Source organism: Hyla sarda, chromosome 1, assembly GCF_029499605.1.
Source record: "Hyla sarda isolate aHylSar1 chromosome 1, aHylSar1.hap1, whole genome shotgun sequence".
NCBI classification, from domain to species: Eukaryota; Metazoa; Chordata; class Amphibia; order Anura; family Hylidae; genus Hyla; species Hyla sarda.
The window spans coordinates 30,329,764-30,473,942 of NC_079189.1; the positions used below are offsets into that span (position 1 = coordinate 30,329,764).

General features: G+C 44.1%; 1 protein-coding gene across 2 annotated transcripts; it reads left to right on the forward strand.

The window, feature by feature from the left end:
• Positions 1 to 46,458: 46,458 nt before the first annotated feature.
• Positions 46,459 to 87,011, forward strand: SMOX (spermine oxidase). Of its 2 annotated transcripts, XM_056553684.1 has the most exons (8): positions 46,526 to 46,595; positions 57,068 to 57,111; positions 62,941 to 63,175; positions 64,770 to 64,996; positions 75,484 to 75,657; positions 77,185 to 77,878; positions 84,981 to 85,141; positions 86,476 to 87,011. In XM_056553684.1, the coding sequence occupies exons 3-8, from the start codon at positions 62,968 to 62,970 to the stop codon at positions 86,611 to 86,613; spliced, it is 1,602 nt and encodes a 533-aa protein (XP_056409659.1). In that variant the 5' UTR covers positions 46,526 to 46,595; positions 57,068 to 57,111; positions 62,941 to 62,967; the 3' UTR covers positions 86,614 to 87,011. The 2 variants fall into 2 exon arrangements, with proteins under 2 accessions (XP_056409658.1, XP_056409659.1); XM_056553683.1 differs by lacking the exon at positions 57,068 to 57,111 and having other exon boundaries at positions 46,459 to 46,595.
• The last annotated feature ends 57,168 nt before the right edge of the window (positions 87,012 to 144,179 follow it).

Sequence of the window (144,179 nt, forward strand, 5' to 3'; positions counted from 1 at the left end):
CACCTCCTGGTGATGTCTTCACACAAAGGATTACATAGTTTTACAATGCGGTCTTGAATGTTTATAGTCTTCACACCAAACTGAAGCCTCGCTACACCGGACTCCCGGGTGTCGTGGGGCAGCGCGCCTGCGCTCTGCTGTTACAGCAGAGTGCTCAACAATCCCCTCATCTCCCCATCCCCCATAATGCACTGGAGCGCATTATGAATACAACTATAACTACATGTAAATCTGCACAGAAGGCAGCGAAAACAGTATGTGACTCCTCATTTTATAGCTCTTTACTCGCACTATAACCCAGTCTACTGGGTTTAGTTTGGGTGAACCAGCTGACACATTATAGCTAGACAAATGCAATTAAATTAAACTTATAACACATATAACGCATCGTATCCTTTATTTCTTTTTTTGAGAGCATTAGGTAAACATCCACAGTGCAGAGAAATAAAGTAAGTGAACCTCTGTACTGATGACTTCTCCAAAAGCTAATGGCAAATGAGTTTTCAATTAAGAAGGAGAGATTGTCAGTGCAGGGCTCACAGGGGCTCTGCCCATAAAATTAAGGTGAACAAAGCCTGGTTACTTGTAATTCTGTTCTTTGGGTTAGTGTGAACCATATGCCTCAGTGTAAACAGCTTTCAAAAGAGCTGAGTTCAGATGGTGAGGAAGAACCCAAGTGTGGTGGCCCAGTACTGGAGATGTTGCCCCGTACCCTTGCTGTCCTGTCAGGCAGCCTCCTTCAGTGTCCCCGGGGCCCCTTGCACCTGTTTCCCCCCTGTACATATGTTCTGCAGTGTATTGTATTATAAAATGTCTTGTATCTTTAAGAGTTATGTCATGTGATTGTTACCCAGGAGGTACCAGTGACCAGGTGATCCCAAGAGTGACCTATGGGCTCCCTGCTAGTCTCCCCCATATAAGCCCTGGGTGGAGCTTGTCTCTCTTCCTGCTGAGGTCCAGTGCAGTCTTGTCTAGTGTGTGTGTCCAGAGTGTTGGCCTCAAAGTCCAGTCCTGCAGCCACCATCAAGTCAAGTAAGATAAAGTCACAGCTTTATAAGTCAAGTCAGTCCCTGTCATCTGTCAAGTCAGCGTGGTCTGTATTCAATTGTCCAGTCCTACTACAAGTCCCAGCAAGCCTTAAGGTCTCTGCGTCACTGGTCACCTCCTTGGGTCCTGGCTGAACTGTATAGACTTTACCTACTGTCTACCCTCAGTAAAGCTACCGTTGTCCGCAACTTGGTGTCAGAGTCTTTATTGCCTCCGTGCCTAGCCCAGGATCCATCGATATACCTTCGGGTGGTTTTAGGCTAAAACATGCCCTGGCATCATGAATACAAGGGGTTAATGCCATTTGCCCCTAGGGTAACAAGATCTGCCCTCATCACACAGCAAAAGACCTACAAACTCCAAAACCCTGTGTTCATGTGTCAACTGTTAGAAAAACACTGAACAAGTATGGTGCCCCTGCTGTCCTAAAAAACCTTACAGCTCATCCAATTTTGCCCGATACCACCTAGGTGATTGCTTCCTAAGGTGATAAACTGTTTGACGACTGACTCCGTATACTTACAGTGTTGCCGTCTGAGCTTTAGCAACCAATGCGCTGGTGCAGGAAGTCCATGAAGTGAGGCCAGGAGTTGTGCGCGCATCATAGACAGCAGGAACCAGCTGTTATCAGCAGCCAGGGCTCACCGCTATGGATAGACATTAAAGAGTACCTGTCACCAAATAAACTGTTCTAAACTAACTCAGGCTATGTCATGCTATCAGCTATCAGCGAAGCTCTCCTGCAGGTTTCAGTCTGTGTGGCTTTCTGTGAGAATCTGTGGAGCTTTCACTTTCTTTGTAGCTGTCAATCAAGCTCAGTGCAGAGAAACACTTCCTGAGTTTGGACTCCTACCAGGCCGGGAGGAGACCAAACTTACTGTATTAATTGTGGCAGGGAACAGAACAGAGCCCCCTAGTGGACGTTTTTTCTATTACATTTTAAACATATTTATGTTGATAATTTTAAAAACAAGTAAATGGGAAAGTGTCTGCTAATTACACAAGGAACACTATATTACAAGTTTTATTTGGTGACCGGTACTTTTTAATGCTAATCACAGAATAAAAAAGCTAGAATGACAGGTGCCAGTGGGTTCTGGGCTCTCATTAGCCCCCCACCCCCGCAGTGTTTTTGCAGAGGTCAGATGAGTTAAGAAGGTAAGTCTCCTACAGTATCTCACATTTTTTGTAAATATTTCATTCTATATTTTCATGTGACAACAATGAAAAAGTGACCCTCTGCCACAATGTAAAGTAGTGAGTGCATGGTCTGTAAAACAGTGTGCAATGCTGTGTCCCCTCAAAATAACTCAACACAGCCAACAGCCATTAATATCTAAGCAATGAGAAAATCCCCATAGCAAACCTTTCCTTGCCACAGGGACAGAGGTAGCAACAGACAGCACTGTGATCAGACTGGAAAGAAATACATAACTTCCTCTGCTGATAAGTACTGGAAGGCTGAAGATTTTTAAATAGACATCATTTGAATAATATTTGAATAACTTTATGTCAAAAGTTGAGCTAAATTCAAGGGTTTCTTTTTCTCCCTGCACTATAGATGTTTACTCAGTTTGCTCCCTCCCTGGTTGAACATGATGGACATTTGCCTTTTTTTCAACCATACTAACTAGGTACTGTAACTATGTGCAATAGATAACACATTGTTTATTTGTTAGGTATTCCTTAAGTTTATATTAATTTGTATATAATGATGACTTATATAATAAGGCCACAATTCATTAATATTAAAGCAGTATTCCAGGAAATCGGATTCCCTTACTTTGTTTCTTGAAGCTGTAAGAGCTTGGTGACCTTATCTTTTGGGCCAAATAAAAAGAATGTAATCACAATGGAAATGTGTGCACATTCCTCAGGGCAGGGCTGGAAAACATAAGCAAGTCCAACAAGTTTACTTATATGGCGGCATTTGTTACCTCATCTAACAACTCGCCAACAGGAACATTCATTTCCTTCAGCGCACATGAATTTCCTTAAGGGAATAGAAGTTACTTCCTCTCCTGCACCTCTTTATCTTCCCTTTTTACTGTATATGACTCAAGCACCTGCATTTTAAAGTGACTGTGCCAAAAATAAATATTAACCCCTTTCAAGACCAAAACTTTTAGATACCTATAAGTCCACAACATTTTTTTTTACATTTTTTAATTTCTTTTTTTTTATGCTTGAAACAATTTTTTATTTACATAATTACTTTAATTATATTTATGTCACAAAATTATTCCTGCACTTGCCCCTAAATGATACCAAAAAAGTGAACTATAATACTGTCTCCTATGTACAAGCATATAACTACTATAATACTGCTCCTATGTACAAGAATATAACTTCTATAATGCTGCTCCTATATACAAGAATATAACTACTATAATACTGCTCCTATGTACAAGAATATAACTTCTATAATACTGCTCCTATATACAAGAATATAACTACTATAATACTGCCTCCTATATACAAGAATATAACTACTATAATACTGCCTCCTATATACAAGAATATAACTACTATAATACTGCTCCTATATACAAGAATATAACTACTATAATACTGCTCCTATGTACAAGAATATAACTACTATAATACTGCTCCTATATACAAGAATATAACTACTATAATACTGCTCCTATGTACAAGAATATAACTTCTATAATACTGCTCCTATGTACAAGAATATAATTACTATAATACTGCTCCTATGTACAAGAATATAACTACTATAATACTGCTCCTATATACAAGAATATAACTACTATAATACTGCTCCTATGTACAAGAATATAACTACTATAATACTGTCTCCTATATACAAGAATATAACTACTATAATACTGCTCCTATATACAAGAATATAACTACTATAATACTGCTCCTATATACAAGAATATAACTACTATAATACTGTCTCCTATGTACAAGCATATAACTACTATAATACTGTCCCATATGTACAAGAATATAATTACTATAATACTGCTCCTATATACAAGAATATAACTACTATAACACTGCTCCTATGTACAAGAATATAACTACTATAATACTGCTCCTATATACAAGAATATAACTACTATAATACTACTCCTATGTACAAGAATATAACTACTATAATACTGCTCCTATGTACAAGAATATAACTATTATAATACTGCTCCTATATACAAGAATATAACTACTATAATACTGCTCCTATGTACAAGAATATAACTATTATAATACTGCCCCTATATACAAGAATATAACTACTATAATACTGCTCCTATATACAAGAATATAACTACTATAATACTGCCCCTATATACAAGAATATAACTACTATAATACTGCTGCTATATACAAGAATATAACTACTATAATACTGTCTCCTATATACAAGAATATAACTACTATAATACTGCCTCCTATATACAAGAATATAACTACTATAATACTGCTCCTATGTACAAGAATATAACTACTATAATACTGCTCCTATATACAAGAATATAACTACTATAATACTGCTCCTATATACAAGAATATAACTACTATAATACTGCCCCTATATACAAGAATATAACTACTATAATACTGCTCCTATGTACAAGAATATAACTACTATAAAAGTCCAAGGAAAAAAGGAAAAAGTGGCACCAAAGAGCAAATATCCCTGTTCAATAATGAAATCCTGAGGCAATACAATCAGGGCTATCCAGAAGATTTGAAGTACTGCCGTACCTGGGGGTGCAGGTACAATATCAGATAACATCAAACATCGAGGAGAAGAAGGTGAAAAGACCGCACTCACCCACTGTACTCGCTGGTGGATTGCAGATTTATTCAGAATGCAAAAAACAATTCCATATGGTGGAGGACGTGGAGGGGAAAAAAAGCCAAACGGACTAGTTTCGCGCCAGCCGGCGCTTTCTCTGACTGGGCTACCAAGTCAGAGAAAGCGCCGGCTGGCGCGAAACTAGTCCGTTTGGCTTTTTTTCCCCTCCACGTCCTCCACCATATGGAATTGTTTTTTGCATTCTGAATAAATCTGCAATCCACCAGCGAGTACAGTGGGTGAGTGCGGTCTTTTCACCTTCTTCTCCTCGATGTTTGATATAACTACTATAATACTGCTCCTATGTACAAGAATATAACTACTATAATACTGCCCCCTATATACAAGAATATAACTACTATAATACTGCTCCTATATACAAGAATATAACTACTATAATACTGCTCCTATATACAAGAATATAACTACTATAATACTGCTCCTGTACAAGGAACAGGTGTCAGAATTTTTAAGCGTTCCCTTACCCAAGCATTACCCAACAGACCTCAGAACAGATGTACTTGTATTTCATTACTCAATAAAAGAATACTCTTGGAATATGACACCTTGCACAGGACCGGCTGAGATATTATCAGTTTAATGTGCAGCCTTATAAAACCTAACAAAGGTTAATTGGCTGTGTGGCACAGTGCGCTACGTGGCACGTTACACCCAGTACATAATGTTCTGCTGTGCCCCAGTTCAATTGACCTTAAAAGACACCAGATGTGAATTCACGGAAATTATGCCCAATTGGTGCCAACCATTGGGACAGTATGGCTCAGTCCCATACCCTTGTCATATATCTATGAAGTCAAATGTGTTCTTTCGATGGTTACTACAAATTCTCTTTTAAAGGGGTTGTGCGCTGCCCTGCCTTTCGGAGCTCTGCACGCAGCGTCCGGATGTTCATTACTCCGAACGCTGTGTGCGGGCTTCCGTGTTCGCGGCCGTCGGGCGTGACGTCACGCCCGCCCCCTCAACGAAAGGGAAGCATTAATCCAACAGTTCCTATCACCCTATAAACACCTTTTCCATGGTAAAGCATGGTGGGCCAGCGTCATGATTAGAGGACAGGAACTGGAAAATTGGTCAAGACTTCTTAAGAAAAATCTGTTTCTGTCGGAAAAAGATCTGAGACTGGGACGATGGTTCACCTATCAGTAGGACAAGAACCCTAAACATATGGCTTAGGCTACGCTGGAATGGGAAGAGGGGAATCATGAGAATGTTTTGGAATGACCTCGTCACAGTCCAGACCTCAATCTACTAAAAAATCTGTGGCATGGCTTAACCCCTTCATGACCCAGCCCATTTTCAGGACCTGGGCCTGGGCATTTTTTGAAAATCTGACCACTGTCACTTTAAACATTAATAACTTTGGAATGCTTTTACTTATCATTCTGATTCCGAGATAGTTTTTTCGTGACATATTCTACTTTATGTTATTGGTAAAATTTCACTGATATTTGCATCCTTTCTTGGTAAAAAATCTAAACATTTCATGAAAATTTGGAAAATTTAGCATTTTTCTAACTTTGAAAGTCTCTGCTTGAAAGGAAAATGGATATTCCAAATAAATTACATATTGATTCACATATACAATATGTCTACTTTGTGTTTGCATAAAAAATTGACAAGTTTTTACTTTTGGAAGACACCAGAGGGCTTCAAAGTTCCGCAGCAATTTTCCAATTTTTCTCAAGATTTTCAAAATCGTAATTTTTCAGGGAACAGTTCAGTTTTGAAGTGGATTTGAAGGGTCTTCATATTAGAAATACCCCATAAATGACCCCATTATAAAAACTGCACCCCCCAAAGTATTCAAAATGACATTCAGTAAGTGTTTTAACCCTTTAGGTGTTTCACAGGAATAGCAGCAAAGTGAAGGAGAAAATTCTAAATCTTCATTTTTTACACTAGCATTTTCTTGTAGACCCAATTTTTGAATTTTTAAAAGGGGTAAAAGGAGAGAAATCACCCTAAAATTTGTAACCCAATTTCTCTCGAGTAAGGAAATACCTCATATGCGTATGTAAAGTGTTCGGCGGGCGCAGTAGAGGGCTCAGAAGGGAAGGAGCGACAATGGGATTTTGGAGAGTGAGTTTTTCTGAAAGGGTTTTTGGGGGGCATGTCCCATTTAGGAAGCCCCTATGGTGCCAGAACAGTGGACCCCCCCCACATGTGACCCCATTTTGGAAACTATACCCCTCATGGAATTTAATAAGGGGTGCAGTGAGCATTTACACCCCACTGGCGTTTGACAGATATTTGAAACAGTGTACTGTGCAAATCAAAAAATTTATTTTTCATTTTCACAGACCACTGTTCCAAAAATCTGTCATACACCAGTGGGGTGTAAATGCTCACTGCACCCCTTATTAAATTCCGTGAGGGGTGTAGTTTCCAAAATGGGGTCACATATGGATATTTATTGTTTTGCGTTTGTCAGAACTGCTGTAACAATCAGCCACCCCTGTGCAAATCGCCTCAAGTGTACATGGTGCACTCTCCCTTCTGGGCCTTGTTGTGCGCCCCCAGAGATCTTTGCGCCCACATATGGGGTATCTCCGTACTCGGGAGAAATTGCATTACAAATTTTTTCCCTTTTACCTCTTGTGAAAATGAAAAGTATAGGGCCACACCAGCATGTCAGTGTAAAAAATTTATTTTTTTACACTAACATGCTGGTGTAGACCCCAACTTCACCTTTTCATAAGGGGTTAAAGAAGAAAAAGCCCCCCAAAATTTGTAAGGCAATTTCTCCCGAGTACGGCGATACCCCATATGTGTCCCAAAACTGTTGCCCTGAAATACGACAGGGCTCCAAAGTGAGAGAGCGCCATGCGCATTTGAGGCCTGAATTAGGGATTTGTATAGGGGTGGACATAGGGGTATTCTACGCCAATGATTCCCAAACAGGGTGCCTCCAGCTGTTGCAAAACTCCCAGCATGCCTGGACAGTCAATGGCTGTCCGGCAATACTGGGAGTTATTATTTTGCAACAGCTGGAGGCTTCGTTTTGGAAACAGTAGCGTACCAGACGTTTTTCATTTTTTGGGGGAGGGGGGCTGTGTAGGGGTATGTGTATATGTAGTGTTTTTTACTTTTTATTTTAGGTTAGTGTTAGTGTAGTGTAGTGTTTTTAGGGTACAGTCACATGGGCAGAGGTTCACAGCAAGTTTGCCACTGGAAGTTTGAGCTGCAGCGCAAAATTTGCGCCATCTCAAACTTGCAGCACTCACTGTAAACCTCCGCCCATGTGAGTGTACCCTGTACATTCACATTGGGGGGAGGGGGCAAACATCCAGCTGTTGCAAACTCCGAGCATGCCCTTTGGCTGTCCGTGCATGCTGGGAGTTGTAGTTTTGCAACAGCTGGAGGAACACTGGTTTGGAAACACTAAGTTAAGTAATAAACTTTCAAGTGTTTTGCAACCAAACTTAGTGTTTCCAAACCAGTGTGCCTCCAGCTGTTGCAAAACTACAACTCCCAGCATGCATGGTCTGTCAGTGCATTCTGGGAGTTATAGTTTTGCAACAATTGCAACAGCTGGAGGCACTGAGGTAGGAAACGGACAATGTTTCCCAACTAGTGTGCCTCCAGTTGTTGCAAAACTACAACTCCCAGCATGCCCAGACTGCCCAGGCATGCTGGAAGTTGTAGTTCGGCAATATCTGAAGGATCAGATGTTGCCGAACTACAACTTCCAGCATGCTTGGGCAGTCTGGGCATGCTGGGAGTTGTAGTTTTGCAACATCTGGAGGTCCACAGTTTGGAGACCACTGTATAATGGTCTCCAATCTGTGCTCTTCCAGATGTTAGAGAACTACAACTCCCAGCATGCCTGGACAGACTGAGCATGCTGAGATTTGTAGTTTTGCAACATCTGGAAGAGCACAGATTGGAGACCATTATACAGTGGTCTCCAAACTGTGGTCCTCCAGATGTTGCAAAACTACAACTCCCAGCATGCCCAGAAAGCCAAAGGCTGTCTGGGCATGCTGGGAGTTGCAGTTTTGAAACTCCCAGAGGCAGCAGTGAGATCGCTTTACGGCGATCTCACTGCTGCCAATGAAGATGCCGCACTGCTGCCGGAAAGTCACCTCCGGGACGCAGCGCAGCCGGGACCGCATGAAGGACGCCGGGACCGCCGGGACCGCTCGGGACACCGCCCGGACGGGTAAGTGACGCCGGGGGATGGGTCAGGGACACTTAGCAGAGCGGTGTGTGTCCCGATCCCCGTGATCGGAACTCACACACGGTGCTGCTAAGTATTTTTATAGCGAAACGCTGCTATCAGCTAGTCAGATTTGACCAGCTGATAGCAGCGATCACTGGGGGGGGGTGGGGGATGAAACCCCCCGTGGTCGTATGGTAAGATGGCTGGCTATCAGTGATAGCCACCATCTTACCGGGCGCTGCGGGATGCCGCGAGTAGCGGCAGTAATGTTCATGACGTACCTGTATGTCATGGGTCGGGAACACCTTGCCACCCATGACGTACAGGTATGTCATGGGTCGGGAAGGGGTTAAAGGGGTACTCCCGTGGAAACCTTTTTTTTTTTTTTTTATCAACTTGTGCCAGAAAGATTTGTAAATCACTTCTATTAAAAAATCTTAATCCTTCCAGTACTTTTTAGGGGCTGTATACCAAAGAAAAATCCAAAAAAGAAATGCATTTCCTCTGATTTCATGACCACAGTGCTCTCTGCTGACCTCTGCTGGTCATTTTAGGAACTGTCCAGAGCAGTATATGTTTGCAATGGGGATTATGTCCTGATCTGCAGAGGTCAGCAGAGAGCACTGTGGTCATGACATCAGAGGAAATGCATTTCTTTTTTGGATTTCTCTTTGGTATACATCCCCTAAAAAGTACTGGAAGGATTAAGATGTTTTAATAGAAGTGATTTACAAATCTGTTTAACTTTCTGGCACTAGTGGATTTAACAAAAGAAAAAAAAAAAAAAAAAAGGTTTCCACGGGAGTACCCCTTTAACCCCTTAAGGACAATGGACGTACTCCTACCCCCCCCGTTTCCGAGTCCTTAAGGACCGAGGACGTAGGAGTACGTCCTGTCCATTCCCGGCCCCCTGCCGCTAGCCGGAGGGGAGCCGGTGCCCGATGCCTGCTGAACTCGTTCAGCAGGCATCGCGGCATATCGCCCAGGGGGGTCATTATGTCCCCCCATGTCGGCGATGGCCGCAGATCGCTGGACAATTCAGTCCAGCGATCTGCGGCGATTCCGGGTCAATCGGCCAACAAATCAAGGCGCCTGCTGCGGGTGTCACTCCCGCAACCCGCTCCACCCCTCTTCCCGAGGACGTGAGCGGGTGCTGGAAGAAGACCCCGGGTGCCGGGGACCCCGATCCCCGGCGTCAATGTTGGGATCGGGGCCCCAGGAGCAGCTGCGGCGGCGGAGACGACGAGGGACTGACCTGATGCGGCATGGAGCAGCAACAGGAGGTGAGTGACAGCCTCCTGCTGTTGCTTAGCAACAGCTCCCAGCATGCAAAAAGGGCACGCTGGGAGCTGTAGTTATACAACAGCAGGAGGCAGACCACCAAAACTCCCAGCATTCCCTTATGGGCATGCTGCGACTTATATACATTTTTTCTATGGAAAAGTGTACCTTCAGCTGTTGTGTAACTACATCTCCCAGCTTGCACAAACAGCTAAAGTGCATGCTGGGAGTTGTAGTGGTGCATCTGGTGGTTGCATAACTACAACTCCCAGCATGCCCGTTGGCTGTCGGTGACTGCTGAGAGTTGTAGTTTTGCAACAGCTGAAGGCACACTGAGTTAAGTAGCAAACCAGTGTGTCTCAAGCTGTTGCATAACTACAATCCCCAGCATCACCAGCCAAAGTAATATGCCTCCAGCTGTTGCATAACTACAAGACCCAGCATGCCCTTCCGCTGTCCGTACATGCTGGGGGTTGTAGCTTTTGCAACAGCTGAAGGCACACTGGTTGCAAAACATTGAGTTTGTTACCAAACTCGGTGTTTCACAACCAGTGTGCCTCCAGCTGTTGCAAAACTACAACTCCCAGCATGCACTGATAGATCGTACATGTTGGGAGTTGTAGTTTTGCAACAGCTGGATGTTTCTCCCCCCCCCCAATGTGAATGCACAGGGTACACTCACATGGGCGGAGGATTACAGTAAGTATCCGGCTGCAAGTTTGAGCTGCGGCAAATTTTCTGCCGCAGCTCAAACTGCCAGCGAGAAACTACTGTGAACCCCCGCCCGTGCGACTGTACCCTAAAAACACTACACTACACTAACAAAAAATAAAATAAAAAGTAAAAAACACTACATATACACATACCCCTACACAGCCCCCCCTCCCCTCCCCAATAAAAATGAAAAACGTCTGGTGCGCCACTGTTTCCAGAACGGAGCCTCCAGCTGTTGCAAAACAACTACTCCCAGTATTGCCAGATAGCCACTGACTGTCCAGGCATGCTGGGAGTTTTACAACAGCTGGAGGCACCCTGTTTGGAAATCACTGGCGTAGAATACCCCTATGTCCACCCCTATGCAAATCCTTAATTTAGGCCTCAAATGCGCATGGCGCTCTCACTTTGGAGCCCTTTCGTCTTTCAAGGCAACAGTTTAGGGTCACATATGGGGTATCGCCGTACTCGGGAGAAATTGTGTTACAAATTTTGGGGGGTATTTTCTGCTATTACCCTTTTTAAAAATTTTAAATTTTTGGGAAACCAAGCATTTTAGGTAAAAAATATATATATTTTTTTTACATATACAAAAGTCATGAAACACCTGTAGGGTATTAAGGTTCACATTACCCCTTGTTACGTTCCCCGAGGGGTCTAGTTTCCAAAATGGTATGCCATGTGTTTTTTTTTTTTGCTGTTCTGGCACCATAGGGGCTTCCTAAATGCGGCATGCCCCCAGAGCAAAATGTGACTCCTTCTCTTCTGAGACCTGTAGTGCACCAGCAGAGCAATTTTCACCCCCATATGGGGTGTTTTCTGAATCGGGAGAAATTGGGCTTCAAATTTTGGGAGGTATTTTCTGCTATTATCCTTTTTAAAAATGTAAAATTTACATGCCCCCCAAAAACCATTTGTCTCTCCTTCCCTTCTGAGCCCTCTACTGCGCCTGCCGAACACTTTACATAGACATATGAGGTATGTGCTTACTCGAGAGAAATTGGGTTTCAAATACAAGTAAAAATTTTCTCCTTTTTACCCCTTGCAAAAATTCAAAAATTAGGTCTACAAGAACATGCGAGTGTAAAAAATTAAGATTTTGAATTTTCTCCTTCACTTTGCTGCTATTCCTGTGAAACACCTAAAGGGTTAAAACGCTGACTTAATGTCATTTTGAATACTTTGGGGGGTGCAGTTTTTATAATGGGGTCATTTGTGGGGTATTTCTAATATGAAGACCCTTCAAATCCACTTCAAAACTGAACTGGTCCCTGAAAAATAGCGAGTTTGAAAATTTTGTGAAAAATTTCAAAATTGCTGCTGAACTTTGAAGCCCTCTGGTGTCTTCCAAAAGTAAAAACTCATAAATTTTATGATGCAAACATAAAGTAGACATATTGTATATGTGAACCAAATTTTTTTTTATTTTGATTATCCATTTTCCTTACAAGCAGAGAGCTTCAAAGTTAGAAAAATGCAAAAATTTCATTTTCATTTTTTCATCAAATTTGGGGATTTTTCACCAAGAAAGAATGCAAGTTACCATAAAATTTTACCTCTATGTTAAAGTAGAATATGTCACGAAAAAACAATCTCGGAATCAGAATGATAACTAAAAGCATTTCAGAGTTATTAATGTTTAAAGTGACAGTGGTCAGGTTTGCAAAAAACGCTCTGGTCCTTAAGGTGTAAAATGGCCTGGTCCTTAAGGGGTTAAAGACCTCTGTACCAACACAACCCATCTGGAAGGGTTGGAGCAGTTTTGGTGAAAGAATAAGCAAAACCACTGTGTCTAATGTGGGAGAATAGTTCTGTACAGCCAGGCAAATAATGGCAAACAACAGTCAGAGACAGGGACAAGGGAGTAATTTCTGTTTTTTTCTTTTTTGCATAGAATCAACCAATAAGATCATCACTCTCCATGATCACATTGCAGGGGACCAGTGAGCCCCCTGAGCTAACCAGCATCTGTCATTTTCCTTTAAACGTAGTGATTGGCATTGATCATGGTGTCTAAAGGGTTAATGATGGGCAGCACCGGCATCGCTCCTGCCCATCATTTGAGGTGAAGTTCCAACAGTCATCCCTCACTGCCTATGAGCAAGTGCAGCTCATGCTCTCGCTTCATAGACAATAAATGATCCAGGTCCTACTTGTATACTTTAGGCCATTAAGTCCCAGATGGCCATATTGTCAAGGGGTCAAATAGGGTTTCTCTTGTTTGTTTGTTTGTTTTTGCAGCAAAACTAAAATAAAGAATTTACATTCAGGCCCAAAATATACAGTAAATCCAGCTTGTCCAAGCATTAACTTTAGTTATCAACATAAGTCTTCCCTATCTATACAGGTGGCTTACTACCAGCCACCTAACAAAACAGTCATCAAATGGGTTGCTCGCTCAAGTCATATGTTCCCTTTAAAGGTTGCAAACCTCAGGACTCCCATCAGAGGTTCACGTTCCTCCTCAAAAATATACTTTGCCAAAATAACCCTAGCAGCTCTGTTGTGCTAAGGATTTCCCACCATCCTGGATTTCCCATATCTCTGAAGCTAGATAAGTATGACAGGTACCTTGGGAATTTATAGCTGTCAGGCCCAAGGCCTGGGTGGGAATTCTCTCATTATGTGTTTTATGTTTGCATGTGTCATTGTGTATTATACAGTTTTATTGGGGCCTGTATTGTAATCTGATGTGGACCCAGGACCCCACCTATAATAATCTCAGCTCATAAAAACTAAGGATGAGATCTGAAACCCAGACCTGGACCGATCATGGTTTGGAGACTTAGAGGTTAATCACCTAGGCCTAAACTCTGGAGAACGTATAATGGCCCATCCGTCTGATAGGAAAGCTTAGGCAGAACACTTTTACAAAAGAGTTAAAGGGGTATTCCAGTGAAAAAACTATTTTTTTCATATCAACTGGCTTCAGAAAATTAAACAGATGTGTAAACTTCTATTAAAAAATCTTAATCCTACCAGTACTCATCAGCTGCTGAAGTTGTTCTTTTCTGTATGACCACAGTGCTGTCTGCTGACACCTCTGTCCATGTCAGGAACTGTTCAGAGCAGGACAGGTTTGCTATGGGGACTTGCTCCTACTCTGGACAGTTCCTGACATGGACCGAGGTGTCAGCAGAGAGCACTGTGGTCAGACAGAAAAGAACAACTTCAGCAGCTGATGAGTACTGGTAGGATTTAGATTTTTTTAATAGAAGTTTACACATCTGTTCAACTTTCTGAAGCCAGTTGATATGAAAAAAAAAATAGTTTTTTCACTGGAATACCCCTTTAACAGACAGAAAAGAACACTCAACTTCAGTAGCTGATAAGTACTGGTAGGATTAAGATTTTTTAAAATAGAAATAGAAGACATTTACAAAACTGTTTAACTTTCTGGAGCCAGTTGATATGAAAAAAAAAAAATTGTTTTTCACTGGAGTACCCCTTTAATATAGTGACTTGCTGGAACTAGCAGCAGTTGCCCAGAGAATTGGTGGCATTAACCCTTGCACTATCACACTCTCAGCTGGACTGATAGGGTGTGATCATGACAATCGTAATCCCTGACTGACCACCATTCCTTTCACTGTCACACTAGATTGACTAAGATAATAGAGACTTACCCCAAGAGACTGGCATCTGTAAGTACAGCAACATTTGGTGTCATAAAGTATTGACTTCTAGAAGCTGTAAAATAAACTTTTCAGTTTTTTTTTTTTTTTTGTCTTAATTTTTGTCTGTGTTGCAGTAAAAAAAAAAAAAATTTGCTAAAACCCATTTTAATTCCAGGTTGAAACGAAATACAATAGGTATATTTTCACCTACAAGTTAGGATCACAGTCCTAGAGGTGCACCTAAATATTGTATAAACCTCTGAAAAAAGGTGCACACCACAAAGCAAAAATAGAAAACAATCTAAATCTTTATTGAAAATACAACGATAGACATAAAAACATGTATTAAAAGATAGAGAGGCACTAAGTACATGGACACATGCAATAGCAGTAAAGGGGTTATCCAGGAAAAAACTTTTTTTTATATATATCAACTGGCTCCAGAAAGTTAAGCAGAGTTGTAAATTACTTCTATTAAAAAAATCTTAATCCTTGCAGTACTTTTTAGCTGCTGAAGTTGAGTTGTTCTTTTCTGTCTAAGTGCTCTCTGATGACACCTGTCTCGGGAACTGTCCAGAGTAGAAGCAAATCCCCATAGAAAACCTCTTCTACTCTGTGCAGTTCCCGAGACAAGCAGAGATGTCAGCAGAGAGCACTGTTGCCAGACAGAAAAGAACAACTCAACTTCAGCAGCTGATAATCATTGAAAGGATTAAGATTTTTTAATAGAAGTAATTTACAAATCTCTTTAACAGTTGATATATATATATATATATATATATATATATATATATATATATAAAGTTTTTTCTTGGAATACCCCTTTGATATCCTGGATTCTTGCAGTGAGTAAAACAAGGTAACATACAAAAATAAGGGGTAATGCACAGTAAGGAAATATGTATAAATGACCTAAACCCCTGCACCACAAATAGAATGAGTAAGAAAAAATGCAGAGCCAATACCCGCATGCACTTACCCCAACGTACGTTTCGCTATGGCGCTTCATCAGGGGGCGTAGAGGAGAAACCATAGTTTTATTCTGAGCTTCTAACAAGGGGAGAAGACAGAAGGAAGGATGGAATACGTGACCAGTTGCACGTTGCGCTGTTTCAGGCTCCAGAGCATTGAAGAAAAAAGTTTTTCTTCTGCTTTTATATAGGTGCTGGCTGGACATAGGGGCAACAATATAATTGGGGGCACGGGTCTCTTATCTAAGTGACGGCACTGCACATGCCCAACAATAAGAAACTGCTGCTATTCAAGCCAGTGACCTGTTTTCGGTGTGACATAAGTGCCCACCAGGGTTATGGTTGAGCGGTACGCTCAACCATAACCCTGGTGGGCACTTATGTCACACCGAAAATAGGTCATGCCTTAGCAGGCACACATCACACCTTGAGAACACTGCACAAGATGACCCAATACAATACTAGCTGAAACGAGGTCAAGACTACTGTGCTAACTGAGTAGTTTCCTAGTATTTCATAAAAAGCACCATCAGAGTGAGCCAGGCCCGGTACCTGGCATAGCGGCTGTGGGTTTCTTTTGGGTGAGTTGGAGCTCTCTTGCCCAGTGGCCTGACATAACCTTTGTGCACTCAGACTTAGATAGGAATATTTACAGAGCGAGAAAGAATTTTCCAATTGAAAAGTCAAACAATTCTTTCCAAGCTGTGAAAGTCTGCAGTGCGGAAAAGCTTCTGCTTCGAAATGAAAAGAATGTGAAAAGACGGGAGGTCAAGTCGGGGTTCCTGAAGATGCAAAGCGAAGACATGTAATAGAGCAGAGGTTTTAAGGCAAAATCATTTCACCCAAATCCCTGTATAAACGTAGCATCAGATGAGTTAAAGGGGTACTCCTCTGGAAAACATTATTTTTTAAATTGTGATAGCCTGGGGGAGTAGGGTATATGGGGTGTAACTGTGCGGTGACTAAAGGGTGTCTGGTTAACCCTTTCTATTCGTGACGCCAGGGTGAGGGCTCCTCTGTAATGCTTGTCCTATCGCCACCCTTCCCAAGAGCGATAGGGAGGTATAGAATAATTGAATGTCCACAATGGGAGAGTGGACATTCAAAACAGAAGATTTTATGCAAGCTTCATAACCGGAACAGTCTCTATACATGCAAAGTGTCTTAGAGATTGACAAAGGTTGGGACCTTAAGCGATTTAGAATCCTTAGACTGATATGTGCTGTTCCACTGGATTTAGGGGATTTAGTTGCGGTCCAGTAGTCACGCTAGCTTTAGCGGGGATTAGTTTAGAACTCACAGTTTAGTTTAGTTTGAGGCCGGTAGGTTTTCTGGCCTAGCTTATCTTTGAAAGTTGCGCAGATCCGTCCTGCTAGTCCGGCATCCACGAGAGCAGCAACCCAAGAGAGCGATAATTGGCTACAGCTCCCTTATATGTGCAGGGGCTGGACTAGAGCTAATTGGTCCAATACTTCTGTCAATCACCTTCACATAGAATTATGGGTAGCATGTGACCCAAGGACCTCCAAAGGTCCTCCAACATACCATAGAGGAATCAACATAGTCCCATGACTGAAGGTCCTGCGACGCTAACAAGGTAAGCATACTATACATTATATTAAATATTCATTATTATTAAATATCTACATAGAAACATTATTGAATTAGAGTAGAAGAGAGGCGACTAGGGGCTGTCCTACCTGGGGGACCCTACCTGAACGTAGGAACTCTGACTTTGGGGACCACCATACAAGGTACGGTATGCAATTAGGTACCGGGACACCACAAAATCAACTGGTGCCAGAAAGTTAAACAGATTTGTAAATTATAGACCAGTAACAAAGAACGTGCATTGGAGCACTCACCTCAGACGCCAGGTATGTAGTGCAGAAAAAACGCCTTTATTTTCGTTTTCAAAGCTGCATACACTTGCAGGGAGGTGGAAAGATGGTACACAAGCGGGTGGACTGTTCCGGTGGGTGATGGTCCGTTACCACGCCTTAGCGCTTTGTCTATTAAAAAAGGAAAACTGTCAGCTGTCTCCCCCCGCACTATCCAGCGGTACTGGCTGTTAGTGCGGGGGACGCTGATCAGTTTGATCCTTACCGTGCCCGGATCCGCCGCGCCGTTCGGCCGTAATATTCTATTTTTGGTATATTCAAATGAGGTGCTAACTGTCACTCTGATGTTACTGCCGGGCCACAGCGCCGCCCAGCTCATCAATACTCCTCCCCTCCCTCCGCCTCTCCCTCTTCTCCCCGCTCTGTAATGAAGAGAAAGGGGAGGAATATTGATGAGCTGAGTGGCGCCACCACTGATGTCAGCGTGCCAGTTAGCCGGCCGGTGCCAGTTAGCACCTCATTTGCATATAGCGAAAATAGAAGATTAAGGCCGAAAGGCGCGGCGGATCCAGGCAAGGTAAGGATCAAACTGATCAGCGTCCCCCGCACTAACAGACAGTACCGCTGGTTAGTGTGGGGGAAGAAAGCTGACAGTTTTCCTTTCATCCTTTCAGTACTTATCAGCTGCTATATGTTGCACAGGAAGTTCTTTCCTTTTTGAATTTCTTTTCAGTCTGACCACAGTGCTCTCTGCTGGCACCTCCGTCCATTTTAGGAACTGTCCAGAGCAGGAGAGGTTTGTTATGGGGATTTGCTCCTACTCTGGACATTTCCTAAAATGGACAGAGGTGTCAGCAGAGAGCACTGTGGTCAGACAGAAAGGAAATTCAAAAAGAAAATAACTTCCTGTGCAACATACATAAGCTGATAAGTACCGGCAGGAATAAGATTTTTAAATAGGAATTTACAAACCTGCTTAACTTTCTGGCATAAATTGGTGTAAAAAATTATGTTTTCCAGAGGAGTGCCCTTTTAAAGGGGTACTCCGCCCCTAGACATCTTATTCCCTATCAAAAGTATAGGGGATAAGATGTCTGATCATGGGGGTCCAGCCCCTGGGGATCCCACGATCTCCCTGCTGCACCCGGTGTTCGTTTAGAGTGCCGGAGGCTCGCGATATCACGGCTGTGCCCCGCTTGTGACGTCACGGCCACGCCCCCTCAATTCAAGTCTACGGGAGGGGGCGTGACTTGACTTGACTGATCACAGACAATGCTGCAGGTTTAGTGTACTTGCACTTGACTGTGGCTTTAGGACTTGACTTGAGGCCTCCAATATTCTGGATACACACACTAGGCACGACTGACCTCAGCAAAGACTTTGTGCAAAAGAGAGCGAACTAGCTCCACCCAGGGCTTATATGGGAAAGACTAGTAGGGAGCCCATAGGTTACTCTTGGGTTCAGCTGGTCACTGGTACCTCCTGGGTAACAACCACATGGTATAACTTGTTAAAGGTACAATACACAGCATATTTACAATGGGGGAAACACTGCAGGGGGCTCTTGGGACACAGAGGGACACTGCCTGACAGGACAGGGAATGTACGGGGTAACACCATCCCGTACTGGGCCACCACACTGGTATTGGCTTACCCCTTCTCTCTCTATTCAAAACACCTGAAAGCTTAGCCGAATAGTCATGTGTATGGAGGGACTGGGAGAGATTGGCCAAAAGCTATTGCATATGTATGGCTACTTTAAAAAAGCTGGTCGTGGCTGTCTCTTTAATCCCTCACCCATTAGATGAAAGGACCACATACGCAGAGGTCAACATGGTCAGAATAAAAGGGGTACTCCGCCCCTAGACATCTTATCCCCTATCCAAAGGATAGGGGATAAGAAGTCTGATCGCGGGGGTCCCGCCGATGGGAACCCCTGAGATCTCTCCTGCAGCACCCCCGTCATCTGGTGCACGGAGCGAGCTTCACTCCATGCCTGATGACTGGCGATGCAAGGACCGGAGGATCGTGTTGTCACGGCTCCGCCCCCTTGTGACATCATGTGATGGCCATGACGCCACGAATGGGACACGGCCATGACATCACGATCCTCCAGCCCCTGCATCGCCAGTCATCAGACACAGAGCGAAGCTCGCTCCGTGCACCAGATGACGGGGGTGCTGCAGGAAAGATCTCAGGGGTTCCCATCGGCGGGACCCCCACGATCAAACATCTTATCCCCTATTCTTTGGCCAATCAGAAGAGACATGCTAGCCCCACGTTTATATATATATATATTATTAAATAGAAGTCATTTACAAATCTGTTTAACTTTCTGGCACCAGTTGTATATATATATATTTTTTAAACAATAGTTTTCCACCAGAGTACCCCTTTAAGTGCTGATGGCAGCCGTCAGATCACTTGTTGAATTATTTTCCACTTTATCTTTTTCGAAAGGTTCTTTTTTTTCTGCTGACAACCACGTCTGCTATTTTTATCTTGATGATACTTTACTTCTAATGTGGTTCACCCATATTACAACATCCTTGCGGTGACGATTTGTACCTTTTCAGCCAACTCTATGACTCACTCATGAGACACAGTAAGAGTGTACATTAATCCTTCCAGTACTTATCAGCTGCTGTATGCGCCACAGGAAGTTCTTTTCTTTTTTGAATTTCTTTTCTGTCTGACCACAGTGCTGTCTGTGTCAGGAACTGTCCAGAGTAGGTGCAAATCCCCATAGCAAACCTCTCCTGCTCTGGACAGTTCCTGACATGGACAGAGGTGTCAGCAGAGAGCACTGTGGTCAGACAGAAGAGAAATTCAAAAAGAAAAGAACTTCCTGTGGAGCATACAGCAGCTGATAAGTACTGGAAGGATTAAAATGATTAGATAGAAGAAATTAAAAAAATCTGTTTAATTTTCTGGCACCAGTTGATTTAAATTAAATAAATAAATAAATGTTTTCCACCAGAGTACCCCTTTAATACTGTGTCCATAGGGGTTGTCCACCCAGCTCCCCACAGACATTACATGATCCTATTACACCTATTACAATTACACCTATTACACCTCCCTTGCACACTGTACGGCCTGAACATCACACATTAAAAACCTTGTAAGTACAGCAGTACTAAAAGTGACATCACCGCCTACACCAGTGTTTTCCAACCAGTGTGCCTCCAGCTGTTGCAAAACTACAATTCCCAGGATGCCCGGACAGCCAAAGGCTGTCCGGGCATCCTGGGAGTTGTAGTTTTGCAACAGCTGGAGGCACACTGGTTGTGAAAAAAACTGTCCTACATGTTCATGTGCGGCCCCCATAGACATCTGAATGTACTGTAAAGGTCTGTGGGGTGACCTTAGACTTCCTGCACTTCTATAAACTTTGCTGCACTTATATAACCTCAGGCGGCTTATGCAATCCTGCAAAGAGGAATTAACAAGTATTACACAGTACAGTGTGCACAAAAATGCCGGCCAAGAAACGACTTCAGGGTGACTTCAAAAAGTTTTCAGACATATGTCCACCCTTTAAAATATAGCTTATGCCCCCCAAACACCTTAGACCTATAACCTCTGGGTCCTGTCTGGTGCACATAACTGATAATACACAGAAAATACATAACAATTGTAACCACAGTGGCCCTATAGAAGTGACAGCCACAGTGCCCCCATAACAGTTACAGCTGCAATGCCCCCATAACAGTGACAGCCGCAGTGTCCCCGTAACAGTGACAACTACAGTGCCCCCGTAACAGTGACAGCTGCAGTGCCCCCATTACAGTGACAACTGCAGTGCTCCCATAACAGTGACAGCCAGTGTCTCCATAACAGTGACAGCCACAGTGCTTCCATAACAGTGACAACTACAGTTCCCCCATAACAGTGACAATTACAGTGCCCCCATAACAGTGGCAACTACAGTACCCCATAACAGTGACAACTACAGTTCCCCCATAACAGTGACAACTATAGTGCTTCCATAACAGTGACAATTACAGTGCCCCCATAACAGTGGCAACTACAGTGCCCCCATAACAGTGACAACTACAGTGCTTCCATAACAGTGACAATTACAGTGCCCCCATAACAGTGACAACTACAGTGCCCCCATAACAGTGACAACTACAGTTCCCCCATAACAGTGGCAACTACAGTGCCCCCATAACAGTGACAATCACAGTGCCCCCATAACAGTGACAACTACAGTGCCCCCATAACAGTGACAACTACAGTGCCCCCATAACAGTGACAACTAGAGTGCCCTCATAACAGTGACAGCTACAGTGCTCCCATAACAGTGACAACTACAGTGCTCCCATAACAGTGACAACTACAGTGCCCCCATAACAGTGACAACTACAGTGCCCCCATAACAGTGACAACTAGAGTGCCCTCATAACAGTGACAGCTACAGTGCTCCCATAACAGTGACAACTACAGTGCTCCCATAACAGTGACAACTACAGTGCCCCCATAACAGTGACAACTACAGGGCCCCCATAACAGTGACAACTACAGTGCATATCCAAAGGACAGGGGATAAGATGTCTAGGGGTGGAGTACCCCTTTAAACTCTATGGTGGGTCCTGTAATAATACGACCCTGTCAGCCATAGGGTCCAATCAGATATTTTCCTCCTTTACATTGTACTGGATAAACAAAATGTGGACACTGGTCACTGGTTGGTTGCTATATGGGTAAGAAGGACACAGGACTGATACCGTAACATATTGCACCATTTCCTGGGTAAAGTTTGTTGTATCAGATTTTGGACCCCCTTCACACACTGCAATGGCCTAAAGTCACCTTTTACATATGGGTAATACAGAGAGACAGCCAGCTTTTCACTTATGCCAACAAAAGCTTCTCTGTTCCACGGAGCATGGTCTCTCCCTGACCTCTGAAGGTGTCCGGCAGTACGGTGTCCATATAAGAACATCATCAGGCGTCAGATAAACCCCTGTCTCACCTCAGACAATCCTCCCTCAGCTGCCAGCTCTGACAAACCTCCGTCATGCCTCAGACAAACCTCCGTCACGCCTCAGACAAACCTCCTTCAGCTCTCAGCCAAACCTCCGTCACACCTCAGACATCAGCCAAACAACAGTTTTCCTCGGTTCGTAGAAAATTGAGAGCGCATGCGCAGCACTCTGCTGACAGCTTAGGGCTAAAGTAGGCAGCGTTAGGAGCGTAGCGCTAGCATAGCCCTGCACATGTGCAGTTGTCTGTACCGCTCAGAGCGCATGCTCTGCTTTCCTCCGCAACGCAGTTAGCATATTGAGGCTGGAAAACTTTAACGGCTGTCTGGCTGACGTCTGAGGCATGACGGAGGTTTGGCTGAGAGCTGAGTGAGGTCTGTCTGAGGTGTGACCGAGGTTGTCTGAGGCATGATGGAGGTTTGGCTGAGAGCTGAGGGCTGAAGTAGGATTGTATGAGGTGTGACAGAGGTTTGGCTGAGAGCTAAGGGCTGAAGTAGGATTGTATGAGGTGTGACGGAGGTTTGTCTGAGGTGTGACGGAAGTTTGGCTGAGAGCTGAGGGAGGTTTGTCTGAGGTGTGACCGAGGTTTATCTGAGGCATGACGGAGGTTTGGCTGAGAGCTGAGGGCTGAAGTAGGATTGTATGAGGTGTGACGGAGGTTTGTCTGAGGTGTGATGGAAGTTTGGCTGAGAGCTGAGGGAGGTTTGTCTGAGGTGTGACCAAGGTTTGTCTGAGGCATGACGGAGGTTTGGCTGAGAACTGAGGGAGGTTTTATGAGGTGTGACGGAGGCTTGTCTGACGCCTGATGATGTCCTAATATGGACACCGTACGACAGGAACCTTTTCAGCATTTTGCTGTACAACAGCTTCTGTGAGATCAGATTGGTTATTCTTCATTCCTCATGGGCATCAATAAGCCTTGGACAATGACCCTGTTGCCGATTGGCCTACAAGATCTGTTGTTTTAGAAATGCTCTGACCCCATCATCTGGACATTACAATGTATTATATATGAGGAGAGGAAGGGGTACTGTGTATACAGGAGGATATATATGAATTATATATGAGGAGAGGAGGGGGTACTGTGTATACAGGAAGAGGATATATGTATTATATATGAGGAGAGGAGGGGATACTGTGTATACAGGAGGATATATGTATTATATAGAAGGAGAGGAGGGGGCACTGTGTATACAGGAGGATATATGTATTATACATGAGGAGAGGAGGGGATACTGTGTACAGTATATGAGGAGAGGAGTGGGTACTATGTATACAGGATAACCCATAGATAACTGTCAGGCATAGTATGAACCTGTCCGGTCCCTGCTGTTAGGTGGCAAAATGAACTGTTAGGAAGTGACACACAGCACCCTACCTGACAGACCTTGGTGACGATAACCTTGTGGCACCATGTCTTCTGTAAATCAAAACTACCCTCGAATAAGCAACTTGCCTGACTAACCATACCTTCAACTGACAAGCTGCCCACTCAAAGTGATCTTAGAAGTGATGTCCCGCTGCGATTTACCGATCCCTTCACCGCCATCATGTCTGTAGACCTGTCCGGTCTTTGTGTGACCAACATACCCATAGGCATGACAGTTCTGTACGTGAACCATCGTGCCTGTGGACTAAACAGATCTTGTGTACCATCATGCCCATGGATTTGTTGGTACGGACGTGTGCTTTTTTTTTTTTTTTACAACCACCTGTGTGTCATGAATACATTTCTGTGAAACGTGTCCGTGACAACAACTTCGTAGTGTATCCTCCTGCAGGTGTGGCAGGTATGCAGGTTGTACCACCAACTATGCATCGTGATGTTGTTGCTCTGAATACATGTCATTGACAACAACTGCGCAGCGTATCCCCCAGCAGCCGCGACTGGTAGAACAGTTATACAACCGCCTATGTGACGTGATGTTGTTGCTCTGAAGACGTGTCAGATAACTGTGCATTGCCACCCCCCCTGCAGACGTAGCAGATATGAAGGGTATACAACCACCTATGTGTCGTGATGTAGTTGCTCCGAATACGTGCCAGTAATCACAATTGCGCAGTGCCTCCCCCTGCAGACATGACAGGTAGAACGGGTATACAACGGCCTGTGAAGCGTGATGTTGTTAAAGACGTGTCAGTAACAAAAATTACTACTAACCTAATGTGGGGGAACTATACTGCACCTAATGTGGGGGAACTATACTGCCAACCTAATGTGGGGGAACTGTACTACTAACCTAATGTGGGGGAACTATACTGCACCTAATGTGGGGGGAACTATACTGCCAACCTAATGTGGGGGAACTGTACTACTAACCTAATGTGGGGGAACTATACTGCACCTAATGTGGGGGAACTATATTGCCAACCTAATGTGGGGGAACTGTACTACTAACCTAATGTGGGGGAACTATACTGCCAACCTAATGTTTGGGAACTATACTGCCAACCTAATGTGGGGGAACTGTACTACTAACCTAATGTGGGGGAACTATACTGCACCTAATGTGGGGGAACTATATTGCCAACCTAATGTGGGGGAACGGTACTACTAACCTAATGTGGGGGAACTATACTGCCAACCTAATGTGGGGGAACTATATTGCCAACCTAATGTGGGGGAACTGTACTACTAACCTAATGTGGGGGAACTATACTGCACCTAATGTGGGGGAACTATATTGCCAACCTAATGTGGGGGAACTGTACTACTAACCTAATGTGGGGGAACTATACTGCACCTAATGTGGGGGAACTATATTGCCAACCTAATGTGGGGGAAATATATTTCCATCCTAATGTGGGAGATTTATACTACCAACCTAATGTGGGGGAACTATACTGCCAACCTAATGTGGGGGAACTATACAAAAATATAAAATTGTACTATTTTGATCCCTATAGCACTTTTATTTTTCTGTATATGGGGATGTGAGGGTCATTTTTAGCGCTGTGATTTGTAGTTTTTTTCGGTACCATTTTTTTTTTTTTTGCTTTTTAGATTTTTTTTATGGTATTTGAAGTGACTAATAGTGCTAATCTGATTAGTGCACTATTACAACTTTTGGGACCCCACTTCTGATTTTGCCCAGGGCCATGTTAAGCCTAAAACCAGCCCTGGATACAATCCTCCCACACTATGCAAGCAAGAGTGTGTGTGTATATGTATGTGTGTGTGTATATATATATATATATATATATATACATACATAAACACACACACACACGCATGCGCGGAGTGAGTTTGTGCTTTAGGGTGCACACCCTAATGCAATAGGCTGCGCACGCCTATGATAGTATGGATGTCGTGCACGTGCAAATAGTAGAAATGCCCTGAGTGTATGATTGTATGGATGTCGTGAGCGTATATATTGTACAGATGCTATGAGCACAAGAACGGAATAATGCCATAAATACTATGACCGTATGTACTGCATATACAGATTGAACTATGACCATATGCATGATAGGTGACCCTATAAACATACGCCCTGCAAGTAATCCTATGCCCGTACTGCATGTTACTATGAACGTGCACTGCATATAACTATTATAGGGTATACCCCGTATCTGACACTACGAACACTATCAGAGGTCCTGTATAAGTACTATGACCAAATGTACCGCATACCAACCCCATGACCGTAAATACTAAGAATACTGCGACCATGTACCCTGAAGATGCTATGCCCGCCGTGAGCAATGTAAACAGTACACATATATACAAAGTCATACTCACTGTGTTCACGTCCAGAGCAGGGGACAGCTGTGGACACATAACCCCGAACCTGCATCGTAACAACAGGCACATATGCCGGCCTATAACCAGAACATGCAGAAACACATATAAGCCACAGGGGCGCTCTCCTATGACAGAGGAATCGTATGGTGTACATAGGGGCCCAGTCGACTAATGGTGGGGATTCTGTATAATTTACATTGCTTACCCAAACCTGAAAACAGCCTGCTGGCTGCCGAAACCGCCGAACCGATCTGCAGCCCTACAACCCCCGATACCTTACCATGCTGGTGGTGGGCAGCCTGTAAGCTACACCGGATGCCGACACTGCGCCACCTGACCTGGACTCGAAAACAGCAGGGCTCCGATAGGTAGAGCGGCTACCCGAGCTCCAAAAGTAGCAGGAGATTCAAACACCAGCTGCTCCCTGCCAGCTACAGTGACATCCGCAAAACGTCACGTACACCCCTCCCGTAGAAGCAGGAGTGTCATACACCCCTGCCCCACCCACAACTATCTGACGCCCCACCTGGACGTGTGGGGGATGGAGATACTCCCGCCCCTCACACAAATACAGCCATAAAGGCTTTACACATATCCTCCTGTATACACAGTACCTCCTCCTCTCCTCATATATAATACATGTATCCTCCTGTATACACAGTACCCCCTCCTCTCCTCATATATAATACATATATCCTTCTCCTGTATACACAGTACCCCCTCCTTTCCTTATATATAATACATATATCCTGTACGATGCTACAGGGTCAGGTGGTATTAACCCTTGGTTTGTCGTGACGCCAGGATGCGGTTGTTTTATGGAAGGCCCTGCCGACAACCGGCCCAGAAACGGCAGGAAAATAAATGGAATGTCCACAGCAGGATTCATGAGATAACTGGAATTTTTACTTAACTTCTTGTGCAAACAGTCTTTACAAATATACAGTTTCTCCTGAAGTAACCAGGATGCAGGTTCCTCACAGGCTTTGCTGGGACTAATAGTCTTGAGCTTTAAGCAGGCCACTGTGCTACTAATTATAGGGTTTGCGTTGAATTGTAGTCACAAAGAATTTGTAGATAGAGCTTTATAACTCACTGTTTTAGTGGCTGCTGGATCTTTGCTGATGCTGATTGTGCTTGGCTTAAATCCAGGAGATAAGAGAGCGAGTTTAGAGACTACAGCCCATTGGTTGAAAAGCCTGTAGGTCCTGAACCCAGAGAACTCTGGGTAAATCCCATGACATTATCACATGACCCTGGAAGGTCCTAAACAGTTGTACAACCATCATAATATATTACATGACCTAGGAAGGTCCTATACATGTGTACTACCTATGTATACAGACTGAACAATACACAGGAACACATTTATACGAGGCGAACAAGGGGCAAGCCCTGCAGGAGAGCCCTGTGGAATGGAGGGACTCTAAGTGAGGGGACTTAAGACATGGACAGGGCAAGGTCCTGTACCGGGACACCACAAACCCCCTCACTTAAGATGAGTTGTCCTCGACGTAGGTCCCCTGAGGTAGAGGGACGGAATGGCCATAGGGCCGGATGCAGTCCTGAAGCACTAATGCAAATGTCCAAGTTCAGGCTAGTGATAATAAAATGAAAGAAATATATATAGAGTCTCTGTGCATTTAGGCAATGTCCATACATGCTCTAAAACTGATACACGAACAGGATTGTTGGGAGTTGATCTGTGAACAGAATACAACCTAATGACTGAATATAATTTTAAAGCAGGATGATACTAGTACTTACTCACGAACAGGATCATCTTAGTCCCTATTCACAAACAGGATATACTGGATAGAATGAGTATAAATTTATACCTTTGGTATCTCTGTTGTACTTTAATTTTTGAGATTATGCATTACTAACTAAGCATGAAATTTAATTATATCCTAACCATAACATTCGTTTATAGCTGAAAATTTGATTGACATCTGACATTTGATGGATGTCAGACATTTGACCTTTAACTGACATATAGATTGGAAGTATGTATAATGACTGTAATCCTTCTACATACTGTAATCAATCTCAATGTTACCTTTTATTAACATACATTTGATATAATACCACACATTATTTCCATTTGTTATACACTGGTTGCGGATTGGGTTGCCTGAGGCTTTCTGCCCAATGCCTTAGCTACTAGGGTCTATTGGTACTACACACTTACCCCTAGAACTCTTGATCTAGATAACAATTAAGCATACTGTTATCTTACTGGATACGTGTATTTCTTTATTTATTTTTTAGCCACAGAAATACCTTCTGGCCAGGAAGAGCAAAAAAAAAAAAAAAACATATTAGGAAGAGACAAAAGAATATATTGGTGCATGACATTTGTGCATAACAGTGGTATGGACTGATATAGAACATGTTACAGTCCCTAAGACTCATTTTCTGTTTGTGAGATATAGTCATATACCTATTTTTTTATTTTTTTGAGTATAGGTTACAAGTTATGTGTACTGAACTTTGAATGTACACTAATGAATTTTATGTACTGAGTTATGTGTACACTGAATTTTATGAATGTGAAGTCAGTCTTGATATCTGATTAGTATGTTTTGATTAGACGCTAGTGAAGGGTGCCGTTTATTGTTACTCCCAGAGGAGCTGGGAGGGCCCCTTTAAGTAAACACTATAACACCTGGAAGAAATATATACTATATACTTTTTTTTTTCTTTACTTCCGTACAATAATACCATTTACATTGTTGAAATTTTATTTAACCAGACATTTTATTTGTTTGGAATACAAAGGTTACATATCAGCAGCACAACACTTGAGATATGCAGGTTATATTTACCTGCTGTTGGTGTGCCAATTTTTGCGCACAAAAATATATTATTATTATATTATTTATATAAACGGTCATGTAAGGATCCACAGTCCACCTACATTATAGAGTTCTGCAGGAAAACACGGCTAAGCCAGATGCCGGGTATAAGCTTATTAGGATCTCCTCAGGCAAGGAGTCTCTCTGCCAGGGGCCAGGCACAAACTTATGGTGGTTACGTTGCTTAACAGGTGAACTTGTTGGCATAGTCCTGCCAGGCATTTCCTCTTAAAGGGGTTACAAAACCGAAAAACCTGTAAGACAATGAAGGCACTGGTGTAACACGCAGTTAATGGCAAGCAAATAACATAGAGTTAGAAAATATTCTTACTGGCTTCCCAACCCTGCAGGTCGGCGTGCTTACGTCCCTGGGACATGTATCTTGGAGCACGAGGTTGGGGTTCCCGCATAGGAATGACATAAGTATCCCATTTCACATTGGTTAGCCTTGACTGGGCTATAGTGGGGTTTACATTTACCACCACGTTGACCTCGGCAGCTGAGGCCACAGAAACAAGTGTAGGTGCTGGTGGATCCGGCCACACCTCCTTGGGTGGAGTAGGCCGCGGCACATCAGTTGGTGCCTGTAGATAAGGCCAAACCTCCTCAGGGGGAGTAGGCCTAGGCACATATGTAGGTGGCCGCTGAGTAGGCCTCACCTCCTCTGGGGGAGTTGGCCTGGGCACATTCTCCGTTAAAGATGAAATGTAGCTTCGTTTCTGCAGATATTTTGGAACCATCACGGGTTCCTCGGCCAGGTACTGCTCCTCCTCAATAGTGTTGCTCGCGTATATTCGTAATGCAAACTTTATTTGCGAATATCGCATATTCGCGAATTCGCGAGTATAGCACTATATATTTGTAATTACGAATATTAGTTTTTTTTTTTCACAGTACACATCACAGTGATCACCCCTCTCTGCTTCCAGTTTGTGTGGTGTAAAGAAGGCTCTAATACTACTTTTTTTGTATATGTTAATTTTCGCATATGTTAATTTTTGCATATGTGAAAATAAAACGAGAATATTACGAATATGCGAATTTAGCGAATATATGACGAATATTCATCCATATATTCGCAAATTAAAATATGGCCTATGCCGCTTAACACTGTTTACTCCTCAACAGTGGCATCTCTAGACCTCTTCGGCCAAATCCCGTGGGGATCTGCGTCCCAATCATCAGATGGAAAATAGGTGAATGAAATTTGCGTTGGATTTTTGGGTCTAGTTATGGCTGCAGCCCATTCAGCCCGCAGACTCTTGACTGGGGTGTACTCCACTATTTCCCCTTGCTCCACGGAGTGGTATCTTTTAGGCAAGTATTCCAGCTGAACGGCCCTTCTGTTGACTAATATGGTCCCTCCATACCGGCAGTCCTGGAGGGTACCAAAGCCTCTAGCTTTATCAAATTTAAGCACTGTGGCATTTCGGCGCTCTAAGGGTGGCTCACCCTCTTGAGGATAGTTCAGCATACGGATGTACATAGCTTCCAGCTTTTTAGTGTCCCTCTGTTGCTCTGCCTGGACATCATTGATGCAGGCGACTTCGGCCTCCCTGTGGGCCCTTTCTGCCTCAGCTGTAGGGACTGGTGGATGGGACTTCACCAAACACCCACTTTGGGAGAGGGGGTAAACGCGGGCATGCACTGGCTGGAGCTACTTGTGACAAGGGGACCTCTGTCTTGAGGAAGAAGAAAAGGTGGCTTCTGCCAGAGTACTCCCATCAGATTCTTCTATAGGAATCTCAGCCCAGGATCCCCATGTCCTGGGGTGAGGGGACAGTCTCACCAGTGATGCCGTAGCTGGTGTCCCTGGTGATGCCCCTTTTGGGGTAGCTGGCCACTCGTCATCCTCTGGTAGCGGGGGCAGGTCGCAGGCCTCCTCGGCCCCAAGGGACAACTGCTGCAAGTGGTTAGCAAGTTCTTGGAAGAGTTGCGCTGCGGCAACTTTCCGCTGCTCCGGCACCATCTTGCTGCTCTCCTCACATGTTGCGGTGGGCTCCGCCATCTAAGTACACCTCGCTGCCATCTCGGGACTGTAGAGGTCTGGCCGCGTGGCTTCTTTTATATGAGGCCTCAACAAAATGGCCACCAGCCGGAAGGACGTCATCAGTGCAGCTCTGACTTCCTGTCCCCCGGCAAACACAAGCAGAAGATAACAGTTCCACTTTTAGGAACAGCTACGCGATGTCCAGGCCCTGCCGGCAACCGGCCCAGAGACGGCAGGAAAATAAATGGAATGTCCATAGCAGGATTTACTTTTACTTAACTTCTTGTGCAAACAGTCTTTACAAATATACAGTTTTTCCTGAAGTAACCGGGATGCAGGTTCCTCACAGGCTTTGCTGGGTCTAACAGTCTTGAGCTTTAAGCAGGCCACTGTGCTACTAATTATAGGGTTTGAGTTGAATAGTAGTCACAAAGAATTTGTAGCTAAAGCTTTATAACTCACGGTTTTAGTGGCTGCTGGTTCTTTAGGCTTTGGCCTAGTTAAGATGAATTGAGATATGCTGATTGTGCTTGGCTGAAATCCAGGAGATAAGAGAGCGAGTTTAGAGACTAAAGCCCATTGGTGGAAAAGCCTGTAGGTCCTGAACCCAGAGAACTCTGGGGACAACCCATGACATTATCACATGACCCAGGAAGGTCCTAAACATTTGTACAACCATCATAATATATTACATGACCTAGGAAGGTCCTATATATTTGTACTACCTCTATATACAGACTGAACAATATATAGGAACACATTTATATGAGGCGAACAAGGGGCAAGCCCTGCAAGAGAGCCCTGTGGAATGGAGGGACTCTAACTGAGGGGACTTAAGAGAGGGACAGGACAAGGTCCTGTACCGGGACACCACAATATAATATATATATCCTCCTGTATACACAGTACCCCCTCATCATATATAATACATATATCCTTCTCCTGTATACACAGTACCCCCTCCTCTCCTCATATATAATATATATATCCTTCTCCTGTATACACAGTACCCCCTCCTCTCCTCATATATAATACATATATCCTCCTCCTGTATATACAGTACCCCCTCCTCTCCTTATATATAATACATATATCCTTCTCCTGTATACACAGTACCCCCTCCTCTCCTCATATATAATACATATATCCTTATCCTGTATACGCAGTACCCCCTCCTCTCCTCATACATAATATACATATATCCTCCTGTATACACGGTACCCCCTCCCCTCATACTGTATATAATACACACACATCTATACATATAAAACTCAATGGCCCTTATTTACTAAGAGTGTTGTGTAGGTTTCTCTGTGGGTTTTAATTCCCTACAATTTTTTTCCCACAGTATTTACTAAGGTTTCCCTACATTTTCCACTTTCCCTAAACTTTTTTTACGCATGCTCTGATCTGTCTGGTTTTCCTCAGCTCAAATCCACCCCATTTTATGTGGAAACCTTAGTAAATATTTTGGTTTTTTGTGAAAATGTAAGGAACACGCCCCTTTTCGGTCACCACACCCCTTCTTCCCGACGGCCATGCCCCTTTTTTCACGTTTTCTTAGCAAAATGGAGAGTAAGCCGGGCTTTTTTCAATTCTGGCGCAAATTCTGGCGCAAATTCTGGCACAGACAGAATTTCTGGTGCAATGCGCCAGAATCTGGCACACAACCCGACAAAACATGTCGTGTTTGCAAAAGTAAATGAGGGCCAATTTGTGTATGTATGTATGTATGTATGTGTATGTATGTATGTATGTATGTGTATGTGTGTATGTATGTATGTATGTGTGTGTATGTATGTATGTATGTGTGTATGTATGTATGTATGTGTGTGTATGTATGTGTGTATGTTTGTATGTGTGTGTATGTATGTGTGTATGTATGTATGTGTGTGTATGTATGTGTGTATGTATGTATGTATGTGTGTGTATGTATCTGTGTATGTATGTATGTGTGTGTATGTATGTATGTGTGTATATGTATGTGTGTATGTATGGGTGTATGTGTGTATGTATGTATGTGTGTGTGTGTATGTATGTATGTATGTATGTGTGTGTATATGTATGTGTTTATGTGTATGTGTGTGTATGTGTGTGTGTATGTATGTATGTGTGTGCGTATGTGTGTGTGTATGTATGTATGTATGTATGTATGTGTGTGTGTGTGTGTGTGTGTGTATGTTCCAGCATCAAGTCCAAACGGCTAAAGATATTAACATGAAACTTGGCACACATGTTACTTATATGTCAACAACAAACATAGGATAGGTGATTTAACCCTTACTCACCCCCATTTGCCAGGGTCGGGTTTTTTTGTTCCCATACAAGTCTATAGGAAATATATGTTACTGCATAACTTCCAAACGGCTGGAGAAATTTTGATAATACTTGGTCACATGTTACTTATATGTCTACTTAAAATATAGGATTGGTAATTTAACCCTTAACTACCCCTATTTGTGAGGGTCAGGGTTTTTGTTTAAAGTCCCATGCAAATCAATGGGAAATGTATGTTCCCACATACCTTCCGTTCGGCTGGAGATATTTCAATAATACCTGGTACACATATTACTTATATGTCAAATAAAAATATTTGATAGTTAAATTAACCCTTATCTACACCTTTATATAAAAGATGAGTTTTTGTTTTAAGTCCCATGCAAGTATATGGGACTTCCAGCACCTTACTCCACAAGCTCCGCTCTGCATCTCCTGGTGAATGTGTCAGTCCGGCTTGCAAGCCACACCCCATCTCAGAAAGACGGGATGGGATATGGGGTCGGGATATGGGGATGGGATATGGGGTCGGGCTATGAGGTCAGGTTAATGAGGTCGAGATAGGAGGATGGGATAAGAGGTCGGGATATGAGGATGGTATATGAGGTCGAGATAGGAGGATGGGACAAGAGGTCAGGACATGAGGATGGTATATGAGGTCGGGATATGAGGACGGAATATGAAGTCGGGATAGGATGTCGGGATAGGAGGTCGAGATATGAGGATGGGATATGAGGACGGGATATGAGGTTGAGATAGGAAGACAGGAAAGGAGGTCGGGATATGAGGACGGGATATGAGGATGGGATATGAGGACAGGATATGAGGTCGAGATAGGAGGTCGGGATAGGAGGTCGAGATATGAGGATGGGATATGAGGTCATGATATGAGGACGGGATAGGAGGACAGGAAATGAGGTTGAGATATGATGACGGGATATGAGGTCTGGATATGAGGATGGAACAGGAGTGTGATTTGAGGACGGGATATGGGGACGGGATATGGCAACAATATATGAGGATGGGATATGAAGTCAAAAGCTTACTCCTTTGTTGATTTTCCTCCCCAACAAGGATTAGGAAGGAAAAACCGGGGGTCCTCCTATCTCGACCTCATATCCAGACCTCATAGTCCGACCCCATAGCCCTACCTCATAGCCCGACCCCACATCTCGTCCCTATATCCCAACCCCATATCCCGTCCTGTTTTTGTGAGATGGGGTGTGGCTTGCAAGCCGGACTGACACATTCACCAGGAGATGCAGAGCGGAGCTTGTAGAGTAAGGTACTAGAAGTCCCATATACTTGCATGGGACTTGAAACAGAAACCCATCTTTTATATAAGGGTGTAGGTAACGGTTAATTTAACAATCATATATTTTTATTTGACATATAAGTAATATGTGTACCAGGTATTATTGAAATATCTCCAGCCGTACAGAAGTTATGTGGGAACATACATTTCCCATTGATTTGCATGGGACTTTAAACAAAAACCCCTACCCTCACAAATAGGGGTAGTTAAGGGTTAAATTAAGTATCCTATATTTTAACACAGTTCGTAGATAGCCAGCACGGCACTGCTTCCCTATTTGAGTGTAGAACAATGATGAAATGGCAGACTTGGACTAGGAATGCTGGAGGTGGTGCTCTGATTGACAATAGTACATGAAAACGTTTCAAAGAAGCAGGAAAATAATCGGCCACTCACCGCAATCAGCTGAATAAATCTTCTTTTATTTCATACTCACAAATATGTTACATGGGAAGAGGGTAGTGGGGGGACACAGGATGGCGACCAAGCTCCGTTTTGCACAGTGATCGTGCTTCCTCCGGCCATTCTATATCCTATATTTTAAGTGGACATATAAGTAACATGTGACCAAGTATTCTCGAAATATCTCCAGCTGTTTGGAAGTTATGCTGGAACATATATTTCCCATAGACTGGCAAATGGGGGTGAGTAAGGGTTAAATCACCTACCCTATGTTTGTTGTTGACATATAAGTAACATGTGTGCCAAGTTTCATGTTAAAGGAGATCTGTGGTGCTGTGAACTTATCCCCTATCCGAAGGATCTACTGTACAGGGCCGCGGCAATGTACAGGAAAGGGGGCGTTCTGTCCCTGCATGACGCGGCAACCAGCACACCCCTCCATGAATCCCATAGAGATACATGGAGGGTGCTGGCTGCCGCTTCATATGGGGACGGAACGCCCCCTTTCCTGTACATTGCCGTGGCCCCGTACAGGATATCGTGGGGGGCCCCAGCACTCGGACCCCCCGCAATCTATAACTTATCCCCTATCCTTCGGATAGGGGATAAGTTCACAGCACTACAGAGCTCCTTTAATATCTTTAGCCGTTTGGACGTGATGCTGGAACATACAAACATACACACACACACATACATACATACATACACATACACACACATACATACATACACACATACACACACATACATACACACACATACATACATACACACATACATACATACACACACACACATACATACATACACACATACATACACACATACACACATACACACACATACACACACATACATACATACACACACACATACACACATACATACATACATACACACATACACACACATACATACATACACACATACACACACATACATACACACATACATACATACATACACACATATACATACATGCACACATACATACATACACATACATACCTACACACATACATACACGCATACATACATACATACATACAGACACACACATACATACACACATACATACATACATGCACACATACATACACACATACACACATACATACATACACACATATACACACATACATACACACATACATACATACATACACACATACTTACACATACATACATACACACATGCATACACACTGTCATGATCACACCCTATCGGTCCAGCTAAGACGCTAGAAAGAGTGTGATGGTGCAAGGGTTAAAGCCGCCAGACCTCTGGGTATCCACTACAAGTCCCAGCAAGTCACCAAATGAACCCTTAGAAAAACGTGTTTTACCAGAGCCTCCTTCAGAAAGGTGAGCTCATATATTTAGAGATCAAAGACCAGAGCTGATTAATTAAACATTTAATCTGATAAAAGGCATCACAGTGCTGACTATATAAAAATACAGAAACAAATGACACAGTTACAAAAATATATAAAAGAGTTTAGCAAGGCAAGTTCAGAAAACAAAAGATGAAGTTCTTACAGCATGATGATATCAGTCCATGAGAGGGAGTTCCAGCTGTTCTTAGGATGGTCTTGTCAGCTTGTTGCCCAGCATTGAACACCCTGAGTCTAGCATTGTTAAATATTATATATCTCCTTTTTGGAGGGACTCCATTCCCCCCTCCCCTCTGATCCCACCAGGGGGGCATCTCTCTTCCTGGCCCTCTTATCTGGTTGATTATATGATGGGAGCAGATTGCATGACTTCAAAGGAGATATAAACACACAGCCAGACCCCCCCCCCCCCAATAAAATGCAATACACAAAAAACACAGGATACACCTTCTTAATGACCCCTCACCCCCCAGGTCTTAGTTTATACATAGATGCAATTATAAAACATATGTATGTTTCCATAATCAGGCCCTGGGCCTGACACCTCCCCCTTAAGATGGAGACAGAGAGATCTGGCCCTCCAGGCTGATAGATCTGTCTCCCATAACCATCTATTTCTTTTCTTGACACCACAGGCCCTGCATTCCCAGGCAAAGATGGCACTGAAGGGGCCTATTTCCTCATTTAGCTGCCTCTTCTTTGCAGCTAAGAGCTGAGGATTGATCTCTACATTCTGAAGGGATCCCTGGCTCTTAGCTTCACCACCAGGTCTAGTAGGGGATCACTACCCAGCCCTTCCTCTGGTGCACTGCATACACTGAGTACCACCTTCTCAGGGTCATAGTATGCCATATTAATGTGGTACTGTCTCTGCCTCTGACCTTTCTCATCAAGGGCAACTACATATGTGGTGGGTTCTAGGCGATGCAGAATGGGGAAGGGACCCTCCCAGGCAGCCTGCAACTTATTCTGTCAGATGGGGTTCAGAACCATTCCCTTCTGTCCCACTTCATAGACCCGGTCCCTTGCATTGTGATCATACCAGTACTTCTGCTTGGACTGTGCTGCTGTGAGGTTGTCCTGTACCAGCCCAGTCAATGCCTGCCTCTTGTCCCTGAATCTCAGAGCATACTCCACCACAGAAGTCTCAGGGGCAGGTAGCCCCCCTTCCCATTCTTCCCTAACTAAATCTCGGGGTCCCCGCACTTTGTGACCATATAATAACTCAAAGGGCGAGAAACCTGTAGGCTCTTGGGGTACCTACCTGTAAGCAAATAACAGATGGGGTAAATACTTTTCCCAGTCTCTGCCCTCTGATTCTACAAATGTTTTTAGCATTTGTTTCAAGGTGCCATTGTTACCGGACACTCTGTCCAACCAATGTAGAGGGTTGTGATCAGTCATGACAGTAAAATCCGTGCCATACAGGTATGGCTGTAATGTTTGCAAAGCCCAGACCACAGCTAGACATTCCTTCTCTATGACCACATAGGCCACTCCCAAATGTCCTGCCAGGGGGGTCTCATGGGCCAACCTCAGCACCTCTTTCCTGTACGGCCTAGGAACTACTAACTGCCTTTCTCTCTCCTGGGCCCCTAGCATGCCTTTGGAAAGGGACTCCCAGTATAAGATGTCATTTTCCCAATATACCAGATGTCCATCTGTGTCAACACCTGTATGCTCAGCACGTTGTCTCAGCCCTTCAAGGGAAGTGCCACTGCGCAGAGCTTTCCGGAAATGCTAATTTCCCTCCCCCCATCTTCTCCCCCAGGAGAACTAGCATCTCCACCTTCCTCTGCTGGGGCTTGCAAGTCACACAGCTTGCCCCTTGCATCACCATCCTCCCTTCCTGTTAAAGCTGCAGCCCTGGCATGCTGCTGACGCGTTACCACTGCCACCATTGGTATGCCTCCCTGGGGTTTACCTCCCCCCCCCACTCAGTTCTAGACATAACAATACATGCATCATACACAGGGCTATCACTCCTTCCCTCCTCCTCCTTAGGCTCACAGGATTGGCACATATCACTCACTGCTGGTCCCTCATCCTTACATGTCACCAGGGGCACACCAACCCCTCCCCCTAGCCCATCTCCACTAGGTTTTGGCATTGGCAATGCATTGTCACCACATTTTACAATACACCCCATTCCACTTTTGGAAAACATTACTGGTTCAGTCACAGGTAAACAATTATCAATCCCCTGCACCCCCTCCCAGTTACCACATTTCGCAGTGTCTCCCAAAGTCTTGTGCAGTACCTCAGAATGAACAGGGCTCTCTCCTAGCCCTTCCGGTGTGCAGGTAGTGTCCTCTGGAGCATAATGACAGAACATCCAACCCAAATCATTCCCCAGCAGAACATTCACAGGGATGTCCTCAGAGACCCCCACCTCCCGCAAACATTTGCCTGTACCCCAATCCAGGTACACACGGGCCATGGGCACAGCTGGCCGCACACCTCCAATTCCTTTTAAAGCCATGGTTCTTCCAGGGATGATGTCCTCTGTATCCACCACTTCAGGCCGCACCAAGGTAAATGAGGCTCCAGAATCTCGCAAACCCACTGTCACCCGGTCACCCACAGTTACACTCTGCAGGTTATCCGCTCTATTCTCCACCGCTCCGGACACCAGAAGAACGGCTGTGTGTCCTCCAGCTACTGGTGGAGAATTATTTTTGTTGGGGCAAGTGGCACTCAGGTGCCCAATATTGTTGCAACTGTAACATCGGCGGGTGTCCCCCTGACCCAATGTGGCTCCTGTTGCTTTTGGGAATGATGGCAAGAATTTCCCGGCTGACCTGGTGGTGCTCTGTGGTTGTGTGGCTCCCCTCCAGGTACTTGCTCCGGCTTGTGCAGATCCACGCTTTGCTGCTGGTGCCCGGTTGTTGGCAAAGTCATCTCCTAGTTCTGCTGCTTCCGTTGCTGTCTTGGGCTTGCGGTCCAAAATCCACTCTCTGGCTTCAAAGCTCCATGTTTGGAGAAACTGATCCAGGAACATCAAGTCCTCCAGGGCCTCATAGGTAGTGACTTGTAGGCCCCCAGTCCATTGCCTGAATGCAGTCCCTAGCTGACCTGCATGTTGAGTGCAGCTTTCTGTGGCACTTTGTTGCAAAGTCCGAAACTTTTTCCGATAAGTCTCTGGAGTCAGATTAAAACTTTTTAGCAGGGCAGATTTTATTGCCTCATAGTCCTGGTCACTCTCAGAGGGAAGCGAAGCAAACACATCCAGAGCTTTCCCTCGCAACCGTGGGGTTAGATATCGTCCCCACTGTTCCTTAGGTAGATGGAACTGCCGGCAAACCTTTTCAAATCCCCTCAGGAACACATCCAGATCACCATCTTCCTCCAACATGGGGAAACGTTCCAAGCGGGGTTTGTGGTCTCCTTGATCCTGCACATCACTCCGTGCGGATGAAGCATCCCCTCTCAGCCTTAGAACCTCCAGTTCATGCCTTCGCTGGGCCTCTCTCTCTGCAGCTCGTGCCTCTTTTCTCTGTAGTTTGGTACTGGAGAAGCAGTTGGAGTTTCATATTGGCATCCACATTCCCAAGGTGTTGTAAGGCAGTCCGCATATAAGAGTCCAAGGCCTCATGGGGAGTACTGTCCTGATGGGGAGTAATGTTGTATTCCCCAGGAGATATCAGTCCTTGGATGGCAGTTCCAGCTGTGGGACTTTGTCTCATGTCACTCAGCTCTTCTGCACGGGCATCATACTCCACAAGATCAGCAATAAGTTTTTCCCTGTCGTCCCTCAGCAGCACAAACGGGGGGGACGGTTCCGCCCCTCTGTGAGCTAATAGGACAGAGGAATTTTTTACTATAAAAAACAAAAAAACACCTCCCCAAGGCACCTCCCCAAGTGCCTATATAATGCACCTGCTCACACCAGGACAGTGAGTTTTTTTTCTGTCCTTGTGTGAGCTGGACGTGCTGCGCCGTTGTCCCGCTCCTACATGATCTATATTTTGTTCTTGTCTACACCCTGTATGTATTTGTTTCCCTACCTGTATCTCTCAGGTTTCTTCTAAGCGTTCAGCGCCATTTTCCCGGAGCCTCGGCGCCCTGTGGATTCGGCGCTGTTACGCGATGTCACCTCCAGTGACGTCACCGGAAGCCGCTTCCGGTTTTTTTTGCAAGGAGCGAGACGGCGATTATTTTAGCAGCAATGGCATTTCTTCTCATTTATCTTTTGTTTTTAAGCTCTCACCCTAGGGTTTCCTTCTATTGTTTCTTCCTTTTTAAAGCTAGTTTTCTTCCTCCCGGTTAGACCGGAAGTAGTTGGGCGGAGCCTATATGTCAGCACAGTGGTGCCCTATTTAAGGGTTCTCCAGTTCAGTCTCTCTGAGCTGGCTGGTGTTCTGTACTACCTTTGCTGTTGTACTGTGTCTTACCTGCAAGTTTTTTTCTTCTATCCAAGATTGTACTTATCTTGTAGGTTTTAGGTTTCTCTCTCTCTTTTAATTTCTGGTTCTACTTTTTAATAATTTTTTATATATATTTTTTTTTATTTATAGATGTCATCTATGGATTCTGGGGGCTCTAGTGGCCGCAAGGACCCTAGGGGGAAATCCACACATAAAAGGAAGCATATAGAGTGTTCTTCCTGTAATACTCCATTACCTGATGGATATGAATTTTCCACTTGCAATACCTGCCGTCCTCGTTTGCCTCCAAACCAGGAACCGTCCATGCAAGACATGTTTTTATGGGTGAAGGATTTTGTAGCCTACTCTATTAAGGAGTTAAAAGACTCCCTCGCTGTAGCCCCACCGGTAGCAAAAACCCCCAGAAGGGGTGAATCTTCCACCTTAGTACTTTCTGAAGAGGAGTTTAGGGTGGTAGATGAGGCAAATTCGTCATCTTCTGAGGACATAGTAGTCCAAGGGAAAGATCATTTCCCAATTGAGAAATTCCCAAGATTTATCCGAGCTGTGCAGTCGGAAGGTCTGCCTGAAGGGCAGGAAGAAACCCCTTCAACCTCTAGGGGGCCCAGAGTCTTCTCAGTTGATGATTCTCTGATGGAGTTGATTAAAGGGGAATGGGTGAATCCGGAAAAGGCTCCTGTAATCAACAGGCGTTTTAAAACCCTCTTTCCCCTCGATCAAACTAAGTGTAAATCTTGGATCTCTCCCCTCAAGGTTGATTTCGCTATTGCGAAATTATCAAAAAGAACCATTATCCCGTCTAAAGACGGGTCCAACCTTTCCGATCCTATGAACCGCAGAATTGAAGTGACCCTAAGACGCGCATATACTACTGCTACCAGTCAGACCTCTGTTGGCTGTGCACTATTTGAGGTAATTAAAGCCATGAAATCCTGGATCTCCAGAGTTCAGGATGACATCGACTCAGGTGTAAGCCGTGAAGACATACTAAAGTCATTTAAATACATTAATCTGGGCATAGACTATCTTAACGATGCCAATAACCAGCAGGTCAAGTTGGCGGCACGTAGTATGTCCCTCTCCTGTGCTGCCCGCAGAGCTTTGTGGATCAAACAGTGGCCCAGCGATACCTCATCTAAATACAGCCTATGTGATTTAGAATATGTACCTGATAAGCTCTTTGGTCCTGAATTGGAACTTATAGTTCCAGGAGAATGGACTCTCAACCGGGAAGTATTTCTTCAGATCATGGATCTCTGGGGTCTTCCAGAGATAGACTTGATGGCAACAAGAGCCAATCGCCAAGTAGAGAGGTTCTGCTCCCTTTACCCATCAGACAGTCCTTTCCAGACTGATGCAATGACGATCATTTGGGACTTCAAGCTGGCCTATATCTTCCCACCAAATTCCATGATACCCAGGGTATTGATGAAGATCAGACAGGATCAAGCCTCCGTGATAGCCATATTCCCGTTTTGGCCCAAGAGATCCTGGTTCTCCCAACTCATTCAGATGAGCAGAGGAGTATACTGGAAGCTTCCCCTCAGGTGGAACCTGCTGTTTCAAGGTATACAGCTTTGCCACAACCTCAGGTCCTTCAACTTGACAGCCTGGAGATTGATAGGTCCTTATTGAAAGCCAGAGGGTTTTCGGACCATATTCTGAGCACACTATCTCACTCTAGGAGTGAGTCTACCAACAAAGCCTATGCCAGAATAAAGGGGATCTTCCACAAGTGGTGCCTTGGTAAGAACATTGATCCGGCTAATCCTTCAATTCCAGCCTTGCTAGAATTTCTCCAGGACGGGTTTGACAAGGGACTCTCTTCGAATTCCATCAAAGTTCAACTTGCAGCCTTATCAGCGTCCTTTCACAGACGGTTTTCCCAGGACTCGGTGGTCAAGTCCATCATCAAGGCCTTGTCTGGGTTACGGCCTAGAACTACTGTCCCTGTGACCCCTTGGGATCTTTCCTTGGTCCTCCAACAGTTATGTGTTCACCCCTTTGAATCTCTTCAGGAGGTGGAACTTAGGTTCCTCACCCTAAAATTAACCCTGTTATTAGCAATAACTACGGCCAAGAGAGTTGGTGAACTTCAGGCTCTGGGTGCTATAGAACCGTACACAGTTTTTCTACCTGGGAAGGTCTTAATGAGGTTCCTTCCTTCATTTATTCCGAAGGTGGCCTCCTTCGCAAATATTAACCAGATGATTTCTCTTTCTCAATTCTTTCCTGAACCTGATTCCTCTGAAGGAGAACTGGTAACCCTGGACCTGGTAAGGTGCCTTAAAATTTATCTTGAAAGAACTAAAGATTTTCGCAAGGTGGAAAATCTTCTTATTTTATATCAGGGAGCAAAGAAGGGAATTAAGGCTTCTAAGCCATCCATATCCCGTTGGATATGTGAATGTATAGGTCTTTGTTATTCTGCCAAAGGGTTATCTGCACCAGAATTTACCAAGGCTCACTCTACTAGGTCGATTTCGACATCCTGGGCAGAACGTGGTTCTGTTCCTCTAGAGCAGATTTGTCATTCCGCAACTTGGAGCACTCCTATTACATTCCTGAAGCACTATAGAGTGACATCGTTCCTTTCTAGTGACACTTTATTTGCTAGAACTGTACTTAATTCTGCAAGGCAGGAGAGCCCTCCCTAGGGGTTATTCTTGCTATATCCCCGTTTGTGCTGCTGAGGGACGACAGGGAAGACTAAATTTTGATGTTAATTTGTTTTCCCTAAGTCTCCTCAGCAGCACAAGCATCCCTCCCTACTGTATTTAAATTTTTACAGTTTACTGATACTTTATAATTTCTCACTGTCCTGGTGTGAGCAGGTGCATTATATAGGCACTTGGGGAGGTGCCTCACTATGTTTTTTTGTTTTTTTATAGTAAAAAATTCCTCTGTCCTATTAGCTCACAGAGGGGCGGAACCCCCCGTGTGTGCTGCTGAGGAGACTAAGGGAAAACAAATTAACATCAAAATTTAGTCTTCCTTGTTCTTTCCTGCAGTAGGGATGTCCTTTTCTTGGCACATTAGCTCCAGTGCAGGCTTGGACTGCTTGCGATATGCCTCCATATTTCCGAGATGAGACAGAGGAGGTAAAACAGGAGATGGGGAGGACAGAACTGTCTTGCACTCTTTTTGTATGTCTTTTAAACCAGCACTGAGCTCTGTCTTTGGAATTTACACACAAGAAGATGTATGCAATTTCTTTTTTTAGGGCTAAGATTTCCTTACAGGTAAAATCCAGCAAGCACTAAAAATCTCTAAATATATCCCGACGCTGCCACCAGTTGTCACGATCACACCCTATCGGTCCAGCCAAGACATTAGAGAGAGTGTGATGGTGCAAGGGTTAAAGCCACCAGACCTCTGGGTATCCTCTACTAGTCCCAGCAAGTCACCAAATTAACCCTTAGATAAACGTGTTTTACCAGAGCCTCCTTCAGAAAGGTGAGCTCATATATTTAGAGATCAAAGACCAGAGCTGATTAATTAAACATTTAATCTGATGAAAGGTATCACAGTGCTAAATATATATAAATACAGAAACAAATGACATACAGGTACAAAAATATATAAAAGAGTTTAGCAAGACAAGTTCAGACAACAAAAGATGAAGTTCTTACAGCATGATGGTATAGCAGTCCATGAGAGGGAGAGTCCAGCTGTTCTTAGGATGGTCTTGTCAGCTTATTGCACAGCATTGAACACCCTGGGGGACATGTATCATTATTTGTGTATGGTAGAAGCAGTTTACCCCTTTTCCCGAATTCTAAATTATGTGCAGAAGCGCTAAATGTATCAATCAAGCGCAATGACCTTCATAAATTGCGGGTAAATATAGTAATCTCCTCAATCCACTCTTTGGAAAATAGAATCAATGATTTAGAGCATCTTGCTACGTTAAGTCCAAGATGGCTTATATTTGCGCAAAAAAAAACAGCTCTTGCTGTTTTTGGTTTAAAAAAAATTTTTTTGGTTTAAAAAAAAAGTATGCAGTTAATAAATCCATGCGTACTATAGATGTCACTCCAAGGTACCCCGATTCAGCCACAGTTGGAGGACATGCTCTACCAAAACGTGCGCAAAAAAAGGGTTTGCGCAAAATTTTACGGAAAAAAATACACACAAAACAGGGGTAAAATCTTTGATACATGTGTCCCCCCTGAGTCTAGCATTGTTAAATGTTATATATCTGCCTTTTTTGGAGGGAGACTCCATTCCCCCCTCCCCTCTGATCCCACCAGGGAGGCATCTCTCTTCCTGGCCCTCTTAACTGGTTGATTATATGATGGGACCAGAGTGCGTGATTTCAAAGGAGATGTAAACACACAGCCAGACCCCCCCCCCCCCCCCAATAAGATGCAATACACAATAAACACAGAATACACCGTCTGAATGACCCCCCACCCCCCAGGTCTTAGTTTATACATAGATGCAATTATAAAACACATGTATGTTTCCATAATCAGGCCTTGGGCCTGACACACACATACATACATACACACATACAAACACACTCACATACATACATACATACACACATACATACACACACATACACACATACATACATACATACACACATACATACATACAAACACACTCACATACATACATACATACACACATACATACATACATACACACATACATACACACACATACATACACACATTCATACATACACACATACATACACACACATACATACATACACACATACATACACACACATACATACATACACACATACATACACACATGCATACATACACACATACATACATACATACACATACATACATACATACATTCACACACAAACATACACACATACATACACTTACATACACACATACATACATACATACACACATACATACATACACACATACATACATACATACATACACATAGATACACACACACATGCATACATACATTCACACACAAACATACACACATACATACACTTACATACACACATACATACATACATACACACATACATACATACACACATACATACATACACATAGATACACACACACATACATACACTTACATACACACATACATACATACACACATACATACACACATTCATACATACACACACGCATACATACACACACATACATACATACACACATGCATACATACATATATACACACATACATACACACATACATACATACACACACATGCATACATATACACATACACACACATGCATACATACACACATACATACACACATGCATACATACATACATACACACATATATACACACACATACATACACACATGCATACATACACACATACATACATACACACATACATACACACATGCATACATACACACACACATACATACATACATACATACACACATACACACGTTGAGTTATATATATATAGATGGAGGCAGGAGGGAGTACTGCGCATGGGGAGGATCTATGTATAATATATGAGGGATACATTGTATTTTATGGTATATGTAATGGCAGGAGGGAGAAGGTTCGTGTATTATTCATGAGGGGAGGCACTGTGTATGGGGAGGAGGAGGCAGGGTCCTCAGTCAGGGGGAGGAGGAGGCAGGGTCCTCAGTCAGGGGGAGGGTCTTGCACGCTGATAAACAGAGGCTGAGCTGCTCCATGCAGTGATAGTGCCTGACTGCTGAGCGGAACAAAGAGACTGCTGCACCAGGAGAGGCGGCCAGAGCAGAGGAGGAAGGTACACAGCCCGGGACACCCTGTGTGTGCAGGGAGCCTGTCTGTGTAACCCTATGTGTGCTGGGAGCCTGTGTGTGTAACCCTATGTGTGCTGGGAGCCTGTGTGTGTAACCCTATGTGTGCTGGGAGCCTGTGTGTGTAACCCTATGTGTGCTGGGAGCCTGTCTGTGTAACCCTATGTGTGCTGGGAGCCTGTCTGTGTAACCCTATGTGTGCTGGGAGCCTGTCTGTGTAACCCTATGTGTGCTGGGAGCCTGTGTGTGTAACCCTATGTGTGCTGGGAGCCTGTGTGTGTAACCCTATGTGTGCTGGGAGCCTGTGTGTGTAACCCTATGTGTGCTGGGAGCCTGTGTGTGTAACCCTGTGTGTGCTGGGAGCCTGTGTGTAACCCTGTGTGTGCTGGGAGCCTGTGTGTGTAACCCTGTGTGTGCTGGGAGCCTGTGTGTGTAACCCTGTGTGTGCTGGGAGCCTGTGTGTGTAACCCTGTGTGTGCTGGGAGCCTGTGTGTGTAACCCTGTGTGTGCTGGGAGCCTGTGTGTGTAACCCTGTGTGTGCTGGGAGCCTGTGTGTGTAACCCTGTGTGTGCTGGGAGCCTGTGTGTGTAACCCTGTGTGTGCTGGGAGCCTGTGTGTGTAACCCTGTGTGTGCTGGGAGCCTGTGTGTGTAACCCTGTGTGTGCTGGGAGCCTGTGTGTGTAACCCTGTGTGTGCTGGGAGCCTGTGTGTGTAACCCTGTGTGTGCTGGGAGCCTGTGTGTGTAACCCTGTGTGTGCTGGGAGCCTGTGTGTGTAACCCTGTGTGTGCTGGGAGCCTGTGTGTGTAACCCTGTGTGTGCTGGGAGCCTGTGTGTGTAACCCTATATGTGCCTATGTGTGTGTGACAGGTGCCCGTGTGTGTGTGTGTGTGTGTGTGTGTAACCCTATGTTTGCTGGGAGCCTGTATAACCCTATATGTGCCTGGTGTCTGTATATGCCTTTGTGTGTGTGACAGGTGCCCATGTGTATAACGCTGTGTGTGTGATCATGTGTGCCAGGTGCCTGAGCCATGTGTGTAACCCTGTGTGTGCCAGGGCTGTGTACATGGCTGCTCTGTAAAGATGCAGTAAACACTCCCCCCTCCATCTCCCTCTTGTGTTGCTGTTTGATACATTGTATACATTCCATAGATGTGTATCTTTATTTATTTCCCATTACATATAATATTACACCGCCCCAGTGTGTTCTACCGCACTGTATACATGATGTCCTCCATTAGTTTTCCCTTATGTGTCTTGCATCCCCCTCCCCGGGGTCAGTTGTGACTTTGTGCCTGTATTCACACCATGTTCTGGCCCTTAGTCATACATCCACATTGTCTGGTGTGCATGGCCCACTGGATGGTACGGCACTATGGAATAGGCTGGCACTATATGCTGGATATTATAAGGCGCCGGTGTCATGGTCTCTTGTAAACCGTAACCAGAGCTGTGCAGGTAGGGGAGGGGGAGACCAGGTCCATTACTGGGAGACAAGGTGTATGGGGGGGGGGGGGGGGGGGGGGGGGGGGGTAAAACCACGGTTGTCCTTTGTCGCCTCTCCATTATCTCTTGTTCCGACTGAAGGATTTTCTTCATTCTGATTCCTGTGACCTCGTTTTCTGTGTCATACATGTAAGCTGCATCTCTGTCCCTTTTTTTTTATATTTATTTTTTAACAAAATATATATATTTTTTTTTACAAGCACACAAAATATATATAAATTTTTATGAATCTTACTGTTTTTTTACGCAACATGGCTACCCTGTCCATAATTCTCCTTATTCCATTGCCTGATCCACTAAGCTCACCATCTACTGGCCGTACGAGAGTCTTGATGCTGCCATTAAATGGCATCCAGCGTTCACGCCACATCTGTGCGGTCACATAGCGCGAGAACGATAACACATTAGTGCCAGGGTTTCACATCTGTGCCCTGCAGCCTGTGTACAATGTACGAAGGTTTGTGCACATGTGGAATAGTCTCATTGGGTGGACCTGTTTTAAAAAGATAAGATTTTTAATTTTCAGGGTTTAAAATCTTTTTTTTTTATTTATTTATTTATTTATTTTTTTGTTCTCCCACCATCACTTAGAATGATGATGGTACACTATCTGGAGAACTAATTTATTGCAAAAAAAAAAAAAATGTTTGTGTGTGGATAATGTGCTGTACTTTTGTGGTTCAGTGACATATATTTTTGTAGCCGGACATGCCTGGTCAGATAAGAGAATGAGAATCTGACCACAAAAGGAGAGGTCAGGGTTGCAGTAGTTAAGGAGAATGGATTATGTTTGCTGGTGAAATAATAAAAATAATTTTAAAAATAATAAAAATAAATTAAAAAAAATTATTAAAAAAATAAAAATATATAAAAAAATACATAAAATAAAATAAAACGAATTTAAAAAAAGGTAAAAATAAAAATTAGGAAAAATTGCAAACAAAAAATTAAAATGATTTTTTTTTTATAATTTTTATTTTTTTTTATCTTTTTTATGCTTGAATGATCTGTGTGTGAAGATAGTGATCACTACAACCGGTCAATATTTGGTGGTATAGTAACCATTGCTTCCAAGTAAGAGCTAATAAGCCTGTAGTGTGTGCCCTGACCACTAGGGGCAGACAATAGTATCACCAGGTTTGATTCATTTTGGTGACTGCCGGGGCATCAGATGCCCCGGCAGTTGCCAAAATGAATCAAACCTGGTGATACTAATCACCCTCCACCAGTTCCCTTTTATAATCTACTGTCCCCCCCCCTTAGAAAAGATTACACTGGTGTTAAAGGGGTACTCCTGTGGAAAACTTTTAAAATTTTTTTTTTTTTTTTTTGATCAACTGGTTCCAGAAAGTTAAACAGAATTGTAAATCGCTTCTATTTAAAAAAAAATATAAAATCTTAGTCCTTCTAGTACTTTTTAGGGGCTGTATACATATATAAAGAGAAATCAGTCATGACCACAGTGCTTTCTGCTGACCTCTGCCGTCCATTTTAGGAACTGTCCAGAGCAGCATATGTTTGCTATGGGGATTTTTTTTCCTGCTATGGACAGCAGAGGTCAGCAGAGAGCACTGTGATCATGACAACAGAGGAAATGCATTTCTTTTTTGGATTTCTCTTTGATATACAGCCCCTAAAAAGTACTGGAAATATTAAGATTTTTTTAATAGAAGTGATTTACAAATCTGTTTAACTTTCTGGCACCAGTTGATTTAAAAAAAAAAAAAAAAAAAAAAAAAAAAAAAATACCCTTCCATTACTTTTTAGCAGCTGTATGTTACAGAGGAAATTTTTTTTTTCTTTTTTTTCTTTTTTGTCTTGTCCACATTGCTCTCTGCTGACGCCTCTGTCAGTGTCAGGAACTGTCCAGAGCAGTATATGTTTGCAATGGGGATTTTCTCCTGCTCTGGATCGTTCCTGACACGGACAGAGGTGTCAACAAAGAGTACAGTGGACAAGACAAAAAAGAAATTCAAAAAGAGAAGAATGTCCTCCATAGCACACAGCTGCTAAAAAGTACTGGAAGGGTAAAGATTTTTTAATAGAAGTAATTTACAAATCTGTTTAACTTTCTGGCACCAGTTGATAAAAAAAAAAAAAAAAAAATGTTTTCCACCGGAGTCCCCCTTTAATTCTCGTAGTTGAATTTGGTCCATACTATGGTCTTCCTCCTTCATCTCCTCCACTCTGAGGACTCCATTGTGGTTCTTACGTGTTATTATCTGGATGTAGGTTTCTTTGTTACGTGTTATACAGTGGTCCCTCAACATACGATGGTAACTCGTTCTAAACAACCCGTCGTTTGTCGAGTCCATCGTATGTTGAGGGATCCGTGCAATGTAAAGTATAGGAAGTTATACTCACCTGTCCCCGTCGCTCCGGACCAGGTCCTCACTGCTCCCGATGCTGTTCCAGGGGCTCCCGATGCTGTCCCACTGCTCCGGTGTCTTCTTAGCGATCCTCCGGCTTCTTCCCCATCTTCTGCAGGGTCCGGGCCTCGCTTTCTAGTGACGTTATTATGCTGCTGCGCCGGCGCGGCGTGCGTAGTGACGTAATAACTACGCCGGAAAGCGAGGCCCGGACCCTGGAGAAGATGCGGAAGACGCCGGAGGATCGCGAAGTGGACCCGGAGCAGCGGGAATAGGTAAGCGAACCTGCCCGGGATGCTTAAACTGCTATCCAACAGCAGCTTAAGCATTTTGCGCTGTCAGATAGCAGTTAATGCGATGGCCCCGACATATAAAAGCATCGTATGTCGATTTTATCATATGTCGGGGCCATCACATGTCGGGGGGTTACTGTATGGCCTCAGGTAGACTTTGCTGTTACCTTTTTACCTGCACCATTCTCTTCTGCAGTTGTATTGCAATGGTCGTTCTATTGTTTGTGCTGTGCGGTAGAGATGAGCGAACTTACAGTAAATTCGATTCGTCACGAACTTCTCGGCTCGGCAGTTGATGACTTATCCTGCGTAAATTAGTTCAGCCTTCGGGTGCTCCGGTGGGCTGGAAAAGGTGGATACAGTCCTAGGAGACTCTTTCCTAGGACTGTATCCACCTTTTCCAGCCCACCGGAGCACCAGAAAGCTGAACACATTTATGCAGGAAAAGTAATCAACTGCCGAGCCGAGAAGTTCGTGACAAATCGAATTTACTGTAAGTTCGTTCATCTATACTGTGCGGTAAGGTTGGGATGTGACGACACCAATGCTGACTCAGGCATACTGTGGTCTTCTCTCTTTCCCAGTAATTGTACAGTACGTGGCGTATTGTCCTTGTGTGACCGTTCCTAGAAATGTCCTTTTATGTAGAAGAAAAGGGCGGAGGGAGGGGGTTATGTCATCAGATGCAATATGGCCAGGGGCCTCGATTACGACGCGTTGCCCAGAGGCCTTACTATCCATGTATGGGGTTGGCATTTTACTATCTGTGCAGGAAATGGGCTTTGAAGTATATTTTGTGCTTTCTCGGCTTATGCAGCAGGGAAAGCGTTATTTAGGGTTTTCTCTTAGGCTGCATTCACACCACGTTTTTGCAATACAGTTCCCGTATCAGGTTTTGATGAAAAACGGATTCATCAAAACCGGACAAAACTCAACGATCAAAATGTGTATACAAATTGTAACCCATATACGGTTTGAAAAAGGTCTGGTTGCATCGTTTTTTTTAATTTAATTTAATTTTTTTTTTTTTAAGTATACGTTTTAACTTTTCACTCCATTATGAGTAAAGTTTCACTTGTTTGATTGAAATTCCAAGAAAAAAAACTGTGCAAAGTCAAAAACCGTATGGTGCAAACTGGTTGGAACCGTACGGCTCTGTACAGTTCTCATTGACTTCCATGTAAAAAAAAAAAAAAAATTTAAAAAATTAAAACTTATACGGTTTAACACAGTTTTTCAACCGGACCAAAAATCGTGGTAGAATACGGTTTTGGGTACGGGGAAAAAAAAAAACTGACAAAACCGTATAAGATGTAAAACGGACACAACCTGATGCATCATTTGGTATACTGTTTTCAATGGCGAGTCAATGCATACGGTTCCGTACGGTTTTCACATAGAAAAAACGTATTCGGGAACTGTATGGCAAAAACATGGTGTGAATGCAGCCTTACATTCAGTTCTTCTGGTATAAAAAGCCATACTCTAGAGCAGTGGTCTCCAACCTGCGGACCTCCAGATGTTGCAGAACTACAACTCCCAGCATGCCCGGACAGCCAAAGGCTGTCCGGGCATGCTGGGAGTTGTAGTTCTGCAACATCTGGAGGTCCGCAGGTTGGAGACCACTGCTCTAGAATATACAGGAACTTGGTGGAAATATGTTTTCTTTTCCTATAGCCACAGGTCAGAATTTTTTAAAATTTTTTTTTTTATATGACCTTGGGTACATGAGGTCCGAAGTACAGTAACCCCCCGACCTACGATGGCCCCGACATATGATAAAATCGACATACGATGCTTTTATATGTCGGGGCCATCGCATTAACTGCTATCCGACAGCGCAAAATGCTTAAGCTGCTGTCGAATAGCAGTTTAAGCATCCCGGGCAGGTTCGCTTACCTATTCCCGCTGCTCTGGGTCCACTTCGCGATCCTTCGGCGTCTTCCGCATCTTCTCCAGGGTCCGGGCCTCGTTTTCCGGCGTCATTATTATGTCACTACGCACGCAGCGCAGCAGCGTAATAACGTCACCAGAAAGCGAGGCCCGGACCCTGCAGAAGATGCGGAAGACACCGGAGGATCGCGAAGAAGACACCGGAGCAGCGGGATAGCATCGGGAGCCCCTGGGACAGCATCGGGAGCGGTGAGGACGCGGTCCAGAGCGGCGGGGACAGGTGAACACAGCTTCCTATACTTTACATTGCACGGATCCCTCAACATACGATGGATTCGACAAACGATGGGTCGTTTGGAACGAATTACCATCGTATGTTGAGGGACCACTGTACATGGAGCTTCCATTTTCGGTAATCTAGGCAGACTGTGGTGGGACTCCTACCCTCCTTCCTTTACTGCACCTTTCCAATGGGCAAAGATTCAAGTAGTGTTGTAAGATGGTTCCTTGGCAGATGATGCCCGCTTCTTCACTTTTTGATCACCTGATTTCCAACTTTTCTACACTGTGCATATGAGCATCTGGAGTGGTCACCGGTATCACTTGATATTGGTAAGACCTAAAATTGCCCATTGACTTTGGGTCTCTTGTGTCCGTTCCCAATCTGTATGTTGACCACCATTTATAGACCGATTGGGAGTCGGGACACATGGACCTTCATTGGTCAGTACCTGACAGTTGCCAGTTGTGGTGCCCCTAATGTTCCTAACGTTTGGCACTTAAGATGTTCAGAACACTGGATCAGGAACGTATGGCTTGACTGTATTGTACCACCTCACCATACTGTTTGGGGGAGCAAAGCCATTAGTGAACACCCATAATATATTTTAATTTGTGTAGCGCGAACTATTGATCATCAGTTGAGTACTAAGAAGGTGCCAGGTAAGCCCATACATTGGTCCGCAGATAATGTCTCCGTCTGGTAGTATTCTGTTCTTTTCCCGACACTACTACTTTACATGTAGTTATATAACAGAGCCCTAAAATTAGCCGGGAGAAGAGCGCTTTCCAGCCCAGCGTTTCCGAGACTGAAGCAGCACCTGGCACAGAATGCCGGGTGCTTCAGGGAGATCTATTCTTTGGATAGGGGATGAGATGTCTAGGGACAGAGTACAGTGCCCCCCCCCCCCCCCCCACCCCATCGACCCACGATAGTCCCGACATACGATAACTTCAACATACAATGGCCTCTCAGAGGCAGCATCAACATACGATGCTTTTTTATGTCGGGGCCATCGCATAAACGGCTATCCGGCAGCGCAGACTGCTTCAGCTGCCACCGGATAGCCGTTTACGGTGCCCCGTGTGCTCCGATGTTGGTCTCTTACCTGTCCTCGGGGCTCCGGAGCGTCCTCTTCAGGATCCCCTGCATCGCGGTTGCTCTGCATCGTTGTCATCACGTCGCTGCGCATGCCGTCCCATCATCCAATAGGAGTGGCATGCATAGTGACATGATGGCAGCGGCAAGGATCCCGGGGAAGCAGAGATTTTCGGAGCGTCTGGGACACCCGGGGGACGTGGCGACAGCGATGGAGGGCAACATCCAGGGCAGCGGTGACCGTCCAGAGCAGCGGGGACAGGTGAGTATACCTTCCTATTCTTTCCATTGCACGGATCCCTCAACATACGATGGTTTCAACAAACAATGGTTCATTTGGAACGGATTACCATCGTATGTTGAGGGATCACTGTACCCCTTTAATTCTCATGGAAACAATCCCCCCCCCCCCCCCCCCCCCCCCCCAGCTATGCAATGGGGGGAAAAAATTCTTAAAGCAGGTACCACTCTTAAAGGGATTCTCCACCCCTAGACATCTTATCTAGAGATGAGCGAACTTACAGTAAATTCGATTCGTCACGAACTTCTCGGCTCGACAGTTGATGACCTATCCTGCATAAATTAATTCAGCCTTCAGGTGCTCCGGTGGGCTGGAAAAGGTGGATGCAGTCCTAGGAAAGAGTCTCCTAGGACTGTATCCACCTTTTCCAGCCCACGAGAGCACCTGAAAGCTGAACTAATTTATGCAGGAAAAGTCATCAACTGCCGAGCCGAGAAGTTCGTGACGAATCGAATTTACTATAAGTTCGCTCATCTCTAATCTTATCCCCTATCCAAAGGATAGGGGATAAGATGTCTGATCATGGGGGTCCTGCCGCTGGAACCCCCACAATCTCTGTGCGGCACCCAGCAATAATTTAGAGCACTGAGTGCGGGGATCGTGCTGTCACGGCCACACCCCTCATAATGCCACGCCCCCTCAATGCAAGTCTATGGGAGGGGCGTGGCCGAGACAGCACGAGCATGGACGCACGCTCCAAGTGTTCGGAGAAAAATATTGCTGGTGCGGCGGAGTACCCCCTTTAATGTGCAAAGCTCCACTGGTCCATAGAATAGGAGATACCTAATTAATTAGTTGGGTTCTGACGACTTCTGGAACCCCCCCACCATCACGAGTGGAGGTCCCATTTATACACCTTAGTCTAAAGTCAGGTGAGCCACCACCGCTGTCAGAGGTTTATGGCGGCCTCCTGTCCTGTCTGTGGAGGGAAGGGTCAGGTGTAGTTTTGTATAGCTGGAGGCCCCCTGGATGGGTAACACTGGGTTATTGTGTCAGGGATAGAAAAGTTGCATTTCAGAAATCGATTGAATTCTTTAATGTGACTGCCCTCTTCCCATCTGCTTTGCTTTGTTCCCAAAATGTCCTTCAATTGCATCTGTGTTCATCCTGAGCTTCCCGGTTCACCAACAGAATAGGATGTCTATCTACCCAGTCGAAGAACCAGATCACAGTGGATTGTATTTGTGATTTCTCAATGGAGCTGTAATCTTTGCTCCTTGGTTTCGTGACGTGTATGAAGTGATGTATGAATTATTCAGAGGGTGCGTCATCCCCCGATTGTTTGCTTTGGAGGTAATTTTGATGTTGTAATTTCCTGGCTCAGGTTGGGTGCTATTAACTATTCCTCTCCTGGTTTCCAGCCCTAGAAGTCTTGGCTTAAAGTTGCTGTTCCTAACCAGTATCCTTAACCCCTTTTAAGGACCTAGGGGGAGATTTATCAAAATCTGTGCAGAGGAAGAGTGGTGTAGTTGCCCATAGCAACCAATCAGATTGCTTCTTTCATTTTCCACAGGCCTCTAAAGAGGCCTGTGGAAAATGAAAGAAGCAATCTGATTGGTTGCTACGGGCAACTACACCACTCTTCCTCTGCACAGGTTTTGATAAATCTCCCCGATAGAATGAAAGTGTGCCCCCTCTTCCGCAGTTTAAGGAATGCTCAGGAGCTGAGAGCACTTCGTACTCGGTGGGTCCCGGCTGTTATCGGCAGCCAGGACCCACGGCTAATGCTGGACATTGCTGTTTGGGGAAATGTCTGGCATTGATCATTTAGATGCCACGATAAACGTTTGAATGCGACATCTAAATGTGGGAAATTTAGGGACCACCACGATGAAACTGCAGGGTCCCAATCAGCTGAGTGCACAGGGTCCCTACCTGCCTCTGTTCCATCCAATCGGCACTTATTCAATGCAGGGAGCGCTGATAACCCTAATAAGTGTTATTCTACAGCAAAGCATTTAGTATATGCAATCACAACATTGCATGTAGTTCCCAATAAAGTGTTTTAAAAAAAAAAAGTTAATTGTGAATAAGCCCCTTCCCTAATAAAGGTTTGAATCAGACCCCCCCCCTTTTGTGAATAAAATAATGTAAACAAAAATAAACACATGTGGTATGGCTGCGTGCGGAAATATCCAAACTATTGCGCTGTGTTCATTTCTTTTAGAAATTCCAGTGCAGCAGAGTCCCATTTCCGGTGTATTTCTGCTCCGCAGACATTGCAATCTACAGGGACAGCAATGTCCACGCGGTCCTAATGCTTATTGATTCAGCCGGCACTGGCCGCACTCAGAAGCTCCGGACTGATGATTTCAGTCTGGAGCTTCGCAAGTGTGAACCTGGCCTTACTGTTACATTATTTAAAGTAGTACTCTAGTGCAGAGTACTCCTGCTCCATCCTGCCCGGGCTGCAAAAAAAAAATGAAAGTAAACCATCCCTCACCTTCCTGGGTTTCCGCGGAGCGTCACTACATCTGATCGGTCCTCCGGTCCATCCTCTTCATACTTCCGTGTGAACGAAGCGTCACATGGCGCTCAGCCTATTATGGGCCGAGGCAGAATATCGCGGCGGCCGGTGATAGGCTGAGCGCCATGTGACGCTTCGTTCACACGGTAGTATGAAGAGGATGGACCGGAGGACCGATCAGATGTAGTGGCGCTCCGTGGGAACCCAGGAAGGTGAGAGATGGTTTATTTTAATATATTTTTTTTTTTTTGCAGGACGGAGCAGGAATACTGCACCAGAGTACTCTTCAATCTGCACGGTCAGTGGCGTAAATGCAAATAAAACAGAATTGTGTATTTTTGGTCGCTTCATGTACCATTAAATAAATGATAAAAAGCATTCAAAACTATACAAATTAGTGATAATTTGTATAATATAGACCTACAGAATAATGTGTCAATTTTACCAGAAAGGTGCACTGCGTAGCAACGGAAGCCCCCAAATTTACCAAATGGCGTTTTTGTTTTAATTTTCACAAAACAATTTAATTAAATTTTTTTTAAATGGGTAGAATGAGTGAGGTCAATACAAAGTGCAATTGGTGACACAAAAAATGAGCTCTCGTGTAGGTCTGTAGCTGGAAAATTTAAAGTGCAAAAAAAAAAAAATTCTGGAGCCCTAGACACTGATCGCTTGTGACCCCTGCGATCTCCTGTACGGCGCCCCGGCTCTGCCAGGGCTCTCCCGTGCAGGAGTTGTGTCGGCAGCAGCATGACTCCTCATCCGACACTCCCCCCTCCATGTATCTTTAGGGAGTGGCATTCGTGCATCCCAGCCTCTCCCATAGAGCTGTATGGAGGGGGCATGACATCTCGCCGTATGGGAGATCATAGGGGGTCCCAGCGCTCAGACCCCCGCGATCATACACTTATACCCTATCCTGTGGATAGGGTATAAGTGTCTAACACTACAGTACTCCTTTAGGGTACGTACACACGGGCGGATTACCTGCGGAATTTACGCAGCGTATTTGCTGCGGAAAATCCGCAGCGGATTTTGCTACCATTGACTTCAATGGGTCATCAGAAAATCCGCAATAGAGGCAGTCTTGCAGATTTTCCTTCGGACCCATTGAATTCAATGGTAGCAGATTATCTGCTGTGGATTTTCCGCAGCAAATACGCTTCAGAAATTCTGCAAGTAATCCGCCCCTGTTAACGTACCCTAAAGGAAGGTGTTAAGGCCAGGTTCACACGTTGGAATTTCCGGATTGGAATTCAGCACGGAGATTCCGCTGCAGCATAGTCCCATTGAATTCAATGGGATTCTGTTGGGCTGTGCACACTCCAACATTTCCGTAGCCAATGTTTTTGGCACGGAGATTCAGTCTTCTGTATCTGCAGAAAGAATGAACCCTGTCACTCTTTCTGCGGACTCTGCACACACTGGTTGTCTGAGACGGCGCATTCCTGTACTTTCCAGCGCCTGCGGTTTGTGGAATGTCCGCACTGAGATTTTCCGTGCTGACATTCTGTAGTGTGAACATGGCCTAAAAAGGTTATCCAGGATTAGAAAAAAAGCTGACTTATTTAAACAAACAGCACCACACCTGTCCTCAGGCTGTTTGTGGTATAGCAGTTTTATTGAAGTGACGGGAGCCAGTTTATATCTGCCATCATCAATGCCCTGGTGCCACACAGATGCCATCTTGATTGGTTGCCATGCCAACACTGAGCTGCTGAGTCTACGAAATTGTTGACTTGTCCCTTCAATAATACTGACCTTTCCAAACCATAGGAATCGGAACGATTATCATGGGGACACACATGGGGGGAGATTTATCAAAACCTGTCCAGACTAAAAGTTGCCCATAGCAACCAATCAGATCTCCTCTTTCATTTTGCAGAGGCCTTGTTAAAAATGAAAGAAGCGATCTGATTGGTTGCTATGAGCAATTCTTAGTCTGGACAGGTTTGGATACATCTCCCCCATGGTTTTTAAAATTTTCAGAGTACTCCTTTAAAGGGGTACTCCACTGGGAAAATTTTTATATATATATATATATATATATATATATATATATATATATATATATATATATATATATATATATATATATATATATATATATATATATATATATATATATATATATATATACACATATATACATATATACATATATACATTTTTTTTTTTTTTTTTTTGTTAAACAGATTTGTGAATTATTTCTATAAAAAAAAATCTTAATCCTTCCAGTACTGCACAGCTGCTGTATGATCCACAGGAAGTTGTTTTCTTTTTGAATTTCCTTTCTGCCTGACTACAGTGCTCTCTGCTGACACCTGTGTCCATTTTTAGGAACTGTCCAGTTGGGAGTAAATCCCCATAGAAAACCTATCCTCCTCTGGACAGAGGTGTCAGCAGGGAGCACTGTGGTTAGACAGAAAGGAAATTAAAAAAAAAGAAAATAACTTCCTGTGGAGCATATAGCAGCTGAGAAGTACTGGAAGGATTAATTTTTTTTTTTTTTTTTTTTAATAGAAGAAATTTACAAATCGGGTTATCTTTCTGGCACCAGATGATTTAATTTAAAAAAATAAATAAAAAAATAAAAAAATCCAGTGGAGTACCCCTTTAAGTGTTTTCATAGCGTCTCTGAGGTAACTGGGGACAAGGCACTATAAATGCAGAGTTAGGAGACTGGGGAGGAAAAAAAAGTAATTTTGTTCCCGACAGGGTAATTGATAGCAATTTAGTAGTCTCTCCTGGCGTCGGTTTACGGTGGCACAGACTGTTTCCAGACATGGTTTGAAAGCTTTTCGTTTCCTCCCCGGTTTTCTTGTTCTGCTCTTGTGCCCTGATAATGTGATGCCATCCAGGCGGCTGTATCACAAGGATTCCAGCAGAGTCTTCGCTTGCTTCCTCCTTGGTGGGAATTGTGCCAGGCGATTGTATGAGCGGCCATGGTTTCTAACCACGGTTCTTTGGCGGATTTGGGGGGGGAGACTAAAGGCCCAGACTTCTCTTGTCTCTAAGAACAGGCCGGATGGATCTTTCACAACAAAATTAATTTGTTTCTCTTCTCTGAAACACTTGGTGCGTACTGTTTTCTTCCTCCCGTCACGGAGCGAGGACGATGTTCTTTGGCAGGCAGGGCGGCTTTTTTTTTTTTTCGTGATTTGAGAACAGGAACACTCTGCGATGGCTTGAGCAATTGTTTCAATATTTTTTATTTTTTGTTTTATATTTCATTTTTTTTATCATTTTATTTTATATTTTTTTTAATTTTATTTATCTTTTTTTTCTTTTTATTTCACTTTTTTCATTTCTTGTATATATATATTTTTTTATTTTGATTAATCTTTATTTTATTTATATATATATTTTTTTTATATTTTTTTTATTTATCATTTTATTTTATCTTTAATCTTTTTTTTTTTTTTTTCTTCTTCTTTCTTTCTTTATTTTTTTTGTTTCTCCTCAACCCCCCGCACTATGATGGAACCTCTGAAGAAACCTATATATTTTTTTTATTTTTTATTTAGGAGAACCTTTTCTTTTCCCTACTGGATCTGAGGAGAGGGACTGTGGGTTCTCCTTTTGTCCTCAGAGGACTTACAGGCTTTTCAATGATGTGTCTCCCTAGGGCAGTGTTTGCCAACCAGGGTGCCTCCAGCTGTTGCAAAACTACAACTCCCAGCATCCCCGGACAGCCTTTGGCTGTCCGGGCATGCTGGGAGTTGTAGTTTTGCAACAGCTGGAGGCACCCTGGTTGGCAAACACTGCCCTAGGGAACTGCCATAGTCTGGTGTCCCTTGCTCACCCCTCCATCTGTCTGTCGGACATTGCCTCAGAAACAAACTTACTACTCACACAATGGAATTTCCATGCAGAATTCCATAGCAGCAGAGTCCCATTAATATCAATGGGATTCTGCTGCAGAAATCGAGTCCGCAGAAAAGAATAGACCCGTCTATTCTCTTGCAAAGTCCGCACAGAAATGCCTTTTTTCTTCCATGAGACGGTGCCTATCCGCTCCTGGCGCCGGCATGTACGGCCAGCCGGCGCTACGCTGTCGGAGGAATATCGCGTCGGAATTTTCCATGCCTCCTTGTGGACATAGCCTTAGGATCTCCCCCACCTCCTCGTATCCCTGTCATGCATGGATTGTTTGTACCTGGGCTCCAACACCAAAGTTGCAGCAGCCATTGAATACAGGTCGAAATCTCCGTCCCTTACTGTTTGATGGTTTAACCCTTTAACGGCATTGTATGTAAATGTCCGTTCTGGAGCCCTGGTACTTGGCGCACCAGGACGTACGTTTTACATTCTAGTGAGTTGCAGGAGCTACGTTCTCTTCATAGACTGCAGGGCCTGGCTGACTAAAGCTATAACTAAAAAGATTTTACTAAAATATCTACAGATTTTAAAGTAGATTCAGCTGACTAAAACAAACTAGACTTGCTGTCAAAATAAAAGGGGTACTCTGGTGGAAAACAATTTTATTGTAAATCAACTGGTGCCAGAAGGAAAAAAATAAATAAAAAAAAAATAAATAAAAATAAAAAATATAAATATACATATATATCTCTATCCTTCCAGTACTTATCAGCTGCTGTATAAAAGTATATATATTTTCTTTTTGGATTTCTTTTTTGTCTGTCCACGGTGATCTCTGTTGACACCTCTGTCCATGTCAGGAACTGTCCAGAGCAAATCCCCATAGCAAACCTATCCTGCTCTGGACAGTTCCAGACATGGACAGAGGTGTCAGCAGAGAGCACTGTGGACAGACAGAAAAGAAATTCAAAAAGAAAAAAAACTTCCTGTGGAGTATACAGCAGCTAAGTACTGGAAGGGTTAAGAATTTATTTATTGAAGTAATTTACAAATCTGTTTAACTTTCTGTCACCAGTTGATTTATAATAAATTATTTTCCACCGGAGTACCCCTTTAACACTGGCCACATGATTGTCCTATGTCTAAGGACACCATTGCAGAACGTCAGTAAACAATTTGAGGTGTGTGTGTTTTTCCATAATACATTTTGTTTCATGGACTGCACCACTAATCAACATCCTGCAACAATCCCTCAATGTTGGAGTTTCCCTTTAATTTAGCCCTCTGTTCATATATATTCATATATTTGACATTCTTAAAATAGTCACAGTACTTAGAGGCACTGTCCTTATGAAAAACATTTATATTTTATAGTACTACTAAGATGGCTTTTTTTTTTTATATATATAATTTTATATAAATTGATTTTAAAAATGTTCCTAAATTTCCTTTACTAAAAAATAAAAAAATGATAGCCGCCACTAGGGGTCATCTGTCTTTAAGCAGACAGACTGCTCTGTATTTTGCAGCATACTGGATACTGGCTGTAAAGTGTGTTGGTATCCAGTAAAGGAGATCACCATTACACCACTACAGCCTTCAGCTGTTCCCAAACTGCAACTCCTAAGATGGAAGTTTGTAGTTTTGCAACAGCTGGGGGTACAATCTTTCTAAAACTCTGTTAGAGCTGTGTAGCCTCCAACTCTTGCAAAACTACAGACAAAGGATGTGTGGGCATGCTGGGAGTTTTAGTTGTAGTTTTGCAACAGCTAAAGGCGACAGTGCTCTAACACAGTGATTTATAAACCTTGCAGCTCCAGCTGTTTCAAAACTACATCTCCCAGCATACTTGAACAGCTAAAGCTTTCTCTGACTCCTGAATGACAAAGGAGTCTGTGAAAGCTGAATGACAAGCATAGTAACCGCTATGTTGATTAGCATCCAGCTTTACTAGGAATAGATAGAAAATGTATGCATAAAAACTACTGTGCAGTGATTTGCAGACTACCAGGCTGCTCCCAGACTCGGAGCAGATGAGTCATCACAGTGAGGGAGAGAGATGGACACGCCCAGACCTCCATGGGTTGATAAATTTGATTTCCATTGATAATGTGTGTGATTTTGTTTTCAGCACATTCAGCTATGTAAAGATGAAAGTATTTCATACGATTAGTTCATTCAGATCTAGGATGTGTTATCTTAGTGTTCCCTTTTATTTATTTATTTATTTTGAGCAGTGTATGTACATGCTCAGACAGAGAAGCTTTAAATGATTGTAAACTTTTGTTTGTTAATTCTCCACTAGGTCAACTAAAAGGAGAGCTTGGACGGCATGCAAAGTTGTGACATATCTTCAGACAGCACTGATGATCCTCTTAGTAGTGGCCCACGGAGAACCCGACAGCCGCGAATACTGATTATTGGGGCGGGCCTTTCAGGCCTCTCTGCTGCAAAATTTCTCCTCTCGAAAGGATTCTCGGATGTTACGATCCTTGAGGCATCTGATCGAATTGGAGGCAGAGTTCAAAGTTTACAGCTTGGTGAGTGTGTTATACTTTCATAGAGTTGTATGGATGGTTCAGCTACTTGGATGGTTCAGCTTTCAGCACTGCAAGTAGAGTTCCTCTTTAGTCTCCAAGAAAGCACCCCTAAGATCGCCACCGCCTTCTGATTGGGTCAGGAAAAAGACTGAGGGGGTATAAAAATCCTACCCTTTCTCCCATTTTTTTCCCTTCCCATTTTGCGGCTGGTACAACAAAAATTTTTTTTTTGTCTCCATGGGGAAGATCTCCCTTACCCCCCCCCCCCCCATTAACCCCTTAACGACGCTGGATGTGAATGTACATCCTGGTGAGCTGGTACTTGCTTAACACATCAGGACGTACATTTACGTCCTATGCATAACAGCAAGCATCGGAGCAATGCTCGGGTCATGCTCGGCAGGTCCCAGCTGCTGATAGCAGCCAGGGACCAGCCGGTAATGGCGGACATCCGCGATCGCGCGGATGTCCACCATTAACCCCCTCAGATGCTGTGATCAATACAGATCACGGCATCTGCAGCATCGCGGTCACTAAAATGTTTGATCAGATGACCCGCAGTGCTGCCACAGCGATCCGATCATCCAGAACGGCAGACGGAGGTCCCCTCACCTGCCTCCGCTGCCTTCCACTGGTCTTCTGCTCTGGTCTGAGATCGAGCAGATAATACTGATCAGTGCTATGTCCTATGCATAGCACTGAATAGTATTAGTAATTGAATGATTGCTATAAATAGTCCCCTTTGGGGACATAAAAAGTGTAAAAAAATTTTGAAAAACCACCTTTCCCAATAAAAAGTAAATTGTCCCATTTTCCCTATTTCACCCCCAAAAAGTGTAAAAAAAAATAAATATATAAAAATATATATAAAAATATATATAATAATCCTTAATGGGCTGAGTACTTAAGAGGTTAAATTTGTCCTACTATAAATTTTAAGGATGTCACCCAACCTATGAATTCTTTAGTGCAGGTGTTTGGGAACTCACAAGGGGCATTGACTTAAATGCGAAATCACAGGAGAAAAAAAGAACAAGAATTCTTGTGTAGTTCCTTTTTTAAAATCCACATTTTATTTCATGACAATTCAAGTGCATACAGATAGCAAATATTGGGTCCAGGGACCGACATGTTTCTAGCAAGGAATGTTATTCATCATAGACCATGATTAAGAGCATTCCTTGCTAAAAACGAGTCGCACCCCCTTCCATAGACACGTGGTCGTGATGTCACAAGCTTCCGCATCGAAGTTCGCTCCATGTACCAGATGTCTGGAGTGCCGCAGCAGAGATCGCAGGGGTCCCCAGCAGTGGCATCCTCATGATCAGACATCTTATCCGCCGCCCTTTGGAACTATGGAACAATCGAAAGGATTTTAAGGAATTGTCCAAGGATTCTTCTTCTTTGTTCTCCTATTGGCTATGCACTCTTATATAGCTTCGACATGCCTATCTGCAGAACACTGAACTATGCTATACTCCACTAGGCATTTGAACCAACCCTGACAGCTGTATGAAATCCATAGGCAATATGTACTGTACCGTCACATTCTCAGTATATTCCTGGTCCTCATGACTTTCTTGGTTTCTCTTAGAACACGCTACATTTGAACTGGGAGCTACCTGGATCCATGGCTCAAATGGCAACCCGATTTATCATCTAGCAGAAGACAATGGCCTACTGGAGGAAACCACAGATGGAGAGAGAAGTGTCGGTCGCATCAGTCTTTACTCCAAGAATGGAGTGGCTCACTACCTCACCAGCAGCGGACAGAGGATCCCAAAAGATGTTGTTGAAGAATTCAGTGATGTTTATAACCAGGTGAGACTCTCCGCAACCTATTATTTACTTTCTATCGCCAAATCTTGTCCAGCTTTTATGGTCTTCTTGTAGTCTACTTTATGCCTCTTTAGTGGCCCTGTGGCCAGCAATGCACGGCATACAAAAGCAAGTTAGTCTCTAATCAATGGTGTTCTCGTGTATTGGTCTCTCCCATAGATATGTGTGGTAGCCCTTGGGGGGTATAGTGTAGTTGGGGTGTTGCTGTGTTGGAATATAAGGGGTTAATTTAACCTTTGTCACTCGTGACGCCAGGGTGTGGGTTAATACGCTGAGGTAAATCTCCGGCCTATCACCACCCTGACCAGGAACGATAGGTGCGTGCTTAAATGAATGAAGGTCCACAATGGAGATGAACTTGAACTTGTATAAACTTTACTGAAGTACTTTAGGTACATCCAATTAACAGCAACAGTCTTAGTAATACAGTCTCTATACAGCACGGCAGTGATTGACAGATGCGGTGGACCATTGAGTTATTAGATTTAGGATTTTTGCAGAGATCCGTCCGGATTTAGGGGAATATTTAGGTCCGGTGATCTTGCTGAGGTAATAGGGATTAAAGTAACTCACAGTTTTGAGGGATGACCGTTGCCGCAAGGCTTAGGCCTGGATACTGCTGATGACAGCTGCGCAGATCCTCATCAGCAGCACAGGAACAAGAGAGCTAGTAATGGCCGCCGCTTCCTTATATGGGCAGGGGCAGGGCCATTTTGGATTGGTCCGTGTCAGCTGTTACTCATGTTACATGGAATGGTGGGAGAACACGTCACGGGGACCTCCAAAGGTCCTTAAGCAAAACCATAGTTTCTACCTGATCACGTGACCTGCAGGTCCTGCTACGCTCCATACAGGTAAATAACCAAATATATACAGTTTCTATACCTAGATAAAGATAAATATCAACTAGAATTACTATATATTTACTGACTAAGTGAGAGGTGACAAGGGGAAGACTAGACAAGAGGGACCCTGACGTCCTAGGGGCTCTGGCTATGGGGACCTCTTCACAGGTAATGTATAGGATACAGTATAGAGACACCACATGTGCATGGAGGGGGCATTTCAATCCCCGCTTCATGTCTGAGGAGAGCCGGAGCACTGTGTGGGGGTGGGTCCCAGTGGTTGGACCCCCCCCCCCGCAATCACACTTATCCCTTATCCTTAAGAAAGGGGATACATTTTTCGAACTTATAACCCTATTAACGTTCCCACCGCTGCAAAGAACCATTGTAGAACACAACAGTCTGATAAATTTGAAATACGGCGAACCCATATTTATAAATCATACATAGAAAGACAAAAAGGTACCCGCACTCACCGCAAGGAAACAGAAGACCGACTTCTATGGCATCTCGGACAGATCCGACTTCAGGCTGACAGCAGGGCGCTCAGAGGGGAGGCGACTGCCGGCAAAGTTTCGCGTAGATCGCGCTTCTTCCGGCCTCGTATACGAGGCCGGAAGAAGCATGATCTACGCGAAACTTTGATGGTCTTCTGTTTCCTCTCGGTGAGTGCGGGTACCTTTTTTGTCTTTCTATGTATGCTATTGAGTGACTTTGGGTTTCTTGGTTCCCGGCACCTCCGGACCCACAGGCATCAGGACTCCGCGTTGCTATAGTGACAGAACGCTAGCCTCCACAGTACATGCTGACCTAATTGGTCTTTCTCCACAGCAGTGCCCTCTAGCTTGTGTTAGTTACCATATTTATATATCTCTTCTAAAAATGTAGTTTTATATTGTTTCATTTATGACTTGAGGATCACAGGAGAGGAGATGATTATGGCTGTCAGATGTCACAGTCCCTATAGAACCGACGCATCACCTCCCAGAATATTCTGTCATAGAAAGATCTTCCATCCTGTTATTGCCATAGCGACTCTGGCTGCTGAATAACGCAGCACCCGCTTCTTTCTATTAAGAGATGTCGCAACGTGTTTGTCATCGCTGATGGATGTGCATATAGTTGTCATATGAATGAGCCTGAACATCTCCACGTCCGGGCCCTTCAGTCCCCCGGTATCTTTCAGTTTGACCTTGTAAGTGGAGACCTGTAATTCTATCAACTGGGGGTAAACATGGCTGTGAGTAGCGGATAAATGCCTTGTTTAGGATTCAATAACTTGTAATGACGGCAAATCTCTGGTGGCTTTTGTTTGGTGGATTTGTTTCCACTATATATTAACCTATAAAAACTAGGTCTGCACAATATATGGGAATCTAATTGCGACATAAACATACACAACCCCCCCCCCCCCCCCCCCCCCTTCTAGGGAAAATTTTCGATTTTCCTTCCATGTGTGGCTGTGGCGGGCCGTCCTCAAAATTCAACTGCAAAGTCAAAGGCTGTCCGGGCATGCTGGGAGTTGTAATTTTGTAACAACCAGTAGGGCTGGGCGGTATGACCAAATGTGTGTATCACAGTATTTTTTTTTAAGCTTTTTGGCGGTTCCACAGTATATAACGGTATTTCCTAGCCCCCCCCCCCATATTAATTATCAGCCCACATCCCCATCGGGGTAAATAATACTCACACATCACCCGCATGCGCTGCCCTCTTCGTCCTGTTTGTTGCGGCCGCCGGCGCTGACTCTCTCTATACTGTGCGCTGTATCCCTATGCCCGGGCTGCAGAAGGTAAACAAAATAAACTCTAACTCGCCTACGTCGGCCTTACGCTGGGGACGGGAACATCGGACAGCTGTCAGCCTATCACAGGCCGCAGCGATGTTCCGCCTCGGCCGGTGATAGGCTGAGCCCACTGTCATGTAGGAAGCCGGCTTCTTACATGACAGTGGGCTCAGCCTATCACCAGCCGAGGCAGAACATCACTGCGGCCGGTGATAGGCTGACGGCTGCCCGACGTTCCCATCCCCAGGAAACAAGTGAGGCCGGTACTGGACCAATGGGATGTGAGTTAAAGTTTTTGTGTGGGTTTTTTTTTTTTTTTTGCAGCCCGGGCATAGGGATACCGCACAGTATAGACAAGTCGTCTCCAACCTGCGGATCTCCAGATGTTGCAAAACTACAACTCCCAGTATGCCCGGACAGCCAACGGCTGTCCGGGCATGCTGGGAGTTGTAGTTTTGCAACATCTGGACGTCCGCAGGTTGGGGACGACTGGTATAGAGTGTCGGCACCGGCGGCCGCAACAAACAGGACTAGGAGGGCAGCACATGCGGGTGACATGTGAGTAGTACCCTGATGGGGACAGTGCTGGGCTGGGTTAATAATTAATTGGGGGGGCAGAACAGCGCTCGCAGGTCACATAGGATTAGTTCCCCGATGTGGGGACAGCGCTGTCCTGGGCTGATTCATTCATTCCCAAGGGGGAGGGGCCAAACCGGTATTGCGGTATGGGTTGAACCGGTATACTGCCCAGCCCTAACAACCAGGATGGTTTGGGAAACTGCAAAAAAACATTAAAATAAATAAAAAAAACAACCTGATGTTCACCCAGCCCTGGTCCCCACATTAATGTATGATAGACATGAAATGGGGGAGACGTGACATGTGGGGGTAGACATGAAATAAGGGACTTCACGATTTGTTATATCTCATATTGAAATGGCAATATTTACCTCCATGATCAGTCTCGCATGTTCCCCAAATCGTGCAGCTCCAGTATAAACTATTTTAAAAGGAATTTTCATTCATTTTTTTTTTTTTTTTTTTTTTTGTTATATACTTTTAATATTTGTACTTACTGGCTTTTTGCCCCATGCAGAATAATAACCTAGTAATTCAATGCGTCAATTTGTGATTATTATTTTTATTTTATTTATTTATATATTTTTTTTAAGGGGTACTCCGGTGAAAACCTTTTTATTTTTTTTATTTTATTTTTTCCTTTTAAATCAACTGGTGCCAGAAAGTTAAACATATTTGTAAATTACTTCTATTAAAAAATCTTAATCCTTCCAGTACTTATTAGCTGCAGAGGAAATTCCTTTCTTTTTGGAACACTGATGACATCACGAGCACAGTGCTCTCTGCTGACATCTCTGTCCATTTTAGCAAACTAATGACGACAATAAATAAAGAGTTTATTATTATTATTATTATTATTATTATAACGTCAGCAAAGAGCACTGTGCTCGTGATGTCATCAGAGAGCATTCCAAAAAGAAAAGAATTTCCTCTGTAGTATTCAGCAGCTAATAAGTACAGGAAGGATTAAGATTTTTTAATAGAAGTAATTTACAAATCTGTTTAACTTTCCAGAGCCAGTTGATTTAAAAGAAAAAAGGTTTTCACCGGAGGACCCCTTTAATGCAGAATCATGACAATAATATGGAGCTTATTTGAATTTGGCTCATTATTCAGTCAGAGAGTGATTTGTCTGGGAGGTGTGAATAAGGCCTTAACCTACAATGGAGACTGAGTGCACAGAGTCTCTGGGGCTTGGTCATTCCCTTCGGTGGGGTCAGTGTAGGCCCGAGTGGTTTGGTGTCTGTTCCTCTGTCTTCTGCAGTCTATCCAATGACTAGACAATATCACTACAGTCCATTATTGTAAACTGCCTTTTCAATGATTGATCTGGACATGGGACAATACTTTATAAACCATATCCAGGATTTCCAGCAATCTATTAATGAACAAGTCTAGCAATCTTACATCCAAGTTGGCAATGGTTCAATGTATGGAAGTAATCTCCTGGGAAGGATCCTTCAGAAGATGGCAGATGGACAAACGTTCCCTTCTACTCCAAGGACTGGTTAAATGAAGGTAAAGCAATACACTGAAGTGATGAAGATATCCGATCTAGCCTTTTGTGTAAGAGTCAGTCAGTGAGCGCGGTGAAGCTGTCCCGCTGGGACGTGTCTGCACTTCCAATCTGACCTAATCGTCTATGCAGAATCCATTTCCTGGCTATGCACACGAGGCTGTGACCGGAATGTAAATGGTCCTTACTGTGCCATTAATCTGCTCTGAATGTGTATACAATATATACAGGGGTAATATAGAGGATTAAAGGTCTGTAAGGGCTAAACTACAGTAGTGTAAACCCATTCCTTGATAACATTGTGGTGGCTGACTGGGTCCTCAAGATCCACTAAATGTGTCCATACCCTACAGGTGAAACACTGGAACTAGACAATCTCCACAGGAATGAAAGTGTCGTATGGGGCGTGAGACGCAGGGCAGATGGAATTAACCCCTTGTATTCGTGACACCAGGGTGTGGTTTATCCTAAATACCACCCAAAGGTATACCACTGGCTCCTGGGCTAGGCTTGTGGGCAATACTGACTCTGATGCCAAGTTACAGATAACGGTAGCTTTGAGTGACAGATGCTACAGTCTATACAGTTCAGCCAGGCCCACGGAGGTGACAAGTGACTTAAGAGACCTTAAGGGCTTGCTGGGACTTGCAGGGGTTTTGGACAATATAGTGCAGGCCACGCTGACTTGACAATAGATGACAGTCACTGACTTGACTTGACTGGAGACAGACTAAGCTGTGAATTAATCTTGCTTGTAGACTTGTAGCTTGCGGCTGCAGACTTGACTAGAGACTCCTATGACTCCAGACACACTCTTAGGCTCGACTGCACCTCAGCAAAGACTCAGGAACTGAGAGAGAAGAGACTTCTAACAGGGCTTTTATGGGGAAGGCTCTGGTGGGGTGCCATTGGTCACCCTTAAGTCACCTGGTCACTGATGCCTCCTATACATAACATAGGGGATAATATACAGTTACGTAGAACAGATGCAGGGGCGCCCAGGGGACACTGCAGGGAGGCTACCTAACAGGACAGCAAGGGTACGGGGTAAAACCTCCTGTACCAGGCCACCACAATATCTGCTGCTCTCCAGCTGGTTCAGCTTTGCCAGGCCTGTAGGGAATAGTAAAACACGATGAGAAGTGAAGATCAGCGTCTGGCCTAATTTTTATTAATGAAATTCCTGTGATTAATGGGCGATCACAAAGCGACTCTGCCTGCAGATGAGAGAATTCTCCATTAGTATGCGCGCACACTGCGGCCACAGGCCAGCCATTGGTATTCACGGCACAAGCTCCTGCAAATGAGATTGTGGATGCCAGGAGGTTCCTCTATCAGTCATATAGGGGATTGTCCTCTGTCAGTCATACAGAAGCTTTTCTTACAGTCCTTCATCAGAGAATGTTCATGACTTGTTCGCTGCAAAGATCTGCACATGAATGGGAGCGGAGTTGTAGTTCCATGCTGGCCGGGAGGGTCGTTGTGCAGGCAAAAGCCACTTTTTCTTTTTAAAGAAATTCTATTCTATACACAGGCATTGAGTAATAAAGTATATCTTGCAGGTGACTTTGTGCATATTAAAAGGTTCCTGTATACTATTGAATAGGCAGAAGTGTCTCAAAGGGTATTCCAGCCATAGACATCTTATCCCTTATTCAAAGAATAGGGGATAAAATGTCTGACCGCCGTGCAGCACCCGCAATTTTCTGCTGGGCTATTGCTTTAGTCTCGGAAACCTTTCGAGTTTCCGAGACTGGAGATGTGATGTCACGCCATGCCTGCTCGTGACATCACGCCACACCCCTTCCATTCATGTCTATGGGAGGGGGCATGATGGCAGTCACGCCCCCTAACATAGACATGAATGGAGGGGGTGCACTGTTTTACATAGACATGAATGGAGGGGGAGTGGCGTGATGTCACATCTCCAGTCCCAGAAACACAGAAGTTTCTGAGACTGGAGCAGCAGCCTGGCAGAGAATGCTGGGTGGTGCATGGAGATCCTTTTGGATAGGGAATAAGAGGTCTATGGCCTGAATACCCCTTTAAGAAGGTTGCATGCTTTCAATGCTGCTTTCAAAATGCCTCTTCAGCCAACAGCTTCCCCCTCATATCTATGCATGCTCAGTTTAGCTTTGTGCATGTGTCCTTAAAGGACATCTGCAGCGCGCTGGTGCTTTAAAAAAAAAAAAAAAAAAAAAAAAAGACCTTTCCAGAGATACCTCATTTGTCCAAAACGGTCCAACTGTTCTCTGGTAATTGCCACCCAAAGCAGTAAGAAGCCACGTCATAAAGACTACATTTCCCATGACCCCCCTGCGCCTGCTTCCTGTGAGCTGCTGCTCTTTCTCCCCCTCCTCCGCCTCTCCCTCCCAAGGAAATTATAATAAATTGACGCTCACAGCACCTTCCCTTGTGGTTATCCCCTCCCATCCTCACCACATGTTCTCCCCTGTCCAATAGGAGAGCCGGCTGTGGCTGCCTGGAAAACAGCTTACATAGCTATAATGTACAGTGTGGAGTTGCAGGGGTGCCTCCAGCTGTTGCAAAACTACAATTTCCAGCATGTCTGGACAGCCAACGGCTGTCAGGGCATGCTGGGAGTTGTAGTTTAGCAACAGCTGGAGGTGCTCTGGTTAGGAAACACTGGAATAGATTATGGTGTAACATTTAGGGACTGAGGACAGGGGGACAATGTGGACTTATGGACCTCTCGGCAGCAGTGACCCACAGGAATGCTATGCTTTCTCTCAGCAGCACACTGCTGTAAACTTTATTCCAAGAGGCCAGTGAGAAAAGGGACACACAGTACAATAGCTAACATGGTTGGGAGAGGGGGGCACATAAAGGGTTACTGCCTTCACTGACAGCAGCACACTTTAGCACCCGGGCAGATGTCACCACGGAAACCGAGGGGGGGGGGGGGGGGGGGAGCTGGCTATGCTGAAGCTGATTGCAGACACAGGCTCTGTTTCTGCTCACATCCAAACGGCTCAGCTCACAGCCCTGAAACTCCCCTACTGTGCGCTCAGCCAATTAGAGCAGAGCAAATAACAGCCTATTGAATATGTATGAGGTTGGAGGAGCTGCAGGGGGAGTGAAGGATCCTGGGAGTTTGTGACGTAGCGTCGACCTAGCTGACAGCCCCATAGGGAATAATGGGTAGACGCTACTCATATTAGAGCCCCAGGCAGCAACTTCCTGTGACCGCAAAGCAGCTAAACTGTGCTGAAAATGTAATGGAGCACAATTAGTAAGTTGCATAACTTCTTATTTAATGACATTAGAGCACTACTTCATTAGCACTGCAGTTGTCCTTTAATAAGACAAGGGGATAGTCCCTGCCAGAATCATCTGATGGCTTATCTCCCCATACTTTCCATTGACATCAAAAGTCTGTGCACCCCTATACACGAGAGCCAACCCATCCTTCTGAAATTGATAGGGTCGACAGACTTTGCCCTTAAGTGACACTTGAAGGCTGCCACACTTCTTAAGGTCCATATAGTTTGGGGGGTGATCAGTTCCTGGATCTCCTCGCACGATAAAGCCTCATCTACTCATGGTTATTGCACTGTACTACAGACTTCAATGTGTTGCTTCGTTTCAAAGCATTCTATGGTTCTTTTTATAGGGTTGCCAGCCTGATTGCCAACCCACCATGAAGGGCACCATATTACCTTCATACAGCTTTCACACAATCTTAGAAAGTTAAAACGCTTGTTTTATTGGTTTCATAATTGTGGCACAGTATGGGGCACACTGACTGGTAGCAGGACCTCTGTTCAGCTTTCACCCCGTCAAGTATCTACTTTTGACGTGTGTGTTTAAATTTTTTTGCGTAAGGCTGCGTTCCCACGCTCGTCTAGACCCATCCCGTTCTTCTCCCGGCAAAAATAAAAGGACTTTAAAAAAAAAAAAAACGGACAATAACTGATGCAAACTGATGTTATCTGTTTGTATCCATAATTGTTCAGTTAATAAACCCAAACATTTTTTGAATTTTTAAAGTAAAAAAAAAACGGATGACATTAAAGGAATATCCGTCTTCCATAGACTTCAATGTTAAATTTACTGTATCCTTATTTATTAATTTATTTTTGACGGAAGAAAATATATTGCATGTGGCTTTTTTTTTTTTTTTTTTTTTTTTTCTGGCGTCCAAAAAAAATATGGAAATGTGTGCAGACGGGTACAAACGGATGTAAACTGATTGTGAGAAGGGAAAATTTTCAATTTACATGAATGGAATTTTTTTTTTATTTTTTTAAACCGTTTTTAATCAGTTTACAGCCTGCAAGAACCGAAACGGGGATAAAAAAAAAAAAAAAAAAAAAAATACAGGGACAGACGGCCGTGTGAACGCACCCGAAGACCTAGATTAGTCCCTTGATGTGTAAATGTTTTCCACTGTACTTTGTATAACCTTCTGGAGGTGAGGATACATTGTACGTAGAATTGTAAACCGGTTTCAGACGCGGAGAACACTTGTTGTTGTAGGTTCTATCGAGATGTTCAGCTAATGTTCTCTTTCCGTTGACTGAACAGATAGGGCCCCTAGGGTACGGAGGGGAGATTGGAACTTTCGCCAGCCTTGCTGAGATTTTTCTGATATTGGACTTCTTTATACTCTATAGAAAAATCTCATATCTTTAAATTTTTCTAAGATATCTAATGTTAAAGGTATACTCCGCCCCTAGACATCTTCTCCCCTATCCATAGGATAAGATGTCTGATCGCGGGGGTCCTGCTGCTGGGGACCCCGCGATCTCCCTGCTGCGCCCGGCATTCGTTTAGAGCGTCTGGTGCAGCACCGGAGGCTCATGATGTCACTGTCATGCCCCGCTCGTGACATCACGGCCACGCCCCCTCAATGCAAGTCTATGGGAGGGGGCGTCACGCCCCCTCCCATAGACTTGCATTGAGGGGGCATGGTCGTGATATCACGAGCCTCCTCGCCGCATCATCAGTCATCCGTTACAGAGAGAAGTTCGCTTCGTGCATCGGATGTCTGGGATGCCGCAGTAGAGATCACGGGATCAGACATCTTATCCCCGATCCTTTTAAATAGGGGTTAAGATGTAGGGGTACTCCGGCGCTTAGACATCTAATCGCCTATCCAAAGGATTGGGGATAAGATTCCGGATCGCTGGGGACCCCCATGATCTTGCACGCCGCACCGCGTTAAAATCAGTCCTTGGAGCGTGTTCGCTCCGGGTCTGATTACTGTCGATCATGGGGCCGGAGCATTGTGATGTCATGCTCCACCCCCTCAATGCAAGCCTATGGAGGGGGCGTAACAGCTTTCAAGCCCCCTCCCATAGACTTGCATTGAGGGGGCGGGGCGTGACGGTACACGGGGGTGGAGTCTATCTTCCGTTCCTGAGCCAGAACCTCCATCACTGCCGGAACAGATACAGGTGGGTACTGCATGCTATATTGCGGGGGTCCCCAGCGGCGGAACGCCCGCGATCAGACATCTTATCCCCTATCCTTTGGATAGGGGAGAAGATGTCTAGGGGTGGAGTAGCCCTTTAAGCTTATACAACTATTTTGAGTGTTGCTTTCCAGGCTCCTGTAGTTGGAATAACATTTGAATGGCTTGATTTTACTTTAAAAAAAAAAGAGGGACCAACCTGATACAGTGCATAAAATATAGTTATATAGACAATCTCAAAGTTGTTGCTTGCTGTCCTTGGCTATGCTGACCCTCGGAAGATAAATGTTGTCTCTTCGGTTCCAGGTCTATAACCTGACTCAGGAGTTCTTTCAGAATGGAAAACCAGTCAATGCAGAAAGTAAAAACAGCGTTGGTGTTTTTACCCGTGATGTGGTACGAAAACACATCAAAGATGATCCTGACGATTCGGAGACCACGAAGAGGCTGAAGCTGGCAATGATTCAGCAATACTTAAAGGTACAGGAAATGGCTAGAACCTGCTTTGGGGTTGCCAAATTCTACTTTGTTCTTCTTTACGCTACCTGTCCAATACCACAGTTAAAGGGGTACTCCGGTGAAAAACAATTTTATTTTTTTTTTTATTTAATTCTTTTGCCTGAACATTAAACAGATTTGTAAATTAATTTTATTTAAAAATCTTAATCCTTCCAGTACTTAGCTGCTTTATGCTCCACAGGAAGTTCTTTTCTTTTTAAAATTTCCTTTGTCTGACCAGTGCTCTTTGCTGACACCTCTGCCTGTCTCAGGAACTGTCAAGAGTAGGAGCAAATCCCCATAGCAAATGTCTCCTGCTCAGGACAGTTTCTGACATGAACTGAGGTGTCAGCAGGGAGCACTGTGGACAGACAAAAAGGAAATAGTACTTCCTGAGGAGCATAAAGCAGCTAAGTACTGGAAGGGTTACGATGTTTAAATTAGAAGTAATTTACAAATTTGTTCAACTTTCTGCCACCAGTTGATATATAAAAATGTTTTTCACTGGAATACCCCTTTAATGGTCACAGAAACACTCCCTTGAGTTGTAAGCGAAGAAGGAACTTGCATGGTCAGGTGGAAGAGTCTGGGAAAACTGGTTCTCCCTCGAAAAAATGACGGCTGTGAGTCAAATGCTAATTCAGGCAACCCCCCCCCCCCCCAACTCTAATGTGTGTGTGTGTGTGTGTGGCCAGTTTTTAAAGGGGTATTCTGCTGCTAGACATTTTTATCCCTTATCCAAAGGATAAGGAATAAGAGGTCTGATCATGGGGGTCCCGCTGCTGGGGACCCCCGCGATCTCCTGCAGCACCTGGCATTCTAAACAAATGCTAGGTTCCTGGGGCAGTGGTTGTGACATCACAGCCACACCCCTCATGATGTCACACCACACCCCCTCCATTCATGTCTATGGGAGGGAACGTGTCGACCGACATGCCCCCTCCCATAGACATGAATGAAGGGGGGGGCATTTTCAGAATGCTGAAGCACCGGAGTACCCATTTAAGTGTACTGTTTTGATTCCTTGGCAAAGAGTCTTACTCCTAAACCATGGCACGTAGGTCTACTGCTTGGTAATTGTAGAAAAAAATTGTATGTCCAGCACCGGCGTCTCGGATAAAAGCTGTAAGTCTTTATTGAAGTAGTCACAGGATACAAAAGTTCACTGGACAACGACATTTACGCGTTTCGGGCAGTCCTGCCCTTAGTCATGGCCTTAGCGTTGTTGTCTGTGATTTTTGTATCCTGGGACTACTTCTTCAATAAAGACTTACAGCTTTTATACGAGACGCCGGTGCTGGACATACAATATTTTTTTTCTTTGTTGTTCTTTTGAGGGGTGGCGCTGCCCTCTGGCCAGAGCATGGGTCCCTGGAGTGGGGATTGGAGCTTCCTGAACTTTTTGTTTTGCAACCCTACTGATTGGTAATGCACCCTGAAGCTTCCTTGAAAATTTACTTTTTTATATAGTTCTACATTTATTTATTTTTTATTTTTTTTTCCTGCTAGGTGGAAAGTTGCGAGAGTAGTTCACACAGTATGGATGAAGTCTCCCTCAGTGAATTTGGGGAATGGACTGAGATCCCTGGTGCCCATCACGTAATTCCTTGTGGCTTCATTAAGATTATAGAGTTGTTATCCGCCTCCATCCCGCCATCAGTCATCCAACTGCGCAAGCCGATCAAGTGCATCCACTGGAACAGGTCCATCCGTAAGCAGATAGAAGGAATGGCTGACCACAACAGTGACCAGGTGGACAAGGGTTATCCTGTGTTTGTGGAGTGCGAAGACTACGAGTTCATCCCGGCGGATCACGTGATTGTGACGGTTTCTCTGGGTGTCCTTAAAAAACACCACGAGACTTTATTTCATCCTAGCCTTCCCGAAGACAAAGTTATGGCTATTGAAAAACTAGGGATCAGCACCACTGACAAAATCTTTTTGGAATTCGAAGAACCGTTCTGGAGTCCTGAATGCAACAGCATCCAGTTTGTTTGGGAAGATGATGCGGAATGCGAGAGCTTAACCTATCCTGAGGAGATGTGGTATAAAAAGATCTGCAGCTTCGATGTGCTTTATCCGCCAGAGAGGTACGGCTATGTACTGAGTGGGTGGATCTGTGGCGAGGAAGCCTTGATCATGGAAAAGTGCGATGACGAGACTGTTGCCGAAATCTGCACCGAGCTGCTGCGTAAATTCACAGGTTGGTATTCTTTTGCACCATAAAGGGGTACTCCGCCCCTAGACATCTTATCCCCTTTCCAAAGAATAGGGGATAAGATGTCTGATCGCAGGGGCTCTGCCACTGGGGACCCCCGCAATCTCGTCTGTGGCACCCCAGACATCTGGTGCACAGAGCGAACTTCGCTCGTTGCCAGATGACTGGCGATGTGGGGTGGAGGATCATGGCGTCACTGCCACGCCTGCTCGTGACATCATGGCCACGCCCCCTCAATGAAAGTCTATGGGAGGGGGTGTGATGAGTCGCGACCCCTCCCATAGACTTGCATTGAGGGGGCGTGGTCGTTGTGTCACGAGCAGAGCATGACCGTGATGGCACGAGCCTCCGGCGCTCTAAATGAACACTGGGTGCAGCAGGGTGATCACGGGGGGGTCTCCAATGGCGGGTCCCCTGCGATCAGACATCTTATCCTTTACCTATATAGGGGAAAAAAATAAGGGGGAGAGAGGACAGTGCCTTGTGTATTACCCAAGGCACGAGTGTCCCAACAAGGATCGGAAAGGTTGGCTCTTCAAGATGGTCGCTCACCTGGTAACAGAAATAATGTGCATATCACCCCAATGGGGTACCATTGATCTTGTGGAAACGAACTGCTGAGCCCAAAGGTGGAATGGGAAGGAGGGAACATTCTCCCATAAGAAACTTGTAGAAATAAACAGGAAGAAAAAAACTCTTTGTTGGCGCTGTTCGTGATTCCAGAAATTTCAATAAATAAATGAAAACCAATGACTCTTTTCGGAGGTACAGTCCTCCTTCCTCAACTTGCCAATCTGAGGAAGGAGGACAGTCTCCGAAACGAGTCATTGGTTTTTATTTATTTATCAATCCACTTAGTGCTATACAGAACTTTAACCATACTCCAGCATCTGGCTTGAAATGTCTGGAATCAAAAACCGGTTTTATTTCTTAATCTTATCCTTTCTTCATCTGATCCACGCCCCCTCCTATAGACCTATAGACTTGCATTGAGGGGGCGTAGATCAGACATCTTATCCCCCTATCCTTTTGGATAGGGGAAAAGATGTCTAGGGGCAGAGTACCCCCTTTAACCCCTTAACGACGCAGGACGTATATTTACGTCCTGCGCCGGCTCCCGCGATATGAAGCGGGATCGCGCTGCGATCCCACATCATATCGCGTCGGTCCCGGCGCTCATCAACGGCCGGGACCCGCGGCTAATACCACACATCGCCGATCGCTGCGATGTGCGGTATTAACCCTTTAGAAGCGGCGGTCAAAGCTGACCGCCACTGTGAAAGTGACCCGGCTGCTCAGTCGGGCTGTTCGGGACCACCGCGGTGAAATCGCGGCGTCCCGAACAGCTGACCGGACACCGGGAGGGCCCTTACCTGCCTCCTCGGTGTCCGATCGGCGAATGACTGCTCCGTGCCTGAGATCCAGGCAGGAGCAGTCAAGCGCCGATAACACTGATCACAGGCGTGTTAATACAAAAAAAAAATGTTAATAAAGGTCATTTAATCCCTTCCCTAATAAAAGTTTGAATTTATTTCCCATAAAAAAAATAAAAGTGTAAAAAAAATAAAAATAAACATATGTGGTATCGCCGCGTGCGTAAATGTCCGAACTATACAAATATATCATTAATTAAATCGCACGGTCAATGGCGTACGCGCAAAAAAAAATTCCAAAGTCCAAAAAAGCGTATTTTGGTCACTTTTTATACCATTAAAAAAATGAATAAAAAGTGATCAAAAAGTCCGATCAAAACAAAAATCATACCAATAAAAACTTCAGATCACGGCGCAAAAAATGAGTCCTCATACCGCCCTGTACATGGAAAAATAAAAAAGTTATAGGGGTCAGAAGATGACCTTTTTAAACGTATAAATTTTCCTGCATGTAGTTATGATTTTTTCCAGAAGTGCGACAAAATCAAACCTATAGAAGTAGGGTATCATTTTAACCGTATGGACCTACAGAATAATAAGGCGTAATTTTTACCAAAATATGCACTGCGTAGAAACGGAAGCCCCCAAAAGTTACAAAATGGCGTGTTTTTTTTTTTCGATTTTGTCGCACAATGATTTTTTTTTTCTGTTTCGCCGTGCATTTTTGGGTAAAATGACTGTCACTGCAAAGTAGAATTGGCGACGCAAAAAATAAGCCATAATATGGATTTTTAGGTGGAAAATTGAAAGGGTTATGATTTTTAAAAGGTAAGGAGGAAAAAACGAAAGTGCAAAAACTGAAAAACCCGGAGTCCTTATGGGGTTAAAGGGGTAGTCCAGTGGTGAAAAACTTATCCCCTTTCCTAAGGATAGGGGATAAGTTTGAGATCGCGGGGGGTTCGACCGCTGGGGCCCCCTGCGATCTCTCTTTACGGGGCCCCGGCTCTCCGCCGAGATAGCGGGTGTCGACCCCCGCACGAGGCGGCGGCCGACACGCCCCCTCAATACATCTCAATGGCAGAGCCGGAGATTGCCGAAGGCAGCGCTTCGGCTCTACCATAGAGTTGTATTGAGGGGGCGTGTCGGCCGCCGCCTCGTGCGGAGGTCGACACTCCCCCCTTCCCGCGGACTGTCGGGGCTCCGTACAGGAGATCGCGGGGGGCCCCAGCGGTTGGACCCCCCGCGATCTGCAACTTATCCCCTATCCTTAGGATAGGGGATAAGTTGCTCACCACTGAGTCACCACTGGACTACTCCTTTTAAGGTTTGTGAAGGCCAAAAATTTGATTTCTGTTTTTCCATGCTCCCCATCAATATGGTGCCCCACAATTACACAATGTGGCTACGGTTCAGTAGTATGGACCTGTAGGGACTATATTTTGGTGTACATGGCCTATTTACTTGGTATTGCCGTGTGTGTGTTTGCCTTTTGCCTGCATAACTTGCATACAGCCCAGAAGCTGGGAAAATCCATTGTCTTTTGAACACCTAAGATTTCTTGGTTGGGTTCTAACCCATTGGCTTCACAAGGCAGGACTTCAAGACATTAATGAGAAGTTGCACTCATTTCGCTTGTCTTTCTGACTATGCAACAAGTCCTTTCTGTGGAGGTTTAGGAGCACTGCTGGAGCCGACACAATAATTTTATTGCACGTTAAAAATTCTGAAAGCTTCAGAGTTTGTCTAGTGTTTTATAGAAATCAACTGTCTAAGGCTGTGCTGTACATACCAAAACTCTATTGTGCAGGGTGGGCTGTTAACCCTTTAGATCACTGCTGTCTAAGCAGACAGCGGCATCTAAAGGGACCTTTAACAGTCCCGGAGGATGCACCGCGATTGCGGGGGAGTGATCCACTGCTGAGGTAACCGGAGGGCTTACCTTTCCTCCTGTGGCTGCTGCAACTCTGTCATTGATAGAGCCTGGACGGACCAGGCTTTATCAATTGAGCGCAGAGCACACAGATCTATGTAGTTTTATGGAACTACATTGATCTGTATGAGGAATCTAATGATTCCTCCTAAAAGTCCCCTAAGGGGACTAATAAAGTGTTTTTAAATTTTTTTTTTTTTTTTTAAATATACCCTTTTTAACCCCTTCCATATTAAAAGTTTAAAATGCCCCACTTTTCCCAAATTCCATATAAAAAAAATATGTAAACATAGTAAAAATGTTGTATCGCCGTGTGCATAAATGTCCGAACTCTAAAAATAGAACGTTAATTAAACTGCGCGGTCAATGGCGTATACATTAAATAAAAGTCCAAAACTGCACGTTTTTGGTCACTTTGTATACCCTAAAAGATTTATAAAAAAGCGGAACCAATAAAATCTACAGATCATGAAGCAAAAAATGACCCACCACTCTAAAAAAAATTTAAATTAATATCTTTACAAAGTAAAATTGGTGGCGCCAAAAAAGCCATTATATGGATCTATAGGTGGAAAATTGAGTGTTTCGTTTTTTCCTCCTCTCCTTCTAAAAATCATAAGTGCGAAAACAAAGAAAACTGTTTTTTTTTTTTTTTTTTTTGTCAGGTTTTCAAATGGTTTACATGATGCACCATCTCCAAGTGATTTGAATAATGTGGTGGAGTTTTGGCAAACTAAGCCCTGTATAGGGGAAGTTAAAAAAAAAAAAAAAAAAAAAAATCTATTACTTTACCTTTTTTTGCTGTTTTTAAAGGGCTTTTTCCATTTTGTGTAACTCTCCACTGTGATCATTACGATGGATAGTCAATGGATAGTCCATGTACAGCGGGACGGGATAGGTCCTCCAGAGTGTTTATTTTTTTTTTTGTTTTTTTTTTTAATGACTGACTGAAAGATCATGATTCTGAACAGAAGACCAAAGACCTCCCAGTATTAATGCCCATCTTCTATAATGGTGTATGAATAGGGTTGCCACCTGGCCGGTATTTTAACGGCACAGCAGGTATTATGGCCACCCTGACGGTATTTTCATTAAAAATACCGGCCATGCAATGGCTGGTATTTTTTTTTCAACCAATCCTCCAACTCCCGGAATGTTGCACCATATACTATAACAGTGTTTCCCAACCAGGGGTGCCTCTGGGAGTTGTAGTTTTGAATCAGCTGGAGGCACCCTTGGTTAGGAAACAGTGACCTCTACTATATAGTCAAATATGCTGGGAGTTGTAGTTTTTGTTTAGGGCAGCTGCTGAGCCACAGTCTGTATCAGGGCATGCTGGGAGTTGTAGTTAGTAACTGCAACTTCAGAATTTACTAAAAAAAAAATATTAGTCACATCAAAACAAAAATGGTACTGTTAAAAACTACAAATCAGGGCGCAAAAAAATAGCCCCCATACAGGCCCGTATAGGGAGAAAAAAAAAAAAGGCTATAGGAGTAAGCATAGGACAACATTTCCCCCACTTTGTGTGTATCCTGTGATGTCATGCATATGTAAATTAGCATAGCCAGTAAAACTTTTTTTTTTTATCAACTGGTGCCAGAAAGTTAAACAGATTTGTAAATTTTTTTTCTATAAAAAAATCTTAATCCTTCCAGTACTTTTTAAGGGCTGTATACTAAAGAGAAATCCAAAAAAGAAATGCATTTCCTCTTATGTCATGACCACAGTGCTCTGTGCTGAACTCTGCTGTCCATTTCAGGAACTGTCCAGAGCAGGAGAAAATCCCCATAGCAAACATATTTAGGACAATTTCTAAAATGGACAGCAGAGAGCAGAGCATTGTGGTCCTGACATCAGAGGAAATGCATTTCTTTTTTGGATTTCTCTTTAGTATGCAGCCCCTAATAAGTACTGGAAGGATTAAGATTTTTTTAATAGAAAAAAAATTACAAATCTGTTTTAACTTTCTGTCACCAGTTGATTTAAAAAAAAATTAAGTTTTCCATGGGAGTACCCCTTTAACTAACTATATAGTTGTGGGTATTGTCAGATGAAATTTTATATATAGATAGAGAGATATAGATATAGATATAGATATAGATATAGATATAGATATTATATATATATATTAGATTATATATATATATTAGATTATATATTATAGAGAGATTGTGAGAGATATAATATAAATATGATATAGTTAGAGATGAGCGAATTTACAGTAAATTTGATTCGTCACAAACTTCTCGGCTCGGCGGTTGATGACTTTTCCTGCATAAATTAGTTCAGCTTTCAGATGCTCCGGTGGGCTGGAAAAGGTGGATACAGTCCTAGGAAAGAGTCTCCTGAAAGCTGAACTAATTTATGCAGGATAAGTCATCAACTGCCGAGCCGATACGTTCGTGACGAATCAAATTTACTGTAAGTTCGCTCATCTCTAGATATAATATAATTATAATATAATATAAATATAATATATTTATAATTAATACTGTGAAAGACTAAGGAAATCCAGAAAACATGACCTGTTGGGGGGTGCTTGAGGACCACATTTGGGAAACACTGGGCTAGTTGATGAAGGTTAGTAATTGGAGACACTCTTAGGCCATGTTCACACTGCGGAATTCCACGGTGTGAACTTAACATTAGTGTGAATGGGTCTCCGCAAGACCCGTTCACAATGTGGAATTTCCGCGGCGGACAATTCCACCGCTGAAATTGTTCCGCGCAAAGAAAGGACATGTCCATTCTTTGCGCGGATTCCGCGAGCACTGCATAGCCGTCAATGGTGAGGGTTCAGTGGCCCGCGGCCCTAGCGCGCTCGCGGAATTCGGCGAGCGGAGATTCCGTAGTGTGAACGTACCCTTAGTGTCTTTTCTGGAGGACCCAACATAGCCAAGCATAACCGGAACAGCCTATTGATTTCACTAGGTGTTGTTTAATTCTTCACTTGGCCTGTGGGGGTGCTGCAGGAAAATTGAATAATTGCCAGGTTCCTTTAAAAATTATTGCCAAGTAATCCATTTGATCAGCTTATTTTCTGGTGAGGGAGGGGCATGTTTCTGACAAACTAATGTCCAAAGCACCCCCCAACCCTCCCTTTTTTTTTTTTAAATTTGTGATTTATAAAAAAACTGAAATCAATGTATGTGATGTGTTCTCACTTGATAGAGATTTAGAGGACATCCAGGACTTGGCACAGAGTTTCCCCCTTGTAATACAATATGTCTGTGCTGGATGTGTTTACTGGGCTTCAGTTTCCGTCCTGAACCTAAATGAAGGTCAAGAAGATATTGAGTGGAATAACGGGGACATTAATGGGTTAATTGCAGGTGTACATAATCCCAGTGTAAATAATTTCAGATACATGCTATATATTGATATCTGATGCACTGATTTATTTATCCAAAGATAATACGGAGCAGGACAGAGCATTTCAGGAAAGGAGCTGGTCATGTGATCTTGGTAAAGAAAAGTGGTAGAAATAAGAACAGGTATCTAATGGTATGGTGATCTTGTATAAGGAAGCCTCCTATCCAGGGCTCACGTCCTGCAGGAACGCGTGGGAACGGAGTTCTTGCACTTTTTCCACAGCATGAACACTGTTCCCATTAGCAGGACCAGTCCTTCAGTAGAGATCTTGGGTGAGTTCCCACACTTTGTTTTTATCCCCAAGACTTGACCCCCTGATCTTATCCACTCATGTGATAGTTCATAGGAAATGGAAAGGTATCGGCCTGAACGGTGTTAATTATTATTATTTTTTTCCTCCTGATTTTAGGGAATCCAAACATTCCAAAACCTCGGCGTATCCTGAGGTCCTCCTGGGGCAGTAACCCGTACGTCCTCGGATCTTATTCCTATACTCAAGTTGGCTCCAGTGGAGCAGATGTTGAGAAACTTATGAAACCACTGCCTTATACCGAGAGCTCAAAAACTGCGGTAAGTAATATGGGGGCGCTGTCCTCAATATGGATGACCCAAATACACTATGCAAAGGACTAATCTTCACTTTCCTGACCACCTCTAGCACCCACAATCAGGTTGGCGGTGGCCAGAAAAGTGCAACCCTTTAAATGGGACTCTGATTCCTGACGCAGCAACACATTCTGCACAAAATAAGTGCCAATTTGAATGTTGCGGATCCGCTGAGGAAATTCTGCAAGAAAATTCCTTTCTCAGTGTGATAATACCATTAGACTAAACTAGAATTTATATTATTTATATTTTTATTATTATGTATATATATTAATAATCTTATAAATTGTCATTTAATTTATATAATTCTCCTCATTATTTATTTAATTTATAATATTTACTATTATATTATATACATTTTTTGCAACTATGTAAATTATCGATGTGTTCAGGGGAATTAGTTGCAGTACCACTTTAATGGTTGAAATTATGATGTAAAAAGGGCGCATTTTACAGAGATAATGTAAATTTGGTAATTTGTGCCAAAAACGCATGTGAGAATTAGTTGCGGTACCACTTATTAGCTGCAGCATGTGAACACAGCCTAAATCCACTGGACATTGATGTGAATCATTACTTTGTTTCTGACAATCGGTGTTGTCGGAGGGCCAGGAGAGTCTCTTCTACATGACCTTTAAAGGGGACTCCGGCACTAAGACATCTTATATCCAGGATAAGGATAGGGGATAAGATGCCTGATCGCGGGGGACCCCCGTCATCTTCCACGCCGCACCCAGTTAGAATCAGCCCCCTGAGCGTCCTTGCTCTGGGTCCGATTACTGGCGCTCACGGGGGACAGAGCATAGTGACGTCACAAAACGACATATTGTCCAGCACCAGGATGTGGATAAAAAATGGGTTTCTTTCTTCAATGAAGACAGCTACATACATGAAATCTCTGACGCGTTTCACGCTTAGTCAGTCGTCACGGCTCTGCCCCCAGTGTGACGCCACGCTCCGCCCCCTCAATGCAAGCCTATGGGAGGGGGCGTGGCAGCTGCATTGAGGGGGCGGGGCGTGATGTCACACGGGGGGCGGAGCCGTGACATCACTATGCTCCGTCCCCGTGATCGCCAGTAATCGGACCCAGAGCAAGCACGCTCCGGGGGCTGATTCTAACTGGGTGCGGCGTGGAAGATCACGGGGGTCCCCAGCGACGAGACCCCCGCGATCAGGCATCTTATTCCCTATCCTTATCCTGGGGGTAAGATGTCTTAGGGCCGGAGTACTCCTTTAAATGTATAGGGTTTCCTTTTGCTCTCTATATAGTTGATCCTAACCAATGTCTCCTCTTGCAGCCCTTGCAGGTGATGTTCTCCGGTGAGGCCACTCACAGAAAGTATTATTCCACAACCCATGGTGCTTTGCTGTCTGGCCAGAGGGAAGCGATCCACCTTGCCGATATGTACCAAGACTTCTTACAATGCAACAACTGAGAGTCTCTATTCTACAACCACTGACCCTCAGCCCATGACTACCAGTGTGTGTCCATCTTTTATTTTTTAACCTTTAAAAGTAGAACCATTTTTATCCTTTTTAAGAAAAAAAAAATTCTAAATATTTAAGTGAAAAACTAAAGAGAGAAAAAAAAAAATGACGAGTCTGTAGCAAATTCATGTAATGTATTGTTAATGGGGAAGGGTGCGACTCTGCCCTAGTCATTGTTTTCGTGTCCTTTTACATCTTGCACACCTGGTGCCTTTTTTTTTATTTTGGATTTTTTTTTGTTTTCTTTTCTGTATTGTAAGTGCCTTCTACTAACAAATACTACAAAAATCAATAAAAGTTCATCAGGTCAGAAGGATCTTCTGCCTTTTTAAAGAAAGCACAAAATGTGTGTGTTTATTTTTGGTACATATTTGGGGGGATGCCAATCTACAACGCCCCAGGATCTGAGACCGGTTGGTGTCATTGGGTGACTGCATCAGTTTTTGGACTACTGACATTAGTGGTAACCTGCAACATAAAATCCTTTTACCAAAATGTATTTATTATAATTAAAATATATAAAATTTTAAAAAAATCATAATTCTAAGTTAAATTACTGTATAAGCCGAATTTTTCGTGCTGAAAACGCCTTATACTCGAGTGAACTCTCCGCCTGTCAATCCCTTCTCAGTGGTCTTCAACCTGCGGGCCTCCAGATGTTGCAAAACTACAACTCCCAGCATGCCCGGACAGCCGTTGGCTGTCCGGCATGTTGGGAGTTGTAGTTTTGAAACCTCTGGAGGTCCGCAGGTTGAAGACCACTGTGGCCTTCATCATCCAGACACAACCTTTTAGTTTTCTACTCACCTCCCCTCGGTGGTAAGTTAGGGTGAGCTGGTCTGGGCCATTTATGCTGCAGGGACCATACGGTGGGGAGGGTTAGTCGTCCCGGGCTGTCCATTTTCACCGGGGTGGGGGGGACCCTCTACTCCGCTCCGGGCCCTGGACCAGTGACGTTACCTTGACGACGACGCACAGGGACGCGCATGAACGTCCCAGTGCGTCGTTGTCAAGGCAACGTCATTAGTGCAGGGCCCGGCGCGGAGTAGAGGGTCCCCCCACCCCGGTGAAGATGGACAACCCGGAACGACTAACCATCCCCACGGGATGGTCCCTGCAGCATAAATGGCCCGGACCAGCTCACCCTAACTTACCACCGAGGGGAGGTGAGTAGAAATCTAAAGGGGGTGTCTGGATGAGGACGAAGGCCGCAGTGGTCTTTAACCTGCAGACCTCCAGAGGCTTCAAAACTACAACTCCCAGCATGCCCGGACAGCAAATGGCTGTCCGGACATGCTGGGAGTTGTAGTTTTGCAACATCTGGAGGTCCGCAGGTTGAAGACCACTGATGAAGGGATTGACAGGCGGTGAGGATGAAGGTTGGGGGGGATGATGTATTTCCCACCCTAGGCTTATAGTCGAGTCAATAACTTTTCCTCGGTTTTTGGGGTGAAATTATGGGCCTCGGCTTATATTCGGGTCGGCTCATGCTCGAGTATATACGGTAAATACAAAAATGAGGTAGTATTGTCTATATACAGGTTATTCATTATAATACAGTAATTATCTGTATGACATAATACATGTTTGTATTTTCTTATGAACGATTAATTAGTATTAGTAATCACTTAATTTTCTTTAATTATAATATGTACTATTGTCTTTTATTGTCAGTTTATTTATAATATTGTAATTATCTGACAATACTACATAATTTTATTTGTATTTAATTTAACTTAAATAAAATATTAATACTTATAATAAAAAAGTTAATAATTTTTTTAAACACATAATTATGTAGTATGATCAGTTACTGTATTATAACAAATAATGTGACAATAGTACAATCGTTCATAAAATACATATTGATTGTCATACAGATTACTGTATTATAATAACCTGTATGACATAATAAAAATACTATTAATAATAATTAAAAATGTATATATAAATGTGTGTATATTTTTATATATAAAAAATTTCCCCCCTCAGGATTAAGCATGCATTTTATGAAAAATATTAATCAAATACTTTATAATATTACAAATAAACCTACTAAACTACCTGCCCCAACCACACACATACATTAGCTACACGTACCCTCCAAGTTGTATATAGACCAGCTTTTCCCAACCATGGTGCCTTCAGCTGTTGCAAAACTACAATTTCCAGCATGTCCAGAGTTGTAGTTTTGCAACAGCTGAAGGCACTCCGTTTGGGGAAACACTGGTATAAATCTACATAGGTCCTTTCAAATAATCAAACCATGCTTCATTATATAGCCGAGAATATCAGTTAAATAAGGCATCTATATGGTATGGCAGCACATGGGGAGATTTATCATTGCAATTAGACCGTACAAAACTGCTCTTGGAGGGCACTTTTTAAAGTCACACACAAAATCGCAACTGAGAGGAGGTACCATGCAATAGTGCCCTGAAGAGATTCAGGCCAATTCAGACCGGCGATTCCGGGTCTCTGACCCCAAAAAATATGGGTGATCGGTGCTGACAGAGACAGCACCGATCACTCTGAAGGGATAGGAGTGAGGGGCAGGGGTGCCACTCCTCCTATTCCTGCAATTGATTGGTCGGTCACTTCGGACCAATCGCAGATCATGGGCAGCGGGGGGGTTGGGGTGGCGAATGGGTTAAAGTTCAGTCCCATGGGTGTCCAGGTAGAGTGGGGGAACGGTATGAGGAGCTGGTGGCTTAACCGATCCAGGCAACTGCGCCAGAGTGATGCAGCAGCGCCATCCTGGTGAGTGGCCACAAAGATCTGGAGGACCACAGTTTGTGCAGTGGCCCTCCAACTGTTGCATAACTGCAACTCCCAGCATGCCCTTTTGCTATCAGTACATTCATTAACGGACAAACTCAGTGTTTCCCCACCAGTGTGCCCCCAGCTGTGCAAAAACTACATCTCCCATCAGTACATGCTGGGAGTTGTAGTTTTTCCACAGCTGGAGGCACACTGGTGGGGAAACACGGAGTTTGTCTGTTACCGAATGTACTGATGGCAAAAGGGCATGCTGGGAGTTGTAGTTTTGCAACAGCTGGAGGATACATTCACACGGTCTGGTTTACAGTGAGTTTTCCGCTGCAAGTTTGAGCTGCAGCTAATTTTTCCGCCGCAGCTAAAACTCTCAGCGGAAAACTCTGTGAACCCAACCATGTGAATGTACCCTAAAAACACTACACTGCACCTACACATAAAGGCTAAAACACTACTTGTACACCCCCTTACAGTTACCCTCCCCCCCCCCCCCCCCAATAAAAATGTAAAACGTCTCTTACAGCACTTTCCTAAATCAACTCCCAGCATTGCCGGACAGCCACTGACTGTCCAGGAATGCTGGGAGTTTTGCAACAGGTGGAGGCACCCTGTTTGGGGAATCGCAACTGTAGGGTATTTTTTGGTGGTGAAGGCAAGTGTAACACTTGCATCCAGGTCCGCCCCCATGTAAATCCCTAATTTGGGCCTCAAATCCGAATGGTGCGCTCTCACTCCGGAGCCCTGTGGTATTTCAAGGCAACAGTTTAGGCCCACATATGAGGTATTTCCGTACTCGGGAGACATTGTTACAAATTTTTGGGGGCTTTTTCTACTTCTGTCCCTTAGGAAATGGAAAAGTTAAGGTCTACACCAGCATGTTAGTGTAAAACACATTTTTTACACTAACATGCTGGTGTTGCCCCATACTTTTCATTTTCACAAGAGGTAAAAGGGGGGAAAAAAGACCCCCAAAATTTGTAATGTAATTTGTAATTTCTTCTGAGTACGGAAATACCCTATATGTGGACATAAAGTGCTCTGCGGGCGCACAACAGGGCTCAGGAGTGAGAGCGCCATGTACATTTGAGGCCTAAATAGGTGATTTGCACAGGGGTGGCTGTTGGACGTGAAAATATATATTTTTTTTTTTTCACTAAAATGCTGTTACCCCAAATTTTTCATTTTCACAAGTGGTAATGTGAAGAAAAGCCCCCCCCCCCAAAAAAAAATAATTTGTAACCCCATTTCTTCTGAGTGAGGAATTACCTCATGTGAATGTAAAGTGCCGTGCAGGCGTTCTACAGGGCTCAGAAGAGAGGGAGCAAAATTTTGTTTTTTGGAGAGATAATTTTGCTGGAATTAGAGGTCATGTGTGTTTACAAAGCCACCATGCTGCCAGAATCGTGGACCCACATGTGACCCCATTTCGGAAACTACACCCCTCACAGAATGTAACAAGCAATACAATGTGCATTTTCACCCCACAGGTGTCTGACAGACTTCTTTTGAATTGTGGTCCGTGAAACTTAGAAATTTTATTTTTCATTTGCACAGTCCACTGTTCCAAAGATCTGTAAAACACCAGTGGGGTGTAAATGCTCACTGCACCCCTTATTACATTCCGTGAGTGTGTAGTCTCTGAAATGGGGTCACATGTGGGGGATTTCCACTGTTCTGGCAGACCGTCACCATGTCATATCGGGTTGGTCCCGGCGGCTAACGGTAGCCAGGACCCGTGGCTAATACCGGACATCGATGATCGCGGAGATGTCTGGTATTAACCCTTTAGACTAAGTTGATCGTTGAGTCTAAAATGTAAAAAAAAAAAATACATCCCGGCAGCTCAGTCGGGCTGATTGGGACCACCGTGGTGAAACTGAGGAAACACGAGGAGAGTCCCTACCTTCCTCCTCTGCATCTGATCGGCAATTGATTGCTCCATGCCCTAGATCCAGGCTTGAGCAATCGACCACCGATAACACTGATCAATGTAATGGCATAGCATTGATCAGTGCTGGCAATCAGTGTTTTGCATGTTATAGTCCCCTATGGGAGCTATAACATTGCAAAAAAAAAAAAAAAAAGTTAATAAAGATTATTTAACCCTTCCCTAATAAGTTAGCATCACCTCCCTTCTCCCATTTAAAAAAAAAAAAGCTGTGTAAATAAATATAAACATATGTTGTATCGCCGCATGCGTTTACTGAAAAATGACAAAGTCCCCAAAAGATACAAAATGGATTTTTTTTTAAAGAAATTGTCTCCCAATGTTTTATTTTTTGTTTGTTTTTTGTTTCGTCGTAGATTTTTCGGTAAAATGACTGAAGTCATTACAAAGTAGAATTGGTGGCGCAAAAAAAAGAAGAAAAAAAGCCCTCATATGAGTCTGTAGGTGCAAAATTGAAAGGGTTATGATTTTTAAAAGGGGAGGAGGAAAAACCAAAAGTGCAAAAACGGAAAAACCCTGAGCCCCCAAGGGGTTAAAGGGGTACTCCATTGGAAAGCATTTTTTTTTTTAATCAACTGGTGCCAGGAAGTTAAACAGATTTGTAAATTACTTCTTAATCCTTCCAGTACTTATCAGCTGCTGTATGCTCCCCAGGAAGTTCTTTTCTTTTTGATTTTCCTTTCTGTCTGACCACAGTGCTCTCTGCTGACACCTCTGTCCATTTTAGGAACTGTCCAGAGCAGGAGAGGTTTTCTATGGGGCTTTGCTCCTACTCTGGACAGTTCCTAAAATGGACAGAGGTGTCAGAGGAGAGCACTGTGGTCAGACAGAAAGGAAATTCAAAAAGAAAAGAACTTCCTGTGGAGCATACGACAGCTGATAAGTACTGGAAGGATTAATATTTTTTAATAGAAGTAATTTACAAATCTGTTTAATTTTCTGTCACCAGTTATTAAAAAAAAAAAAAAAAAAAAAAAAGTTTTCCAGTGGAGTACCCCTTTAACCCCTTAAGGACACATGACGTACTGGAACGTCATGTGTCCACTCCCGATCTATAACGCGGGGCCACGGCGTGGCCCCGCGTCATAGCGGTTCGGACCCGTGGCTAATAGCGCGCGGCATTGATCGCTGTGCCGCGCGCTATTAACCCTTTAGACGCGGCGTTCAAAGTTGAACGCCGCGTCTAAAGTGAAACCGAAAGCATCCCGGCTAGCTCAGTGGGCTGTTCGGGATAGCCGCGGTGAAATCGCGGCATCCCGAACAGCTGACAGGACAGCGGGAGGGCCCCTACCTGCCTCCTCGCTGTCCGATCGCCGAATGACTGCTCAGTGCCTGAGATCCAGGCATGAGCAGTCATCCGGCAGAATCGTTGATCACTGGTTTCTTATGAGAAACCAGTGATCAACATAGAAGATCAGTGTGTGCAGTGTTATAGGTCCCTATGGGACCTATAACACTGCAAAAAAAAAGTGAAAAAAAAAAGTGAATAAACATCATTTAACTCCTCCCCTATTAAAAGTTTGAATCACCCCCCTTTTCCAATAAAAAAAAAAACACAGTGTAAATAAAAATAAAAATAAACATATGTGGTATCACCGCGTGCGGAAATGTCCGAATTATAAAAATATATCATTAATTAAACCGCTCGGTCAATGGCGTGCAAAAATGGTACCGTTAAAAACTTCAGATCACGGCGCAAAAAATGAGCCCTCATACCGCCCCATACACGGAAAAATAAAAAAGTTATAGGGGTCAGAAGATGACAATTTTAAACGTATTAATTTTCCTGCATGTAGTTATGATTTTTTCCGGAAGTCCGACAAAATCAAACCTATATAAGTAGGGTATCATTTTAATCGTATGGACCTACAGAATACATATCAGGTGTCATTTTTACCGAAAAATGTACTACGTAGAAACGGAAGCCCCCAAAAGTTACAAAACAGCATTTTTTTTTCAATTTTGTCGCACAATGATTTTTTTTCCCGCTTCACCATAGATTTTTGGGCAAAATGACTGACGTCATTACAAAGTAGAATTGGTGGCGCAAAAAATAAGCCATCATATGGATTTTTAGGTGTAAATTTGAAAGAGTTATGATTTTTTAAAGGCAAGGAGCAAAAAACGAAAATGCAAAAACGGAAAAACCTCCGGTCCTTAAGGGGTTAAGATGCAATTCCAGAATGAATACCACTTGGCCTGTATTTCATAGCAGACAGTCTATGATTTCACTTATTTGCGATAGTACGAGACTTATTTACCGAGGCTTCCATTAGTGAGATGGCGGCGCTGGCAGCGCTTACTGTAACACTCTGTTTGTTTTTCCACTCATACGGCGCAACTTTAAATTAATTTCTCTACAAAGTGCTGAGCGCTAACACGGGGAGTCTCAATGGCGCGTGCCTTACCCCCGGCTGACTGCTATTTATGTTAATTGAAAGCTTTAGTTTCTACTTTTAGATCTAGTCTCGTCCGGATTTTAAGTTTATTCTGCATTTCCCACCACAAACAGCAGATTACGGAGCTATTACGTTATTGCCGCTTGTCATCATCATAGGGATTTATTCTTAAAATAAATCTGTCTGGATAAAAATGCGTTATACTGTCCCGGAGGTCCAGACTAGAGATGAGCGAACTTACAGTAAATTCGATTCGTCACGAACTTCTCGGCTCTGCAGTTGATGACTTTTCCTGAATAAATTAGTTCGGCTTTCCGGTGCGCAGGTGGGTTGGAAAAGGTGGATACGGTCCTGGGAGACTCTTTCCTAGGAATGTATCCACCTTTTCCAGCCCACCGGAGCACCTGAAGGCTGAACTCATTTACGCAGGAAAAGTTATCAACTGCCGAGCCGAGAAGTTTGTGACGAATCGAATTTACTGTAAGTTCGCTCATCTCTAGTCCAGACCTTAAATCTGTGTTTCCCAACCGGGGTGCCTCCAGCTGTTGCAAAACTACAACTCCCAGCATGCCCGGACAGCCAAAGGCTGTCCGGGCATGCTGGGAGTTGTAGTTTTGCAACAGCTGGAGGCACCCTGGTTGGGAAACACTGCCTTAGGGGTACTCTGGTGGAAAACGTTTTTATTTTTTTTAATCAACTGGAGCCAGAAAGTTAAACAGATTTGTATATTACTTCTATTAAAAAACTTAATCCTTCCAGTATTTAATAGCTGCTGAATACTACAGAGGAAATTATTTTCTTTTTGCAACACACAGCTCTCTGCTGACATCACGAGCACAGTGCTCTTTGCTGACACCTCTGTCCATTTCAGGAACTGTCCAGAGTAGGAGAAAATCCCCATAGCAAATATATGCTGCTCTGGACAGTTCCTAAAATGGACAGAGATGTCAGCAGAGAGCACTGTGGTCATGATGTCAGCAGAGAGCTCTGTGTTCCAAAAAGAAAAGAATTTCCTCTGTAGTATTCGGCGGTTAATAAGTACTGGAAGGATTAAGATTTTTTTAATAGAAGTAATTTATGAATCTGTTTAACTTTCTGGCACCAGTTGATAAAAAAAAAAAAAAAAAATTATAAAAAAAAAATTTTTGCCACTGAAGTATGGCCGTCACGCCCCCTCCCATAGAATTGCATTGAGGGGACGGGGCGTGACGTCACACGGGGGCGGAGTCCTGACATCACTGACTTCCGTTCCCGTGGTCACGACCCAGACCCTCCAGCACTTCCAGACAAGAAACAGGTGGGTGCCGCATGCAATATTGCGGGGGTCCCCAGCGGCGGGACCCCCGCGATCAGACATCTTATCCCCTATCCTTTGGATAGGGGATAAGATGTCTAGGGTTGGAGTACCCCTTTAAGGACCAGGTCAATTTAATTTTTGCATTTTCATTTTTTAGCTCTTTTATATTTTCATCCACAGACGAGCATGAGGGCTTGTTTTTTGCATGACCAATTTTACTTTGTAATGACTAGTGTTGAGCGGCATAGGCCATATTCGAATTCGCGAATATTCGCGAATATATGGACGAATATTCGTCATATATTCGCGAATATTCGCATATTCGTTATATTCCCGTTTTATTTTCGCATATGCGAACATTCGCGCATGCGAAAACTATCATATGTGCATATTAGCATATACAAAATTAACATACGCGAAAATTCGCATATGTGAAAATTCGCATGTGCTAATTTTCGCATATGCGAATTTTCGCGCGCCAGTCTCACACAGTAGTATTAGAGCCTTCTTTACACCACACAAGCTGGAAGCAGAGAGGGATGATCACTGTGATGTGTACTGTGAAAAAAAAAAAAAAAAAAAAAAAACGAATATTCGTAATTACGAATATATAGCGCTATATTCGCGAAATTCGCGAATTCGCGAATATGCGATATTCGCGAATAATATTCGAATTGCGAATATTCGTGAGCAACACTAGTAATGACATCACTCATTATACCATAAAATGTACTGCGCAACCAAAAAAAAAAAACATTATTTATGTGGGGAAATTGAAAAGAAAACCTCAATTTAGCAAATTTTGGAAGGTTTTGTTTTCACGCTGTACACTTTATGGTAACAATGACATGTTTTCTTTATTCTGTGGGTCAATACGATTAAAATGATACCCATGTTACATGCTTTTCTATAACTGTACCACCTAAAAACGTTTTTAAACTATTCTAACAAAATTCATATGTTTGAATTTGCCCTATTTTGACCACCTATAACTTTCTAATTTTTCCGTATAAGGGACTATATGAGGGCTCATTTTTTGCGCTGTGATCTGTCGTTTTTATCGGTACTACTTTTCTTTATATTTTACTTTTTTAAACCCCGCGATCTCGGCTATGCCACCCCAGACATCTGGTGTACGGAGTGAACTACGCTCCATGCCGGATGACTGGCGATGCGATGCGGGGCGGAGTCTTGTGACGTCACGGCCAAATCCCCTATTTTTTGGTCTCTACGGGCAGAGTACCCCTTTAAGATATATGCTAACAGGTGAAGGGCTACAGCACCCAGTAGAGAGACATGGGCACCTTCATTGAAGTGGGCACCGGGGTCCCAAGTGTCTTAAAGCGACCTTTACTCTTGCCATTGAAAGTAGGTGATATGTAAAGTCACATGATATTGGTAAGTCACCTTGTCCAGATTAGTCAACAAATACCTCAGGGAAAGCTCTATAGTAGTTACTGCCTCCGGCCTCGTGTAAGGCGCAACTCCCCCGGGATTTCTACATAGCTCTCGGTTATTATAAACTCCATGATATTGAAACTCATTTCCACTCATCTACGGCCATTTGATACCGCGAGGAACGCCGGAGGCTTTATACAAAAGCTTTTCCAAACCATTGACGTGAGCGACCATTAAATTCCCTACCAGCAAATCACTGCATCAAATGCGGAGACTTGAAAAGGTGGGTCCTTTGATTCTGATATAAAGGAGAACAAGCTTTGAGAGCAGACACTATTAAAAATCTTCTTTCATGCGTCATCGGCCAAAAATTATTAAAGAACCGTCAAAAATGATGGATGGAAGCGTCTTATTTTAGCTGATTCTTCAAGATTTAGGCCTACATGTCCTACAAAGTTTTGATACATATCCCCAATTAAGCTTATCGGTACAGCTCACCCGCCAGCCTGCACCGCGACACGGACTAAGGCTACTTACTGTAGCCGAAACGCGTCACCGGTTCTCCATGTTGGCTGATTGCTGAATAAACCAACACGCATTGCTCTGTTACTGCACCGGACTCGGCCTACTTTTTCCATATTTCCAACTATGACAGTTTCTGTGGTGGAGTGGAGGACATGTTGGAGGACACGTTGGAGGACACTATTGGGTTCCCATTCTCCCATTCCTGGCCATTGTGTTCTTCATACACATAAGGTCCCTCTGCCACATAAGAAGACACCACTATTGGACATATTTTGCACTGGGGCCCAGTTAGACCTCTCAAAAATGGATTCTACCATTCACTTGCCTTAACAGGTAGAAGGATAAGTTGGTGAGGGTTAAAGGGGTATTCCAGCTTTATACATCTTATCCCCTATCCAAAGCATAGTGGATAAGATGTATGATCGCAGGGGTCCCGCCGCTGTAGACCCCCGCCATCTTGGTGCAGTTCCTGCATTCTGTGCCGGGCACTGCCACCGAGATGGGGGATGTGACGTCACGGCCACGCTCCCTCCATTCATGTCTATGGGAGGGGGCGTGACGGACGTCACGCCCCCTCCCATAGACATGAATGGAGGGGGCGTGGCCGTGATGTCACTAGGGGCATGCCCGTCACGTCCTCATCTCGGAGGCTGTGCCCGGCACAGAATGCCGGAGCTGCAAACAAACAAAAGAACCAAACAAAAGAAAAGGGTGCTCTTAATCTTTACTAATTCATAGTGGGTCTTAGCTTTTTGACCAGCACCCTTATATGTGACCCCTCTCTACTTTGCCTGGATTTCTATCTTCTTTACTGACTTTGCAAAGTTTTTGACTTTTGTCATAGTTTCTTTTGGCATTGCCCCCATTGGTTTGACCTTGACCTAAGTAGTCAACCACAAGGTTCCCTCTACTATTAGAAACCACCTGCTTCTCCATGTTCTCCCTACTCTAATCCCCCCCCCCCCCCCCCAAAAAAAAAAAATGAAAAAGAAAATTATCTAAAGATTGAATTTTTCCATAACCTGCAGAATATCAAGAAGTTGCAGTAGAGTTCCTGGGCCTGTCTAATTTAAAGGGGTTATCCAGGAAAAACTTATATATATATATATATATATATATATATATATATATATATCAACTGGCTCCAAAAAGTTAAACAGATTTGTAAATGACTTCTATTAAAAAATCTTAATTCTTTCAGTACTTATGAGCTGCTGAAGTTGAGTTGTTCTTCTCTGTCTAAGTGCTCTCTGATGACACCTGTCTCGGGAACTGTCCAGAGTAGAAGCAAATTCCCATAGCAAACCTCTTCTACTCTGAGCAGTTCCCGAGACAAGCAGAGATGTCAGCAGAGAGCACTGTTGCCAGAAAGAAAAGAACAACTCAACTTCAGCAGCTGATAATTATTGGAAGGATTAAGATTTTTAATAGAAGTAATATACAAATCTGTTTAACTTTCTGATATAAAAAAAAAAGTTTTTTCCTGGAATACCCCTTTTAATCTTTTTGCATATCTGGGAACCAAGGAGAGCTAGCTATGTGGGAAAGGAGAGACTTCCTTACAAATGGGCCTTTCTGACATTCCAAAGGATAAAGATGTATTGGAATGTACAAAGGGAGAATTGGGTGCAGTTCACTTTTTCTATATATATCCCAGGTTACTGAAAAGGACTCCCACACCCCATCAGTAGATAATAGAGATAATGCAAAACAAGGGATCTTTCAGCCCTCTAGGCCAGTGTTTTTCAACCACTGTACCGCGGCACACTAGTGTGCTGTGACATAGTGTAAGGTGTGCCGTGGGAAAAACACCCGCCGAGCGGTGCGTCTCCTTCGGTGTTCCGAGCACCGCTCCTCCGGTCTCGGGACCTACTGCTATAGCTGGACCGGAAGAGCGGTGCTTGGAACACCAAAGTGGGGCAGTACACAGGCATACAGCCTTCAGTAATACACTGTATGGCTGAAGGCTGTATGTCTGTGGGGGAACTAAACTGCACCTAATGTGGGGGGACTATACTGGACCTAATGTGGGGGGACTATACTGGGCTTAATGTGGGGGATTTATACAGGACCTAATGTGGGGGACTATACTGGACCTAATGTGGGGGGACTATACTGGGCTTAATGTGGGGGATTTATACTGCACCTAATGTGGGGGGACTATACTGGACCTAATGTGGGGGGACTATACTGGGCTTAATGTGGGGGATTTATACTGGACCTAATGTGGGGGACTATACTGGACCTAATGTGGGGGGGACTATACTGGACCTAATGTGGGGAACTATACTGCACCTAATGTGAGGGAACTATACTCCCAACCTAATGTGGGGAGCTATACTGGGCCTAATGTGGGGGAACTATACTGGACCTAATGTGGGGAAATATACTGCACCTAATGTGGGAGAACTATACTGCACCTAATGTGGGGGAACTATACTGCACCTAATGTGGGGGAACTATACTGCCAACCTAATGTGGGGAGCTATACTGGGCCTAATGTGGGGGAACTATACTGGACCTAATGTGGGGGGACTATACTGGGCCTAATGTGGGGGAACTATACTGGACCTAATGTGGGGGAACTATACTGGACCTAATGTGGGGAACTATACTGCACCTAATGTGGGGGGACTATACTGGACCTAATGTGGGGGGACTATACTGGGCCTAATGTGGGGGATTTATACTGGACCTAATGTGGGGGACTATACTGGACCTAATGTGGGGGGACTATACTGGACCTAATGTGGGGAACTATACTGCACCTAATGTGGGGGGACTATAGTGGACCTAATGTGAGGGAACTATACTCCCAACCTAATGTGGGGAGCTATACTGGGCCTAATGTGGGGGAACTATACTGGACCTTATGTGGGGAAATATACTGCACCTAATGTGGGAGAACTATACTGCACCTAATGTGGGGGAACTATACTGCACCTAATGTGGGGGAACTATACTGCCAACCTAATGTGGGGAGCTATACTGGGCCTAATGTGGGGGAACTATACTGGACCTAATGTGGGGGGACTATACTGGACCTAATGTGGGGATACTATACTGGGCCTAATGTGGGGGAACTATACTGGACCTAATGTGGGGGGACTATACTGGACCTAATGTGGGGAACTATACTGCACCTAATGTGGGGGGACTATAGTGGACCTAATGTGGGGGAACTATACTGCACCTAATGTGAGGGAACTATACTCCCAACCTAATGTGGGGAGCTATACTGGGCCTAATGTGGGGGAACTATACTGCACCTAATGTGGGGAAATATACTGCACCTAATGTGGGAGAACTATACTGCACCTAATATGGGGAAATATACTGCACCTAATGTGGGAGAACTATACTGCACCTAATGTGGGGGAACTATACTGCACCTAATGTGGGGGAACTATACTGCCAACCTAATGTGGGGGACTATACTGCACCTAATGTGGGGGAACTATACTGCCAACCTAATGTGGGGAGCTATACTGGGCCTTATGTGGGGGAACTATACTGGACCTAATGTGGGGGACTATACTGGACCTAATGTGGGGGAACTACAACCTAATGTGGGGGTAACTACAACCTAATGTGGGGGTAACTATACTGCCAACCTAATGTGGGGGAAAATAAGATATATGCAAGATAAGATATATGCAGTGTGCATAGGAATTTGTTCATATATATTTTTTTTAACTATAGTCCGGCCCTCCAAGGAGACAAGTGCAGTAAGTACTGAGTGACAGTGAGACAGATAAATAGATATAGTGCAGTGCGTTTTTTCCCTTTTTTTGCTCGTCAACCTCGGTAGCGGTGCACCGCGGAATTTTTTTTTTCCGAGGTGTGCCCCGACCCGAAAAAGGTTGGGAAACACTGCTCTAGGTTATATAGATATTTTTTAGAAATAAATGTTATAGTCTTCAATATTTATCTGGATATATGTGCAGATTTAGGAACCAAGATAGATCAGTATATATTAGTGTAATAGATCTTGATTTATTCTATAAAATTAGTAATGCACTAGATGGGGCAGTGACAGGGCCCTTGTGACTCACCACCAGTAAATACGAATTGATTTAAACAATAAAACAATATAATGATAAAAGATAATAAAAATGTCTAAAAATGCTGCTTATCATACATATATTATGTTTTGGTGGGCTTGGGTCAATAGTCCTTAAGTCTTTATTGATTTTAAAGGGGTACTCCACTGCCCGAGTGTTCGGAACAGTTTGTTCCGATCGCTAGGTGCGGGCTATGGGGGTCGTGACGTCATGCACACGCCCCCTAGTGACGTCACACCACACCCCCTCAATGCAAGTCTATGGGAGGGGGCGTGCATTGAGGGGACGTGGCATGGTGTCACTAGGGGGGCGTGGCCGTGACATCATGACCCCCGTAGTCCGCACCCAGCGTTCAGAACAAAATGTTTTGGGCGCTGGGGCAGTGGAGTACCCGGTACTCCAATGGAAAATATATATATATATTTTTTTATCAACTGGTGCCAGAAAGTTAAACAGATTTGTAAATTACTTCTATTTAAAAATCTTAATCATCTCAGTACTTAATAGCTCCTGTTATGATCCACAGAAAGTTATTTTCTTTTTAATTTCCTTTCTGCCGGACCACAGTGCTCTCTGCTGACGCCTCTGTCCATTTTAGGAACTGTCCAGAGCAGGAGAGGTTTTCTATGGGGATTTTCTCCTACTCTGGACAGTTCCTAAAATGGACAGAGGTGTCAGCAGAGAGCACTGTGGTCAGACAGTAAGGAAATAAAAAAAGAAAATAACTTTCTGTGGATCATAAAAGCAGCTGATAAGTACTGAAATGATTAAGATTTTTTTTTATAGAAGTAATTTACAAATCTGTTTAACTTTCGGGCATCAGTTGATTTAAAAAAAAAAAAAAAATGTTTTCCAGTGGAGTACCCCTTTAAGCCTCCAGTGTGGTATAATCTCAATGTTAGTTAACGAGCATGCTGGGACTTATAGTCTGTTTAAACAAGTCAAAGGCAGTTGGCCCAATGTTTTTTATATACCTCCTTTAGTAGAATCATTAGTGGTATAATGGAAAAAGCACCTTTAACACTTTGTATCCATAAACAATGCTGGCAGACTCATATGTAGTGATGAGCGGCATAGGCCATATTCGAATTCGCAATATTTTGCGAATATATGGACGAATATTTGTCATATATTCACGAAATTTTTTTCTATGCGCATTTATGAAAATGTATGTGCATATGCGAAAATCGATGCACGTATGCGAATATTCGCGAATATTCAGCCCTCCCTTTAATGGTATAGGGAACTGATGGGCTAGTGCACTAACTCTGTGATTTTTTGCCCATTATGGTCTATGGGGATCTCACGGTATGTAAAACTGTAAGATAAGCAGGAGGGTCTCGGCAGTACAGTGGATGCGAGACCGTGTGGTGGTTCGAGTCCAGTGTTACAGTGTTGTGGTTAAACTTTACTTTCATGGAAAAGCTGCTGAGTTGCCAATAGCAACCAATCAGATCACTTATTTCATTTTTCACAAGGCCTCTGCAAACTGAAAGAAGCGATCTGATTGGTTGCTATGGGCAACTCAGCAGCTTTTCCAAGAAAAGCTGCTGAGTTGCCCATAGCAACCAATCAGATCACTTCTTTAATTTTTCACAAGTCCTCTGCAAAATGAAAGAAGCGATCTGATTGGTTGCTATGGACAACTCAGCAGCTTTTCCAGGAAAAGCTGCTGAGTTGCCCATAGCAACCAATCAGATTGCTTCTTTCATTTTTAACAAGGCCTTTGAAAAACTAAAGAAGCACTCTGATTGGTTGCTATGGGCAACTGGGCAACCTTCACTCTGCACAGGTATTGATTAATATCCCATTATGTTCCTTAACTTCCCATTCATTCATTCATACCCAGCCTTACACATTACATCCAGTTTCAATTAACCCCAATACCCATATTTGGTACCCCATTAACCTAGTTCCCACGGATCAAACCCTGAGTTAATTGCCAATTGACCTAGTTCCCACGGTTCAAAGGCTTTCTTAATTACTAATTGACCTACATTTGTCAATCACGAGTAAAAAAAAGTTAAACCACAACACTGTAACACTACGTCCCACCCCGGGACTCGAACCACTACACATTCTCACATCCACTGTACTGCCGAGTCCCTCCTGCTTATCTTACAGTTTTACATACCCTGAGATCCCCATAGACAACAATGGGCCTGTTGGTTTCAATGGGCAAAAAAATCACAGAGTTAATGCACTAGTACAGTGGTCTCCAACCTGCGCACCTCCAGATGAGGTGGAGACCACTGCACTAGCCTATTAGTTCCTTATACCATTAAAGAAGGGAGGGCTCAATATTCGCGAATATGCGCATATGCGAAGAGCGCAGAGGGATGATCAGTGATCACTGTGATGTGTACTGTGAATAAATATTCGTAATTGGGAATATATAGTGCTATATTCGCAATATTCGCGAATTCGTGAATATGCAATATTTGCGATTAAAATTCGAATTGCGAATATTCGCGACCAACACTACTCATGTGCTAGCCAGTGAAGTAAAATGTATCCAGATAAGGAACAGGGTAGCTCTTACCCATTCCTCCATGTTGGTAGTCTGTTAGCTTGTTATGGCTTGTTATGACTGCTAGTCCGTGTGTGCGTCACTAGCTGTAGCTGATGCAGAGGATGTGAATGAATTGCGGACTGCACCGCTTCGTTGAGGAGGATGCGATGATTGGAAATGGATCGCGGCCTGCGCCGCTCCGATGAGCAAGGTGGGACAGCGTCGTCCTGTACTCCTGGCGGGATTCCGGTATGCACACGGCAGAAATGGGAGGCAATTAGTGCAATAGTAAAGATGATAAGCACAGCAATAGTATTATATGCTTATTATATTGGCTGGGCACGTTTCAGGATGAAAATCCTTTCTTCAGCAGTTTATAATGGGTATAAAAGTTATAGTAATCAATGTTTTCAAATATGATGTCCCAGGGAATCGTATAAGGATAAAAAAAATTAAAATAAATAAATTATAGTAGTTTATAGAGGTCTATGTTGTAGCCCAGGAAATAAACAGAGTGTAGTCCTTCTAAGCATACTGTGTACTTTGTGAAGGTCGCGTCTCTTGAGGACTGTGGGCAGAAGATGGACTGTAGAGAGTTGGAGGAGAGGAATGATTTGTTGCATTTCAAGCATACCAGTGACATATAAGTCATTGGGGAGAGGAGTCACATCAATAACTGGGGGGGGGGGGGGGGGATTATGACTATGTTAAAGATGATACAGTGTGAAGCAAAGGGTAAAGGAAAAGCTCCTCCCTGATAATGGATGGAAGGAAACATCAGTCTTCAGGATTCATAGGGCTCTCCTTGTGACTGGTGGATCAGCAGGGGGCGACAATGAGCACATGTCCCCTTCATGCATTCTGGTTATCTATCTATCTATCTATCTATCCCATATCTATCTCTCTCTCTCATATCTATCTATCTGTGGTGAGGGTGTGATGAGGGCAGATGTTATTACCCTAGGGGCAGATGGCAATAACCCCTTGTGTTCATGATGCCAGGGCGTGGTTTAACCTCTACACCACCAGAAAGTATGTTGCTGGATCCTGGGCTAGGCGCGAGGGCAAATAATGACTCAGATGCCAAGTTACGGAACAATGGCAGCTTTACTGAGGTAGACAGGTGTAATAGTCTTGACAGCTCAGTTAGGCCCAAGGAGGTGACCAGTGACTTCAGAGACTCTAGGACTCGCTGGGACTTATAGTGGATTTGGACAATTTGCTGCAGGCACACGCTGACTTGATACAGACTGATCTTGACTGACTTGACTAGACTGATTTCACCCCGTATGTAGCTTACCAGGTTTTGACATTCACCTGTGGGGCACTGGATTAGTGGAAGCGTGGCTGTGTGGTAGGCTTTAGGCCTCCTCAGGACACCAGACACTCTCTCAGGACTTCACCTCACTGTTCCTCAGCAGCAACTACACAAGAGAAGAGAGTGAACTAGCTCCTCCCAGGGTTTATATGGGGAGACTCTGGAAGGGTCCCATAGGTCACCCTGTAAGTCACATGATCACTGGTACCTTCCTTGGTTACAATACATGACAAGAGTATTTTAAGGCACATAACAATATATATGCATTACATTAAATAACATAGGTACTTAGCACTGTTTATGGAACATAGAGGAAAGGGGAGCCCAGGGGTCACTGAAATAGAGTCCACCTGACAGGGCAGCAATGGTTAAGGGGTGCAACCCCTGTACTGGGCTACCATGAACTCCCCCTCTTAACAACAGCCGTCCTCGGCACACAGTCCTGGAGGGCGGACGAATATGAAGTGGACACTGAGGCCTGGTAGCAACAATACAGACAGTTCCTGGGGCATTTGAATCAATGTCCTTCACAGGGCTGACGAACTGGGGAAAGAGCCCTTGTGGCATTGCAATTAACGTCCTTACATGCTCCATTTTTGTTTTTAGGGTTTTGAGAACTGGGACAATAAGACGAAAACATATGTGAACTTTTTGGACACGTAACTGCTTTCTGATGAATAAAAGTGAGTTTGAATCGGGCTACTTGAGGCTTTCTACCAGAATGCCTTTGCTAATGGCAAAGGTTATCTTGTTTATAACAATGGGTGAGTGTAACTTTGAGCTTTAAAACAATCTCGGACGCACTTTTTATGTATGGTCATTTCTAGTGCATTAATTATCTATATGTGCTGCCAGCTCCACTGGGACTGACTAGTAGTAGGCACCTTATAAATTTGCGTTATTTTGCACAGATATGTGTACATATTTTACACTAACCTACAAGTGATTGTCCTTATATGAAACCAGCGTTATATATTATTGTCTTATGCTACATATACCTACTATTGAATAACCTCCTGCCCATTTAGTTCTCTGTAACTTTTTAACCTATGGAATTTTAAGAAAAATAACAATAAAATATATATGTTTTAAAAATAATTTGGTTTTGGTATTATCCGTGTAGACAGTAAATGTCGTGGCAGCCAAATAATCTTTGAATTTTTCTGTCACAGCCCACACCAGGCAAAAAGCTCCAATTTGAATGAGCTGTAATTGGCATCATTCTTCTCTTCTCCTCGCAGGTTACGACTGGCGTAGGCAATCACCCTCCCTTGTCCATCTTGAACTTGGGACAGGACAGCTACCAGACCTTCAAAACTGGCATCAGTATATAGCCGGAATGGCTGACTGTAGTCTGGATACGCCAAGATGGGTGGTTTGGTCAGCAGACATTTAAAAGCTCGGAATGCTGTCTCTTGCTCTTTGGCCCATTCAATAGGTAGTCTTCCATTGTAATTCTCCTTCGCCGTAACCCGTAGGAGAGCTGTGAGGGGTTCTGCAATTTGGGCAAAGTATGGGATGAAGCGGCTGTAGTACCTGGCAAATCCCAGGAAGCTCCTGACATCCTTCACCGTGCGCGGGGTAGGCCAGTTCTTGACAGCATCCACCTTTTCAGGATTTGGCTGAACTCCTTCCGCACTGACAACGTGGCCCAAGTAATGGACTTGAGGTTTGAGCAAGTGACACTTTGACGGCTTGATCTTCAGCCCATGCTTGATCAGGACTTGGAAGACGTCTGACAGATGACTGAGGTGTTCCTGGTAGGACTTGGAATACACAATTACATCGTCTAGGTATAATAAGACACTTTGGAAATTCAGATGGCCCAGGCACCTTTCCATCAGATGCTGGAACGTAGCAGGGGCATTACATAGCCCAAATGGCATACTTTTAAACTCGAACAACCCCATGGGTGTCACAAAGGCGGTCTTCTCCCAGTATTCCGTGGCAACGGGCACTTGCCAGTACTCGCTGGTCAAATCCAGGGTGGAGAAGTAAGCAGCAGACCCGAGAGCAGTAAGCGACTCCTCAGTTCTTGGCAAAGGATAAGCGTCCTTATGTGTGACATTGTTTAGTTTCCTGTAGTCGACACAGAAGCAGTCCGCCTCCTTCATGTCGGCCAGCAGATACATGCCTGGCGCGACTGGACTGTGTCTCTTCTTGATGGGCGGGCTGTCGCCTGTGAGTATTCGGTGCTGGGTCATTGAAGTTTTCCCTAAGTCTGGGGGGTGTTTGCTGAAAGCTTCATTATACCTTTTGGCAACATTGATGACTCCATTGACCTGGTCCTGTGGGGTAGTGTTGTCCCCAACCTGGAGCTGTGCCCACCAGGGCTTTGGGGGATTTAGTACTGGTGTAGATCAGAAATACAAGTAGTCTGCACTGCTGAGTAATATATCAAGAAGGCAGTAGGTCGTGGGGGGATGGAAGCGCTGACAAATGAAGCGAGTGGTGCTCTGACAAGTAATTATGCAGATGCAGATATACGTAGATAAGAAAAAGAAACAGTCGGCAACTCACCGCATCTTCAATATTCTTCTTTTATTGTTGCATACTCACATCTAAAGACAAGACTTGTCGGGGAGGGACACAGTGGGGGGTACAGTAAGGCGACAGCAGCCGGTGTTTTGCACTGACTTAGTGCTTCTTCTGGCCTCAAACTTCATGGGATAAGACCTGAATTATATACAGGTGTGACAATCAGGTAACCCTTCACCATTGGACGGGAACACCACGTGGTTAAAAACGTAACAGGTAGGAGGATTGAGATCGGTCAATATACATCCCACTTGAACACATTACACTATTATACATCTTCTAGATTTTAGAAACACACTGACCTTTTCCAGAACGAAATGAGTAAAAATGTTCCCTAATACGAGTGCATAATTGTCTAAGAGTTTTACCTATATAGAAAAATGCACAGGGGCAATATATTACATATACCACATTTTTCGTTTTGCATGTAATTAGATCTTGAACTGTATGATTCGTATGTCCCATTCTCAATGTTTTTGCGCAAAGATTTAAGTTACAGAAATTACAATTCCTACATGCATAATTCCCAATCGGGGTTATATCATGCAGATTTCTGTTTATTTCCTTTTCTACTGTTAATTTTAATTTTGCATCCCCTATAGTACTGTTTTTTCTATATGTTACAAGAGGTTTGTTTTCAGCTATTTTCTTTACATCTTCATCAGCCTCAATAATGTACCGGTTTCATCTGATCGCTTGTTCAATTATTTTATTCACAGGGGAATTATTAAATGTAAAAGCAAATCTTCTTTTATGTGTATTATTCTTTTTCTTTTTATCTTTCAGAATTAACAAAGTTTTTCTGTCTCTCTTGTCTGCTTTCTCTCTACCTATTTTTATTAGTTCTTCTGGGTAGCCTCTTTCCTTTAGTCTTATTTTCAGTTCGTCTGCTTGGGCATGATATTTTTCTTCTCTAGTATTGTTTCTTTTTAAACGGACAAACTGTCCATGTGGTGTCCCTTTTTTTACGGCTAGTGGGTGGGAACTTTTGAAGTGTAATAACGTATTTTTGGCGACCTCCTTTCTATATCCTTCACTAACTAAATGTTGGTTCTCTACTTTTATTCTCACATCCAAAAACTCGAGCTCATTTCCACCATATTGTTGTGTAAACGACATACCGTATATACTCGAGTATAAGCCGAGTTTTTCAGCCATCGGCTGTCCGGGCTTGCTGGGAGTTGTAGTTTTGAAACCTCTGGAGGTCCGCAGGTTGAAGACCATTGCGGCCTTCGACATCATCCAGCCCCCTCTCACCCCCTTTAGTTCTGTACAGTACTCGCCTCCGCTCGGCGCTGGTTCCGGTGCTGCAGGACTGTCCGGTGAGGAGGTCGTCCGGTGGGATAGTGGTTCTGGGCTGCTATATTCACCAGGGAGGCCTCTTCTAAGCGCTTCGGGCCCGGCCCCAGAATAGTCACGTTGCCTTGACGACGACGCAGAGGTACGTTCATTACCAACGTCCTTCTGCGTCATCGTCAAGGCAACACCTCTATTCTGGGCCCGAAGCGCGGAGAAGAGGCGCCCCCGGTGAAGATAGCAGCCCGGAACCACTATCCCACCGGCGACCTCCCCACCGGACAGTCCTACAGCACCGGACCAGCGCCGAGCGGAGGCGAGTACTGTACAGAACTAAAGGGGTTGAGAGGGGGCTGGATGATGTCGAAGGCCGCAGTGGTCTTCAACCTGCGGACCTCCAGAGGTTTCAAAACTACAACTCCCAGCAAGCCCGGACAGCGGATGGCTGCCCGGGCTTGCTGGGAGTTGTAGTTTTGAAACCTCTGGAGGTCCGCAGGTTGAAGACCACTGAGGGCGGATAGTTCACAAGAGGATGATGACAAGAGGATGATGACAAGGGGATGATGAAGGGGGGTGTGGGATGATGACAAGGGGATGATGACAAGGGGATGATGAAGGGGGGTGGGGATGATGACAAGGGGATGATGAAGGGGGTGGGGATGATGACAAGGGGATGATGAAGGGGGGTGTGGGATGAGGACAAGGGGATGATGACAAGGGCATGATGAAGGGGGATGTGGGATGATGACAAGGGGATGATGATGAGGGTCTGGATGATGACAGGGTGATAATGATGAGAATGTTAATGACGGGGGTCTGGATGATGACAGGGGGGGATGATGTATTTCCCACCCTAGGCTTATACTCGAGTCAATAACTTTTCCTGGGATTTTGGGGTGAAATTAGGGGCCTCGGCTTATATTCAGGTCGGCTTATACTCGAGTATATACGGTATTCATATTATTCTTGTTATTCAGATATTCCACAAAGTCTGAAAATTTACTTTGGGATCCTGACCACACTAACATTATATTGTCTACAAAACGAATATAGGTCTTGATGTGCTCGAGATATGGATTATGCGTTGTATAAATGTGCTGCAAGAAAAAGATTTGCATACGTACAGGACACCGGTGTCCCCATCGGGGTCCCGGTGTCCTGCCTGTACCACTGTTCCCTGAACTTGAAAGAACTGTTGGACAAAATGAATTTTAAGGTTTCACTAACTAAATCAATGTATGGTTCTGAACTGTTTGATCTCCTTAGTATGTCTCTTACAGCCTGTACACCCGCATCCTGCAGGATGCGGGTGTACAGGCTGACCACATCTATAGTGCATAAACTCCAGCCTTCCTGCCAGTTCAGATTATCCAGAATTTGTAAAAGGTGACTCGTGTCCTTTATGTATGCTGGTATGGCTGGCAGTAAAGGGCGCAGGAGCCAATCCAAGTGTTCTGAGCCACTGGTCACTGACCCGATTCCCGCTACAATGGGGCGACCAGGGGATTGGCTCAGTGACTTGTGCACCTTTAGGTAAATGATACCACTTGGTTGGTTTGGGACATTCAGGTATAAATTTTTACGCATTTTTTCCCCCCCGATAATATACCTCTAGATACATGTCTATGTAGCAATGATTTCAAATTATTCAGGATTTTACTAGTTGGGTCACTTGACAAGGGGGTGTAACTAGTCATATCAGATAATTGCCTTGCGGCTTCTTCTTCACACATATCTGTATGCATGACTACTACACTCCTCCTTTGTCAGCTCTTGTCACCAAGATATCCTCTCGGTGTTTGAGGCAATTTAGAGCTCTCATTTCACCGGGGGGTATGTTGGGTGTAACTTGCGGATACAATCTGGATTTTATGCCCTTAGTGACCACTTTCTGGAACAAGTCCAGGTGACCTCCTTTAATTATAAGGGGAGAAAAATTTGATTTATTCCCCTTTTTAAATCTTTCAATATTAATTTCCCCCTCATCTTTCTCTAAGTTTGGATGGTCATCGAAATCTGTAGCTAACAATAGAACACTTTCTAGATCTGTTTCTGACAGTTCTGTCTGTATAAAACCCAAAGGGCCTATAATAGTAGGTATGTGTCCCATACATTTATCATGCTCATAGGTAGTTTTATTAGAAAAGAACTTGTGAAGGTCAATGTCTCTGATGGCTTTTGCCAAGTCTATTTCAAATTCGACCTCATCAAAATTTTCCGTTAGACCGAAATTAAGTCCTTTAGACAGGAGCAGGACAGTCTCTGTACTTAATTGAACATTAGTAAGGTTGATAACATTCACTGTTGGCTCAGGGGTCTCCATGTAGTTATTTTCCTCTTCGTTTGTTCCTTGGAAGGTACCGGTATATCTTTTTCTTCTGCCGCGTCTGGTATGTTTTTTCCTAAAGGGGCCGTATCTTTAATAATATGGCGTTGTTCACACTGTTCTTTGTTTTGTGCGATATAGGACTTATAACTTTTTCCTTTTTGGTAGCGTTTATTCTTGGGCTGTGTAGAGGGTATGATGCTTTTAGATTTATTATGCCATGTGAAGGTTTGATTGGTCTCATAATCTCTTTTGTCTCTGATAAACTTATCCCTTTTATTATTCTTTGTTTCTTCTTGCAATCTGGTAAATGTTTCCTCCAGTTTAGAAAAAAAGAGATGAGCCAGCTGTTCAGGCGCACGTTTGGTATATTCCATTTTGGCTTGAGATAATTCTTCTAATATTTTATCGTATTCAATTCTATTTCTGGTCAGCACTATATGTAACAATTTTAATGCATGTTCGTTATGCGCTTGTTTACAGGTTTCCAGGAATATGGGATCATCCTGGAATTGCGCTGGGACTTTAAACGATCTAAGTCCTCTAGGTGCCCGTTCACATTGGGCATAAGATTGTAAAGAGTTAACAGTCCAGAACACTGTAATTTCTCTCTCAGATAAGGATGTAATCCTGGATTCCAATGTTTTGAGACTGACCGTCTCTAAATCATCCTTCAAGTTACAGTCCATGATATACTGTTTTCCTGAGGGCCGGTCCTCGACTTCAGGGTGAATCCGTTTAAATCCCATCACTGCATTTTCCAATGGCCGGGCTTGTTACAATATGTGCAAAAAGTATCAGTAACTGGGATTGCGGGGAGTAGGGGCAGGTTTCCTGGGTAAGGGCAGTCCTCGGTCATGTGGAGCAGGCCGGGTGGCAAGCTCCTTAACAGCCTTAGTCAATTGCTCAATGTCTTGCCTAACACTCTGTAGATCCGAGATTGTAGTGACTGGCAAAATGGGTTGCACTGGGGCGGAAACAGGGAACTGCGATGGTATAGGCCAGGCTGCCGCCCCTAGTTGTTCTGGAGCAGGTATAAGGGGAGTACAAACTTCCTCCATCTCAGTCCCCTACTCAATCACTTGGAAAGCTAGGAAATTACATATTGGGGTTTTGGACTGCTAACATTCTCAATCGGGCCTTGTCCCACTTGTTATGGGCTCCGTCAATAAATCTGTCCATTAGCACTTTGTTGCCCTGCTCTGGAGTTATACCATCTAACTTCTGGACAATCTCTAGGGCATTCTGTAGGGCTTCGGCATACGTTCTCAAGGTCTCAACTGGCTTCTATCACCTTTTATGCAGCCGGAGATGTACCTCTGATGGAGAATGTGACTTGAATACCTCGTACAGTCCTTCAAAGATCTGTTCCACCATCGCTTTCTCAGATGCTGGCCAGGTGCGGACTTCCTCTAGTGCTGTTCCCTGAAGTTGTCCTGTAAGTAGTTGCACCTGTTGGTTGGGAGGGAAAGAGTAAAAGACATACAAACTCTGGATCCCCTCTTTGAACTCCCTTAGCGTGAAGGGGTCTCCCTTGTAGGTGGGAATGACAGGGTTCCCCATAAATACCAGTGCACACGTGGAAACACCAGGACTGTTGTTGCTTGCTGGAGGCAGGGGGGGGGCAGGACCCTTGCTGCTGGAGCAGGTGAGGACCTCGCCGTTGGAGATGGTGCTGGGTTCAGACATCTCATTAATTTTTGAGTGCGCTGTTGCTTTAAGAAGAATGAGGTGCGTTCCCTTTGAAGAGAACTGATGAGGTGCTGCAGCAGCTCCGGTTTGAATGATGGGGGTACTACAGCAGACACTTCCCCTCTATTTTGCAGGTACCCAGTGATAAACAGCCTTGCGACCAGACTTGTGGACAATAAGAAGACAGTAGTGACAAATTCAGGTATCGGAGACTTGGTTTTGATGATCGGTGGTGTTTGCAGAGCTTGCACTGCAGCGCTGACTTTGCGGGTGACAGCTGGAGATGAGCGCAGCAGCCGGAACTTCCAAGATGGCTGCGCCCGGGGAACTTCCTGTTCGGGTCTGGTCAGGAAAGTCTTCCCCTGTGCAACACAGGAAGGTCCTTTGGTTCCTCCTCGCTGGACTGAAGAGGCATCACCGCTGGGGACTGACGTGGGCGGAGCTGCGTCAGCTCGCTTGCGGGAAACTCTACAGCAGATTAACTCTTTCAGGTATAACTTTTACACAGTTCACAATGGCAGATAACAGACTTTTCTTCACCTACCCCTATATTTCACAAGCGCCTCGCAATAAACAGCTTCCACTGACAAAGTCCCGTACACTTTCTGGCGCAATTTTTGTCACACTCGTGCGTTTTACTCTGCAATACTGGACACAGTTCAGACTGGGGGGGGGGTACTTTTTGCATAAGGCACGCACCCGTTGTGGTTGTGTGGGATGAGGGCAGATGCTATTATCCTAGGGGCAGATGGCATTAATCCTTGTGTTCGTGATGCCAGGGCGTGGTTCAACCTTTACACCACTCAAAGGTATGCCGCTGGGCTAGGGGCGGGGCAAATAATAACTCCGATGCCAAGTTACGTAAAAATGGCAGCTTTACTGAGGTAGACAGGTGTAATAGTCTTGACAGCTCAGTTAGGCCCAAGGAGGTGACCAGTGACTTCAGAGACTCTAGGGCTTGCTGGGACTTATAGTGGATTTGGACAATTTTCTGCAGGCCCACCCTGACTTGATACAGACTGATCTTCACCCCACATGTAGCTTACCTGGTTTTGACGTTCACCTGTGGGGTACTGGATTAGTGGAAGCGTGGCTGTGTGATAGGCTTTAGGCCTCCTCAGGACACCAGACACTCTCTCAGGACTTGATCTCACTGTTCCTCAGCAGCAAATACACAAGAGAAGAGAGTGAACTAGCTCCTTCCAGGGTTTATATGGGGGAGACTGGAGGGGTCCCATAGGTCACCCTGTAAGTCACATGATCACTGGTACCTTCCTTGGTTACAATACATGACAACAGTATTTAAAGGCACAACACAATATATACACATTACATTAGATAACATAGGCACTTAGCACTGTTTATAGAACATAGAGGAAAGGGGGACCCAGGGGTCACTGAAATAGAGTCCACCTGACAGGACAGCAATGGTACAGGGGTGCAACTCCTGTACTGGGCCACCACATATCTATCTATCTATCTATCTCATATCTATCTAATATCTATCTATCTATCTAGACAAAGAATAAGTCAGCCAGCACTTTAGTTGATACCAAACTATTATATGGACATGGCCTACAGGTGCACGCTACTAGGCTAGATATACAGCAACAGAAGAATGCAGCAGCACACTGCCAGCACAAAGATATAGGTGAAACATGAACATGCAGATAAAACATGGAGAGCTATACAGCTATGGTGTAATAGATGCAAATGTGAAACTATGAAATAGTGAGGCACTTAGCTCGCAGATTTGTCTCCGCCGGCGGTCAAATAGCTTGGACCGTCCCACCGCGATAAGGTAGCCTCCTTGGGACGGACCCTACACTGTGTATATGCCTCTGTGTGAACAGTTCAGTAAGCATGGCAGGATCTGGAACATCCAAGACACCTTATATACCCACCTGATAGAGGTGGGTGGGGTGCAAGGCCAACATGGAGGTAGCCACTCCCCCGTATGTGCAATACAGACAAAGAATAAGTCAGCCAGCACTTTAGTTGATACCAAACTATTATATGGACCTGGTGTCTTGGATGTTCCAGACCCTGCCATGCTTACTGAACTGTTCACACAGAAGCATATTCACAGAGTAGGGTCCGTCCCAAGGAGGCTACCTTATCGCGGTGGGACGGTCCAAGCTATTTGACCGCCGGCGGAGACAAATTTGCGAGCTAAGTGCCTCACTATTTCATAGTTTCACATTTGCATCTATTACACCATAGCTGTATAGCTCTCCATGTTTTATCTGCATATTCATGTTTCACCTATATCCTTGTGCTGGCAGTGTGCTGCTGCATTCTTCTGTTGCTGTATATCTATCTATCTATCTATCTCATATCTATCTCATATCTATCTATCTATCTCATATCTATCTCATATCTATCTATCTATCTCATATCTATTTCTCTCATATCTATCTATCTATCTATCTATCTATCTATCTATCATCTCTCTCTCTCTCTCATATCTATCATCTATACCCCATAGGGTTAAACTGGAAAGAGAAAACAAACCGCTAGTCACTAAATTTATTAGTATTTTTATTGTGATTTTATTTATTTATTTAATTTTTGCATGAATGTTCCTTAAAAAGTCTTTGCCATGAAAAAGATATATGAAACACGTCAGTTTTATCCGCGGACATATTTTGCCCTTTGGGGGTATAGTTGCGAAAAAGGCTGAGAACCACTGGTCTATTGCAATGGGTGGGGAGGCTGATGTGTGAACAAACACGGATCCTTCCTAAGCATGTCCATTCATTATTTAATTATTATTATTTAAAGGCACATAACAATATATACACATTACATTAGATAACATAGGCACTTAGCACTGTTTATAGAACATAGAGGAAAGGGGGACCCAGGGGTCACTGAAATAGAGTCCACCTGACAGGACAGCAATGGTACAGGGGTGCAACTCCTGTACTGGGCCACCACATATCTATCTATCTATCTCATATCTATCTAATATCTATCTATCTATCTATCAAATATCTCTCTCCTTCTCTCTCTCATATCTATCTATCTATTTCTCTCATATCTATCTATCTATCTATCTATCTATCTATCTATCATCTCTCTCTCTCCCTCTCTCTCTCATATCTATCATCTATCTATCTATCTATCTATCTATCTATCTATCTATCTCTCTATCTCTCTCATATCTATCATCTATCTATCTATCTATCTATCTATCTAATATCTAACTCATATCTATCTATCTCATATCTATCTCATATCTATCTATCTATCTCATATCTATCTATCTCATACCTCAGGTTCCTTGATGTCAGGTCCCTGTTTTTTGGTGTGGATGTCTATAGGACCCCGGACCTTTCTACCGCTTGCACCCGCTGTTCCCTTTAAGAGGTTGTGCTGCTCTCTTTGCTTTTTTTTTTTTTATCTATCTATTTATCTATCTATCTAACTCATATCTATCTGTCTTATATCTATCTATCACATATCTATCTCTATCTATCTATCTCATATCTATCTGTCTCATATTTATCTATCTATCTAACTCATATCTATCTATCTCATATCTATCTAACTCATATCTATCTATCGATCTCATATCTATCTATCTATCTATCTATCTATCTCATATCTATCTATCTATCTATCTATCTATCTCATTTCTATCTATCTATCTATCTATCTATCTATCTATCTATCTCATATCTATCTATCTATCTATCTATCTCATATCTATCTATCTATCTATCTATCTCATATCTATCTATCTATCTATCTATCTATCTCATATCTATCTATCTATCTCTCATATCTATCTATCTCATATCTATCTATCTCATATCTATCTATCTATCTCATATCTATCTATCTATCTATCTCATATCTATCTATCTATCTATCTATCTATCTATCTATCTAGATGACCCTGGCTTCACATAATACTGAAAAGTTCTGCTGAAACATGGTTTATTGCTGACACCTAGTGTACTATTCATGTATAACTTTTTAATGCACGAGATCAGTGTTTCCCAACCAGTGTGCCTCGCTATCCAGACATTGCAATACTATAACTCCCAGCATGCCCAAACATCCGTAGGCTGCATTAGCTATTACACATTATATATTGCCTTCCCTGTGGAGATAAAGCGCACATGCTTCATGGGACGCCTCATCTTTCCTATGTAGTACAGGCCATAGAACATAGGATAGAATACACAAATCTAGCTAAAGTGATTTACTACCAGTGATGATTTCATTCACCACAAATGTATCTGATCCTAGAAAAATATTACCACCATGTTGGATTTGGGGACAGTGTCTACAAGAGCCACATCTGAAGTTACCATTAAGTCAATTCTGATTATTTACAGATGTTACTGCACATAATTGAAACTCCGGAATGTGACAATAGGTTTGTTCCTCACTATTTCTCTCAATATTTCTCTCAATATTTCATCTTGAGTCAGGATCAGACAGTTTTTTTTTATGTTTTATTACCTACCCCATAGGGTTAAACTGGAAAGTGAAAACAAACCGCTAGTCACTAAATTTATTAGCATTTTTATTGTGATTTTATTTATTTATTTAATTTTTGCATGAATGTTCCTTAAAAAGTCTTTGCCATTAAAAAGATATATGAAACACGTCGGTTTTATCCGCGGACATATTTTGCCCTTTGGGGGTATAGTTGCGAAAAAGGTTGAGAACCACTGGTCTATTGCAATGGGTGGGGAGGCTGATGTGTGAACAAATACGGATCCTTCCTAAGCATGTCCATTAATTCCTCCAATAAAGATGAGGGACCTGACCACACAATGTCATCTAAGTATTGAAGAAACAGTTTCATGTCATAAAAGAAATGGGTTTTCCACCGTATACATCTTCAAAGATGCCAAATATAAATTTGCAAAGGTCAGGCAGCCAACATCCCCATAGCCACTCCTGACCTCTGCCTATACCATTTCTGACCAAACTGAGAGGCATTTGAATGAAGCACAATAGTGATCATTTCACACAGAAGATCAAGCAGATCCCTTTCAGTCATGCCGTTGTCTGTGATCAAGTCCCTGATGGTCAACACTGATTTTGACTCTTAAAGTGTACCTGTCATCAACATAAACTTTTTATATAACGTAGATAATACCATTGTATGAATATTTGTAATATATATTGGTTAAAGAATATGTATATTTTTGTCCCTACAGCTATTGTCTGTGTGTCTCTATGAGGAGTTCAAAAACCAGAAGTGAGGGTGGACAAGCAGGGCTCTGTACACTGAGGACAAGCAGGGCTCTGTACACTGAGGACAAGCAGGGCTCTGTACACTGAGGACAAGCAGGGTTCTGTACACTGAGGACAAGCAGGGCACAATACACTGAGGACAAGCAGGGCTCTGTACACTGAGGACAAGCAGGGCTCTATGCAGTGAGGACAAGCAGGGCTCTGTACACTGAGGAGAAGCAGGGCTCTGTACACTGAGGAGAAGCAGGGCTCTGTACACTGAGGAGAAGCAGGGCTCTGTACACTGAGGAGAAGCAGGGCTCTGTACACTGAGGAGAAGCAGGGCTCTGTACACTGAGGACAAGCATGGCTCTGTACACTGAGGAGAAGCAGGGCTCTGTACACTGAGGACAAGCAGGGCTCTGTGCAGTGAGGACAAGCAGGGCTCTGAACAATGGGGCTTTGTGACATGCTATGGGCTCACACATGAGGGTGATTGACAAGCCAGGAGCCTGCACAGATCCCTTGATAACAGGAGAAAGAAGCCTTTTTGTCTAATAAAATATACAGTTTATTACAAAGTTTCCTATCTTCACTTGTACTATTGATCTATGCAAAGTTTGTTCAAATGGCAGTGCCTATTTAGATTATTGTACAGGGTTTATGCGTTTACCTGTCAGGACTCCTATCGGCACCCAGATTATGACCAAATTGCAGGATACCGATTGGTTGTCAAGGCAGGAATTTACTTCTGAAGGCCTTTTACAAACAAAGTTACCCTTATAACACGGTCCACTTTGATCAATTCAAATGACTGTTCAATCACAGGTACAAGGTTCTATCGCCAACCTTCATCTTACTTATTTAAAGAAGGTGTTGCCTGGGCTCTGCGCTGCATTAGGCAAGTGAGTGAACATACATGTAAAGTAGTCTGTTAGTAATTACTCATGGACTCTGAAGATCATTTTTTCTTCATTTCATGAATACAAGGTTCGCATAACTTCATACATTTACAAGATGTTAGATCCTAAAACTGGTCAGATGACAAAAGACCTCTGCAGCCTGCCGCGCAACATCATGCACCCAGGTGTGAGAGGTCAGGTGGTATTTAAATGATCTCACCTTTGTTTTATTCATTAACACTTTCAGCGCTAGAAATTCCCTACAATATAGCTATCACCTAGATGTCAATACCAAACCACACAGTATTACAGAAATACCTTGTAACTGCATACTGTATTTCATTCAAACCTTTTGGTTCAAGTGTTTCCAGTTCTGTAATCCAAAATGTTTCACAACACAGTAAACTTTTTCTACTATCCTCTCTATTTCCTCTCACTTCTTCTATCACCTGCCACCTTAGCTCAGATATTCCATGACCACACTGTTTCAAATGAGGCGCTACGCTAGTTTCACCATAGTGCGCTTCCTCACTTCTCCCAATCTCACAATATGAATACTTCCTGATCAGTGATTTATGTTCACTTATACAAGTTTTTATTTTAATCTTCGGACCTTTTGTGGGATGATGTATATCCTCCCCTTTAATAACCCCACTACATTAAGGACAAACCCAACACGGAAATGTACCCCATTTTTTAGCTTCTAGGAATGCCTGTTTACTTTTTTTGGATCTGATGTTAGTAACTTCCAATATTCTTTTTATTTATATACTGTATCATTCTTGAGCGTTTATCATAACGCCCTGTATACATAATGCGTTCATTGTTGCCTTTTTTTTTTTTATCAATATGGTCATCGGTGGCACCCAGCCTGGGGAATGTTTTTATGGCTAATTTTGAGAATACCAATGTGTTTGGTACAGCAAGGTAGAGCCCAGGTACACCTTGTTTGCTCCCAGCATGCCCAGAGAGTGAAGTGCTGTTGTAGTTTTGCAACAGCTGTAGGCAAACTGGTTTGGAAACTCTGGTCTAAGTATTAGAGGGGATAAGTAGATCTGCACCACTGACAAAATGAAATTCAATCCCAAAAAAATATACATTGTCTTTAGGGATGAGCGAATCGGATCTGACAAATGCGAATTTGTTACGAATTTCAGGAAAAATTTGATTCCTAACACTTTTGGGTGTAATACACAGCGACTCTACTGCTGCAGTGGGGTGTACAGCAACTCTAAATATTATAGACAATGGTGAGACCAGTATATGGAGGGTTGATCAAAATCCAATATTCCTATAGATCACCAACAGATGATCCAAAAAACCCTTTCTTCCCATACATCTACAAAATGTGGTTACAAGTGCAATCTTTATTTATTCCGCACACTGCGTTGTTTACAATATACAAGTGCCATGTAGTCCTGTGTACAATTGACAATTCTGACCAGCCGGGCTAATAAAGTACATCAGTCTGAACTTTAATACAGGGTGCCTGCAGGAACACCCCTAACTTGGAAGATAAAGGACATTGGCACCTGACCTAAAAAACACTTTTACCCTGCCCCCCTCAACATGTTCTGCTACAGATGTAGCTTTATCAAGAGGCAATCGGGCACTGAGTCAGTGATCTTCTTGATCATTTGTTGGTGATCTACAGGAATATTACAGCAATTCTAAAGCTTATAGGGGCCAGTTAGGCTGAGCACTCAAAGCTATTGTCACCTGCTGTTAGTGCATAATAATACTGTACTGGGCTGTGTACACTGGGCCACCACATCGGTTTTTATATATAAAAAATACCGGCAAGGTGTCTAAAATATCGGCTGTGCCTGTAAAATACTGGCCAGGTGGCAACACTAAGTGTGTGACATGGTTGTAATAATTATTGGGGAGATTTAACAAAACCTGTAAAGAGGAAAAGTTGACCAGTTTCCCATAGCAACCAATTAGATTGCTTCTTTCATTCTTAACAAGACCTCTGAAAAATAAAAGAAGCAATCTGATTGGTTGCTATGGGCAACTGGACAACTTTTCCTCTTCACAGGTTTTGATGTATCCAGAGCTGTATCTAGCTCCTTTTGTGCCCGAGGCAAGAACAGAAGATTGCACCACCACCTCCATTTGGGCTCAGGCAACCCCTCAGAAATGTTTTTGCGGGCCACCCCTACTGAATTATTTATTGTTATGTTTCTCACAAATGACATATTCACTAATCATTTTTCATAGGCCACTTTAAAAATGAAGAAAGGAATCTGTTGCTATGGGCAACTCAGCAATCTTTCCTCTGGACGGGTTTTGATAAATCTCCCCCACTGTTTAGAACAACAGGTGCTACATGGAGATCGCTGGGGTCCCAGCAGCAGGACCTCCACGATCAGACATTTTATCCCCTGTCCTTTAGATAGGGGATAAGATGTCTAGGGACAAAGTACCAATTTAAGGGCCAGTGCACGTAGCCAAAAGTTGATCCTTTGCAACCGTATGACCCCTAGCAAGTTCACTGCATGAGACCCGTTCATCAAAAAAAGGCTTGTGCACGGAACTTGCTGGGTGTCCTATGGTTGCCTTGGCAACTGCACCACCCAACACCAGTTGCCTCTCTCGGCTCCGCATTGTGCAGATCGAGCAGCTTTAGACACTTAAAAAAAAGAAAAACTCATGTCATTTACATTTTACTAACAATGTTTTTCACACACAGAAATAAAATAAATGAGTCGAACAAGTTAAAGAACAGTTTAAAAAAAGGGAAACTTTATTTATTATTTATTAAAGTGTTTGTGTAGGGATTTTTTGTAACCTCCCATCACTCACAAAGAGCGTACAGTAACTAACTCAGGACAGGAAAAACCTCCAGAGGGGAGGAAACCTGTAGGGAATCCATGGCTACTGTATTGCCCTTCCTCTGGGCATACTAAAGGAGGTTACCTCTAGAATTTGGGCCAATGTGTCAGTGTATGTTCGTGATTCGAGGGGCTGTGCCATCATCCAACTTCTTGCTGTAGGTCCGGAAATCTAGGCCTTCATCCAACTTCTTGCTGTAGGTCCGGAAATCTAGGCCATCATCCAACTTCTTGCTTTAAGTCCGGAAATGCTACTCCACATGCTGGAAATAATGCATCTAAGATAGGAAAACAAAAGAGAGATTATTTACATGTTTATTATAGAAATGCACATGGAACTGCACTAAAACCTTTTGGACACAACAATGTGGTACTTACCAGTCACAGTCATGTTTTTGACTTCACATTCCCGCGTCCCTACAGTGTCCAGCACCGGCCCCTCACTGATGGAGAATGAGCAGGAGCAGTGTTATATCTGCTCAGTGCTGCTCTCTGGTGGACAATGGTTATGACATCACATGTGTGACACGCTGTTACCTCCTGGGAGTTCTATTTGAGCAGTGCTGCTCTCTGATTGGCTGAAAATCAAAAAAGCTTTCTAATATATTCTGTATGACTGTTATCTAAGTTATTTTGGGCAATTTTTTTTTAAAATGGCGCTGCTCCCTATGGGTGTGAAATATTTGTTTCTCCTAACCAGACACTCGGTATTTGTAATATAATTTGGTGGCCCCAACAGCCTGGGCCCATAGGTTTCTTACATAGATCAGTGCGGCTCCGGCAGGCTCAATGAGCAATGAGCAGCGCTAGCCGCCGGGACGTCTGATGAGTGACGTCCCTGACGTTGCGGTCTGGAGCAGAGGATGTCACTCGTCAGACGTCCCGGCAGCCATTGATTTAAAGTGGTTGTGGCTCCTGCTGCCAGTTCAAGATCAGACACCATGGCCCTAGATTGACGTACTGCATCAGTGATCCCCTGTTTCTGTCCAAATGTTGCAAAACTACAACTCCCAGCATGTCTTCGGCTATCAGGGCATGCTGGGAGTTGTAGTTTTGCAACAGCTTGACAGACATCTGTCAGAAGGGGGTGCCAAAGATAAAGCAATGTGGGCTCTGAATAACGCCACAATGGTGTTTAATCCCAGCTCAAGCCTAGGAACAGACATCATTTTTGTTTTTGGGCAAAAAAACTAAAACAAACAAACACCACAAAATCTGCCCCCCCCCCCCCCCTCATTTCTTTTCTTCCAAGATGCCATCTTTGTGGAGTTTTTACCAAAAACATTGGGGGAGATTTATCAAAACCTGTGCAGAGGAAAAGTGGTTGCCCATAGCAACCAATCAGATTGCTTCTTTCATTTTTGAAAAGGCCTCTGAAAAGTGAAAGAAGCGATCTGATTGGTTGCTATGGGCAACTGGTCAACTTCCTCTGCACAGGTTTTCATACATCTCCCCCAATGTGTATGATTATTATTATTATTATTATTATCATTATTATAGGCAGTTTTTTTGGGGGCTTTTTTTCTCTCGGCATGCCACAGATTTGATACCCTAAAAACGCCCTATAAGGATGAATACACCATTAGTGTCTGGTGTTTCATGTTACCCTATTGATTCCAGCCTAACATGTGCCCACAACGAGCATGGTGTTTTTTTTATGAGAAACACGCCAAGTGTAATCCCAGCCTAAATGATTGTTTTCACAACAGCTTGGAACAGGCTGCAGGCTGTGCTATATATTTGCATTGCTGCGGCGTACAGCACGTGCCGCATTTATTTGGCGGCTTTCTGATGGCAAATATGGCTTTTTGCGCTGGCGAATGCAGCGGGCACTTACTGGGCGTGGTTTCCTAGGTGCACAGTTTACGCACTGATTTATGACTTATAACTTTTGCGGAACAACCACTCCGGCCGCGACCAGACTGACCGAGCTAATGACCAAGATGCCGCAGTGAATGGCTTTCTTTCTGTGACACCCGTCATGCCCATTGAAAGCAACGGGCGCTTTGTTTGACTGTGTCCTACAGAAGGTGCCGGTCACTGACAGAATGCAATGGGATGCCTGCTAGGGTTTTCACCTTTCTTGCAAAAAAAAACAAAAAAACAAAAACAGCCATGCTAATTTGCATAATTAATTATAAATGCGTGAGATCACAGGAAGTGATAGAAGAGATACGATTCATGTGAAGGGGAATTAAATGGCACAGGGGGGATAAAAGGGGCGATTGAGATGGCACAGGGACCCTGCCTGTTCAGCAGCTCGGGCCGCGGCCACCAGAGCTGGTGCAAGGATTTTTGCCACCCTAGGCAAAACCTCATTTTGCCCCGCCCTTTAGTCTCACCCCTTTGCACCGCTCACCTGTTCAACCCCTTAAGGACGGACCCATTTTTTACCTTAATGACCAGGCTCTATTTAAAAAATTTGACATGTGTCCCTTTAAATGGTAATAACTTTAGAACGCTTTTTCTGAGCGGAATGATTCTGACTTTTTTCGTGACATATTATACTTTATATAAGTGGTGCATTTTTGTTGACACATGCAGAAATGTTTGTGAAAAACTCCAAAATATTGTGAAAACTGGAAAATTTCTGGCATTTAAATTTTTTTTTTTATGGTGTACACTGTGCGGTAAAAGTGATGTTATATCTATTCTGTGGGTGAGTACGATTGTGGCGATACCCAGTTTATATAGCTTTCTATGTTCTTTTTCCTTTTCTGAGCAAAATTCCTTTTCTGCCATTCATTTTCCAACAGCCGAACTTTTTAATTTTTCGTCCGACGCCATTGAGTAAGGGCTTATTTTTTGCGGGATGAGCTGTACTTTTCATTGGTATCATTTTTGCGATACGTGCTACCTTTTGATCCTTTTTATTCCGCTATTTGTACAAAAATTGGCAAATTTTGTGCTTTTTTTGTAGTTTTTTTACGCGGTTCAGTGTACAGGATAATTCACATTATAGTTTTATAGTTTTATAGTATAGTTACGGATGTGGCAATACCTATTATGTATATGATTTGTGTTTTTGATCTTTTTTGGTGATAATACAGGGCTTTTATTGGGAAAGGGCTATTTTTTTTTTTATTTTTACACTTCATACTTTTATTGAAGAACTTTTTATTTTATTTTTTACACATTTTACAGGCTATACTATGCTGCAATACATTTGTACTGCAGCACAGTATGACCCGATCAGCTGCACACTGTACAGCCTGTGCGATCCAGCCTGTGGCTGGATCTCACAGGCTTCCATAGCAGGCAGACAGGAGGTCATGATCTGACCTCCTGCTGCCATAGCAACCAACGGCGACCTGCAATCATATAGCGGCACCGCCGTTGGTAAACAGGGGTTGATCACGGCATCTATGGGGTTAATGCATCACGGCCCCAGCAGCTGCAGCAGGACTCCGGCCGTGATTGACAGCCAGGTCCCGCCACCGATCTCCTGCGCTGCCCGTGGCAGATCGGCAGAGCGGAGATCGCTAGGACGTATTCATACGTCCCAGTGCGCGAACATGTCGGATGCTGGGACGTATGCATATGTCCGGTAGCGGGAAGGGGTTAATGATTGTTAGGCTATGTTAACACAGCAGGATTTCCGTGCAGAATTGCGCAGGTATTTTCCACACGGAAATTCCGCTGCAGCAGAGGAAATATCTGGCACAGAAATTCAAATTCTTGCGTCTGCAGAAATAATAGACGTCTATTCCACCTGCTTATTCTGCTCAGAAATACATTGCCGTCTATGAGACGGCGAATTTCCAAGCAGTCCTAGTGTTGGTATTAGAGATGAGCGAATCGAAGTTGACGAACCCGAATTTGTTACGAATTTCATGAAAAATTTGATTCGCAACAAATGCGAATATCGCCGCGATTCGATCACGCGAATAGCTTCATTAAACTCCATTTTACAGCGTTCCAGGCTATAGGAGACCCAAGATGGCGGATCCACATGTGAGTACATGGGGCAGGGGATTATGGGAGGGCGGGAAAGAACGGCGGGAATGAAGGTAGGCGGGCTGACCCTGAATCACATGTGAGATGCAGCCTATCAGTGTTCACTGACCCCTGTGATGTCACAGCCCCTATATAATCGGCGGCCATCTTGCCTCTCTTCATTTCATCTATGCACTCAGATGGAGAGGACGGGACTGCGTGTGTGTGAATAGCTCATACCACAGCGTTACACTACAACTGCTACTGACATCAGCATTAGGGAAAGGCAGGAGTGCAGAGTGCTGTGCTGTTACACTGAGAAGGATCATTGATTGCTAAACCTCCTATTCACGTTATTGAGCATTGCAGCAGAGAGGGGCAGATAGCTGTCAGCTGCCTCATACAGATCTCCAAGCTGCCTGAACTTTCTGACGCATCTTATCTCCTCATTTTTCAGCCTAATTGAAAGTGAAAGTAAATCGATCTTTACTGTGGCAACCACTAGGGGGGCCAAACTGCAACTCCCAGCATGCCCAGAGAGCCAAAGGCTGTCTGGGCATGCTGGGAGTTGTAATTTTGCAACATATGGAGGGTAACAGTTTGGAGACCACTGTTACAGTGGTGCCCAAACAGTAGCCCTCCAGATGTTGCCAAACTACAACTCTCAGCATGCCTCGACTGCCCAGGCATGCTGGGAGTTGTAGTTCTGTAACATCTGTCCCTTCAGATTTAGCAATTTTCATGACATTTTTGCTCTACTTTGAAGCCCTCTAATTTTTTCAAAAAGCAAAAATATGTCCATTTTATGATGCCAACATAAAGTGGACATATTGTGTTTGTGAAGAAAAATAAAATGTATATGGAATATCCATTTTCCTTACAATTAGAGAGCTTCAAAGTTAGAAAAATGCAAAATTTTCTAAATTTTCATGAAATTTTGGGATTTTTCACCAAAAAAGGATGCAATTAATGCCGAAAATTTACCACCAAAATAAAGTAGAATATGTCACGAAAAAACTATCTCAGAATCAGAATATTCGGTAAAAGCGTTTTCGCGTTATTAATTTGTAAAGTGACGGTGGTCATAATTGCGAAAAAGGGCTCAGTCCTTAAGGTGAAAAAGGGCTGCGTCCTTAACCCCTTAAGGACGCAGGACATAAATGTACGTCCTGGTGAGGTGGTACTTAACGCACCAGGACGTACATCTACGCCCTGTGCATAACCGCGGGCATCGGAGCGATGCCAGTGTCATGCGCAGCTGATCCTTGCTGCTGATCGCAGCCAGGGACCCGCCGGCAATGGCCGACGCCCGCGATCTCGCGGGCGTCCGCCATTAACCCCTCAGGTGCCGGGATCAATACAGATCCCGGCATCTGCGGCAGTGCGCGATTTGAATGAATGATCGGATCGCCCGCAGCGCTGCTGCGGGGATCCGATCATTCAGAACACTGCACGGAGGTCCCCTCTCCTTCCTGCTTCCGGCTCCCGGCGTCTCCTGCTCTGGTCTGTGATCGAGCAGACCAGAGCAGGAGATGACCGATAACACTGATCTGTTCTATGTCCTATACATAGAACAGATCAGTATTAGCAATCATGGTATTGCTATGAATAGTCCTCTATGGGGACTATTCAAGTGTAAAAAACAAATGTAAAAAAATGAAAAAGTAAAAGTAAAAAAAAGTGAAAAATCCCCTCCCCCAATAAAAAAGTAAAACGCCGTTTTTTTCCTATTTTACCCCCAAAAAGCGTAAATTTTTTTTTCTATAGACATATTTGGTATCGCCGCGTGCATAAATGTCCGAACTATTAAAGTAAAATGTTAATGATCCTGTACCGTGAACGAAAAAATAAAAAATTCCAAAATTCCTACTTTTTTAATACATTTTATTAAAAAAAAAATTATAAAAAATGAATTAAAAGTTTTTATATGCAAATGTGGTATAAAAAAAAAGTACAGATCATGGTGTAAAAAATGAGCCCCCATACCGCCGCTTATACGGAAAAATAAAAAAGTTAGAGGTCATCAAATAAAGGGATTATAAACGTACTACCGTATTTATCGGCGTATAACACACACTTTTTAGGCTAAAATTTTTAGCCTAAAGTCTGTGTGCGTGTTATACGCCGATACACCCCCAGGAAAGGCAGGGGGAGAGAGGCCGTCGCTGCCCGCTTCTCTCCCCCTGCCTTTCCTGGGGTCTAGAGCGCTGCTGTCGGCCCTTTTCACCCCCTGGTTATCGGCGCCGCTGCCCGTTCTGTCCCCCTGACTATCGGTGCCGGCGCCGATAGTCAGGGAGAGAGAAGCGGCGCCGACAGCCAGGGGGAGAGAAGGGGCAGCGGCACCCATTGTCGGCGCCGCTGCCCCGTTGCCTCCCCCCATCCCCGGTGGCATAATTACCTGAGTCGGGTCCGCGCTGCTCCAGGCCTCCGTCGTGCGTCCCCGGCGTCATTGCTATGCGCTGAACGGCGCGGCGCATGACGTCAGAGCGCCGCGCCGTGCATAGCAACGACGCTGGGGACGCACGACGGAGGCCTGGAGCAGCGCGGACCCGACTCAAGGCCACCTATTGAGAGTGGGTCCCTAACTTCCCTAGCATAAAATGGTGTAGCACTGGGCGGCGCCCACCACCGCTGCGACACCAGTGCCCACAGGGGGAACGACCCACTGGCAGAGTGGCCCCAGTGCCACCCAAACCAGTCTCCGGGCCGCATCCCCCGCAGACACGGCGCCGCAGCAGCAACGGACGCCGCACAGCACCACACCAGTGTGAACAAGGTGTAACAGCACACTAAACATGTGCTCCCAGTCAGACTGGGAGACTGCTAGAAAATGAAAGGGCCCAGGTGTAGCTACCTGCTACTTATATAGGTAGCTACACCTTATATATACTTTAAACAGTATTTGTCTAGAACAGCAGCAGGTGATTACTTACGGCTGTCCTTTCACAGTATGGAGGCCCTTTACAGATTAACAGGTACTTGAGGGTACACTACTTGGATGTACGTATGCGGTATGCACTGATGAGGGCAGTAAGATGCGCAACTATACGCAGAAAAAACTGTATTTTTGTAAAACACCAGCCGGTGAATACTATTGTTTGGACTTTGAGGGCATAGATCACCTTGACAGATTAACAGGTATTAAATTGTACAATACTTGGATGTACCTATGCGGTATGCACTGATGAGGGCAGTAATATGCGTAACTATACGCAGAAAAAACTCTGTATTTATTTTTTTTTTAACCCCTTAACCCCTTAAGGACTCAGCCCATTTTGGCCTTAAGGACTCAGACAATTTAATTTTTACGTTTTCATTTTTTCCTCCTCGCCTTCTAAAAATCATAACTCTTTTATATTTTCATCCACAGACTAGTATGAGGGCTTGTTTTTTGCGCGACCAGTTGTGCTTTGTAATGCGAGAGGCCTGAGCTCCCGTTAGCAGCCAGTGGTCGTGTCTCCACCAGCAACCCATCTGCCGTCGTCGATTGGTTAACACGCTCATCCACATCACACAAGTGACATCTGACACTCCCAGTCAACAGTCGGTGGGTTCCTCAGACACGACCCTCAGTTGGCATGGCCCGGGAGCAGTCCCTGTCCTCCCATTGCCTTTGTCCTATGCTGTTCCCTCTCCTAAAGAAGTATCTTATGCTGTGGGTTCAGCTCCACTATTTACAGAGGATGATCTAATAGAAGACAGTCAGCAGCTACTGGACAGCCAAGAAGGGAAGGAGACATGCGCCGCTTGCTCTGCTAGGCGGCCAAGTAGTGATGCGGAGAGTGACGTGGGAGGCGGTGTTGCAAGTGTTCAGGGTCCTGAAGCAGACACTGTTGGGGAACCTGAGGAGGACATCAGTGACGTGCACACAACTATTGGTGATGATGAAGCCGATCGCAATTGGGAGCCGGGTGCAGAAGGGGCTTCATCATCATCAAGAGTTGCAGGTTGAGCTTGAGGCAGCAAGGCGTTAGCACGGTTGGCAGTCAGCGTGGTGGCAGTAGTGGAAATTCAGGAGCCGAACATGCCCGGGGAGACCACCTGCTTCGCGGCAGCCTACCTTTCCGGGAGGTAGTAGAACAGGGTAGTGTCCAAGAGACAACAGTATGCGCCCACTCATCCAACGGCGCAGAAGTTGAATGTGCTCCTGGAGGGTTATGAGGTAGGCGAGACAGAGGACCCAGACACACCGTGGCAGTATGCAGTGGAGATGGAGGCAGGTAGTACCTCCGAGTCACTGGCGCAAATGGCACGATGCATGCTCAGTTGCTTGCATAGGGATCCCCGAATTGCCAAAATTCGTCAGCGGGATGACTTCTGTATCTCCACCTTATTAGACCCTCGCTACCGTCCCAGAATGGGGGCTTTTTTTACACCCACTGAGAGGGAGGACAAACTGGCCTACTACAGAGAGATTCTATGTAGTCTATCGGCCACATGGTCCATCCACTCGCAGGTCTGACTCGGGGGGCCCTCTGCGCTCACCTTCCACTGCCATGGCTGCTGGGGAGGGGAAGGGTGTCAGGAGCAGTACAAGCTCAATCAGCAGCAGCCTGAGTCTACAGTCGCTTCCCCCGCATAATGAAGCAACTGATCAGCAGCAGGTAGACATGGAGCAGGACTTGAACCAGCAGGTGGTGGCATACCTTGACATGACCATGCCAACAACCATTGAAGATCCGCTGGACTTCTGGGCAGCCAAACTTGATTTATGGCCGCGACTAGCAGAGTTTGCCCTGGAAAAGCTGTCCTGCCCGGCCAGTAGTGTGCCATCCGAGCGGGTGTTTAGTGCGGCCGGGGCCATAGTCAACCCAAGGCAAACTCGTCTGTCCACTAAAAATGTGGAAAGACGCCTCGGAGTAGATTGACCAGATGCCTCGTAGTAGATTGACCATGCTGCTACACCAACATTTCCCAATTATGGTTGGATATGAAACCCTCTTGGGTTATCAATTATGGTTATGAAACCGTCTTTGGTACTACCATTGCCTGCTCCTGGCTCATCCTGTGTCTTTCAGGAACTACTTACCTCACTGATGCTTCTGGCCTTGGGCCTTTAATTTTTGGAAGTTTAGCAGTAGCTAAATACATGCTTAATGCAAATATCAACATTGATCTTAATGTTAGGGGTTATGAAACCCTCTTGGGTACTGTGAATGCCTGCTCCTGACTCATCCTGTGTCTTTCAGGATCTACTTGTCTCACTGACACTTCTGGCCTTGGCCCTTTAATTTTTTGGAAGTTTAGCAGTAGCTAATACATGCTTAATGCAAATTTCAACAAAGATCTTTAAATTCTTGGCGCTCTGCCAGGTCCTTCTCCTACCCCGCCAGGGACGATCCGAGGACCTCAGTAAACCATCCAATCGTTAGTAGAGACATGCGGTGTGTACAAATGGCAGGGACTTAATGAACCCGAGCTTTTGACCCGCACTTATTTGTGATTCTTCTTTCTTGGCAAATAATTGCAAACCCTGATCCCTATCGCGAACGGGGTTCAGCGGGTTACCCGCACCTGTCGGTGAAAGATAGACACACGCTGGTCCGTTCAGTGTAGCGCGCGTGCAACCCCGGACATTTGAGGGCATAACACACCTTTTAATGCTCGATCCCGCGATTGATCGTGCAATGTAAGGGGTTATTAATGCCTCTTGGGTACTGCTGATGCCTACTCCTGACTGCTCCTGTGTCTTTCAGGAACTCCTTGACTTCATGATGCTTCTGGGCTTGGGCCTTTAATTTTAGGTTTTTTGAAATACATACATACATGCTTGATTTAAATTTCAACATTTATGGTGCAATGTATGGGGTTATTAAACACTCTTGGGTAGTGTTTTTTTTTCAAATTTTCTAATAATTATCACTGTAATAAACTTGAATTTTCCAGAATAATAACCATTACACTATTGAATGCCTGTAGAGTGTGATTTTTTAAGTAAAATTTTCCCAAAAAATACGGAGAGGGATGAACTCTTTTGGTGGTCCACCGTCCTGCATTATAGAGTCTTCTGGACTCTTGGATATGCGCTTGTTCTTAAACAAAGGTACAAAAACCAAAAATGGCCGGTCAGGCCTAGGGAGACGTTGCGCCTACATCTTACGGCCACATGAGCGCTGTGGGTGCTTGTGAGATTAGGTCCTTTGTACCCACACGGCGGGGTCCGGGACACAAATTTTGATTTAAATTTCAAATAAAAAAATAACACATTTCAACGGTCTCCTCATGCTGCAGCCAACTCCAGGCTGAGCCATTCTGGTTATATATAGAGAGCTCTCGCTGTCCTAAATTTTTCTTAAAATTTTTCGTCAAAAATGTTTGTCTTTTTTTATTAGGGATTGTGAAGCTTTGGTGCATACTCATTCATCAGCCAACTCCAGCCTGTGTCACTCAGGCAATATATGTTTTGCTAATGGCGCTGCTGGGCCTGGGTCTGGGAATTTCAAATTTTCTCATAGGTAGCACCCGCCAAAAGTCTTCTTCATAAATTTCTACAATTGTTGTGTTTTTTTGGGGGGGGATTGCGAAGCCCTAGTGTGTACTCATGCATCAGCCAGCTCCAGGCTGTGTCATTCAGGCAATATATAGGTAGCACCCGCTGTCCTAAATATTCTTAAAACATTTTTTTTTAAAATGGTTGTTTTTTCTTTGGGATTCTGAAGCCCTGTTGTGTACTCAATGCTGCTTCCTGCTATACTCTGTCAGCCCGTTGGTCCTGTGACAGTGTGCTACTCCACCTCCACATCCTCCACTGTGTCTTAAGCCTCCACTGCCCGGAAAAGTCTCAGTGGCCCTTCAGCATACCATGTGTGCAGGTCACGGCGGTGTCACGCTGTTCTTCACATGGTTTGCCTTTGCGAGAAGTCTTGGAAACAATGGCCGGTCAGGGCAATGGAGATGTTGTGCCTACATCTCACGGCCACATGAGCCCTGTGGGGGCTTGTTGGATATGGTCCTTCGTACCCCCACGCTTGGGTCCGGGACATGCAAAGGTTGTTTTAAATTTAAAAAAATGATGGCGCTACTGGGCCTGGGTCTGGGAATTTCAAAATTTCTCATAGGTAGCACCCGCTATCCAAAATCCTTTTCAAAAATTTCTAAAATTGTGTTTTTTTGGAGGAATTGTAAAGCCCTGCTGTGTACTCATGAATCCGCCAACTCCAGGCTGTGTCATTCAGGCAATATATGCTTTACTCATATTGCTGTGGGGGCTTGTTGGATTTGATCCTTCGTACCCACACGATGGGGTCCGGGACACTCAAAGTTTGTTCTATTTTTCAAATAAAAAAATGATGGCGCTTCTGGGCCTGGGCCTGGGAATTTCAAATTTTCTCATAGGTAGCACCCGCTATCAAAAATCTTTTTCAAAAATTTCTAAAATTGTGGTGTTTTTGGGGGGGAATTGTGAAGCCCTGTTGTGTACTCGTTAATCAGCCAACTCCAGGCTGTGTCATTCAGGCAATATATGCTTTACTGATGTTGCTGTGGGGGCTTGTTGGATTTGGTCCTTCGTACCCACACGATGGGGTCCGGGACACTCAAAGTTTGTTTTAATTTTCAAATAAAAAAATGATGGCGCTGCTGGGCCTGGGTCTGGGAATTTCAAATTTTCTCATAGGTAGCAACAGCTATCCAAAATCTTTTTCAAAAATTTCAAAAATTGTATATTTTTTTGGGGGGTGATTGTGAAGCCCTGGTGTATACTCGTGCATCAGCCAACTCCAGGCTGTGTCATTCAGGCAATATATGGGTTATTGATGCTGCTGTGGGGCCTGGGTCTGGAAATGTAAAATTTTCTTATAGGTAGCACCCGCTATCCAAAATCTTTTTCAAAAATTTCAAAAATTATGTGGTTTTTTGGGGGGATTGTGAAGCCCTGGTGTATACTCGTGCATCAGCCAACTCCAGGATGTGTCATTCAGGCAATATATGGTTTACTGATGTCGCTGTGGGGCCTGGGTCTGGGAATTTCAAATTTTCTCATAGGTAGCAACCGCTATCTAAAATATTTTTCAAAAATGTAAAAAATTGTATGTTTTTTTGTGAAGACCTGGTGTATACTCGCGCATCAGCCAACTCCAGGCTGTGTCATTCAGGCAATATATGGGTTACTGATGCTGCCGTGGGGCCTGGGTCTGGGAATTTCAAATTTTCTCATAGGTAGCAACCGCTATCCAAAATCTTTTTCAAAAATTTCAAAACTTGTATTTTTTTTTTTTGGGGGGGGGGGGGGTGGATTGTGAATCCCTGGTGTATACTCGTGCATCAGCCAACTCCAGGCTGTGTCATTCAGGTGCACCCTACAGACAGGCTGACTCAGCAAGCTGCACTTAAGATTTTTACCGTAAAGTGTACAGTGTGAAAACGAGACCCTCCAAAATTTGAAAAACTGCAGTTTCTGTTAAAATTTCCTCACACAAATAATAATTTTTGGAGTTCGCCGTACATTTTATGGTAAAATGAGTGATGTCATTACAAAGTACAATTGGTTGTAGTATTGGTTACACAAAAAACAATCCCTCATAGTGGTCTGTGAATCAAAATATGAAAGATAGGGGATAAGATGTCTGATTGCTGGGGTCCCGCCGCTGGGGACTCCCACAATCTCTCCTGCAGCACCCACTTGTCATCAGCTTGGAGTGAAGATCACTCCATGTCTGTTGACTCACAATACAGGGACCGGAGTATCATGACATCACAGCTCCGCCCGGGCATGACGTCACACCCTGCTCCCTCAATGGAACCCTATGGGAGGGGGCGTGACGGCAGCCATGCCACCTCCCATAGACTTGCATTGAGAGGGCGGGGCTGTGACATCAAGTTACTCCGGCCCCTGTATTCTGATTCCTCAGATACGGAGCGATCTTCACTCCAAGCTGATGACAAGTGGGGGCTGCAGAAGAGAATGCGGGGGTCCCCAGTGGTGGGACCCCAGTGATCAGACCAGGGGGCGGATCCAGAGTCTAGTCTCGAGAGGGGCACTATCAGAGTATCATGCGCTGGTCAACAAACCCCCTCCCATAGACTTGCTTTAAGGGGCGTGGTGTGACATCACAAGGGGCGTGGTTATCACATCACAACCCCCGCAGCCTGCACCCAAGGTTTGTAACAAAATGTTCAGAACTGGGGCAGTGGAGTATGCCTTTAAGTACGCAGCATAGTGCCCCCACACTAGGTAGGCAGCATTGTTCCCAGTTCCCCCACACTAGGTAGGCAGCATAGTTGCCCCACACTAGATAGACAGCATAGTTGCCCCACATTAGGTTGGCAGTATAGTTCCCCCACATTAGGTAGGCAGTATAGTTCCCCCACATTAGGTTGTAGTTCCCCTACATTAGGTTGGCAGTATAGTTCCCCCACATCATGTTCCCCTAACACATAATGCCCCCTGTGACGTGCCCCTCACATATAATGCCCCCTGTCCTGCCCCACAGGGGGCATCATATGTGAGGGGTACATGACAGGAGGATTATATCTGAAGGGCACCTGATGATGATGGGGGCATTATATGTGAGGGGCACAGCACAGGGGGCATTATATGTGAGTGGAACATGACAGGGGACATTATATGTGAGGGGCACTGTCATGTGCTCTTCACATATATTGCCCCCCTGTTATGGACACCTCACATTAGATGTATCTTTTTTTTGTGCCCCTTAAGTTTTTTAAATTGCCCCCTGACCCCAGTGCTATATAGTTATGCCAAACAGTTAAAAAAAATATATATAGGGGGGCGTGGCCTGGACGCGCATGGTGGCGGTCGCATAATCCCTGTGCTCCGCCAGTCTCCGGCAATAGAGCGGCCCAAACCGGCTCACCTCGGCTAATTTAACTACCCTCGTACCTGCTAACTCCCGCTGTACCGGGTGTGTGATGGCTCGGACGAAAAAAGCTAAGAAGAGCCCACTGAAGCTCACCCAATTCTTCCCAGCGGCTGACTTACAAGATGGCGCGGGCGGCCTGCCAGCTGCGAGCGCAAGAACATCCCCAGAGGCCGGGAGCTCCCCTACCTCTATGAGCTCCGGGCGTCCACGTGGACCGTCATCCCCGGGTTCGGCGGGTTCGGTCTCCAGTGGCTCTACCTCCCGCTCTCCTCCGGCATCACCTGACGCTGCCTTCTCCTCTCTCCGGCATCCCTCTGTTCCTACCGGTGGGTCCTCACTTGGCCCTTCCTCGCCCCTCACGGAGGCCGCGCTAATGGCGGTTGCTGCAGACCTCACTTCCACCATCCAGAAAGAAATACGTGCTGCTGTCTCTAGTCTCCAAAAGGAAATCCACTCACTTGGATCCCGCACTTCACATGTGGAAAACAAAATGGGAGAACTTACCTCAGCCCACAATGCTGTAGTGGACAAAGTTTCCTCCCTAGAAGAGGAGATCGCAGCTATTAGGTCCAAGATGGCGGACATGGAGGATCGCTCCCGGAGGAACAACCTTCGCATTAGAGGGGTACCGGAGGAGGTCAAAAGGGAGGAATTGGCTGGATTTGTGATGGACTACTTTACCTTGCTTCTACCAAATGCGTCCACGCCAGATCTTCTTCTAGATCGAATCCACAGGCTACCCAAGCCGAAATCTGTCCCGCAGACGGCACCGAGGGATGTCATTCTACGAGTACACTTCTTTCATGTTAAAGAGAAGATTATGCTTGCAGCCAGGAACCCGTCTGCGCTGCCGACCAGGTTTGCTTCTCTCTCTATCTTTGCTGATCTATCACCTGCTACCATGGCTAGGCGACGAGAGTTCACCAAAGGCACTAGCCTACTCAGAGCTAATGGAATCTCCTACAAATGGGGATTCCCCACCAAAATCATAGTCACCTACAGTGGTTCTAAACACATAGCTGCATCTCCTGAGGATCTGTTGGAGCTGTGCGCCAAGTGGCACCTCTCTGCCTCATCACCTAATTCGCCACAGATTCCTGCGAAGGTCCCCACTGCGCCTCAACCATCTCCAGTGAAGATAACAGAGGACTGGACTGTGGTACAGTATGGAAAGCGGAAATCTTCTTAATTCTCTGCCAAATGCCATAGTTGGGGGGTAGTTTGTATATTGCCGGTCCGGCACATGTTAGATATAGGTATAGCTTCTCCTGTATCTCCCCCTAAATTGCTCCCTCATGGAGTAATTTGTCACTCTGCATTCTACTTTTCAGTTTGTGTCCTGTTGACACTTATACGGTATATGTCTGTTTATTTGTGGTTTTGCACAATCCTTCCACGAACACTCACAGTATTGAGTACATTTGTCCCTTTTTACTGTGTTTTTATTGTCTATGTTAACATCTTGCCCAGCGATCCGCCTCCCTCTCCACCATGGTAATACAATTTGTCTCCCTCAATGTGAGGGGCCTGAATTCCCCCTTCAAACGATCGATGGTGTGGGCTGAAGCCAAACGCTTGCAGGCAGATTTACTCTGTCTGCAAGAAACCCATTTACTGGATGCTGATTCCACTCGTCTCCACCATAAAAATTACCCACATATTTTCTTCTCTCATGCACACCGGAAAAAAAGAGGTGTTGCGCTTGCTATCAGAGATTCTATTGCAGTCTCAGATGTGAGAGTGGAGGCGGACGGGGGCGGCAGGTATTTGATCCTACATTGTCTACTTAACCTAATTAAGTATTCTATTGTTGTTATCTATGCACCCAATACTAAACAACATGCTTTCATCAAACATGTCATGTCCAGGGTGGCGAGGTCCTCTCCAGCTGACCGTTTACTAGTTGTGGGTGATTTTAATGCCACATTATGGCCTTCTATGGATTCTACTTCCCCCACACATCTTACTGAGCCCACGCCTATTTTCCGAACGATCTCTGACAGAAACCTATTTGATGTCTGGAGGATCCAGCACCCTGGTGAGCGCGATTTTTCCTTTTTTTCTCACCCACATAGTTCCTACTCTAGAATCGATTTCTTCCTAGTTACTAACCCCCTTTTACAATCTATCTCCACATCGCAGATCCACAATATTACATGGTCGGACCATGCCCCTGTATCCATCACTGTAGAAGAGTCATACCCTACCAGACGATCATTATTATGGAGAGCCAAACCATATATCCTCCAGCACCCCACATATCAACCTGTTATGCGCTCCAACATTGAATCCTTCTTTTCTATCAACAAGGGCTCTGTATCTTCTGAGGCGGTTTTGTGGTGTGCCTTTAAGGCCAACGTTAGGGGTACTTTAATCAGTCAATCGGCTCACCATACCAAACAGATTAATGCCAAGAGACTTTCCCTCCAACAGGACCTCGCCGCCCTGCACAGACAAAATAAGTTATCTCCCTCACAAAGTATTCAATCGCGCATATCTGCGCTAAATACTGAACTTCATTCCCTAGACCTACACAAATTCGACCTGGCGCTACGTCGTCTGCAACTTCAGACATACTGGCTTGCCAACAAACCGGGGAAAGTTTTGGCTAGGCAAATTAAGGTGAGGGCTGCCAAGAGCCGCATCCCCTTCTTAACCTTACCTGACGACACGAAGGTTTTTGACCCCCAATCCATCGCTAATGCTTTTGCTTCATATTACTCTTCCCTATACAATCTCACTTCCGACCCCTCCTCGAGGGTACCTACCCCTCACTCCATTTCTTCCTTTCTATCCTCAGTTTCCTTGCCTTCTCTATCTTCGGAGGCGATCTATTCTCTGTCCTTACCTTTTTCGTCCGTGGAGGTTTCAAAGGCAATCGGGACATTGAAGGGAGCAAAGTCACCAGGCCCTGATGGGCTGGTGAATGAATTTTTTAAAATTCACGCTGACACATTAATACCTCATTTGACAGACCTCTTTAATGATATAGCTCAAACTGGCCGGATTCCACCTGAGATGCTGGAGGCGACCATTGTCACCCTCCCCAAACCAGGGAAACCACCTACATCACCTCCCAACTTTAGACCGATCTCTCTTTTGAATTGTGATCTCAAACTTTACTCCAAATTATGGGCGATTCGCCTTTCAGCTGTTCTCCCATCTCTAATCCACGCCGATCAGGTGGGATTTGTCAAAGGCCGTCAGTCCTCCGATGGCACTAGGCGCTTTCTTAACATCATTAACATTGCATGCCGGGGTCGGACGCCTTCTCTTCTCCTCTCTTTGGATGCGGAGAAGGCGTTCGACCGAGTGCATTGGGGTTATCTCCGGGAGGTCCTCAACAAATTTGGTTTCCCCCCTCCCCTTATTACCAGCCTGATGGCGCTGTATTCCGCGCCATCCGCCAAAGTATTTTCATCCAACGCTCTATCCTCCTCATTTACCATATCGAATGGGACTAGGCAGGGATGTCCTCTATCCCCCATTCTCTTTACTCTGGTTATGGAACCCTTTGCAGAACATCTCAGGTGCAATACTGGTATTACCGGCATAACTGTTGGCAGCGAAGAGCATAAAATTGGGCTGTTCGCGGATGATGTCCTGATTGCCTTGTCCTCTCCCTTGCAGTCTCTACCCAATGTCTTAAACCTTATCTCTCTCTTCAGTGCAGCTAGTCTTTATAAACTTAACACCTCCAAATCAACCGTTTTACCCCTTTTTCTGTCTCACTCTGACACTACACTGCTTAAATCTAGGTACCCTCTTCAGTGGGCTACTGAGGGCATTACATACCTAGGGGTTCTTCTCACGCCCTCCTTGTCCTCACTTGTTTCCTCTAATCTCTCTGCTTTGACCTCTACCCTCTCTTCTGAAATCAAACGCATCTCTCATATCCAGCTCTCCTGGTTTGGACGCATAGCAGTTTCCAAAATGTTTCTGCTACCCAACATCCTGTATCTTTTCCGCAACTTACCTGTTACCTTCCCTGTCTCTGCTATTAAAAGACTCCAATCCTTACTTATGCATTTTATCTGGCAGAATGGTAGGGCGAGAGTTGCAGCCAAATTATTGTTCCTCCCGACTAAATTTGGGGGCTTAGGGTGTCCTGACCTACTCAATTATTACAGAGCTTCCCACTTAGTGAGCCTCAAGCAGTGGTGGAGGAGAGACACAGATGCCCGGTGGCTTCCAATGGAAGCGGCTATTGCTAAAGTCACTTCTCTACAGCATTTACTTTGGAGAGTGGCCATCCTTAGAACTCCCCTATCATCTCCCAGCCCTACCATTTCTGCTTGTCTCCACATCTGGAACTTTGCACTCTCTTCCGGGGTCCTTTCCCCTTGTACCTTCTCCTCAACTCCCTTCTATGTTATACAACATCTTCTTCCCCACATTGATTTCACTAATTGGACGAATGGGGGGGGTCAAACACTTAAGTGATATATGCTCTTCTACCTCTTTACTCCCCTTCTCAACATTTGCTCCTAAATACCGCATACCCCATACTGATTTTTACAAATTCCTCCAGCTGCGGCACTTTATCTCCTCCCATTCCTGGCCCTCGGAAGCAGGTGATAAGATATACACTTTTTACTTTTCCAACACCGCAGGGATTACAGGTGGAGTGTCTAAAGCATATAAACACTTACAATTACTGCGAGCCTCTGACGCCCATCCCTTTCAACAAATGTGGGAGGGTGACTTGGGTGGGGATATTTCAGGGGACCAATGGCTAACCCTATATTCTCTCCCATTTAAGCTCTCTAAGTGCACCAACCATATTGAATCCGCCCGAAAACTCTTATACCGTTGGTATTATACCCCCGAAAGACTATCTAAAATATACCCTGGAACGGACCCTACCTGCTGGAGGTGTGGCGCTCAAGTGGGGACCTTCCTACATGTTTGGTGGACATGCAATGCCTTAACGCTTTTCTGGTCTAGAGTTCACCACTTACTCCATGATGTTCTGGACGTTGCTATCCAATGGGGCCCAGACTTTGCTCTGCTCTCCAATCACGTTATTGATCTCCCTAGTCAATGCAAAACTATCGCATTTCACATTCTTGCAGCTGCTCGCCTTCTTATTGCATCTTCATGGAAGTCCAAACATGCTCCGGACTTTGCCCAGCTACGGGCCAAAATAACATATGCCTGTGAAATGGAGAGAATGATAGCACGCAGACAGGGCAAGGAACAGTCCTTTATTCATATGTGGGACAGTTGGCTGCGATATATTGCCCGTAACCAGTCAGAAGCTCAATGAAGAAATACCCAATATCCGCCTTGCTTTACGATTTTATTTTATTTACTTTGTTCCTTTAACCCTATTTTTCCTTTACTAGGTCGTGTTCTCTAACTAAGGATTCGCTAAATTAGTTGATAACGAAGCATGCTCCTGGGTTCTATGTTATCAGACACCATTTACCTAAGCTTCGTGTGACATTTGTGACACAATACTTAATCTATGGGTTGTGCTCCTTTCTCTCCCTTCTTCCCCATGTCGGTATTCCCTGTTTGTTTCTTCCCTCTACCCCTCTCCCCTACCCAAATTTAATAGGTTATACTGTAATCTGCGAGGTCAACCGACCGCATGTTATGCTTACTTGTGCTTTATATACCTGTAAAACCTGATAAATAAAGTTTGAAAAAAAAAAATATATATATATATATATACACTTACTTATATTATGTTTCCCCACTGAGCAGCTCTCTTCTTCTTACTTGCACAGACTGTGCAGACAGGTGAGCGGTGAGCCGCAGTGATGGGATCTTCAGGCGCCGGCGCGATAATGTGACGTCATCACGCCGGCCTGCCATTGATCGCCGATCACATCTGTGGTGTCCCGTTACCGCATCCTATCCGGTACCTGTGTATATAGGTCACCATAGCCAGAGTCCCTAAGACGTCGGGTCCTTTTTGTCTGGTCTGCCCCTTGTCACCTCTCATCTAGATAGTCATTAAACTAATAGTTTATTCAGGATTTATGTAAATATAATAGTTCTAATGTATATAACTAGTTAATTACCTGTCCGAAGCGTAGCAGGACCTGCAGGTCACGTGATCAGGTAAACTCTATGGTTTTTTGCTTAACCCCTCAGCCCATTTGGACCTTAAAGAGTACCTGTCATCATCTAAACTTTCCCTGATCCCCCTTCCCATCTGTCCCTTAATCTAACTATGCCTATCCCTGTGTTTATTGAGGTTTAAAACGCTGTGGAAATACCTCTTTTTATCCCTCTTCATTAGCTCAGGAACACTGTCTTTCTGAGGGGTGGAAGGAGGCGGGTACCGGCAGGTATGATGTCACATGAAGCTTGGCTGGGACTCTGCTTCTGCCAGTCTTCCTGTATGCTGCTCTCCCTCTGCAGCAGTGTTTCCCAACCAGGGCACCTCCAGCTTTTGCAAAACTACAACTCCCAGCATGCCCAGACAGCCAACAGCTGTCCAGACATGCTGGGAGTTGTAGTTTTGCAACAGCTGGAGGCACCCTGGTTGGGAAACACTGCTCTGCATTGTGCATACAGACTAAGTACAGGTGAGGGATGGCATCCTCTGTCTCTCTCTCTCCTGTGTCTCTCTGCACTAAAAAGTCAATGCTGAGAACCAGGGGCGGTGGGAGCAATTACAGAGGCAGTGATTAATGTCGGGGGGGCAGTGAGATAATACAATGTATAAGATAACGTGTGGTGAGGGGCAGGGAGAACACAGAGCAGGGGGGAGGGGGAGCTGACTGGCTGTTATATGAGAGGCATGTGCAGGCTTGTAGCTCACAGGCTTGGAGCGAGTCTTGAGCTGAGACTACTGAACTTCCGGTGGAAGGACCAGAGCCCTTTCAGCATTAGTCCTAAAAGCTGTACACTTACTATGAAAAGCATAGGATGCTGCTTGCAGACCAGGCATAGAAGAGTGACCCCTAGTGGCCAAAAGTATAAAATGAAAAAAACTGGTATAAATATTATTTTTTTTTTATGAAGATATATTACAATATCTCTTCATTAATGATTATGAACAACATATTAAAAGTTTTTGTTGATGACAGGTACTCTTTAACCCCTTAAGGACCCAGCCATTTTACACCTTAGGACCCGGCCATTTTTTGCACATCTGACCACTGTCACTTTAAACATTAATAACTCTGGAATGCTTTTACTTATCATTCTGATTCCGAGATTGTTTTTTCATGACATATTCTACTTTAACATAGTGGTAACATTTTGTGGTATCTTGCATCCTTTCTTGGTGAAAAATCCCAAAATTTGATGAAAAATTAGAAAATTTTGCATTTTTCTAACTTTGAAGCTCTCTGCTTGTAAGGAAAATGGATATTCCAAATAATTTTTATTTTTATTCACATTTTCAATATGTCTACTTTATGTTTGCATCATAAAATTGATGAGTTTTTACTTTTGGAAGACACCAGAGGGCTTTGAAGCAGCAATTTTCCAATTTTTCACAAAATTTCCAAACTCACAATTTTTCAGGGACCAGTTCAGGTTTGAAGTGGATTTGAAGGGTCTTCATATTAGAAATACCCCACAAATGACCCCATTATAAAAACTGCACCCCCCAAAGTATTCAAAATGACATTCAGTCAGCGTTTTAACCCTTTAGGTGTTTCACAGGAATAACAGCAAAGTTATTCACAATCTCCTTTTTTTACACTCGCATGTTCTTGTAGACCCAATTTTTGAATTTTTACAAGGGGTAAAAGGAGAAAATGTATACTTATATTTGTCGCCCAATTTCTCTTGAGTAAGCACATACCTAATATGCCTATGTAAATTGTTCGGCGGGTGCAGTAGAGGGCTCAGAAGCGAAGGAGCGACAAGGGGATTTTGGAGAGTACGTTTTTTTTAAATGGTTTTTGGGGGCATGTTGCATTTAGGAAGCCCCTATGGTGCCAGAACAGCAAAAATCCCCCACATGGCATACCATTTTGGAAACTAGACCCCTTGAGGTACGTAACAAGGAATAAAGTGAGCCTTAATAACCCACAGGGGTTTCAAGACTTTTGCATATGTAAAAAAATTAAAATAAAATTTCACTAAAATGTGTGCAAACATTGTAACCCCATCTCTTCTGAGTATGGCGGTACCCCATAAGTTGACCTGAAGTGTACTATGGGTGAGCTACAATGCTCAGAAGAGAAGGAGTCATATTAGGCTTTTTGAGAGCAAATTTTGCTCGGGGGCATGTCGCATTTAGGAAGCCCCTATGGTGCCAGGACAGCAAAAAAAAACCACATGGCATACCATTTTGGAAACTAGACCCCTTGAGGAACGTAACAAGAAATAAAGTGAGCCTTAATACCCCACAGGGGTTTCACGACTTTTGCATATGTAAAAAAAAAAAAATTAACTAAAAGGTGTGTTTCCCCCCAAATTTCACATTTTTGCAAGGGTTAATAGCAGAAAATACCCCCCAAAATTTGTAACCACATCTCTTCTGAGTATGGAGGTACCCCATAAGTTGACCTGAAGTGCACTACGGGCGAACTACAATGCTCAGAAGAGAAGGAGCCATATTTGGCTTTTTGAGAGCAAATTTTGCTCGGGGGGCATGTCGCATTTAGGAAGCCCATATGGTGCCAGGACAGCAAAATAACCCCCACATGGCATACCATTTTGGAAACTAGACCCCTTGAGGAATGTAACAAGGCATAAAGTGAGCATTTACCCCCCACTGGAATCTGTCATATCTTTGAAACAGAGGGCTGTACAACAT

What these genes read in the sequence shown, in the direction of transcription:
- SMOX (XM_056553683.1), top strand. Translation starts at nt 62,968, where the DNA reads ATGCAAAGTTGTGACATATCTTCAGACAGCACTGATGATCCTCTTAGT. An exon ending in AGTTCAAAGTTTACAGCTTG is followed by an intron (nt 63,176 to 64,769) that starts GTGAGTGTGTTA and finishes GGTTTCTCTTAG; the next exon opens with AACACGCTACATTTGAACTG. An exon ending in GCTGCTGCGTAAATTCACAG is followed by an intron (nt 77,879 to 84,980) that starts GTTGGTATTCTT and finishes TCCTGATTTTAG; the next exon opens with GGAATCCAAACATTCCAAAA.